The sequence below is a fragment of the Psittacula echo genome (assembly GCF_963264785.1).
Source record: "Psittacula echo genome assembly, chromosome: 3".
NCBI lineage: Eukaryota > Metazoa > Chordata > Aves > Psittaciformes > Psittacidae > Psittacula > Psittacula echo.
Window position 1 is genome coordinate 94,675,413 of NC_137736.1, and position 144,179 is coordinate 94,819,591.

Below are 144,179 nucleotides of genomic sequence, written 5' to 3' on the forward strand. Positions count from 1 at the left end.
ATAAATATTCCCAGCTGAAATAATGTGTTGCTCCTGGAAAAATGAGAAGTGGAGATCACTGTTTTAACACAGCTATTTATATTTAGAATAACTGCCAGAATTCCTGAAATAATTATAATTGATAGACCATTCCTGTTATCTAGTTGAGTCAGAAAGCTGATGTGTGTAAGGGCACGCTTGGTTGCAGACAGCCATGGGCTCCTGATACAACAAATGTGCCACTTACTGACCACAGTGCAGCAAAAACCTCCAGCAGCTCTGATTTTCTTCCAGGATAGCTTCTTAACAGATGGCACCTTGTCATTGTCAATGGCTTGCCATTCCAGGGAGCCATAAGGATCCATGCAGAGACTGACGCTTTTCTTTTTCTTCCTGAGACATCTAACAAAACTAGCCAATAATGACCTCTTTCCTCTCACAGACAATTCCACCTTATGTCAGCTGATTTCTTCCAAGTCACATTGCTTCAATTCTGCTGCAAGTATACCAAAAGGACTTATGATGTTTGACAGCTAAGCCATACACCAGCAAACTGACATTGGTGAAAGTGAAATACAGAAAAGCAAACTAGTTTCTAGTGCTGCTGCTGGTCATTCTGCTCAGCAGCATGAACTGGCTTTTATCATTGCATCAGCCCTGTGAACATCAGAGTAGGCACAGATAGCAAATAGCTTTGAATCACTTTGAGTACAATTAATCATGAAGTAGCTGAGGGCTTTATTTGATCCAGACTGGTTATTTTATTACTAATGAACTCTACAGAAAATCTCTATATCCTTGCTATGGTGCCTTTCTACAACACCGACTGCACTACTTAGGCTGCATGCTTTTTATTTAAAAATAAATGGGCACAATTAACTTTGATTTGTTTTAACAGTTGCAAACAGTGTACATTAAGGTTTACTCTCATGCAGTATTTGCATGTAACTGTATCAAAACCTCCCACTGCACACAGTGGAACTTTCTGTACTATCTCATCCCTGAAGTGGAACCAACACATTAATAACATAGTAAACAAGATAAATCACAGGTCAGTCATCTTATAAGAGTCTAGAGGATGGATCTAAAGATTCTAGAGATCTTTCTTTTGTCCAGTGAAACCAAAGCAGCCATGCACAAGAACTTCCTCAAGGCAGTGATAAAATATGATTTCTCTCTTAAACTCCTGGATCTTGTCCAACCTATTCATAGAGATGTACCTATGAGTTCAACATCTGATGGATCACATGCTCATTGGTATATACTATATTGCCAAATAATTTTATTCTTTTTGTTCAAGAAATGATAATTTTTACTTAAGTTCATCATCCCATTTCTTCTTTCTACAATACGATTTATCCTGATTTGAAATTTAGTGCATAGATATTTACAGAAAACCCTTTATCTACTCAGGTAAAGTTCAGAAGTTTTATGCTGTAAGTCACCTTTGTAGTTGCATCAAGGAATTCATACCATGTAAGAGTTTAAATAAGAGTCAGAGAATATTTTTTTATAATTATTTCTAATGCACCAAACCTAAGATCATGATATAATGTTATTACCTTGTCTCACCTTATAAAAATGTTTTTTCGGTTAAATAAGTAATGTAATTTTTGGTATACTGTTTCTGCTTACTTAAGTTCAGTCAAAAATAACACTATGCAGGTCATTGTATGAAAACCAGTGCAAACATTGTGTAATAAAGCAAGTCATCTTGAAAACTTGACAGATGGCACTAATGCTTACTCATGAATTGCTATAGCAATTTGGTCCCTTAAAACAAAAGTCCTTCACACATTAGAAAAAAAGAAAGTTTCACTATCTAAGGGAGAGATTTAGGTCACCTAAGCTTTCCCATCTCAGGATGAGTTAGCTGTCTATGTTCCTCATACATCCAGAGAAAGATACAGACGTTTCCGAAGGGTGATAAATCCCACTGTAAAATGGGAGGGATTTTGTATTATTTTCAATTTATTAATTACTTTAATTAAGTAATTTTAATTTCTGTAAAATAGTTTCTGTAAAATAGTTACCTTTTCTGTAAAGTTACTATAGTAACTATAAAAAATAGTTACTATTTTCTGTAAAATAGTTACCTTTTGCAGATTTCTCCTTTCAACTGATTGTTTATTCTTTTGCCTGCAAGTAGGTAGCTACTGCTATTTGAAATACCCACATATAGCTGAGACATCCATAAATTACCTGCTCATGAGACACAGAATATATAGAAGACTACTAACCTTCCCAAGAGGCAGTTGATAGCCCAGCAAAGTAGTTTAGGAAAACTCAACTGTCTTTAGATGCTAATTTTTAGCTAATTAAAGCAAGTTTTAGACTGTTCTTGAGTGTAAGGAGACACATATTTTTGTGTAGATGTGGTGCGTAGAAACATATCTTAGTGGTAGACTCGGCTGTGTTAGGTTAACAGTTGGACTCAATGATCTTAAAGGTCTCTCTCTCAACCTAAATAATGCTATGATTCTATAAAAGGTGTTTAGAACCAAACTATGTGTATTATATAACCCTGTACACCATGAATACACATGTTCAAATGTTGCATCTGTAGCCAGTTAGATGGGATTAAGCTGATCTAAAATTCCTAAATTGAGCAACTAACTGAATCAAATGTAAAAAATTATTAAAGAGATTATGCATTCTCCTAGATCAAGGCCCAAATAGCTTTAGAAGGAAGCAAGAACAAGCGCTGTGTGCCATGTCCAAAGCAAACTATACAAGTTTGATTGAGTTTTGGGGTAAATTTGCAAATCTGAGGGGTTTTCTGTGTTCCTGAAAAAGCAGAAATATAGCAGAAATATTATATTTTTCTTCCATGTTTTGATCCATGCAGTCATTTGCCAGATTTATATCTAGATTATTCATTACAAAGTGAGATTAAAAATTTGCCAGTACTCCCAAATGGTTGTTTTTGTTTGTAGTAAGATAACTGTCGTGGTTTAAGCCCAGGCCGTAAATTAGAACCACGCTGTCTACTTCTCCCACCACCTTTCTTCCCCCCACTCCTGGAGGGATGGGGAGGAGAATCAAAAGAATGCAACTCCCACAGGTTGAGATAAGAACAGTTTAATAACTAAGGTATAACACAAATCACTACTGCTACCACCAATAATAATAATGATAAAGGAAAGAACAAGGAAGAGAATACAACCACTCACCGACCACCCCACAGTGATCTAGCCCTTCCCGGGAACTCTCAGTTCTACATCCTGGGCATGACGTGCTGTGGTATGGAATACCTCTTTGGCTAGTTTGGGTCAGGTGTCCTGTCCCTGCTTCCTCCCGGCTTCTCCTCCTCCCTGGCAGAGCATGAAACTCACAAAATCCTTGGTCAGTCTAAACATCGGTGTTATCAGCTCTGTTCCCAGGCCGAAAGTCAAAAACACAGTGCTGCAACAGCTACTAAGAAGGAGAAAAACTGACTGCTGCTGCTGAAACAGGACAGTATCCACCCCTTATTCCATACCATTCACGTCATGCTCAGATCCCACATTTTCCATATACCCTCACTCTCATCTCAGTGCACTCTTATCTTAGTGCACGGACCAATTCCTGTAAAGCTGCTGAGTCCGTTCGGTCCATGATGGTGGGCTCCATCTCTTGTAACAGCCTTTCAGAGCAGGAGAGGGCCATTGCAAAGTCCACCCCTCGATCATGAGTCCATCTCTATGTTGCATCTCTGCCCTGATGGACTGAAGTGTCACGGGCCCATCAGGCTTACAATAATTCACCCTCCCCTTCAGCAGTTTCTGCAACTTGTCGTCGGGGACTCCACACAGCTGCCTTCCATCTCCGACGCTTCCAAAGCACTGGAGGGGCCAGTGGATTAGATACTCGCCCATACTGTCCCACACACCGTGACACTCATGACTGTCCAGCCTTGGGGAAAACCTCTCGGTCCCCCTGTATTGTCTAACCCCAGGCAAGACCCAAACCTGACTCTGCTTAACTTTCGAGATCAGACAAAATGGTCGTGGGTAGAACTCACTCTATGTGTGTGCCAACATGGTGATCCCCATCACAATCAGCAGGCAGGTCCCAAGGGTACCCAGAGGCCATTCAAAACCTTCAAAACTCTCAAATGATGCTGCTGTACTTGTCACTGGGGCTGTAGCTGCTATGTTTGCCGGCTCTCTCACCACCAGCTTCTCTTTTTCCAAGTCCGGATCTTCCTCTTCTGCCTTGCTGGGAAATGCTGCGTGGCCTCCTGTGTCCTCCTGGGGCTCAGGCTGGCAGGGCTTGGCGGGCTGCTGTTGGGGAATGCTTTCGGCCGCCGCGGGGCTGGGCTTGGCCACGGGGCTCAGCTTCTCCGCCACCTCCTCCCGCTGCTTGGCAGTTGCCTCCTTCCCGGCCTCCGGCCCCGCTCCCGCCGCCACTTGGTCCCCGGGGCCCCTCTCCCGGGCCGCTTCGGCCACCGCCGGCTCCTGGGGCCACTCCCCCTCAGCTCCCCGCAGCCTCACAAAGACGGAGGCGAGGACGAGGGCCGGGACGGTGATGAGCAGCGGGACGGCCAGGTACAAGTCCACGGCCATGTCCATCCCGCCCTGCTGCTGGAGCCTGCCCATATTACAAGTCATTACCATAAAATACAATGAAACAAGAACCTTATCTCAAGGCCCACACTTGATAAACACTAACACAGCAAATACCAGCTCTAAGTAAGCTACAGCATACTGAAACTGTGAGATCAAGAGAAATAACTTTGAGAGCCAATAAATCAGCATTGTGCCTCGGTCAGTTCTGTTGTTATCTCAATCCTTTGTGCCCCACGTTGGGCGCCAAAAAAGAACTGTCGTGTTTTAAGCCCAGGCCGTAAATTAGAACCACGCAGTCTACTTCCCCACACACACCTTTCTTCCCTCTGCTTCTGGAGGGACGGGGAGGAGAATCAAAAGAATGCAACTCCCACAGGTTGAGATAAGAACAGTTTAATAACTAAGGTATAACACAAATCACTACTGCTACCACCAATAATAATAATGATAAAGGAAATAACAAGGAAGAGAATACAACACCTCACTGACCGGTACCTCGCCCCCACCCCGCAGTGATCCAGCCCTTCCGGGAACTCTCAGTTCTACATCCTGGGCATGACGTGCTGTGGTATGGAATACCTCTTTGGCTAGTTTGGGTCAGGTGTCCTGTCCCTGCTTCCTCCCGGCTTCTCCTCCTCCCTGGCAGAGCATGAGACTCACAAAGTCCTTGGTCAGTCTAAACATCGGTGTTATCAGCTCTGTTCCCAGGCCGAAAGTCAAAAACACAGTGCTGCAACAGCTACTAAGAAGGAGAAAAAATGACTGCTATTGCTGAACCCAGGGCAATAACCTATACTACCTCAATGCCACAGTTCCTGCTGGGGAGTTAAGGCAGTATATTTCATTCATCAGTCAGCCTCACATCTCTTTGCAATAACCTTTACAAGGATACTCTGTACTGTACATATGTACCGTATAGGGGGTTAGTACCTAATTCAGACATCCAGGCACATTTTATGTACCCTCTTGTGGTCTGTGTATAAACATAAACATAAACAATAGAGACCTATGACTTGAGTCATCTCTTGAAACACAGGCATCTTGACCTACCTGAGATATCCTAAGATATTCAAGAGATGCACAGAACTGGTGATTAAGACACACGTGCAGAATACCTGTTTATACCTGTATGAGACACCTGTACATGGCTGACATTGATATTCCTGGAGCAGCAGCTGGAGACCAGGAGGGATAGCTCAGGGACTTTCAAAGGGCAGTAGGTATCTTTGTATTTGGACAACCAAATAAATCTCTGGAGTGTCTTGTGCCATTTTGGCTCATGCAATTCAGTCTCTGAGCCATTCTGGCTCATGGGCATCAGTGAGTAAAAAGCACCTGATTCACAAAGTCCAGTTCGGCACACAAAAATTTATAAACAAGTATCAAACAAGTCTATATCTGAAAAAGACCAAATTCCAAACAACTATATATGTCTTTGGTTTTAATGACATTAACTTTAGATCCAAGCATTGTTCAATGTAATGAGAGGTTTTGTGAAGATAAATTAAATGACACAACTTTACATAAAATTGCACGCAACACAGGTCCACCTACCTTCTTCTAAGATAGCTGTAATAATTTTATTTATTTTAATATTTACTTGTGATGACTTGAGAATGAAGAAAAAAATAAATTATGCTTCTATTAGCTTTGGCAACTGTTGTTTTATGGTTTTGTTGTGGGTTTGTTTTTTTTTTTTGAAGAGCCAAATGGTAACCATGGATGGTACAAGGCTGAATCCCACTGCAGTAAAATCCATACGATTAGTTGGTAGAATAAGCAGCTCTGATTCTGGCCACTTACTAATGTGCTTAAATGCATTTCCTGTAGGGAATGAGATTTTAAAGGGAGAAATAAATATGCATTGTAGGAGCTAGCGTTAAGTATTTCAGTAAGTTACCTGAACCTCTGAAGAAATTGTTGGCAATTCACATGTATTCTCTGAATTCTTTTACCAATGTGACAAGGATGTAACTGTTCTCCACATGGATTTACTGTAAGCTAGAGGCACACATCGCCTATTAATGAAAGTGAGACTTACAGAAGCATCCACGACTAAGCAGCCAGTAATTTCTTATCCTTATTCTAGTACTAAGCATCTTTATAATATAAGAAAAAAACATAGCACAGTTGTTGGAAACTCAAGGTCTTGATTTTGTTCTCTAATTTATTTTTGTAGTTCAGTTTTGTATTGTGCAGAAATTGCTTCCTATTTCAATAAACAAAAAATTGCACCTTTCATCTTGTGTTTCTTAAGCAAGATGAATCCATGATATGTTTAGATGTCTTAGGTTGCATTTTGCCATCTGGTGTAGCTGAGCAAACTGAAATCCACAGCAATGTGAAGCCTGTAACAAAACCAGAACAAATGGCTTGTGTCCCTGCTCTTCCCCATCACCTCAGAAAGCAAAGATACAGATAATTATCTTAGAACAGTGAGTGGAAGCAGTTTATGGGCACTTTTTTGCTGCTGGCATTTCTCAGACAAAAAATAGTGTCAAGCAAAGCCTGCCATGTAGAGATCATTATTTACTCAGATGCGACTGCATACAGATTGGCAGGTATCATTCAGTTGCTGACTTGTAATGTAAATCAGACAAAAAGGTCGTCAAAGCAAGGTTAATTCTTGTTCTGTGATCATTACCAAATCACTGTCAACATAAAATGAATGTTCTCTGTGCAACTGTGGTTATTGGAAAGACATTCTTATCAGTTTCGCATGGTGCATTTGTGGTTTATTCCACATGATGGAGTGGTGTTTTATTTCCCTTTCTTGAAGAGGATCCTTAGGGAATAAGCTGAAGAGTTAGGCAATGAGAGTGACTTCCTGACTCCTGTTTTGTGAAGGAAAAACACAAAAGGAAACAACTTTCTTTTCATTTCTATGAGAATAATAAGTGTGGATAAACATAAATATTAATCTAATAGACCACACTTTGGAAGCTATTTGTCCATGACAGATGACAGCTATGATGTTCATAAGCAGTCCTATTTTCCAAGCATTATGACATAGAAGTGAAAAACAGTTTAATCTGAATATATAAACAACATCACAGCATAACATATCCAAGTGACATATTGATTACAGCTTAAATGAATAGCTTGAATTAAACCTGGGTTATGTGGTGAGTGGCTTTTTAGACATGGCTAGAAGCATGAAAAGCCTCTGAATGAAATGAAAAAGAAACCCCTTTTGAAAAAAATTAAATTCTACTTTTGCCTTCTCTCTCCTCTTCCCTCCCCTGCGACCTTCTGTATCAGTACATCTCGAAAGGTTTAAAGAAAACACAGGTGGTACCTTCAGAAAAAGTATAGAGTAATTTTACATTAGTGTGCTGTAATAACACTGTAGTGTTATTGTACTTGATATGGAGATGAAGAATATGCTAGCTTGAGATTGTGCATCATTTTCTTTGATCTCAGCTGGAGGTAGGATTTTTCAGAACTGGCACAGCTTGAATATTGATGCAAATACAATTATAACATACAGCTAGCAGAGCTGAAAAATTAGTAATCAGTTTTATTAATAATTATGTGTGTAATCCTAAGATCCCTGACCCCTACTGAGCCATTTAGGAAACTTTTCGAAACAAAATGTGCTATAAGCATGAACAGCTGAATGAAGAGCAGATTTGTCAAGTTGTATCAAAGAGTGGATGTTTTCTAGAAGAATGTTGAAATAATCTAAGTTGTTATTTCTATTCATAACACAGACAGTACTCGAAGATGGAAACTCCCACTAGATACTGCAAGAGTAGAATAATGTTCATCACCACCACTGCCATGCTAAATGGAGGAGAAGAAGAAGAAAGAGGGGAGGAAGGAGGGAGCCAACTGAAATTTTAAGCTCTTTAGAGGATAAGTAGTGTATGAAATTGATCCCAGTTTGAGGGGAATTTAAGGTGCTCTTTATCCAGAAATATTCCAAGCAATCTCAACTGACAGTTCCTTTAAATGTTTGCTTGGGTACTCAAATGCTGAAGCACTCAAAATTGCTAGCCCCTTTTAAGTCTTCTTCATGACTATAAAGATATACTTCAATACTGATATCCTTATAAATTACCGTAGCCCACTAAAAATCAAACTGGCATTATATATACAAAAAATGCAATTTTGACACAATCACTGAAAAGAAAAAAAAAGTTAAAGTCTCCTACTGGCTTTTAAAAGGGTGGATCTGGTATTCTACAAAGAAAGAATTACCTTCCAATTGAGTGACAGGATCTCCAAAGCTCTTCTGTTTAAAATGTAAGACATATGGAAGAGGTGTCTTGTCTGAGAAGACTATACAGCTCAAACACATACTGAGTGCACATTGCAATATCTACAAATTAGCATGGCTATTCACTATCATTCCATGATCACTTTCAGTACAGTCATTTAAAATATTCCTTATATCTTCTATAGATACATTAAAGATGAATTTCTCTTTAGCCTGGACTTTCTGAAATCCTGTTTAGATTTTGTCCAACAATTAAATTTGTCTTTTTCTTATCTAACTTCTGTGATGTTTATGACCCTTAGAATCGTAACTCTGGAGATGACGACTACCACTTCCCTGGGCAGCCTGTTCCAGTGCTTGACAACCCTTTCAGTGAAGAAATTTTTCCTCATATCCAGTCTAAACCTCCTCTGGCACAACTTGAGGCTGTTTCCTCTTGTCCTATCAATTGTTTCTTGGGAGAAGAGACCAACACCCAGCTCACTACAACCTCCTTTCAGATAGTTGTAGAGAGTGGTAAGATCACTTCTGAGCCTTCTCTTCTCCAGACTGAACAATCCCAGTTCCCTCAAGCTGCTCTTAATAACACTTGTGCTCTAGACCCTTCATCAACTTCATTGCCCTTCTATAGACACACTCCATCACCACAATGTAGCCGTTGTAGTGAGAGGCCAAGAACTGAACACAGTATTCAAGCTTTGGCCTCACCAGTGCTGAGTACAGAGGGATGATCCTGGCCCACTGTGTTCCCAAGGAGCCATATTTTACATTTGAGGTCAAGAAAATGTTATCATAATACTTTGAGCTCCTAAAAAACATAATCTAGCCATGTTGCTACATCACTAGTTTTTCATAGACTCCAATTTGTGATGTTCTGATATCTATAACCTGATCTTAAACTGCCGGTATATAGGGCTATAACTTCTATGTATGACAGGTAGGAATGTATTATGGAATATAGGTAGTCCTGGTGTATTATCGTCATGGTTTTACTCTAACTTACATTTTAGCCCAAATACAAACACTCAAAGACTCAAGAACTCAGCTTCGACACCTTTCTTTGTTATGTAAGAAAGCCATACAGCAGGGAGGAAAAAAAACTTGTGCATTTTATTAATTTTAATTTTTTTATTTCTTCTCAGGTATATTTATGCATCCTGCCACTAAGACAGACTTACAAATTCATCTAAATTAGATATAGATATACACATTTACAATTCTATAACACACTGTACAGAAGATCTAGGGAAATAATGAATTTTTAAGTTTTACAGGCCAAAAAAAGCAAGAAAACTTAATTTATGTAGCAGAAAATTTTTCATATATATGCTTTTTATACTATTACATACAGAAAGTAAGACTGAAAGCAATACACGTAGTCTGGTCTGTTTGAAATGAAATGTTGGGTGTTTTTCTCTTTTTGTTTTTTTTTTTTTTTTTTCATTTTCAGTATTTTTTTCTTTTTCTATACATTGCTAAATTATAAAGAATAAAAATTGCACATTCTTATTTTAAACAGTAAGCAGAAATATTTTAACATTTCTAGAAGTCTAAATATTAAATCCATATTGGATATTTGACATTTTTGATGAGGCTTATCCAGAAGCTTGTGGACAAAGACAAGCAACTGAATTCAGTCTCATTTTATGAATACTACTGATCCCTTTCAGTCTATATATTTTGGTGAACTCACTACTCATCAGCAGAATATGTCAACTTATTTTCTATGTCAGTTTTCTGCTAAAAATAAGCAGCTAAACCATAAATAAGTTACATATTTCTGTGGAAATGTTTAATACATTATAAGATTTTAACAACTTATTATCCAAAGAAATCAGACCTAAATGAAACACTGTACAACTACAATTCTTGTTCACTATAATGGATTTACTATTCAGGGATATTTTAATCATAGAAAGAGAATTTATCTCTGAAGAACATTTTCATTTTCAGAAATTACATTTGAGTAACAGAGTCAAAAATATGCTTGCCAAACGCATAGCAGTTTTCAGTCTCAAGGACTATATCTTTTCTCACTTGATAAAATATAAGCAACATTCTTATTTATATAAGATTACCTGAAAGGGCAGCCTGTTGCATTTTGCATGATTCAGCTTTGATTTCATGGGCGTCTCTTTTCCTTCCAGCATTATTTATGCAATCTGTTTAGTTTGCTTTACAGGCATGGCGGCATTCATAGGGTAGACCTATTGAACCAAACCGTAATAGATGTAATACATCAATACATTTGAGCTGAACAGCTTTAATTAGGCCTTCCTGGTCATTTCATCAATTCAGTGGAATACCACTGGGATCTGGATAACACTATGGCTTCTGTAGTGCATGAGAATTACAGCAGTCCTGCCCTGCTCTGCCAGTCACATTACAAGGTTAGACAATCAACGTTAATTCATACAGTAAAGTGTCTGCATTCCAGAACATAAATCTACCCCAAAGGAATATCTTTGAGTCCCTAAAGTCTTTCCAACCTTAATATGATTTTTAAATTCAATCTATAATGAAATTTCCTGACGCAGTGTTCTGTTGTTGCTTAGCAGCAAATTAAAGGTGTGCTTTACTTGAAGATTTATGTTTGTCAGATATAACAAATGCATTTGTTGCATTTTTCTGGCAGATAGGATCTGCTAAAACTTGCAGACAATCTCCAAAGAATGCTGTTCTGTTACTGCAGGAGCCCTCTTGGTTTGTACTCAGTTTGAGATCTCTTTGACAAACGCATTATGTAGGATTTAAATAATCCTAAAGCAGATAATCTATTCACATGCATTAACTACTATGAGGACAAATTATTCATGTTTAAAAACTATTTGACTATCTGCAGTAGGCATTGTTGCTTAAATTTTGTTACTTTTCCTGTTTGTTTACTAAATGGCAATGTAAAAAATATCAAAATCCTTCATCAAAATAAAGGTAATTTACTTACAATAATAAATATTTATATAAAATAGGCAGATGGCCATGTTATGGCAACTTTTAGACTTCTGACTTTTTATTTCTACTAAACAACACAATAGCCATATATTTTTCATGTAATTTCCATGGAATTGAACTCTCAAATTCTGAGATGGATTTTCAGCACATCAAGGGATAGAAATACAGAGACTACAAGCAGAAAAGAACAAAGGTTTGTAAGTACAGAAGAAAGTAATTTGTTTAGCTATGTTTGGAAATTATTGTAGATGGTAAGGATGATAGAGTAGGTCCGTAATTCCCTGTGGGCACATCTGCATACTACTTGAATATGAAACAGGGCCAAACATGCCTCAGTTATCTTTCCTTTAACTAGTTCAGGGACCCACATAGATGAAACTGCCTTGCAACTGGTTTAAGCCCAGGCTTTGAAATACACTGTACATTGAAGTCTATCCTGCAGCGGCTGTGTGCTACTTGTCTCAAAAGCAAAGATAACTCCATTATCCCTACAGAGTCTGAAATTTCTCCATCAATCGCAATGGCAATTTAAGAATGTCATAGTCTATTTATTCTGATGTGTAAAACCTGAACTATTGGGCAGACAACAAATTAATAACAGATAATAAATTCAGTTATATTATTGTATTTCCTTCTCTCACATAGAAAGTGTGTAAGCTGTGCAAGTGTTCTTAATTAAAATAAACAAAACCAAAAAGATGGAGAATGTCAGCAAATTATTTCAATAGTACTTATATTAAGCAATTATAACGGGTATCATTTCATTTGACCATAAAGGTTACAAAATTGACTAATTAGAAAGTGAGGCATATTAGATGAAGCAGACTGTATATCTTGGTCACACAGCCTCCCAGCGTATTCAGGATACTTAGGCTTGTTTATTTAAGCAGAAAGGATAAATCAGAAAATCATAGAATAAAAGGCTATTTGAGGTTGGAAGGGACCTCTGGAGGAATGTTTTTTAATATTCAGGGGGAACTTCCTTTGTTCCAGTTTGTACCCATTGCCTCCGGTCCTGTCACTGGGCACCGGTGAGAAGAGCCTGGCTCCATCTTCTTTCAACCCCCTCTTCAGGTATTTATACACAATGATAAAATTCCCTAAGCCTCCTGTGCTCTAGGATGAATCTCTGATTTAGATTAGCAATAAATTAAATTAATTTTCTCAAGTTGAATCTTTTACCTATGACAGTAATTGCTGAGGAACCACCTGAACCAATGGAGGACAATCCTTAGAAGAAACAGAAGAATGATCAAGTGCCGTACCTGAGTTGGCACTGGTGCCCAGTAACCCCACATAACACACTACCTCTCCTGTCCTGAGTGATCACCATAACAGATGGAGCCCAAAGTCATGGACTAAATGATCTCAGTAGATATTTTGTGGAAATTTGTGGACATTTATAGAAATTTTACAGATATTTTGTGGGGATGGTCCACAGACTGAGGGAATGATATCTGTGAACTATATCAAAGGATGGGAAGGGTGGTGATGGATAATGAGGTAATGTGTTGGATAGCGTGGGATCTGCACATGACATTAATAGTATGGAAAAAGGGGTAGAGAATGTGTTGGTTTTGGCTGGGATAATTTTCTTTATAATAGCTAACATGCGGCTATGTTTTGGATTTGTGCTGAAAACAGTGTTGGGGGCCTGCCCATGGTAGGTGGGTTGAAACTAGATGATCTTTAAAGTCCCTTTCAACCCAAACCATTCTATGTTTCTACTATTCTTATCCCTGTCCTTATTCTTATTCCCTATCCTTATTCCTTGTCCTTATCTCAGCTCATGAGCTTTTTGTCATATTTTCTCTCTCCCCGTCCTGCTGAGAAGGGGGAATGATAAAGTAGCTTAGAGGGCACCTGACAGCTAGCTGAGGTCAACTCACTACGAAGGTAAAGACACAGATGCTTTTCAGTCTGCTAAAATTATCCTATACTGCAACTTTTACATTGACTCCAGACATTGTAATGCATAATCTGTTGCGTGGTTGTGAACTCAGTCTGGAACATATAGCAAGGTAATGCTGCCTTCAGTTCATATAGCTTCTGGAAGAATCAGTTTCTTGAGCTTCTTGGAGAGTTCATAAAGGAAGATAGTCTGAAGTTTCAGGCAGGTGATATTTTTAAAATATTCTTTTGTGCACAGTACAGATATAACCTATTCAAATTGACGTGGAGATCATATTCTTGCTTAGCTTCTTTACATATGAAATGTTCTAATCTGATATTTCTTTTCTCTACAGAAGAAGAAAGGATTAAGCTGTAATTGCCTTGATGGAGACACTCAAATCTTAATAACTACAAGCTTAACAGGATTTGAACAATCTGCTGTCTTTCAACTATGATATTGACATCCATACATAAGTACTCCTAGTCTTTGCTTGCAATTATTTAGAATTTACAGATATATTATTTTACTTTTAGTATAGGTCTCCTATATTTTTCCAGTTAATGAAACAGAAAGATACTAATATTTCGTTATTGCAGTTCTTGATAGTCAGTAATTTAATGTAAAGGTCAAAAATATAAAACTGTATATGTTATAGTAGTTCCTGTCAGGGAACTCTAGTTAAAATCACAGCTAATTTATTACACTGCACATAATTCTTCCTTCAATTAAAACAGCAAAGAAGAATTCAGCAGAATTTACTAGTATCTTTACTTTTCACTAGGTGATATTTAAAATTATTTTATTATGCATTAAGACTCTTGGTAACTTGCATTGCAAAGTAATAAAAAACCCTAAAATATAACTCCAAACCAATAACTTCAAACATACAGAACTTCTTTTTTTTTTTTGCAATTAATTGGGATAAATGAATATCAAATGTCACCAAAAATACACATGCAAAATTAACATCACAATATCTGAGTAGTTATTGTTCTTTAGTCTCAATCCATATTTTTATGTTTTTCACGGAATAGCTGTTTAGACTTTGAATACCTCAGAACTGCAATTCTCCATATCCTTAATAATGAAAGTACACTTGCTCTGATGTCCCTCATGTCCAAAATATATCCACCTATGACTTAATCAATTTTGCACTGCTGAAATTGTAATTTTAGAAGCTTTTGACCACTCTGTGGGTTGATATGGAAGGGCAGAAGAGCATGTTGAGGACTGTGAAGTGAGGTCTTTCATTGGCTGATAAATCCCCTGACAAGAGACAGTCCCAGGCTCAAAGTGATTGGCAGCTCCTGCAGCTTTTGGACCTGAACAGCTGCTCATTGCAGCTGAGCTAAAAGGGATTCTCTAATTATTGCCACATTAACAATCAACCATTTCTGACCAGAAGGGACCACAGCTGAGAAGTCTCTTTGTAAGCTACTTAAAATTTTTCATAGACCACACACAGTCTGCAGTCTGCCCTTTCTGACATTAGACAGTTTAGTAGCAATAAAATAGGGCTATGACTACTAGGTAATTAAATTATGCTAGAGAAATACAGTAAAAAGATTATTAAGGCTGCTCGTTGTGAAGCAAAGGGCAATTTTATATAAGAAAACATGGAAATATTTGGGACAGTTTAGTTTTATTCTTGAAGTTGGATGTTGTCTTAAGTTCTATTCTGAACCAGGATGGCAATGATTATTTAGAGGTGTTTAATACGTTGCAGTCTTCGCAGAAAGAAGAGGAAGAAAAGCAAAACCTGACACACACCCCTATACAATCTGGAATAGTGGCATGATAAGGATGAAGAAGGTAAGATAAAAATATGTAGAGCTTTACAAGGTAACATGGAATATATGTCTAACAACTTGAATATTTGCCCTTCTGATCGTTCCAAACAGATTTTTTTCCCTGAAAAAAATCTTCACATATATTATTTATGGTGAGGTAAATGTAGACCTAACATAATCACAAAACCTTAAAAAATAGCAATTTATAAATTTGTAGTAAATAGAATAAGAAACCATATTAATTTAAATATTGTTATTTAAATCCCTGATAGTTACAATAATATTTAATATCATGAATCAAGGTCAAAACATGTCCATTGAGTTTATACAATGTTTAACTGAAAAAATAAACAGAGTTTACAAATTCTGACTTTTTCCTATCTCTAATTATGAAGCACTGCAATATTCTTTATTGGAGACAGTCCTTTCAAAATAAATAAACTTCACATAAAAGTAATTCATTAGGTAATAAGAATATCTCTTTGTGTACATCAACTTGACATATCATGCCTGTTTGGTTTGTGGGTTTTTTTCATTTGGTTGGTTTTGGTTTTGGTTTTGATTTTTTTCAGATTGTCTCTATCATTTTAGGAAAACCACTGAATATCCATACATATCAGTTTTCACTTTTACAAAAGAAGTACAGTAATATTTTTTTTCACTTGAGCCGCTGTCAGGATAATTAGTGTAGCTACCAGGTCTAAAAAGTCTTTGTTATTTCAAGCATTGAGTCAAATAGTCTAGATGTCCTATTATCTTCAGTTGGATTTTTGCTTGAATACATAATACAATATTAGATTATTATCATCAAACAAGATGTTCTACTATATTTTGATTCTCCTACTAATGAGAGGCTAGATTTTCTTTTTGGTGTGATATGATGTTTTTATGTAGCTTTATAAAAGCCAAAACAATATGAATAAATGAAAACTAGGAAGCTGTCAAAGTCTCTTTACACAATGTTAATGGCATCTAGAAGTGGGTATTGTGGAATAATCAGAAGTATGGTAAATGTAACATTCTTTATGCATATGCTGCAGAAAATGCAATTTTTCAAGACCTTGTTCCAGTTTAAATGAATGGCATACATTTGGCTTGATATCAGCTAAACTTAAGGTTAATCACACTTTCAGCTATCATAGAGTGATGGCATGCAGAAGCTGAAGTGAGACTTTGCATTTAATGGTTGAAATTCTATTTGCTACAAACTGATAGCAGGATTGGCAGCTGAATGATGTATTTCCGGAAATGGGAAGATGTCCTAGAAGTAACTTATGGCTGTTTCCAGTGATTTATTAAAACTAAGTTGACACTTGCATCACTGATAGCGGTAATTTTGAAGCTCTTGAAATTCTATTGACCCTAAGATAATGAAACTACCACCTTGTACGCATTTGTATTCTGTGGCATGTAGCATGGACTCATGGCTCAGAATGGTTATCGTTATGTGCTGAAGGAATTCACAATAGTAGCTGAGGGCAAATGCATAGACTTGAAGATATTTTAAGAAAAGGTAGGTATGATAGTCAGAACCAAATGACGGCTCTGTGCATAGACAATGATAACAGGTTATTTGGACAGTTAATAAAACTTAGGGTTCTGTAGGATGAGAGCAGCCTTGTAACTAAGCCAGTTTCCTCACAGGATTTTTTTATTTTATCCTGTATCACAGCAAGAATTTATATTATGCCCTAAACCAAATCAAATCCAGTGCACATAAAAAGTACTATGAAATGTGCTTAGAAAAGTCTTGCTGAGGCAGAAATATGTGCATATTTATGACACAGACAGCCATGGGCTGTACAAATGCAAGCTTTGCTTATAATCCAAATAATGTTTTTAACAATATTTTCAGATAAGAGGGATGTGTGGTAAACTGATCAAAACTATCAAGTCTTTAGGCTTATTCAAAATGTGGATTGCCCATATGAAATGGGATGATTACTTTATACCAAAATGCAACAGAATTATTAACGGATATCAAGTGAAATCACTGGAACATTTTGCTGCTTTCATCCATTTGTCAAAAAAGAAGAAAAACAACCAAACACAAATAAAAACCAAAGAACTCTACCTTCTTCCCATGATTTAATAATCACATGCACTTGTAAGGTGTTTGAAACTTCACAGAGATTAGAAGAACAAAGCTAATCCAGTAAATGGTCCTGAGGAGACTGATCACCACTGGATAAAGAGGAAACTGGTAACCAGAAAAAAAAAAATAAAAATTAAAACTCATTGCTGTGAATTTGGAGTTATTACAGAGGGCTGGAACCTTTCATTTACAAACTGTGTCTTTCATTAAGCTGTGAATTGTGTCGGAAAGGAGATAAGCAATTCTTCCTCAAAGATGTTGAGTAGGGGTAAAGGTAGGGCAAGGAAGGGGCAAATAGGGGCAAGCAGAGGGGGAGTAATATTTTGAGGAAATTAGTCTTGAGGCTGTACTTATCATACAAGATTTCAAGTCTGGGAAGGTTAGTGTCTTTCTTGGACAGTGTTTCAACTGATTATTCTTTTTGCAATTAGTCACATAAGCTTTGGTTTGTCCACAACCTTATTAGATGCCTTTGGTGGTGAAATTTTTACTGAAACAAACTTCTTTCCAGTAAAGTTTAGTTGCTAAGCTTCTTCCAAAGTGCCGCTTGGCTGACAAATTTCTACTAATTCCATTGAGGACTAATATAACGAGGACCTTGTGTTTAAAACATCCAAGGAGCCTATATGAGGCTCTGTGCTACACCTGTAAGCTGCAGTCAGCTTTCATTTAGAAGAGCAGAGGAAGGACAAAATGTTGAACTCCAGTGATAGCTTCATGGCTGCAGCTCTTGCATGGGATGGACTTGGGTTTATGTTCTTCAACCTGCAGACTGCCTCAGCATCTCGCAGTCTCCCAGAACAATATTCAGTTTACTAAGTGAATGAGGAAAAGGATGGGGTACCCATTCTTCTAGGACTCTGTAGTCATTACTTTTCTGTTTGAAGACATGCCATTAATCTGAATTATCTGAAACTAATAAATCATTTCTGAAATTACAGAAGACCACATGTGTATAGCATTCACAATTCTCAGTTGAATGTGGTGTCATATGATTATTTTAATATTTTGTTCAGAACACTGAACAAGTATACTAAAGTATAGTTGCCTTTCTCTATTTTGTATTTTTTTAGCATAGGCTTTGCACAGACCTGCTTCTATTAGAAGTAATCACCAAAATATTTTTCATTCCTTTTCTACACCTTTATGGTCTATAAAAATACATCACAATGTTTTCACTTTTTTTCTTTTTTTTTTTTTTAATTTAATGAATAATAGGAAAATAGACAATTTTCACTGAAATCAGTCTAAGCTGATTACATATCAGTTTAACATATTCTCAAAAATGTCTGTTAGAATGTCTACAATGGGAAATACCCTAGTTTAATTTAAAAAATTCATGTCAGTTAAATCACACAGCTTGAAGTGGTTTAGAGACAGATTCAGCTAAATAGATGTAACCCCTTTTAGGGCACTTTCCTGTCAGACCCATCAATTAATTCACACCAATTAGAAAATATGCTAATCTTCCACAGTCTGCAAGAGATCTACCTGCAAATATGAGTCGGGAACACATATGACTTACCTCAGTTGAGTGAAAGCTAGAACAATAGGTACATCCAATGTTCAAAATATATTGCTTTTTTCCTACAGGATTTCACACAGTGGTAAGTACTTTTGTGGAAAAGCACACTTGTCACTAGTGAAAACAGAACTCAGTTTAAAGGTGATTTGTCTTCTTAAGTAGATATAGCATTGAAGGAATCTAATGTGCCTCCTACTGAAGGTACATCGTCTTAAAACTTTCCAGGCTTCATCTAGGTACCATAGCTAAATTACAATTAGCGGCACAGAAAACAATAACAAAAAAAAAAAAAAAAAATCATCTTTCAAGGTGATATACTTTAAGGTTCTGGGTTGTTAGCAGAATAATTCAGATTGTATGGGAGCTCAAAGTCAAATTGTCCAAATATCAGCTCAAAACAGGGCCAATCTTCAATTTAGATCTAATTTAGACTTAGATGGTAATACATTATTACACTACTTAATGTTTTGGAGCTGCCTGACTTCATTTGACCATTTAATGAGCTGAATTTATGCTGATTTTCACTGGCATTTACTCTGAGAAAATTATAAATTTGCCAATGGCAATTTTTTAAGAGGAGAACCACTGAGATATTTGGATGCAATTTCTCCAGTTTTGTTTTTTGTTCTCCTCTATATGAGTGAACAAGTATAATCCAGCCTACTCACAACATCCTCTGCCATCTTCTTTCAGATTACATTATTATAATTTTTTTACAATATGTTGTATGCAAGAAAAACAAGGAGGGAAGTGCAAAAGCAATATCTTTTTCACTGTCCAACAAGTGATCTGTTCAGGAAGGCAGAATTACCTGCTAAAAGATGCATTAATTTTCAAATAAAAATTCATGTTAAAAATATATTAAAACTATGAATGCTTTAAGTTGGTTTAAAAGTTTTTAAACAAATTATCCACAAGCATATTCCAAATAGCTTTCTTCTGCATGTACTCTCAAGAAAGCTTAACTAGAGAAAAATTCACAGCTTAATACAAATAAGTTTCACCTTATAGCATCCTTTAGATGATTTGTAAGTATGGATCTATATGAGGCACAACAGTATTATGATAAACATCAACTGATAATGTCAGTCACATTTTCTAACAGTCTATAAAACCTGTCAAATAATTGGTTTAATGTGTATTTTTAAATGCAGTTGCTGTAATCAAAATATTAACATTGAAGGGAATAATTTAGCTCTGAACTTCCTGGAAAGCTGCAAGCTCTTTGGGTCTCCACACTAAAATGCCATACTTAAATAGAGTTTGCATGTCTGTTTGGGGCTTTTTTTCTAGGCATAGATATTATCTTCATGAAAGAACCTGGAAAACAGAAGCTGTACTTACATAATATACCACTAATAGTGTATTTTATCAATGGATGAGTGTACAGCTACTTCTTTACTGGGAAAGCGTTTATTTCTTTTAATAGAGAACCTGAGTTCTTTTCTACTAACAAATGAGCAAAGCACTACTGGAATGTCATTGAGGGAAATCCTCCCATTTTGTCAGTTAAACATCAGATCAAATCTTCTTTATTAAAAATATAAACCAGCAAAGGTAAGAATTTTAAATTGAAAAAAACCTATTTTTTAATGGACTTGTTCCAGAATTTCTGATTCCTTACCATGTCTATGAAAGTATACGAAAAAGGATTTTTTACACTCACTTTGCACTTGTTTATGGGGTTATCAAAGGAGCAATACTCCTCCTGTAAATTAATCATGAACCATTATTCCCAAAACAAACGTTTTGATATAAACAGATATACAATTCTTTCTCAAAGTTCAGATTAGTACGGAAATATTTCTAAAATCATCAGTATGAAATCCAGTATTTCATATGTTATTATACCTCCTGAAAAGTCTGAAATATACTGGCAAAGACCTAATTTTGTCAACTTTTGAATAGCCAGAAGATATTGCTGAGAGGAAAAAAAAAAAAAAAGAGCATAACTTATTTGTGAGGAATTAAAGGAGAAAAAAACCTTGGTCATACCCTTGCTAAAAAAAAAAAAAAAAGAAGTCCTTTCTGTCATAAAATAACTTTCCTCCTCCTAATGTATTTCATTGTTACAAAGGTCATTGTGTGAATGAGGAGAAATAAGTTGTAAGAAAAAGTTTATATAATGCAAATGTGAGTTTGGCAGAGGCATGCATGTTAATAAGTAAAGTACAAGCCTGACTACATAGCTGCTTGTTGAAAAGTTTTCTAAACCTGTGGGCATTGTGGAGACTGGTATACTAGGAAATGGCCAAAACATATGTACTTGATAATGACTAGTTTTTACAGATAATTTTTTTTTTTTTTTTTTGCAGTTCACTAAAAATTGCTTTGTACAGCAACATAGGAGACATTTCCTTGTTTTGCAGTGGGAAAAGCTGCTCAAGGGCAGCCAAAAGCCCTACCTGAGGACAGAATCAAGTTCTAATGTGACATCAGTACAGTTTGCAAACTTATTTATTACTATTTTTCTCTTTGATTATCTTTTCCCTCACCTTAGACATACAGTTTAAAAAGCAAACTGAAACCAATGAAATGCTTAACTTCACACTAAAGTTACATATACAGGTAAGACTTTCAAAGGTCAAGATCAAAGTCTTTGCCTTTGCCTAGTGACAAGCTATACTAGTGGAGAAACAAAGGTATTCTGTGGTGAATGACCTTTTTAAGTTCTAAAGTAAATATTCAATAAGAAATGGTGGCATTAAAAAAACCAAACCAACCAAACAAAAAAAAACACTCAGGAAACAACACTAAGCAATCCAAAGATTTTTGGTTTGTTTGTTGTTTTTTTTTTTTCTCCAGATACTGAATGATATTTTCATTTCATCTGCTATTCTGCCTGTGTAATTCAGTGTCTCAAAAGTGCTGTAATATCATTGCCCTATGGAACTAAATGCCTGAAGACACAGTGAGTCTGTGAAGAGCAAAAACTCTCAGGTAGTGTAAACCTTGTGCATTAAGTGAGCACTAGCATATGTTTGGCTTTTAATTCCTAATACACTTCTCTGCAAGGGTACTAGCATACTATTTCTTCAAAAGTAGGAAACTTACATGAAAGAAAAGCTACAATATGAATATTTGTTTTGCTTTTCTGTAGTAGTGGGCTCCCAATACTCAGTAAATCAAGATACTGATAGGAAATAGAAGGCTACAGAAATTACCTCTAGCAAAGAAAATATGCAATTGATGAGCAAAAATTGCACTTTAAGCCTTAATTATGGTAACAGAAGCAATTTTTGTTAAGAAAATTATAAGAAAGGGTCTTTGTTCAAGGTTTCCTTACACTGAAAACTGCATATATTTTTTGCAGTCTTTGTTGCTGCAGTAGAAATGCATGAGTTGATTGGTGGTTGAAGGAATAACAAGAAGCAGTAGCAGAAATATGCATTATTGCTTTAATCTATCTGTCAACACAATGCAATAAACCGAGGAGGAAGAATGCATAATTAAATCATTGCAGATGACTAAAAGCGAAATAAAGGAGGGAAAGAAAATACAGAGACCTGAACAATTAATACCTGATTCTGTTCATCTTAAACTTTCTCACAGAAAAAGAAGCATCTATTACCACTTTAGATTTCCTAGTTACCTTTACAGCCTCTAGTTGCTCCTCCAGAAAGGAGCAGACATTCTTGATGGTCTTCTGTCATGACTGCCATCCCTATGACAACATTTTAAGAAGTTTTATGGTCTCAAAGGGCATTCAATGCTGTGGTGGGGCACTGTCCACATTCATCTGCAGATTTTAGACATTTCACATGTTCCAATATAGATGTCTACTTGTCAGCTATAACATTTAAAATTCTGCTATAGACAATGGAGATCTAACAACTACTGTTAATACGGACTGCTGAGCTACTCAGCCCATCCAACACAGTCACTTAGACTTGGTCAGATCTTCAGCTTTCCAGAGATCACTAGTTATTGAATGAGATGCAGTTCATCTGTTCAGATAAAAGTTTCTGGTAATACTGCACCCTCAAACATCTACTACAGGAAAGCATGGGCCTCCAGTGGATCGTGATAGTTGTTTAGGTGCATATGTTAAGTGTACTGCATCCCTCCTGATATGGATAAAGAAGTGTGAATGGTTACACAGCAGGGGAAAGACAGTGATTGTCATTAAACTGATTTCTTTAAGAAATGTTTGTTTAAGTCCCTTCAAAATTCCAAGTATCTACTCAAGTCTCAAAAGGCAGCACTTAAGAGCTAAGCTCCTTAAAAATCACTTCATCCTGACTGCAAAGGTACATGTCATTATGCAGTGGGAAAAATGCTTTAATGCTTGGTGCAAGAATAACATACACAAAAGCTCAGTCTCACTGAGTACAATAAATCATACTGGTACTTTCATGCCCTCAGTCCAGCTAATTTTGGATGTATTCCAAGTTACAATGTTCATACGTAAGAACATTTTTCCCTAGTGCTCATGGGAGATATAAATAATGCATTCTGGCTCATAAATTAAAACCATAGAATGATAGAGTGGTTTGGGTTGGAAGGGACCTTAAAGATCATCTAGTTCCAACCCCTCTGCTACAGGCAGGGACACCTTTCACTAGACTAGGTTCCTCATAGCCTCTATCCCTAACCCTATCCCTACATGCCCTTGTAAAAAGTCCCTCTCCAGATTTCCTTTAGGTCCCCTTTAGATACTGGAAGACTGCTTTAAAGTGTCCCCAGAGCTTTCTTTTATCCAGGCTGATCAATCCCAACTCTCTCAGCCTGTCTTCATAGAAGTGCTCCAGCCCTCTGAGCATCTTCATGGCACTTGCTCCAACAGGTCCATGCCCTTCTTGTGTTGGGGGCCCCAGAGCTGAGCAAATGGGTGTCTCAGAAGAGAGTCACCTACTACTATCACCAGTCATCTTTTCTTGTTTGTGCTGGTTGTTAAACACAGAGCAGATTGGGCTGCCATACTCAGCTCCAGCAGATTTCCTGTGTGACAGGTCTTTCACCTTCAGTCTTCAGTGTTGAAGCAGTTCTGCAAGAGCACCTCAGACTTTGGAGGAAGCCTCTTCCCCCTGCTGGTCCTTGTATTTGCAAGCTTCCATTCTTCTGTATTATTGCACCTCCACCTCCCTTCTGTGTGTGCCAGAGGGTGAGTTTTGGCCATTTGGCTGTGGGTTCACTGCACATTGTGCTCAGAACCAGGTGTCTAACTTCTTCTCAGCCTCCTTGATGCTTCACAACCTCCTCAGTGCCTTCTGCAGCTCAGCCACCTGCTGGAGGAGGTTCTCCACCTGGGCACACCTTTTGCAGGTAGGTCTGCTGCCTGCCCCTGCCCCAAGAGAAAGGTCTGAGAGCTTCCTGTAGTTTGAGGTCTGCACTGCAGCTTCTCCTTTTGGCAGCTCCATCTCATTGGAGGCATCAGCCACTGCTGAGGTATGTGCTGCAGGCCTCCCCTGGATCTGCAGCATTTGCTTTCAGGCAAGTGCCTGCTATTCTGTTGTAAAGGGTCAGGTCAGATGGGTGCCCTTGGCCTATGCAGATGATCACATAATGGACCCAGTTGCTGAGTTATGTGAACTTCAAGCCTCTCCACTTAGCCAGTAGAATGTCTCTCCTTTGAAGAGGTGCCCTCCCTGTGCACCCTTCCATGAAAACTGCCACACAAACTGCCAACACACTTGGCTGATGAGCTATGTCCATCACTGTTTGCAGTGCTCCTGGTCACAGTGCTCCACAGGTCTGCCCTTTTTGTGGGAGTGGGGGCTGGCTGCTGTTATTCCTGCCACCCCGCGACCTTGTCAGTTGCTCCTGTATGAGCTGCCAGCTTGCGGCAGGTCTTTGCACTTCTCTGGATTCCCCCATTTCAGGAAACCTCCCCAAATGCCATGATTCCCTGGTCCACTGTCGAATGTGCATTCTCCAGAGCTGTTTGCCTTGGTGAACTTTAATAACACATAGATGACTTCAGAAAGTTAGTCTTTGAGTAGTAAAGGGTTACTTTTTTATGGAGAATAGATATCGGATAAAAGAGCTGAGGAAACTTAAAAGCATTTGAGACATGTTTTCTTGAAATCACGCTACTGGCATTTTGCAATTTCTGCAGTAGATTCTAGAACAGATTGGTGATGTGTCCTGGTTTAGCAGTAGCAGTCATTTTTTTCTACTGGTGTAGTGCTGTGTTTTGACTTTTGGCCTGGGAATAATACTGATGAAGCCGATGTTTTCAGTTGCTGGTCAGAATGTTTATCCTGACCAAGGACTTTGTGAGTCTCATGCTCTGCCAGGGAGGAGGGGAAGCCGGGAGGAAGCAGGGACAGGACACCTGACCCAAACTAGCCAAAGAGGTATTCCATACCACAGCACGTCATGCCCAGGATGTAGAACTGAGAGTTTCTGGAAGGCCTGGAGCACTGCAGGGTGGGGGTGAGGTACCAGTTGGTGAGTGGTTGTATTCTCTTCCTTGTTATTTCGTTTATCATTATTATTATTGGTGGTAGCAGTAATGGTTTGTGTTATACCTTAGTTACTAAACTGTTCTTATCTCAACCTGTGGGAGTTGCATTCTTTCGCTTCTCCTCCCCGTTCCTCCAGGAACGGACGGAAGAAAGGTGGGGGGGAAGTAGATGGCGTGGTTCTAATTTATGGCCTGGGCTTAAACCACGACATGATGGTATATGGAGTGTGTCACTGTGAGGTTTCCTATTTTTTTTCCTTTTACAATTATGCCTATATCCTGAGGATTTCCTCACTTCTCTAGGCTGGCATGCCTTTTTTATCCTAACTGTTTAAGAGTCTGTATCTTGCAGCTTCTTTACCTGGTGTTTCTTTTTATTTTTGGGCTATCCAACTATTTTGTCGTGTAGCAACAGGTAATGAAATTGGAGTGTTATTTAGCTTTTCAGGTTTTCCCCTAGCTTTCGTTTCTTTTTCTGGCTTCTGGTTTTCAGGTCTTTCCTTTCCTGTTTGAGAGATTTTAAGTCTTTTGTCATTGTTTCACTTGTTACTTCTGACCAGACTTTGTACCCTTCTTCCTACACAATTAAATTTTCCTTTGTTAAGAGTTATAGTCCCATTTTGCTCTACATCAAACTACTTCTTAGCTAGCTACTTTAAAATGACAAACTTTCTTATTCTGCTCTAATCTCCATACCTTACTGTAGGCTTCATATCCTTCTAATCAGGTACATCTATCCATGTCTTTTTGTCCTTTCAAACCCATACCTGTTCCTTCAGGCATGAAGTCTTGCTCATTGACATAATGGATGTGTCTTTCTCTGCCAGGCCATTCTCAGATGACAGGCTCAGTTTCCTTTTCTCTTATCTGCCAAGAGCTAATCTGTTTTCTTTCCTCTTTGCCAGCCTTAGCTTCAGAGTTCTACTTATTGTTGCCAATATTTTTGTTGATTGCCAAACATTTGAATTCCTCAGAAACCTGACAACTTTTGTTTTAGTTCAAATCACTTTCAGTAGGAGTAAAGAAAATTGCTTCTTTTTTCTAATCTATTTTCTTTAGTTCCTTATAAGACTTCATATATGACATATTCTATTATATGTCTCTCCCATGCTAGCCACTTACTTATCTATTGTGTTTTGTATAGGAAATGCATATCTTAAGAATCAAATTATTGAAAAGCTGCCAATCTTAGTTTAAGTAACTTAATAGTAATGACATCAATTACAGTAGTTTACTTATCTCTTTTCATCTGAAGAAGATCCAAAGTGTGTTGAAACTGTGTCATATCACATCTAGCTGCACAAGAAATTATCTTTATTTTTTAGTAAACTGAGCATATAAGTTGTTTCCTTAGCTCTGTGTCACAAGAAAACCACTAAGCAGCTTCAGTGGGCTTTGGATCTTATCCCTAACAGAAAACGTTTTCCTAGGTACTTATTTGAATTTTGATATGGACTATGCTACAGACTCCTGTTGCCAGTATTTTTGTTAGCTGCCAAACACATGGATGTTGTTTCATAAACTCACCTATATGCCAAATTCTGTTCTTTTCTGTCTTCACAATCAATACCTCACAACCTGGAAAAGGTTATATCAACTGTTGAACTCACTTTTTAGGAGCAGTATAGTACTTTCAAATAAGCATTCTCAAAAGTGAGATTTTCCTGTCCAACTATAACAGAGCAAATTCTACATTAACCAAACCCACACCAAAAGTATTACTTCATTCAGTTAGGAAAGACAGAGTCATCTAATCAATAGCTTCCAAGAAATGGAATTTTGAATATCATGGAAATAAGTGAACAGAAAGCTAAAGTAATCTGTGAACAAAGTAGCATCCAATTTTAACAGGAGAAAAAAGGATTGTATTCATCTAATGAAAAATAGATGTCTGTGATACTGATACTTTTCAGTCCTTCTCCTAGCCCAATCATGTTTTCCTGCATTTTCCCCTCATCTCAATTTAAATATACTGAAAAATTTAGCTATTATATTTTTTTTCTACTGCAGTTTCTTCTTCTTTCTGTATCTCTCTAAAGTTCTCTGGATCATTTGTTATCATAACTTCACAATTCAGAGTGCCATATTGTTATTCTAGTGATACAATACAATAATACTATTTTGAGCATGCCCCTGGCATGCTCTCATTGATGCCTGTTGATTTTGGGTTTTTTTTTTCATATGATTATGAACAGTCATCTCAAAACTAAATGTACATCAACAAAAGTATTAATAAGGTTCAGGAATCTTCTTTCATCCTGACCCTGTTTTCAGTTTTACATCTTCTGCCAACAGTTCTCAACTTACAGGTTCCTCTTGTCTTCTGTTGTCTGCTTGTATAAGCGCTTCCAGTAGGGAGCTAGAAAAGTGTTCTTTTCCAGCTAGACCTGGCTGGAATATATTGAAAGCAACTTATTTCAGACCAGTCTCGATGTTTGCCAACATGTGTAAGTTTTTATAGTGTCGTGGTTTAAGCCTTGGCTGTAAATTAGAACCATGAAGTCCACTTCCCCCCCCACCTTTCTTCCCTCAGCTTCTGGAGGGACGGGGAGGAGAATCAAAAGAATGCAACTCCCACGGGTTGAGATAAGAACAGTTTAATAACTAACCCACACACCGTGACACTCATGACTGTCCAGCCTTGGGGAAAACCTCTTGGTCCCCCTATATCGTCGTCTAAACCCAGACAAGACCCAAACCTGACTCTGCTTAACTCTCGGGATCAGACAAAATGGCTGTGGGTAAAACACACTCTGTGTGTGTGCCAACATGGTGGTCCCCATCACAATCAGCAGGCAGGTTCCAAGGGTACCCAAAGGCCATTCAAAACCTTCAGAACTCTCAAATGATGCTGCTGTGCTTGCCGGCTCTCTCACCACCAGCTTCTCTTTTTCTGAGTCCTGATCTTCCTCCTCTGCCTTGCTGGAAAGTGCTGCGTGGTCTCCTGCATCCTCCTGTGGCTCAGGCTCACGGGGCTCGGCGGGCAGCTGCCGGGGGATGCTCTCGGCCTCTGCGGAGCTGGGCTTGGCCACGGGGCTCGGCTTCTCCGCCGCCTCCTCCCGCTGCTCGGCAGCCGCCTCCTTCCTGGCCTCCGGCCCCTCTCCCGCCGCCACTTGGTCCCCGGGGCCCCTCTCCCGGGACGCTTCGGCCTCTGCCGGCTCCTGGGGCTGCTCCCCCTCAGCTCCTCGCAGCCTCACGAAGACGGGGGTGAGGATGAGGGCCGGGACGGTGAAGAGCAGCGGGACGGCCAGGTACAAGTCCACGGCCACGTTCATCCCGCCCTGCTGCCAGAGCCCCCCCATATTACAAGCCATTACCATAAAGTACAATGAGACAAGAACCTTAGCCCCAGGCCCACGCTTGATAAACACTAACACAGCAAATACCGGCTCTAAGTAAGCTACGACTTACAGAAACTTTGATATCAAAAAGAACAACTTTGAGAGCCAATAAATCAGCATTGTGCCTTGGTCAGATCTGTCGTTATCTCAACCCTTTGTGCCCCACGTTAGGCGCCAAAAAGAACTGTCATGGTTTAAGCGAAGGCCATAAATCAGAACCACGCAGTCTACTTCCCCCCCCGCCCCCCTTTCTTCCCTTCACAATCAGCAGGCAAATGAGTGTCACGGTGTGTGGGACAGTATGGGCGAGTATCTAGTCCACTGGGCCCCTCCAGTGCTTTGGAAGCATCGGAGATGGAAGGCAGCTGTGTGGAGTCCCCGACGACAAGTTGCAGAAACTGCTGAAGGGGAGGGTGAATTAATTTAAGCCTGATGGGCCCGTGACACTTCAGGCCATCAGGGCAGAGATGCATCACAGAGATGGACTCATGATTGAGGGGTGGACTTTGCAATGGCCCTCTCCTGCTCTGAAAGGCTGTTACAAGAGATGGAGCGCACCATCATGGACCGAACGGACTCAGCAGCTTTACAGGAATTGGTCCGTGCACTAAGATAACAGTGCACTGAGATGAGAGTGAGGGTATATGGAAAATGTGGGATCTGAGCATGACGTGAATGGTATGGAATAAGGGGTGGATACTGTCCTGTTTCAGCAGCAGCAGTCAGTTTTTCTCCTTCTTAGTAGCTGTTGCAGCACTGTGTTTTTGACTTTCGGCCTGGGAACAGAGCTGATATCACTGATGTTTAGACTGACCAAGGACTTTGTGAGTCTCATGCTCTGCCAGGGAGGAGGAGAAGCCGGCAGGAAGCAGGGACAGGACACCTGACCCAAACTAGCCAAAGAGGTATTACATACCATAGCACGTCATGCCCAGGATGTAGAACTGAGAGTGCCCGGAAGGCCTGGAGCACTGCAGGGTGGGGGCGAGGTGCCGGTTGGTGAGCAGTTGTATTCTCTTCCTTGTTATTTCCTTTATCATTATTACTATTAGTGGTAGCAGTTGTGATTTGTGTTATACCTTAGTTATTAAACTGTTCTTATCTCAACCCGTGGGAGTTGCATTCTTTTGATTCTCCTCCCTATCCCTCCAGAAGCGGAGGGAAGAAAGGTGGCGGGGGGAAGTAGACTGCGTGGTTCTGATTTACGGCCTTGGCTTAAACCACTACAATAGTATATACAAAATTATCTATTTTAAATATATACACCCCCCCCCCAATTTATATAAATTAGCAACCTCGGAGAAGTTTAAATTTGTAGAAGGAGCTAAACAATTGTTCCACAGAAAATAGAATAGAAGATTGTATGCATCCTACTCCTAAAGGTTTTTAGCCTTCCAAAAAATTACACTAAATCATTTTGGGAAATAATGCAAATATATAGCTTCGTACCACTATCTTTTGGAAAGCTGATCACCTGAGCATTTTTATCTCCTACATATGACAGCACTTTCCCTACACTTTTTTTTTTTTAAACTGGCCTTTAAAATTTTTCAATATTTCTTCTTTTTAGTGATTTTTTTCTTACCCTTTATCTGTTCCTTTGTTTCCATCTTACCATTTCAAGACAAAGGATACACAGCATAAAGGATAATATTTTGGAAATAAATGACTTGGGAAATGTGTAACTGGGAAACTAAACAGCTCATGGTGATGAGCTCTTACTTTAATATGACATCTGGATAAGCACCTGTGATCCTTGGATGAATAAACAAAGGAATACTGAATAGAAGTAGAACACTGTTTTACAGCACCAGAAAAGCTATCAATAGAATATTATATGCTATTCTAGTGTCCACATTAAAAATAATAATAAAAAAAAAAAGAGTAGAAAGTGAAAATTAAGACTTACTTAGAAAAAAATATTTGAGATGAGGAGAACATGGTTTTAATCAGTTATTAAGGGAGTTCAATTCAGTTAAATTACCTGAGAAAGGCAGATTTGCCAGCAGAATTTTAATATGACTCTAGTATGTGCTGACAACCTATTGGGACACAAATAGGATCTGAGGGGCATGAGGCAAATGTTGATGCTGCGATTCTCTACATATTAGGATATTTTACAGTATAAACATCTCAAAAGAAAGCATGCAGCACACTATTTTACAGCACTGGTAACAGTAATGTTTAGGGCATGATGGCACAGATATTAGCACGTGTTAGCAAGAAGAGAAAAGCCCTTCAGGGATTTTGATTGCTATAAGTAGCCATCAAAGAAGATTTCTTATAGCAAAGGCATCATATAGAAGTCAAAAGTGTAATCAGAGCCCATAAAAATGCAAATAGCCTCTGAAATATTTTTCCTTGGGATTTGGTGTACTACTGTTTTTCTAGGTGACTTGATGCCTTGGATTAAATGTTGTTTCAAAGGGTGTTCTGTACATCAGCCATGACATTTTGACTTAATATACCTATCATCAATGAAATTCTATGGCCAGGATATATGTTAGTTACACATAGATGAGCATAAGGGCTTCTTTGGTTATCTGAGTCTATGAAAAGGGAAAAGAAAACACATCTGTCGTGGTTTAAGCCCAGGCCGTAAATTAGAACCACACAGTCTACTTCCACCCCCCACCTTTCTTCCCCCTCCTGGAGGGATAGGGAGGAGAATCAAAAGAATGCAACTCCCACAGGTTGAGATAAGAACAGTTTAGTAACTAAGGTATAACACAAACCACTACTGCTACCACCAATAATAATAATAATAATGATAAACGAAATAACAAGGAAGAGAATACAACCGCTCACCAACCGGTACCTCACCCCCACCCTGCAGTGCTCCAGGCCTTCCGGAAACTCTCAGTTCTACATCCTGGGCATGACATGCTGTGGTATGGAATACCTCTTTGGCTAGTTTGGGTCAGGTGTCCTGTCCCTGCTTCCTGCCGGCTTCTCCTCCTCCCTAGCAGAGCATGAGACTCACAAAGTCCTTGGTCAGGATAAACATTCTGACCAGCAACTGAAAACATTGGCTTTATCAGTATTATTCCCAGGACGAAAGTCAAAACCACAGAGCTGCACCAGCTACTAAGAAGGAGAAAAAATGACTGCTGCTGCTGAAACAGGACAACATCAGAAACTCAGAGAAAATATTTTTCATAGAAAGCATGTGTTTAAAATTTCCCCAAAATTCACTGACACTTTACTACTAGTAGTAAGGCATCCTCAGAGAGTGATCTATTTTACCTTTCATCCAACCTTGAGAACCAATGCACTGAGTAATAGGATAACAGAAGTTCCCCTGGCCATGCTGAAGGCAGAATTTACAGAGTCACTGGAAACCTTTCCATTCCTGCAGCCTGCTAATATTTCTGCCAGCTTCAAGAGGTCTCTCATTGTCTGAAGGTTCTGCAGCTTCAAGGCACTGTTGAAATGATTTGCTCAGATTCCCTCCTGGCCAGTTCTTCAGCAGTAGTGATCAATCACAATTGAGTTCCTGGTACCATGTCACAACAAACTGATTAAACTCTCCCTGAAGAAATCACATCTGTTATTTGGCCTAATGATATCATAGAGGACTTTAAATTAAAACAGAGATTATATTTGTCTTTCAGAAAAAGCATTTTAATTTGAAATCTCAGGATAAAAAATGTTCAAATCATGTCTAGTGATCATTGTATATAGTCAAGAATAGTAGTACTACATTGTGTTTCAGAACAGTAGTATAAGAAAAAAAAAACCTATCCTTGTAAGATGTTCCTGTGCCTTTTAATGTTATAACCATTTCAGAAAAAATAATCCCTGTTTTGCAAGTAGCAAGCACAAGATAGTATCAGCTTCATTAGATAGTCCAGAGCTACTCACTGAACGGCTGCAATGACCCACTGTTGTGATGATTCAGTTTGATAAGAGACATCCTAGCCTGGAGAAATCCCACTGATTGCTAAGAGAGAGAATCTTAAGTCATTACCATTGTATAACCTATGTTCTAAAAATTCAGACTTTAGTTCATTAGTAAATTCAAAGTACTTTATTATGGGAAGTAATGACTAAATTTGAGCCCAGAAATGTTTTACACAGAAGCACCGAAAATCACAGCTGACACATATGCATAGAGATTACATGCAATTAACTACTTCCTTTAAGTGTCTCATAAAATTAACTACATTGATTTATACTGAGTTCAGCTTTCACAGTACTGCTCTGTTGCTTAGAATAAAATTGAATGAATCAAGCAAGGAAATTTCCCATCATCTGCAAAAACCCCTAAATGTTACTAGCTATCTTTATTTATAAATAAATTAGAAAAAAAAAAACCACAAAACCAAAATAAGCCCAAGCAACCAAACCTCAAAACAAAACCAGAAGAGCATTGACATTTTAAAGAAAACAACTATTTAGCTGACTCAGTACACACGGGATTGTATTAAAATGAGCTCAGTTTATAGGAAGACTTGAGGTCTGCCTGACCTGTGCTCAGATCATATCTCAGAAGAAGAGGCAGAACATGCCTCCAGCAACATCTAATAAATGTGTGCAATTTAGAGCATAATTTAACAGGTAATTTGAAGCAGCTTTTCCCTGAGTTTACAAGATGCTCTCATTTTGCTCAGGGCAAAGGAGCAATGTCAGGAAGTCTGCTGGTGCCGTCTTTACATAGTACATCATTTTTTTTGTCCAGGAATGGGTACCTTGGCTCTGTTTTCCAGAGAGATTGCCTTAACATTTTTATTTTCCAAACAAAGTAACAAGCACAGAGACAAGTGGGCAAGAGCTAAGCAAAACTCTGAGGCATGTTGGAAAAATTCTGACAGAGATCTGCCAGCAAGCTCAGCAAACCTGCAATTTCCCAAAACATCCACCTATCACACCACCAATTACATAGAACCAGGTCAGACAGAAAGATTTGACGGATCAGGCTTGTAAATCTAATATTCAGACTCATTGAAAGTATTTTAAAAAATTAATTCAACAGGCCATGTAGCTACCCACAGGAGAAGAACTTATTCCCTTGAATTTTGTGGAGCTGTTGAAATGTGAGTATATTTTAAGCAGATGCAGAATGGTTTGACCTCAGTCTGATTTCTTCAGAGACCATGATTTTGGTTTCTTGGCAGTTCAGGTCAATGAATGCCTTAAGATTCCAAGCTCTCATCTCACATCCCTTTTTCTCCCAGCATGAGTGTCACACTGCCCCTATCCACAGTGTTCAGGGTGCAGGCCAGTGGCTAGTTATTCAGGCTAACTCTAAGCCAGACTTTCAAATGTGAATGCAACACAAAATACAGAAACCGTGTGTTTTCTCTGCACATGCTGAGATCCAAACCAATTATATTTCTGTTGTTTACTTTGAACCAGACTGTTATTCCTTCTTCTGTAAGTCCACATCTTCAGCTTTGGCTATATTTGCTGATGCCTGCTGTGACCCATCTTGGGTTCACTGACCATCCAGAACAGCCAAAAGGGTACACCTGCATTGTTAAACAAAAACAGGCCGGGGGGGGATCTGAGCAATAGATCGTTACTCATCCCTGCCGCTGAATTGTCAGATTGCTCGCTGTTTTGAACATTTCTCCAAAGCACATCTGCTAACAGAAGGGGTTAGGTTTAAGTAGCATGGATATCAAACAATCCTCAGTTACATGGTGTGGTTTCTAATACTGTTTTAATAAGTAATAGAGACATGGCCACCTGTACCTCATAGTTCCAGGTTAATCCCTGTACACACTTTTTCTTTGTGTTGAAACCATGGTACAGAGGACTGATTAATATGCATGCACCACCCTAGCGTGGATTCAGGACATTCCCAGCCCAGGCAGAGAGACCAGCGAACTAGAATGTGCTCTTACATTCTGATGAATAGACATCACTTTGCTGAAGTAAGTTCTTTTAAAATAAAAGTGAGTACGGATTTGTTTATCCAGCATGAAAAAGGGAAATATTTTATACTCTAAGCATCCTGAAGATTAGGGTGATCTTTATAAAATTTTTCTTTTAAATTAGACCCATCTAGTGTTTTCTAGATGGATAAGAAAAGATACAAAATTATATTGTTCTTCATGTTCATTCCAAGTGTTATTCAGTTCCTCTCTTCCTGTATGGGAAAGTGATTTGTTTTATGTTAGTGTTTTGTGTTGCAATAATGTATTAATATTAATATATGAAAAGACTTAAAAATGATGTAAGACATCAAACCTACTTTTTGGTCAGAAGCAGATTTTCTTTCTCATTCTTTATTTTAAGGATAAGGATATAAGAAAAATGCAATCCTCAAGTTCCCTTAAGGCTTTAAGGTTCTATAGTGTAATGTTTTGCAGGGTGCAGCAGAGGAACCCAGAAAAACAAGGTGAAACTCTGTGACTGGCGCTAACAGCAATCAGAATATGCTATGATGAAACTTTAGCTTTTTTCACAGGTTTTTTAAGGAATGGTGTTGGAGCACGTGGGTGTATAATTTGGGGGTTTTTTTGCCTATAACCTCAGCTCCTGGAATCAAGTGATTATAGCAGATGCTAAATTTTAATTTCTTGTAAAAAAAAAAAAAAAAGTCATCCTAAAAGCTGTGGTTTCTTCACATTTGGGTAAAAATTTCTGAATGTTCTGTTGGAATACAGTGCAATAAAATTACACTAACATGGCCAAGCTGCCATATGAGTCTACAGATTGAGTCCCAGATCCTGTGCACTATAGAAATAATCAGAGAAAGTGAGCATATATGCTCACTATACCATATATGCACATATTCCCAACTCAAACGCAACATATTTTTCACAGTGATTTAGAACTCAGAACTCCATAAGCAGAAGGGAAGAACAGCAAAATATCAGCAAGATGCATTTGCAGTCTGAAAATAACTGAAATATTTATTACATAGAACACTTTATCTCTGAAAGTTTTTCTCCTAAGGCATACTGAAGATACGCTCTTTTCACTTTTTGTGCTATTAACATATCTAGGAGAAACACAAGGTTCTATGTAACAAAAAAGACCAGAAACAGTTTCAATTTTCAGATGAGCACCTGGGCTGGTTGATCTCTTCATCTTCACTATCAGTGAGCTATACATCAGTGTTCTACCTAAAAATCATCTTCACCCCCCCTTCCTGCACTTTTCATACCATGCACTCCTGACTTTCCTCAGTTTTGAAATATGTTTTCCTTTTTAAGAACAAACAAAATTCCCTAGGAACTGCAATAAACCCTCACCAGTTTTCACTACCCCACACAGACAGACACACAAGTGCACAAACTGAAATGACTACATTTATTATACGTTTTATGCATATATGTTAAAAGCAATAATAGCTTTTAAACTATCTGGAAAAGTGTCATCAGTTCTTCAGAGAATAAAAAGTTTAGGAGATATTATTTTCAGACATGATTTAGAATAATTTGTTTCAGCCAAAAGATTTATTTTTCTACTCTGAAACACCCAATTAATTGTGCATAAAATTTATTATTTAACCTTTTCTTTCAATGCTTTTTCTTCTAGCTTTCTCATCCAAAGTTTGACCAATCCAGATGGATTGTATGGACATTGTAAAGAACTTATTTTCAACAAAGATTAAATTTGTTGGATGGTTATTTTCTATAATCATTTCCCTTTTTGCAAGAATTCATGCTGGAATCCTTTTTATTGGGATAACACTCAGGAAGAATGCAACCTGAAATCTGTAATTTTAAAAAGAAGAAAAGAAGGAAAAAAATAATCACCTTAATGATGCTTAATTGCCTCAATGAAAATATACCTGGTATATTTTCTAGATATATATAATATATCTACTTTTATTTCCATTTGCACCTGGAGATCCTGTAGAGAAGGAGCACAATTTAACATATAAAACCATTCTCATAAGTAAAGATAGTAAGCAAAATGACATTCACACATGCAACCTACTTTATGATGAACCACAATTAGGATGTACAGTAAGTATTATTTCATTCTTTCCCCATTTTTTTTGTAATGTAATTGGTCAAAATGACCTTTAGTGAGAAGCTGAATGATCTTATACTGCTTGTTTCAGGCAAAGTATCTTTCTTTTTAAATATCAACAGAAAAATTATTGATACTACTCAATCTGAACATTTAAAGTAAAAGTATGTCAAGGGACTGTCTGCCAGTAGTTAATTATTGTTAGTAGGTGCACTGCCAAGGACCATGAAAGCCAAACCACGCAACTGTTAATGGAGTACTCAGGAACTTCAATCTTGGTACAAGGCAAATCATGGGGCTGGTGACCTTCATCAATGGATTATGACAGTGACACACTTGAGTTGTTCCATGGTTACAACATATCTCTGTTAGATGAATGGTGTTTTGACAGCCCTATCTTTCAAGGGAAATGAGTGACCTATCATGACCTCAAGAAAAGAACATGGAGGAAAGGGCTCATGGTGTGCTAATAAGAGAAGGTTATGACATTTTCAGAATGAAGGAAAAGCAAATTAAGCTGAATATAAGTCAGATAATTTTGTATTCGCATGAGCACAGCTACATGTATTCTAAGTTGATGTATTTACACAGGGACACAAAGGAAATATTCTATTTTTTTTTTAGTTGTTATAAAGTTGAAATTTTAGTAAAGGTGAATGAAATGTCCAAATCCAGTTCTAAACTTTAAACAATTAAAATTGATTACAGATTTAATTCTTGGATGTGACAATTTAAATTGGTGTTTTCAAAATAATATTTAACTAGCAGGCATAAGACCCCTGTAAAAAATGTGCAGGTATGACTGCTTTCTTCAAGAAAATTATTATTCAAGAAATAATCTTCAGTTTTATAATCTGAACAGATCGCAGAGGCTTTGTTACTGTTCATGTACTTTGCGCAAGCACAAACATAAGAAGGTCAACAACCTATTACTTTTTTTGAAGAACACTTGCAGCAAAGATACCAGAACAGAAGTGAACACTTGAAATCGTAACTAGCATAGATTCATTTCCTAGCTCTGTTACAGAGACAGAAGGACACAACATAGGGAAAATCAACAAAATGGTTAAGACAGTGGCCTCAAACAGAAGATTTAAATTTAGTTATTGCTAAATAGTTAGTCCTTGTTAACACACTTTCCCTCTACTTGCTAAAAAAAACAGGTGTCATAACATTCAACTTTCAGGTACCAAATTTGGAATCTGAATATGAAACTTGTGAAAGCTTTTATGATTAACAGGCAGTCATCAAGTCATGTACTCCAGAAGGCTCAGTGTCCAGGTCTTAAATACTGTTGTTTAAAGATACACAGTCTCTTATCTTGAGGCTGGAGAGAACTGCTTATCTCCGCTCATCCTTCTCTGATGTAAACCTACACTTAAACTAGGCAGCTAAGACACAAAACTACTTTCTTCTGAAAGACAAGACAGATACTGATGCCTTTTCCTCCTCTAATATATCCCACTTTATTCAAATGATCTAAAAATTCCAATCTAGAAGACTTAAGAAACATTTGTGTTGTGGTTAAAGCCAGCCGGCAAGTCAACCACAGTTTCTACTCTCCCCTCACCACACCCCCCCCCCCAGGAGGGATGGGGAGGAGAATCGAAAGAACGTAACTCCCACAGGTTGAGATAAAAACAGCCCAGTAACTAAGGTATAACACAAATCACTAGTGCTGCCATCAATAATAATAATGATAAGGGAAATAACAAGGGAAGAGAACACAATACTACCTGCCAAAAAAACAAGCCCGACAGAGCAGAGAGCATGCCCTCCCGGGAAACTCCCAGTTACATCTCCCAGAATGACGTGCTGTGGTATGGAATACCTCTTTGGCTAGTTTGGGTCAGGTGTCCTGTCCCTGCTTCCTCCCAGCTTCCCCTCCTCCCTGGCAGAGCATGAGACTCACAAAGTCCTTGGTCAGGGTAAACATTCTGACCAGCAACTGAAAACAACAGCTTTACCAATATTACTCCCAGGCCGAAAGTCAAAACCACAGCACTGCACCAGCTACTAAGAAGAAGAAAAAAGTGACTGCTGCTGCTGAACCCAGGACAATTTATAATATACCTTTTGTGGAATAAAGACTAAAATATTAGTCTCATCAGATCCCAGTTTGTTGGGTACTCTGAGGTAAGTGGCTCTCAATCTGGTTTATGCTAAACTTCCTCTGATTTGCTTAAATAATTGCCTATCAAATGGAATTGAGGTTTGACTTGGGTTCTCTAACTGCCAAAGGTATTCCATGTCTGCTACCTAGCTTGGAAATTAATACAAGTACTTTGTTATACTCCAGCTGTCTTTTATGTAAAGCCTTTTCTAGTGGACCTGCAGTAGATGTTTTGTCACTCCAAAGAAAGTAGCCAGATACATGCAACCTAAACACACTCATATCTTAAGTTATTTAGATACCAAATAATACATAAATGTTGGAATTGGGGTTGCTGAAGTGCTCAAAGGTACAAGTTCACTGACAAGTATACAGTCTCACTTTTTTATCCAGAGTCCTAGTCCCTTTATCCTCCACATGGGATATTATTTTCTGGATTTACAAGTACAAATGAATCAGTTAGTTACCTTGGAGAGTAAAACTGCAAGATCTCTAAAAGCCTGTAGACACCAAAATGTTGAGATATCATTCAGTCAATACCTCTCAGCACAGAGATAAAGTTAGGTGTCTGGCATGCATTAGAAAGACATTATGGATGCAGTCAAAGTGAATCAACCTCTGTTCATTATTGCCACACCTAGGGGAAAAAATAAAAAAAAATAAGAAGATATTTCTATTTCACATGGCAATAGAGAGATTACTGAGGGTAATTATATTCTATCAAAATACACATAATTACATGTATGTAATTTCCTCAAGGAAAAAGGGGGTTGCTATTGGAGTGACTGAAAGAAATTTGACCTTCAAATGAAGCCTGAGGAAAGCAGAAATAACTGAGTTACGTTTATGGACCAATGCACACACACCCTTAAACTGTATTGGAAGTATATATGAAGTTGAAAGAAGTAAATTCACAGTATTAGAAAGAACAAAAAGAAAATGCTCATACCTTTAGCAAATCATAGACATTGAACTCAAAACACTCATCATATTTTACAGGAATTTTTGTGAGCAATTACTTTCATCCAAATGAGTGGTATTGGCTTCCACACAAGTATTAAATGTGCTAGAAATCCTAGATAAATTTGGCTTCTAGCACTGGGACATCCCATGGCTATAAGGGTTTATTTCCTCATTTTGGCTGCAACAGAGTTAATTTTCTTCATAGTAGCTAGCATGTGGCTATATTCTGGATTTTTGCTGGAAACAGTGTTGGTAATTCAGCAGTGTTATTGCTGAGCAGTGCTTACACAGTCAAGGGCCTTTTCTGCTCCTCACACCAGACCACTGGCTAGTAGGCTGGGGGTACACAAGGAGTTGGGAGGGGACACAGTCAGGACAGTTGACTCCAACTGACCAAAGGGATATTCCATAACATATGGCATCATGCTGAGCATATAAAGATGGGGAAGAAGAAGGAAATGGGGGAACTTTTGAGTGATGGATTTTGACTTCCCACATCACTGTTACACAAGATGGAGCCCTGCTTTCCTGGAGATGGCTGAACACTTGCCTGACCATGGGAACTGATGAATGAATTCCTTGTTTTGCTTTGTTTGCATGCCTGGCTTTTGCTTTATCCTATTAAATTGTCTTTATCTCCACCCACGATTTTTTTTTCACTTTTACTCTTCCAATTCTCTCCGCTGTGCCACCATGGGGGGAATGTGTGAGCTGCTGTGTGGTGCTCAGTTGCCAGCTGGAGTTAAACCACGGCAGCTTATAACAACAGGTCCTTCAGAAAGATTGAGGTTGTGATGTTACAGTCCACTCGTTTGAAATCTGCAGCCTGACAATAATCCTCTAACTTTATTAAGGCCTCCAGGGGAGCATACATGGCAGATGGGAATTTCAGTTTTGAATTCATTACTGAAATTCAACAAAATGCTTAAAGAAGATGCAAAACTGTGTTTAAATGCTTAGCTAAATTGGTACACGTGGGTTCCTCATCAGAGCAATACAGCTGGTGTGCCTGTTATGCTGCAAAGAGTATAAGTATCTGAGTATTTATCAACATATGGTTCACTTCAAATCTTTAAATGTTGTGATTGTGGTGAACAGGTTCACACTTAAACAACTATAAACTTATTCAAGTCATTTATTTGAACAGCATTTACTGCTGGGCTGTATCACTAGAGCAACCAATGTGAATTGGTTTATCCAGTCTTGCATTCTTCTACTCCTTCACAAAGAGCTTTTGAAACTATAATTTTTAGACCTGTTTGTGCATTTGTGCCAGACACATAGTTCAAGCAAAATGCTGACAAGCTGGGTAGTTTTGCCAAGATGGTAATGGCATCCTGTGACATGGAAAACACACTACATCGGGTATTACTAATACAGGATCATTAGAACCCTTTCTCACCTTAAATATTTTCTTGTACAAAGAGTAAAAGCACAACTCAACTGTTATTGAAAGATTAGAGGAATTGGCAGCTAGCGTTTGTCAACATAATAATATATTAACTTAAACATCTGAAGATTTGCTCTACCAAGAAATTATTTTACATTATGAAAAAACTTGTAAACAAGAAAATTAAAAATGTTTTCTGAAAGTTCTTTTACTTTTAATCTTTTGAGTTACTGGAATAGATTAAATGCAATCCTCTTAGCTTGATGAAGAGACAATATTCTACAACACACCTGGTAACAGATGTTTACTAATCACTGATAAATTTTGCATATTTAAAAGGGGAAGTGGCTTTTAGAAGCACTACTGATGTAATTATAAGAGCACATACAAACTATGTGAAGATTTGCTGAAACAAAATCTAACCTGGGGATAAAAATAAAGCTGCTGCACCTTTGAGTCTGGGACTCGTGCACACTACAGATAACTTCTTTAAAAGTGAAATTACATATAAATGAACAAAACTGTAAAATTAGAAAAATACTTTCTTTGAACTCATTACACAAACTTGCAAACCTCTTTTGCATTTCTATTCTAGTAAACAACTTCTTTGGTGATGACACGGACAGTAAGATTGAGTGCACCCTCAGCAAGTTTGATGACAACACCAAGCCGTGTAGTGCAGTTAACATGCTGGAAGGAAGGGATGCCATCCAGCCATCCAGGGACCTTGACAGGCTCAAGGGGTGGGCCAGTGCAAACCTCATGAAACCCAACAAGGCCACGTGCAAGGTCCTGCACGTGGGCCAGGGCAATCCCAATCACAGCTACAGGCAGAGTGGAGAATGAGTTGACAGCAGCCCTGAGGAGAAAGACTTTGGGGTACTTGTTGTTGAAAAGCTCAGCATGAGTTGGCAGTGTCTGCTTGCAGCCCAGAAAGTCAACCATATTCTGGGCTGCATGTAAAGGAGCGTGACCAGCAGGAAAAGGAAAGTGATTATGCCCTTCTACTCTGCTCTTGTGAGACCTCACCCCACCTCTGAGATCAAAGGTCCTGAGCACCTCTGCTATGAAGACAGGCTGAGAGAGTTGGGGTTGGATCATCCTATCTGGTCAGATGGTTATCAGCTTGGATAAGAGGATGCTTCAGGGAGACCTTATAGTAGCCTTCCAATACCTAAAGGAGGCTTACAAGAAAGCTGCTGAGGGACCTTTTACGAAGGGCTGTAGTGATAGGAGAAGGAGGAATGGCTTTAAACTAAAAGAAGGTTGATGTAGATTAGATATTAGGAAGAAGCTTTTCACTAGGAAAGTGGTGAGGCACTGGCACAGGTTGCCCAGAGAAGTTGTGGATGTGCCATCCTCGGAAGTGTTCAAGGTCAGATTGGACGGGGCTTTGAGCAGCCTGGTTTAGTGGGAGGTGTCCCTGACCATGGATGGAGGTGGATGGAACTAGGCTATCATTAAGGTTCCAACCCAAACTCATCTATGATTCTCTGATTTTATGGCTATGAATTCTATTTAAGAATTTCAATTAATTTTTTTTAAATTTACTCAAAGCAGAAGTTTCAAACTATACTTCCTTAAAATAAATTCTGAACTATGCCCTCATTATTTATTTTGGAGACAAAGACATTCTGACAGAGAACAGCTCCGTACCACAAGGCTACCATGTTCACCTAAAACAGAACTGGCAAATACTCATGAAGAACCCTGTTAGGCTATCTGTATAACATTTAGGGACTTTCATTATTACATATGAGCTAAAGAAATCTGATGGGGTTTTAGATCTGCTGCACTTACTTCAAAGAAGAAAATTATGTCTAGTGTTTTCATCTGAAAAAATACTAACTTGTAATTCATTGCTATGGGAAATTTACTGATTAAAGATCTTTCTTTTTTTTTTTTTCTGGAAACGAGCAACACTAAACTAGCCATACATGCATGTACATAGAACACTGAAGTCATAATTCTGTTAACCATCTGTTCCTAGAAAGAGCATTTTTAAATGGCCAGAACTTATAACAGCTTTTTATCTGTCAGACATTCTTTCATGGATAAGATTATTGAAAATAAAATAATAAAATAAAATAAAATAAAATAAAATAAAATAAATAAATAAAAGGCAGAAATACAATTCCAGACAACCTAACTTGGGAAGTAATTGATGAAAACTGTTGGAATGGTCCTTTTAAAGTACTTTGTGCCTCTCAGATAACAGAAAAACTGGCAGATAAACAAAATATGGTACCCTGATTGATAGGTGATGTTCTATCTTTTAAATAAAAAAATGCCAACCTTTCTCCAAGTACCAGACTGTCTTAACAGAATAGTCTTTGGCGTGTCCTAACATTAATGCACCTATACAGAAAATATGCTTTGTAGTGAATAACATCTGGAATGAGAACAAATAACATCAGTAGGAGATACAGCAAAGACTGAAGTAATGTTTACAGCAGTCTGTACAAAAACAGCTGAATCCTGAAGCTAGCTGGGAGCTGAGCTGCATCATGCACATATTAAAATATTCATAATGCCTATAAAAGGATTCATTTTTTTCTTAAGATATAGCAAAGTCTTGGACATTTATGAAGGTAGAAACTGCTGCTAGCTTGAGTGCAAAGTTCTACAGTCTATGGTTTGTATAAAGAGAAAAATGTCATATGTATTTCATGCCATATCCGTAGATGCAATACTGATTTATATCTCAATAGGATTCATATTTCTCTTTTTCAGACATTATTCATGCTACTGGTGTTACTAAACAAATCTTTCAAACTCACTCATGCACTGGAGAAATAATATTGTAAAGTAAAGAAGGAAAATGCTTCATGGTTTTCATGAATGTGCATAAGCAGCTTGTGTCCCACCATTATTCATATGGCCTAATTATTTAAAATTTCAATGACTGGAGATATCACCCATGGCCATTTTGGAATACTTCAGTATTTTACGAAAATTTGAATAAATGTTTATAAAATGGAAATTTAAACAAGGAATTCTTTCCTGAGTGTGATCACCTTGCTGTAACTTGTCCTAAGCCAGGCAGGCATCAGTCCTATTTGGACTTCCTACCAATGGTCTCACATGATCATGAGAAGGATGCAGCAGTGACCTTTGCCTCCAACTTCCTGGCACACTTCCTTATCACAGGTAATTTATTATATGAGGACTGTCTGTGACCTTATAGCTCACATGAATTACATACCCTCAAATTGATGCTAGAACCAAACCAGATTTTGCTGTAGTTAATTCATAGCCTAACTCAAAATACAGTTTTAATATTTCTGGAGACCCAATGCTCAAAGAAAGAGATATCCATACTTTTGTAATGGTTCAAAATACAAGCTAGCAGCTCACGGCTTGGACAGGAGCACTCTTTGCTGGATCAGTAACTGGCTGGATGGCTGGGCCCAGAGGGTGATGGTGAACAGCGGTGCATCCAGCTGGCAACCAGTCACCAGTGGTGTCCCTCAGGGGTCTGTTCTGGCACCGGTGGTGTTCAATATTTTTATTGATGACATGGATGAGGGTATTGAGTCTTTCTTCAGTAAGTTTGCAGACGACACTAAGCTGGGAGCTTGTGTCGATCTTCTGGAAGGAAGGAGGGCTCTGCAGAGAGACCTGGATAGGTTGGATAGATGGGCAGAATCCAATAAGATGAAATTTAATAAGTCTAAGTGCTGAGTCCTACATTTTGGCCGTAAAAACCCCTTGCAATGTTACAAGCTGGGGACAGTGTGGCTGGATAGTGTCCAGGTAGAAAGGGATCTGGGGGTATTGGTGGAATATGAGCTGAATATGAGCCGGCAGTGTGCCCTGGTGGCCAAGAAGGCCAATGGCATCCTAGCCTGCATTAGGAATGGTGTGGCCAGCAGAAACAGGGAGGTTATTCTTCCCCTGTACTCAGCACTGGTGAGGCCGCACCTTGAGTACTGTGTCCAGTTCTGGGCTCCTCAGTTTAAGAAGGATGTGGAAATGATTGAGCGTGTCCAAAGGAGGGCAATGAGGCTGGTGAGGGGCTTGGACCACAAGCCCTACGAGGAGCGATTGAGAGAGTTGGAGTTGTTTAGCCTGGAGGAAAGGAGACTCAGAGGTGACCTTATCACTCTCTACAACCTCCTGAAAGGAGGCTGTAGACAGGTGGGGGTTGGTCTCTTTCACCAGGCTGCAACTGACAGAACGAGTGGACACAGTCTCAAACTGCGCCAAGGAAGGTACAGGTTGGATATTAGGAAGAAATTTTTCACAGAAAGAATAATAAAATATTGGAACGGTCTGCCCAGGGTGGTGGTGGAGTCACCATCCCTGGATGTGTTTAAAAAGAGATTGGATGTGGCACTTGGTGACATGGTTTAGTCGAGGTGTAGGGCATGGGTTGGACTCAATGATCTTGAAGGTCCCTTCCAACCTGGTAATTCTGATTCTGATTCTGATTCTGATTCTAATTTTACCAAACTAAATACACAGAACTAGACTCAGAGTGGAAAAGCAGGGGGCTGTATCTACACTGGTGAGGTTTAGAATTATCTACATGTAATCACTTATAAAAAATGTGTTGGTTGGTACAATGCATAAGCTGGTCTTATGAAGAATTTATGGTGAATATGATGGAACAGCATCTTATACAACAAAACTTCATCCCTAATTTTCTGTAACTTGTGAACTGTAACTAGACTTAGTGAGTTGTCTCACTTGACTTGGGATGTGCTGATGAATTACTTCTATCAGCTTCTATGCTGGTAGAAGTCATATTTAAAATTAATTGACAGTAGCATCCTGTTCCAGTGCTGTTGAGTGTTGCATTTCGGCTACAGCTGACACAAGCACGACACAGAGGCCATAGGTATGTCTAAAGTCCTACAGGTAGGTAATTTTTGATCTTGTTCTGAGAAATGGACTTCTGTTCTTAGTGGTATCATCTGAAGAAGCAGGATTCGCCTCAACCAGCATTTGAAAGAAAGGGGAAAGGTCAGAAACTCTGGAGTGCTTGGCTCTGAACTTATTCATTTCCTCAAGAAGTTGATACTGCTGTTTCTAGCGTTTTCCTCTTAGTTAATGAACTTGTGATGGAAAGGTGTGCGTAATTAGAGCTGTCAATACTGAATTCTAAATGTGCACTGCACTATGAATTTAATCTAAGTTTCCTATCCCCAGTCCTCCCTTCCCACTGCCACTGGGAGAGGCTGAAGCACTTGACTGCCGCAGTGGCAAATTGGGTCCTAATAAGTATGATGCTTTACTGCTTCTTGTTTTTTCTGAGATACAACTGCAGTATTTCAGAAGAACTCATCTGGGCATTTATTCAACAAGAAATGTTGGTAGGAGTATTATTTTTTCCACGTTTTGATATCTCACTGAATGATTTGCATATAAAGAGGCCTGGCAGCTGGTTTATGTCAGTGACTGATGTACTTGTCATTTCAGCCTCTGATTTGGTTGATTCACCTCTGCCAGGCTTAAGAATAATACTCTTCTTACTGTTTCCTCCGTTTTTTGCAACTTTAGCTAACATGAAAATAAAATAATAAAAAACCCACAGAATGAAACTGTGAAAAAGCATTTAAATATTAAATAGCAGGTTTCATTTAATCTTAAGAGGTAATCTCAATGCATGTCACCTCTAAAAGTGGTGAAAAATAATAGGTTTGTTCAGGGATGGAGATGGGTGTATAAGTAAGGAATATTCATTTTTAGTGCATTAAATTAGTTCAAGTTCTACGTTTACATCCTTAGGGAGCTCAGTCATAACTGATAAAACCTAACAACTACTAGATAGCAGATGCAAAGTGTTTTCATAAAAAACTTATTTAAGATGGATGTTTTTATGCTATGTAGAATCTCATCAAGGATCAAGATGAATTCATATGTTAAGCAGAAATAAGAAACACACAAATTTTTCATTAGGAACCATGGATGCAGAGGGTCATCTTCCAATCCACAAGTTATTTTATTATATATTATATCAGCTGCTGCAGTCAGGAAAGAAAAAGATAATGACAGAAAGACAGACAAAAAGAGAAAGAAGAAAGACAGAAAGAGCCCACATAATTTTCATAATTATTGGGAAAAAAAAAAAAAGACATATTGTTCTATTTTGCACAAGACAGTTCCTCCATAGTTGAAATGCCACCAGAAGGTCCCTGTTTCTCTAACATAACGATATCACTATGCTATATAAGATGACCAGAACTGAAGCTTCTTCAATCAGATCACAGGCCTCGTACAATGTACCAGATTTTGAAGCATTGCTTTTCATTCAAAGCAGAAATAAAAATATTTTAGAACCATTTAAATCAATGTTTCAGAGTTTGTTTCACAAAAGATTTCATTACAATTTCATAGGACGATTTTAAGCACATGCAAAATTGTAAAGGAATTACACTTGGAATTTTGATCTTTGCACTAACCGGAATCAGCGGCAAATTCCCCATCAGACTCCTCAGCAACATCACCTTGTGGAGACTGAAACAGATGAAGGATTAACCCTGTTTCATGTTGCTGCACACCCAAGTTTATCTGCCTGAAACAATGCCTGACTTCCTCTTGCTATTCCGTGATACATGTCACATGTAACATGCATGCCCTGCAATATGATAATATCTTTCCTAGCAACAGGCTGTACGTTTTGCACTGAGTTCACATGGTTTGTAGGAATGAGGCTTGCCAGAGCTGCTTTGCTTGAGTTTTTCTTGATCTGCTTTGACCTTGTTTCTCCTGGTTAACTGTGAACACACTTTCTGTAACTGGCCAGGTGTCTATGGCTAATTTGTTTTACTTTTCTTTATCTTTGTGATGTAAATCATTAGGTGTATATAGATAGCTGCAATGAGCAGTTGTTCTATGTTGAAGAAGAGATTTTTGACCTTAAGATAATGATGTAGAGAAATATGGTCCTGATATAATGGCAAAAGCCTTGGAGGTCAGTTGCAGAGGTGCATTGGTGCTGGATAAGGGATGGGGAAAAAGGCTGGCACTGCCACAGGAATAACATCTCATGGCTATTAACAACTCATCAGCAGTGCAGATCTGGCTCTGGGCAAAGACGGTTAAGGAGTAACAGAGGAAAATAAATAGTATCTAATACATAAAATCTACCATGTACAGTAAATTAGAATCATAGAATCATAGAATAGTTAGGGTTGGAAAGGACCTTAAGATCATCTAGTTCCAACCCCTCTGCCATGGGCAGGGACACCCCACACTAAACCATGCCACACAAGGCCTCATCCAACCTGGCCTTGAACACCGCCAAGGATGGAGCATTCACAGCCTCCCTGGGCAATCCATTCCAGTGCCTCACCACCCTCTCAGTAAAGAATTTCTTCCTTAGATCCAATCTAAACTTCCCCTGTTTAAGTTTGAAACCATTACCCCTTGTCCTGTCACTGCAGCCCCTGATGACTACATCCCCAGCATCCTTGTAGGCCCCCTTCAGATACTGGAATTCTGCTATGAGGTCTCCACACAGCCTTCTCTTCTCCAGGCTGAACAGCCCCAACTTTCTCAGCCTGTCTTTGTACGGGAGGTGCTCCAGTCCCCTGATCATCCTCGTGGCCCTCCTCTGGACTTGTTCCAACAGTTCCATGTCCTCTGTATGTTTAAGACACCAGAACTGCCCACAATACTCCAAGTGAGGTCTCACGAGAGCAGAGTAGAGGGGCAGGATCACCTCCTTTGACCTGCTGGTCACGTTCCTTTGGATGCAGCCCAGGATACGGTTGGCTTTCTGGGCTGCGAGCGCACACTGAAACCAGCTCATGTTCATTTTCTCATTGACCAACACCCCCAAGTCCTTCTCTGCAGGGCTGCTCTGAATCTCTTCTCTGCCCAACCTGTAGCTGTGCCTGGGATTGCTCTGACCCAGGTGTAGGACCTTGCACTTGGCATGGTTAAACTTCATCAGGTTGGCATCAGCCTACCTCACAAGTGTGTCGAGGTCCCTCTGGATGGCATCCCTTCCCTCCGGCGTATCAACCAAACCACACAGCTTGGTGTCATCGGCAAACTTGCTGAGGGCGCACTCAATCCCACTGTCCATGTCACCGACAAAGATGTTGAACAAGATCGGTCCCAACACCGATCCCTGAGGGACGCCACTCGTTACCGGTCTCCAGGCGGACATCGAGCCATTGACCACAACTCTTTGCGTGTGCCCATCCAGCCAGTTCTTTATCCACCGAGTGGTCCACCCATCAAATTGATGTCTCTCCAATTTAGAGACAAGGATGTCATGTGGGACAGTGTCGAACGCTTTGCACAAGTCCAGGTAGATGACGTCAACTGCTCTGCCCCAGTCCATCAGTTTCGTAGCCCCATCATAGAAGGCCACCAAATTGGTCAGGCAGGATTTCCCCTTAGTGAAGCCATGCTGGCTGTCACCAAACACCTCCTTGTTTTTCATGTGCCTTAGCATGCCTTCCAGGAGAATCTGCTCCAAGATTTTGCCAGTCACAGAGGTGAGACTGACTGGTCTGTAATTCCCTGGGTCATCCATTTTCCCCTTCTTGAAAATGGGGGTTATATTTCCCTTTTTCCAGTCGTCAGGAACTTCACCTGACTGACATGATTTTTCAAATATGATGGCCAGTGGCTTAGCAATTTCGATATAACATGAAGCTGCTGACCAACGAAGACAGAGTAAAGTTGTTAAAGCATGATAATAAACATACAAAAATGACCCCAAGTTGATCCTACAAAGACGAATAAGCCACCAACATCAACAACATATTCCTGCCAGAGCAAGGAAGACAAGCTAACAAGTTGTGGTGTTACCCTTTCTAGCAGCTCAGGGCTATTTAGGGAGCTACTTTGAGCAGTCAGTAGTTTAAGATCCCAAAAAGCAGAATGGTAGCCATAACACCAGAAAAAGGGTCTGAAATTAAGAAGTATGTGTAATTTTAATTGTATTGTTAAATATTATTGAGTCTTTTTAGTCCATACAAGTATACTAGTTGTATTATTATTTCTTCTTTCTTTTTTCTGAAAAATTAGACCTCGACTAAAAATGATTCTTGAATTTCAGTGCTAAAATATCAGTTATATTAACAATAAATTCTTGACTTGATATATATATATACTCGTAAAGTATGCTTCATCTTTGATCAAAACCAAGAGTTTGAGCATAACATATAATATAAAGAGCTAGTGCGTACAATCTGTTGCATTTGCAAATCAATTTAAACCAGCTTGAAGACTTTCTGGACAGCGGGAAACAATAATTGGAAAAAAAGGGATGCAAGAGTGGCATTTTATAACAGTGGAAAGGGTGCTGAGGAAAATAATGATATTCCTTTTGAAAAAGTCACAATTTTCTCAAAACTTAGAGGTGCATTAATGGGAAACTGCTGATAAGCCCTTTTCCCACATGGTTTTGAAAATGAATATTTAATGCATATATTTAGATTTCTGAACGTATTTTATTTCTCTGTAATGTTTTAGGAAACAAGAAACCCTCATACAATAGAAAAACATGACCTGAAAATGAAAAATTGTCCCTTTAAACAGTCATAAGTAATTATGCTAGTCCCACAATCTTTAGAAACGCTTTCGCTTTTTATGCTCTCATCTTGCCTTTCCTCAAGTTCTCTGTCACTTGACAGGTAGATGCTGACTGGTGACAGCAAAGGAGCCACAGAAACGGAAAACATTTCTGTTTAATGTGGCTGGAACAATGACATAGTCTTTCTAACACTTTGACATCCCTCACTGGCTGACATTCTGCTTTAGAAAAAAAATCCCTGTCAACTGGAGTAACTGACACATGGACTGTAAATCATGAGATTCAGATCATCATATAATCCACTGAATGCTTAAGTGCATTGTAAATGACAAGAGGCACATGAGTGTCAACACAATGGAGCACTGAAAGTGTGACCAAGTGTGATGCTTTGAACGTTATTTACTCTTGTATATTTCTATTTTGCTTAAGTCATTCTCAAGAAGAAATGAAAAACTGAAATCAGAAAATGAGAGGTGAGGGGGAAGAGAGAGGAAAGAAGAAAGAAACGCAGAAAGAGAAAGAAAATAAAGAAAAAAGAAAGAGAAAAAGGGAGAAAGAAGGAAGAAAGAAATAAATTGAGGGAGGGGGGAAGAGAAGGAGAGAAGGAAACAGAGAGGGAGAAAGGAACAAAATATGTGGTTTGTCATGTATTCCAAGAGGGTCATTTAGCAGTTGTACAATGTCCAGCACTTATAAATCTCTCAAGTACTGTAGCTGGGTAAAATAAATCTCCCATCTCTTTGGGGAAATTACAATAGCTGGAAATGCTGGTAGTAGGGGAGAATTTTATGTGATGCCACAAATGGATTCAGAGACATTGATGATCAGGCAGCACTTGGTGAATACAATCAAATACCTACTTAACATAGGCATAGCTCTGCAGTCTATAGATGGAATAAACCTATCAGTGCTGCCTGTCTGGACAGTGAGAATGCACAGTGGTTTTGCTTTTAACTATACTTGTACCCATAGGGTACAAGAATGTTCAAGTCTTCTGAGTCAGGGAACAGCTCTTGAAGAGGTCATTTCCCTTTAATTTAGTAGTAAAAACAGAGTCTTTGGGACTGTCTAGAAATTATGAAATGACAGAAAGGGCTGAAATGGAGAATAGACAGTATATCACCAGTAAGAGCAGAAAGAAAATGTGACATTCAAAAGCTACCAGAGTCAAAGCCAAATGCTTCTTTGCTTTTCTTTATAGTGACAGAAAGCATCCTAGTATCATATCCACAAAAATAACGTGCTAAACTGAAAGCCACTGCACTATAGCACACACTGAGGTGCTACCTAAGCTAACTAACAGGGGGAAATAAAAGAAAACCAAAGAAACTGCTTTCTTTTTAAACATTCGGTTTGTGGCTGAAGACCTTCTCCCCTTGTGACTTGAATCATCATCTTCCTCTGCTACCTACAGAAGTGCACAACAGTTAAGCTTCTAGTTTGGATAGCAGAATCAAGATGGAATGAACCTCAGTCTTTGATGTTTATTGAAATCTCTGTTTATTCAAGACACATTAATGATTCCTAGTGTCAATTATGGATAGTACATTTCTTCATCCGTCCTAAAACACAGAAAGGAGACCATATCTTCCAGATAAATGTAGTAGATTAATTAATCTCCTAGATGAATGGGAATATAAATAATTTTCATGTGAATTCTGAGGCAATGAATAAATAATTACTGAAATGCACAATGGGAGTTGAACAGGGAAGGAGGAGAACTGCAAGACCTAAGCCACTTTCACTGTGTGACTCAGTTTATCCATTTGCAAAAGGAGAGCAATTATATGTTCCACATAATGGTTGAGAACTTAAATTCACAAATGTTTGCAAAGCCTCTCAGGATCTTTAGTTGAAATGAGGAGCAGAAGTGAAAAGATTTTTTTTTTTTTTTTTTAATGCAGATTTTTATCCAAAAAGAGTTTGAAACTAATGGATTTTACTAAAAATCTCATAGAGGGATTTTTCTCCTTCCCTGTGCTACAGCTTTGTCATTTGGCTACCTCTAAACTATTTTAAAGTTTGAATTCTGAAAATAAAACATTTTGAATGGCTTAAAAAAAAGTTAATATTCTAACAGCTCCCTAGCAATGCAGGTAAGAGCCTATAAGGCTTTCTGTTATAAACCTGGATTTTCAGGCTTAATTTATCAGCTTTTTAAAATCCTATTCGGTTAAAACTTGTCATACAAGCTGTCAACCCATAGTTCATATTTTTTTTCTGCAAGAAAATGGTTTAAATACTTGAGAAAATTTTTAGATACAAACCAATCCCCATAATAGAACTTTTTGTTGGTTTATTTGTTTTTCTGATCAGATGAAGATAGAAATGCTGTCAGAGATGCATGCCACAATGCACATCAAGTTATTACTATGATGCGTTCTAGAAATTTAAGGGGTAAAATCTGTGTAAAACGGCACACAGATGTCTAGTACCCCTCTTGTCTGATGGGTGAATGGTAGATTAATGAAAAGATTAATGAAGTAGGCTTGCAGCCTCTTAATGTGGATTTTACAGGATGGTAGTTAAAAAGATTGTGTTTAGTTACTGGAAAGACTGATTGCAACCTGCAGTACTGAAGCCACATGAATCATTGCATTAGCATACAGAATTGAGACAACAAGCGATTTTAAAGGTACTTAAAATCATTTCTTGATTGATTAAGTTCTTCTCTGGAGCAAGAACATTTTGCTTAATGTCAATGAATATGAAAAGCACAGTCTCATTCCTCAACAGCTACTTAGTCCTCTCTTTTCCTTACTCCACCATGCAGCTATACAGCAACTGTTAATGCTGTGTTTTCTGAGTGCCAGAAACCACTTGAGGACCACCAGCTTTTGCTGTGCCATTACTAAGACAGAAGATCTCCTAAACAGTACTTTGCTATTCAGAGTAAATGGAATACTGCTCTATTAACAAGACTGTAGAAACACTGCAGTACATGTTGGCATCTTGGCAATAGATCTAGGTCAAATCTTTCACAATAGTCAGTGTAGGAAATCAAGCTACAGTCAGCTGCCCTCTTCTGAAAAGATCCAACAAAGAGTGGTGACATTATCCTTTCTGCACTCCCAGTAGAATCACAGCTATGTTCTGACCTTGTTTGCTTCAGCTGAACAGAGCCTGTGGACCCTTTCACTGATGATGCTTGTCCCATGATCAGTCTAATCCGCAGGTTGGAATGAAGATTTCCAAAACACAGAGGGGAGAGAAGCTTTGACGCTACTACATACACAGCTATTTACAAATGAATGTTTGTGTGCACGTGCGTACGTATGTTGATCCAGTCAAAGGCAGTGAACACTCAACCTTCCTTCCTTTCTGTTAGACTGCTCAACTGCAAAGAGCTCCTCTCTTGCCCTTCCATGTAGGTTATGCTTTTATTTCCTTGGTTTTGTTTTTGTCAGTGAACACGCACAGACTGCAAGGTTCAGAAGGCAGGTAGGGAGGTGGAGGGTGGGGAGTAAGCAGCACATGAATGTTGATTTCACAAGGGTAGTTGGGTATTCATTAGAAACATATTTATAGCCACTCCCAATGAACACGCTGATTAAATTGGTCACACATTTGTTGCTGCTGTATGCTAAACACGCTGTAGAGTTTTACTGAATACCTATCAGTTAAATCCCAAACAGCGTTCTGCTTGAATTGAACCTAAGTTCTTAACCATATGCTTCATGCTAAAATGTTAATTGGAAATATTTATGGTACTGAATCGTGGATAACTATTTGTTTTCCATGCATAACAATTAGTTCACTTATTTCTTATTTAAATTATATTTTGTAACATAAGAAATTAGGGAGAATGCCTTTTTAATCACTTTTCCAATGCTAAGGTTTTTATTACACATTTCTTCTCAGATTTGCAGAACCAATGGAGATTAGGGACAGGGTTGACTCAGTGAGACCTGAATAGGAAGGATGATTTTCTCCTTCCATCCAAGGGTGGAGTGCCTGTACATCTATCCAACATAGCCTCTCATGGCCTATGGCCTTGGGCAATGATGTTGGTTGCTTTCCTCTCATCCCCTATTCTCCCTAATGCAGCTGTGTTTGAAGTTTTGTAAAACCCCTATAACTCTTTGAAACAGCATGAAACAAAAATATTTCAGAACTTCACTGAAATTGGGATGGCAATTACACTGTAAATAGCTGGTAAGAGGCAGTTTGGTGCTGAAATAGCAATATCAGATTTGTTCTGATATTTACTTAAAAGAAATTGTTTTCTAACAGATAGAGCTGTCTCATCTCATGCATTTATTTAAATAATTTCCCTGTAACTCATTATGGAAACACCATTTTGTTAGTTTGCTGTCTAGAATTCATGCAGTTTTAAATGGATTTTAATGATGCACTCCAGATTTTTCCATTCTAGTTTACCACACAAATTAAATGTATTTCAAACAAGAAAAGACAGATATTGCCTTACGCCTTCCCTCTCCCCCAGTTATAGTTAAAATGCCTGTAACATCTTTTGTACTAGCAAGGCTTTGCAAAGAAATTGTAGTGGGAGAAAAATCCAGCCTGGATCTGTGAGTAGTGATTCACATTCAGCTTGTGAATATGACAGTTTTTGTCTGTCTAATATTTGGTATAATTGTTTGGAACTGTGCAACACAGATGCTATGAAAGCAGAGTTCTTGCAGTTACACAAAGTTGCACTAAAGGTACAAAACAGTGAAGGATTAGTCCCTCTGTCTAAAGCATAGAAGATTTGTTAGATTAATCTATGTTTTCAGTGTACTTCTTACTCTGTGAAAACGTTGCCAAAATCTCTCATTGCATAATTTAAACTCTCTAAGCCAAATTAAAATATCATCCATTACAAACTCTGAAAACTTTTTAGCTTTCTTAGATCTACCCAATTAATCTCAGAAATATCTTGGGAGTATAACTTCCACTGAAATGTATTCGCTGAAATGAATAACATCCAAATAGTAACTTTTAACCTGGAATTACAAAGAACTCCTTTCCAAACTATATTTTTCTTCACTATATTCAGCTGAGACTTCATAAGCTTCAGTCAGACAACATGCATATTTTCTGGCTTTGCTTTAATATTATTCTATGTCCTTGTGCTTTCAGAGCATGGCATTAATGCATTCTTTTTACTTTTTCAGACATCCCTGTTTTCCACAATGTCACAATTATTACCATTAATTATTATTTCATTTATTATTTTATCTAAATCAATAAGTGTAATTTTGTTGGTGGATGAATCACTAGCATGTACTGATTTATTTGTCCTGAATTGCTATTTTTTGTCCGTACTCTCTCAGCCTTGAACTATAGTTAAGAATTGATTGCCTTTGCCTATTGCTGATGAAAGTAATTGTTCAACTGTCTATTCTCAGCATTTGCTGGTGTATATTAATTCCACCTGTATGCTGACAACCTCTGAGCTTTGTAGTTTCACTCTCCTTACCTTTTTCTGTTCTCCCATTGTCCCCTTGTGCAGGAATGAAAGCAGTAGTTCCATGCAGCCTGCTTTCCTCACATACATTATTCCACTATACATTATTCCACTGAGAGAGACAACCTGCTTACGTGATTATCCCTGAGAATCTGGGTAAATTCTTAGCTCACAAAACAGTCATGTCATTTGCACATATGCATAGACATATGAACATAATAGAAGAAAAACAAAAGAAGGCTTTTTTATTAGCAAGAGTATTTGTTGAATTACAAGGTTTGTGTATTCACGTATTTTCTGTGCTGCTATGCGTAATCATACTACATGATTGCAGGACAAACGATACCACTGAAAAATCATATCCTTTTCCTTTCACCACAGTCTGATGTTTTTGTTTGTACTAGGTTTGCATGGCAAGGTTTTGGTAGCTGTGGGGCTACGAGGTGGTTTCTGTGAGAAGCTGCTAGAAGCTTCCCTCTTGTCTGATAGTGCCAATGCCAGATGGCTCCAAGACGGACCCACTGCTGGCCAAGGCTAAGCCCGTCAGTGAGAGTGGTAGCAGCCCTGGGATAATATAGTAAAAAGCTGGGGAAAAAACCTGCACAATTCCAGCTGGAGAGAGCAGTTAGAATATGTGAGAGAAAAAGCTCCACAGACACCAAGATCAGCGCAGAAGGAGGGGAGGAGGTACTTCAGGCACAGGAGCAGAGATTCCCACGCAGCCTGTGGTGCAGACCATGGTGAAGCAGCTGTCCCCCTGCAGCCTATGGAGGTCCATGGGGGAGCAGATCTCCACCTGCAGGCACTAGAGGACCCCATTCAGAGCAGGGATGTACCTGAAAGAGGCTGTGGCCCCGTGGGAATCCTGTACTGGAGCAGGCTTCTGGCAGGACCAGTGGCCCTGTGCAGACAGGAGCCCACACTGGAGCAGGTTTGCTGCAGGACTTGTGACCCTATGGAAGGGACCCATGCTGGAGCAGCCTGTTCCTGAAGGACTGCACCCCATGGAAGGGATCCACGCTGGAGCAGCCTGTTCCTGAAGGGCTGCACTCATGGAAAGGACTCATGTTGGAGCAGTCTGTTCCCAAAGGACTGCACCCCATGTAAAGGGCCTATGTTGGAGCAGTTCATGGAAGGCTGTCTCCTGTGGAAGGAACCACATGCTGGAGCAGGGGAAGAGTGTGAGGAGTCACTGAGGAAGGAGCAGCAGAAACATCATGTGGTGAACTGACCACAACCCCCATTCCATGTTCCCCTGCGCTGCTGGAGGGAGGAGGTTGAGAAAATCAGGAGTCAAGTTAAGCCCAGGAAGAAGGGAGGGGTGGAGGGAAGATGTTTTAAGATTTAGTTTCTGTTTCTTCTTATTGTATTCTGTTTTATTGGTAATAAATCAAATTAATTTTTCATAAGTCAACTCTGTTTTGCCCATGACAGTACTTGGTGAGTGATCTCTCCCTGTCCTTATCATAACCCACAAGCCTTCCATTATATTTTCTCTCCCCTGTCCAGCTGAGGAGGTGGAGTGATAGAGAGGCTTTGGTGGGCTCCTGGAATCCAGCCAGGGTTAACACAGCACATTGCTATCATTAAGAAGCTTAGAGTCATGTAGTTATGAATAAATCTTTTTTCTCCCTCCCTTCTTTCCTCTGCCCATCCATCCCTCCCTCTCTCATTTCCAGAAGTTTCTCTCCCTTCTGCACAGAAGAAAAAAAATAAATACACAGACCATAAAATCTGTGTTATCTACACTAAAGACACAACTCCTGCACATTTACTTATTTATCATTGTCCTGGGTTCAGCAGCAGCAGTCATTTTTTCTCCTTCTTAGTAGCTTTGCAGCGCTGTGATTTTGATTTTCGGCATGGGAACAGCACTGATAACACTGATGTTTTTAGTTACTGCTCAAATGTTTACTCTGACCAAGGACTCTCTGAGTCTCATGCTCTGCCAGGGAGGAGGGGAAGCCGGGAGGAAGCAGGGACAGGACACCTGACCCAAACTAGCCAAAGAGGTATTCCATACCACAGCATGTCATGCCGGGGGATGTAACTGGGAGTTACCCGAAAAGGCTAGTTCACTGCTGGGTGGGGGCAAGGTATTGGTCAATGGGTCGTGAGATGTTGTATTCTCTTCCATTGTTATTTTATTTATCATTATTATTATTGGTGGTAGCAGTAGTGATTTGTGTTATACTTTAGTTACTAAACTGTTCTTATCTCAACCTGTGGGAGTTACATTCTTTCAATTCTGCTTCTCATCTCTCCAGGAGTGGGGGGAGGAAGGGGGGGAGTGAGTGAACGAGCTGCCTGGTTGGGTTTAAACCACGACAATCATTAAATGTCATTAGGTTAAAGCTTATGACCTCATGGCGAATCTGTAATTTGTGAGATCAGATTGGATCTCTTCCATGTTCGGAGTAGCCATCCAGATAAGTACACAAATCTAATTCTCTTCAACTTCCAAAAACATCCAGGTGCATATACCACATACTTAGAGACTGAGCATAAATATTATCCTTAGTGTAAAAATATATTTGTTTCAGAACAGCAATTTTGTTCCCTCACTAAAGAAACACAAAATTTACTACTTTTTTTAACCAACATTGTATAATATTTTTTTAAATTTTTGAAGTATGTTTCAAATTTTTAAAATCAACTGTTTCAACTGAACATGAAAAAATCCATGTTAAGGGATGTACCACAGTTAATAATGGGCTGTGAGATGTTTTGTTTTGTGTTGTCAATATTGCAAGCCAGAGGCTAAAAATTGATTGTTTTTCAAGGTACGAGAGAACAGAGAAACTATCCCAAATACATATGATTTTTATTTGAACAACCACAAAAATGTTTTAAAAATTTCAGTTATATTTTGCCTTATTGCAAAATAATTGCTTTTTAAGTGCAACACATTCCGTATCTACAATCATGCTATGTAATTAAGGGCCAAATCCCACAGTCTTTACAGAAGGCATATAGTGCTCATAAACAACAGATAGACTTCATTATTGTTAGCTTTGAACCAATGCTCAGAGAGCCACTGCACTGCTAATCCTGCGCCATTGAGATCAGAGGATAAACTTCCTTCTGTAAAGATTTCCCAAGCAATGATTAACATGCACTGTGATGACCAGGCTCCGTTCAGTTTGACTTACCAAAAACAAAGGAAACCACCCCAAAAAGCAAAACCAAATCAAATCAAACCAAAAACCAACCTCCCCCCCACAAAAAAACTCCAACCCCCTCAAAACCCCTCCCCTACAAAAAAAAAAAAAACAAAACCTCAAAATGAAGTAAAACCAAAAGCCAAACAAAATCCAAATATCTAAAGCCCAGTTCATCTGATAAAAAGAGTAAGGACTGTATAACAAAAAGTAGAAAAAATTAAGTATATCTAAACTAAATAACCTTGAGTACATCCTTATCCAAAATGTCCTTATCCAGGGCATTTCTGGAGACAGAAATGGAATTTCAGGATATGGTGGTAAAGGAAGTACTTTATTCAGTGAGAGTTATTAAGGAAGGAGGAAAAGAATATAGAAAAAGGAAAATAAACTAAAAAGAAAACAAGGAAGGAGAAAAAATATATAAAAAGGAAAATAAAGAAAATAGAGAAGGACAAAGGCATTCCCAATTCTTTTGACCTTATAACAGAATATCAACGCACATTTATTCACAGCTGAGACTTGAAAGTAAACCATGCCATGCATGGCAGAAAGACGGAAACAGCAATCCCTGTGAGTCTAATCTGGGAAAAATATTCTCTTGACACCATATCTGCCAGCTGGTTTATCCATGCTCGTGTGTGTGTGGAAGCACTGCCACCAGAGATACCAGTCCCAGATGTGGTCAATCTATAGGGCTTCAGCAAAATTGCTAAAAGGAAAACCAAACAAACAAAATAACCTTTCAGATGCATACATAAACCCCCAAATTATTAAAAAGTGAGAACCCTTTTTTTCCACAAAAGTTCTAAATCTCAATTTAAGTACAATACAAAGAGTGCAAAGAGTGATCCAATCCCCCTTCAAACCTTCTTTGATACACTGAACAATTCTGTGGCAGGGGAAGAGATAGATTTGACATATAAAGGGAGATCTGTTAAGCAAAGCCTGTCCTCATTATCAGCCCAGAAAAAGTATCCTTCAGAATAATACATTTAGTGAAGGTAAAGTTCTTGTGGACTTGACACCAGTGAAGCTGAGAAACCTTAGACAGAAGCATAAAAAAATGTGGTTTTCCAATGATAAAAAGAAATTCTGGGAAATGGAGAAGTGAGATATCTCTAGGAAGAAACAGAGCAAGGGAGATACAGAGGCACATGCTGATCGAAAGGAGCAGTGTTGGGCTTTTCTTTACAGAAGATGTGGTTCAGGCAGGTAGCCAGGCCGCTGGGAAGGAAAAGGGCATAAAGTGCACAAGCTACATTTCCCATGAGGCTCCAAAGGAGCTCAGCCAGCACAAATGGACATCAAGCTGGCACAGAACATTGAATTTCTATTTTCCCAATGGAAAAAAACAAGTAATTTTACCAAAATCAGTATTTTCAGGTGAATAAATGGAGTAGAGTAGAAAAGAAGAGGATGCAGAAGCCAGTGGGAAAGGGTTATTTGTTTCCCTGGACTTTGCTTATTTACCTTGGCAGGTAAATAAGGCTGTAGAGATCAATGAGGTCACCCTTAGCCTCCTTTTTCTCTAAACTAGACAAATATGATGTCCTCAGCTGTTCCTCGCTAGACATTCCTTCCAGTCCTGTCACCAGCTCTGTTGTCCTCATTTGCATGCATTCAAGGATCTTCATATCCTTCTGAAATCATGGGGCCCAAACCTGCACATAGGACTTTGGAAGACGCCACACAAACACTGAATACAGCAGGATAATTATGTCTTTTGACCAGTTGCTTACGCTGTTTGGTGCACCCCAGAATTCAGTTTGCTCTTCTGGGGGCCAGGGCACGCTGCTGACTAATATTGAGCCTGTTATCGACCAGCACCCTGAGATCCTTTTCTGTTAGACTGCTCTCCAGCCACTCCTCTCCCAGATAGTACAGTGTTAAGCTTGAGGAAGAGGAAGTACATCTGGGTTTGCAATCCAAATTCAGAGCAGGCTTCATCTTTATTTAGAAATTATTAATAATCTGAAAAAATACCTCGGGTATACCATGGAGAGAGATTTCTCTTGATTGCAAGCTACAGTACTAGCTGCAGGACAAAAAAAAAAATTGATTTAGATCTGGTCATATCCTTCCCTGAGACTTTTCCATTAATCCTGCTTCATTCCATAGTGGAAAGACTGATCAATAGCAACCTTATATAAGCTGTTATTCAGCACAGCTGTTGAAGTCCCAATGTGCTTCATATTCTGCATGCTTCAAAATGGGACAGTAGAGTTTTATGAGAAAGATTTGGTCATGGAGTTTTCAAGACTGGTTGTCAGCTGAGTTGTGGTAACTATCTTTGTGTATCCTCAAAGTCTGTTGCAGGTACGAAGCAAAACACACAAAGATTCTTTAAGTTAATGTTTTTACCTCTCCTGACAGGGTGAGATGAGTTCTATAGCAAAGGAAGTCTTTGATCTGGCTTCAGAGAACCAGGATTATTCTAAGGCAACATTTCCCTTTAAAAGATAACATATGCTACTACTTTTTGTGTGCATTTCCGAAACTCTTAAAGTGGTTTTGAGCTGCATAAGCATCAGTACATAGGTGCATTTGCAATGACCTAAGCTGTCATGCCTGTCCTTCAGATGCCCTTCCAGTAAGGAACAGTTTTCTATTTTATCTTACAGCTCTGTGTGTTCTTACATATTCTTACAGATACCATGTGTGGTATCTCATATATTCCATGGCATTTCAAACATTAATAGATTCCTGTCTTTAAGTAACCGTGTTGAGCTTTTAAAGGCTGAAATTCATAAAAATGTGAAAAAAGGCTATGATCAAAGTGTTGTTTTCTTCCTTCCTTTGGGATTATTCCCTCTCATGATGCACTGATGAAGTGGAGGAATGCCTAACACCTAAGAAGAAAGGTGCTACAGAGGGATATGAAAAGATATTTAGTGTGATGTCTGCAAACTTTGTCTGCAAGAATTTAAAAGACAGCAAACAGCAACTCAATGCACTTCGGGCTTCTGTAGCTGGGTATCTTAGGGGCTTGGGATTTTTTTTCACAGAGTGAAAAAAGCCATGTTACCTCTTTTTTTAGAAAAGTGCCATGTATTTATCATTATGAAAACACAGGGAAAAATAAATTTAGTGTTCCTCGAACAATATCTGTAAAACTGCTGGTCTAATACTGCAGTGCTTTGCTCTACGTCTAGTGATGTGTATATGTGCAAAGCAGGACAAATATCAACCAGCTCAGAATGGCTGTATTTTACACCCATGTAGCAATGACTCTGCATCAGTGTGAATGACAATCAAGGCAAAAACCAGAATCTATTCCCATAAATAATCATAGAGGCTTAAAATTCAGTCTGTCCTTGGAAGAAAACAACTGCACTGCAGAGAAGTCTGTTCAATAATACAGAACAATTTTAAATGAGCATTTATCCCTTCCTCAGAAGCAGGTGATTTAAAGACTCCACTATTGTAAAATAAATGTTGGGCTTAATAGACTGTGAGTTTTCTTTAATTAAGTGCTTTAAAAAATTATATATGAGATAAATAAACAAAATAAGAAATAGATTTAAGGCTTGTGTTTGTGCAGTAATTATTTTTTCCTGGTTTATAAAAATATCTGAGATATTAAATTTTGAATTAAAAGGTTAAATTTTATTTCTACTTATTTTTGTAAATGTACTTCTAATACATACACATGTACATTATAAGTACATATGTGCACATTTCTTTCTATTTCTAAATATTTCATTTTTATTTTTGACTATTATCAACATTTTATTCTATGTAACTTCAGCAAAAATGATCAAAACTATATACAGTTTTGCTCACTTTAAAATCTGTGGGCTGGAATATCTTGACCATTTCTAAAGTATTTTCCCAAAGTGGATTTGAAAGGAGATGTGTGAATCAAGCAGCCCATTTCACTTCAGTAAAGAAACATTTTTTAAATGAGAACAGTTAACTGAAAAATTCCTAGCCAGTTTTATTTAATTAGATTTTCCTCTTGTGCCCAGAATCCACTTGCTACTGTTATCCAGTTTAAAAAAGAAAATGTAACATTTAAAACAGAGAGAAGAGAAAGTCTCTCTCCTTTGCCTGAAGATACCGTTCAGACTCTTGTTTACCCTTGGCTGTCTGCAGGAAAATGGAAAAGATTTCCAGAGGTGGAATGATTAAGGACATATTGAGAGGAAATAGACAAATATACTAGGCTCATCAAATGACAATTTCCATCCTCTGGATCTATCTCCACTAGGATGCTTTCACTACTGAGGATGAAAACTTCTAAAGTTGCTCCAACTGGGACACTTGCCTAAGCCAAGAGGAACATGGCATAACATGAAACATAAGGAAAACATAAACATCAACACCACCCCAAACTCATTTGAGTGTTAAGTCTAGCAGACAGAACACTGAAGATCACAAGATAAGTACGAAAACCTCATCTCCAAGCACCAAGATGCCAGAAGGAGGAGTACACAGCTGAAAGAAGCTGTTGAATGTGTGATGGAAAACTGGTAAATTGACAAATTGTGTTCATCTTACATATGCTTGATTCTAGTATTTATTTGGTTAATATAGTTGATTTAAAGTTTGGATTTGCTTGAAAAAAGATTATCTATGTCACAAAACCTTTTTGTGTTTTCAATATTTGTTGTCATTCTGTGTTAGAATAAAATCAAAACCTCCTTCCCTTTCTATGATAGATCAAAGGTATAAGGCCATGACCTCCTAAGTAACTATTTTAATTCACTGACTGGAGACTGCAAAATAGCTGAAATATACATTATATTCACCCAACGTTAGGTGAGATGCATATGACATTATCTGACTTCCCTTTGGGAGCTAATTGATTTTTTGTAATTAAATAATTATTAGACAAGAAGAGTCATAGGTAGGTGAGAAACTTGGGATAGAATAATTCATGTTCATATTACTTCTCTGATATTCAGTCTGAAAATGAGTTATTAACTGTTCAAAAAAAGGGAATCTCTCACACCTAAGATATTATAACACAGACTAAGAAAATTTTGCTGAACCACGTAAATATTTTATATTTTTCTTATCCTGAGGATGTTTTCCAATCTACTGGTTCCAACAAAGTACTTACAATTCTTGAAACTATTTCATGTTACACAAATTACAAATATTTCTTCTCAAATATCAATTCTGAAATTTCTTTTATATTCTGTGATTATTTTTTTTTTGAAATATCAAATACTTCTTTGAAGATTTTTAGCACAACAAAAATCAATATTTATGTACAACACTAAAAATGAGTAAAATAATAATGACAAAATCTGTAGACTAAAGGATGTTGTCTATTTTAAGTAGACTTTTTTTTTCAGGAATAGATGAAGATATTTCTCAATGATCATATCTTGAATTACAACAAGGATTTAGAAATTATGACAGAGTAATTTAATGCAGAAGGAAACAAGCAAGGGTTTACTTGTACTTGTAAATGCATGCTGAATTAACAAATAACTTATATTTCTTTGAAAATTTTCAAATTTACAGATGTAGTATCAATCATCCACAGAAGAAGAGGAATATAGTGTTTTTTAAAGTGGCATAGATTTGAATAGGTAGAACACACACATGCTCATAAACTGTAGCTTGACATCAGTGCCAATGGAAGTTAAAGAGCAAGAAAGCGGTAGTCATACTTTTTATACTGAGTTTGCAGGAAGCTTTTATTCTACCGCACTTGCCTTCAGAGTTTAACCCTCAAAAAGCCAAGTGGTATCAGACTATTCAGTACTGAGTAGAAAGAACAGATATTGTCCATTTTCCTTTAGTTCAGTTTTCTGAAGCAATAAGGCAGTAATTTAAATATCTGCCTTTCTATCTACCAGTTTAGACCCAAATAGTTTGAAATAATTTACAAAAAACATATAGTTTTACGCAGCTAAATATATTTCCATATTTGAAAAATCATGGCAGCTAGGTGAAGTTCCAAATGACTGGAAAAAGGGTAATATAACCCCCATTTTCAAAAAGGGGAAAATGGATGACTCATGGAATTACAGACCAGTCAGTCCCACCTCTGTGACTGGCAAAATCTTGGAGCAGATTCTCCTGGAAGGCATGCTAAGGCACATGAAAAACAAGGAGGTGCTTGGTGACAGCCAGCATGGCTTCACTAAGGGGAAATCCTGCCTGACCAATTTGGTGGCCTTCTATGGTTGGGCTACAAAATTGATGGACAGGGGCAGAGCAGTTGACGTTATCTACCTGGACTTGTGCAAAGCGTTCGACACTGTCCCACATGACATCCTTGTCTCTAAATTGGAGAGACATCAATTTGATGGGTGGACCACTTGGTGGATAAAGAACTGGCTGGATGGCCGCATGCAAAGAGTTGTGGTCAATGGCTCGATGTATGGCTGGAGACCAGTAATGAGTGGTGTCCCTCAGGGATCGGTGTTGGGACCAGTTTTGCTCAACATCTTTGTCAGTGACATGGACAGTGGGATTGAGTGTGCCCTCAGCAAGTTTGCCGATGACACCAAGCTGTGTGGTTTGGTGGATGCACTGGAGGGAAGGAGTGCCATCCAGAGGGACCTCGACACACTTGTGAGGTAGGCTGATACCAACCTGATGAAGTTTAACCATGCCAAGTGCAAGGTCCTACACCTGGGTCAGAGCAATCCCAGGCACAGCTACAGGTTGGGCAGAGAAGAGATTCAGAGCAGCCCTGCAGAGAAGGACTTGGGGGTGTTGGTCGATGAGAAAATGAACATGAGCTGGTTTCAGTGTGCGCTCACAGCCTAGAAAGCCAACTGTAGCCTGGGATGCATCCAAAGGAACGTGACCAGCAGATCAAAGAAGGTGATCCTGCCCCTCTACTCTGCTCTCGTGAGACCTCACTTGGAGTATTGTGTGCAGTTCTGGTGTCCTCAACAGAAAAAGGACATGGAACTGTTGGAACAAGTCCAGAGGAGGGCCACGAGGATGATCAGGGGACTGGAGCACCTCCCGTACAAAGACAGGCTGAGAAAGTTGGGGCTGTTCAGCCTGGAGAAGAGAAGGCTGTGTGGAGACCTCTTAGCAGCCTTCCAGTATCTGAAGGGGGCTATAGGGATGCTGCGAATGGACTATGCATTAGAGACTGTAGTGATAGGACAAGAGGTAAAGGGTTCAAACTTACACAGGGGAAGTTTAGATTGGATCTAAGGAAGAAATTCTTTACTGAGAGGGTGGTGAGGCACTGGAATGGGTTGCCCAGGGAAGTTGTGAATGCTCCATCCTTGGCGGTGTTCAAGGCGAGGTTGGATGAGGCCTTGTGTGACATGGTTTAGTGTGGGGTGTCCCTGCCCATGGCAGGGGGGTTGGAACTAGATGATCTTAAGGTCCTTTCCAACCCTAACTATTCTATGATTCTATGATTTACTTAAAATATGGTTTATTTGCTTTTTAGCACATATCCTTTTCATACTGTTTTGTATTCTTTTCTACATCCTGACTAGACCAGATTCCTGCACTGTGCACTAAGGCTTACTTCTCTCTTCTACCTATTCCTCATCTACAGTCACTCCCCAGCAATGCTGACAGGGAATATTTTCCTTTCCTAGCCTAGCAGGAGATGTGCTGCACCTCCCATTCCTCCCTTCCTTCTGCTAATGACCAGGAAGTGAGACAAGCAAGATTGACAGTCTCTGAAGCACGGAAAGTGCCATCTGTGCTTTGTAGATTGAAAATCTTATTAGTTTTGCTTCCAGCCAAGTTGTGCATATGGAGCAGAGCAACCAGGGTAAAGAAAAGTGCAGCTGGGGGTGTGGGGGTAGGACCAGGAAGGAACAACTTGGTAAAAATACAGATAAAGAAGAAATACTAGGAGGTAAAAGTAGGTCGTAGAGAGGGAGATTACAGTATCCCAATTCACCCTTCCACCCATATCCCAAGGTAATGTTTAATCTAGATATACAGAAAGAATTAGGCCTTGAAGTCTCACCACTGACTGATAATACCCAGCTGACCATACCATCCACAAAATATACTGATGAGTTGTTTGGGTGGTTTAGCTGCAAGAGGCACGTCAAGGTTTGCTCTTGTTTTCTACCATGGAAGAAAGTATCATCTTGCTACCTACCTGCTCCCCAGGGCTGTAAGCTGGCACTGTATTCTGCCTTTCTGGGGTATGTCCGATATGATGTCCAAGCAGGAAAAGGCTCCTGTTGTAGGTATATTTTGCACAGGAGCCTAGTACAGCTTGGGTAGCAAACTAAACCACATTCTTCAGCTTCTTCGGGCTAAGCTTCAGTACCTCAGGAGATCATAGTGAGTACCAACCCTTTTTTTCTGCACCTTTGCCTTTCTTCTTCATCAGCATGTCTTGTCTTGAGCTTCCTGTTTGATTCACTCAAGTCCCTGCCAATCTGCATGAAATGTATTCACATTTGTCCTCAGGTTTTGCAATGCTGGTGACCAAATCCCTTCAGCACTCCAGTCATACTGCCTTTAACAGGTGTAATCAAGAATGTACAGCTTCCTGCTCTGGTAATCTCCTTCTGCATGAGGTGCAGAGGCAGGGGCTCATCACATTGCTTTCCCAGCAACACTTTTCCTTGCCTGCTTGCCTTAAAGACATCTCAAAAGTATGTCAGAGACAGGGCAGAAGCAGTCAGGACACAATGTGCCCTTGCTGTGCTTAACTCTGACAGATTCTTCAGCAACCCATTGCCAGCTGGTGTAAACTAAATCAGCCCCACAGCCATCACAATTTTGCAGAGACTGGAAGCAGGCTGAAGAATCAGGAAAGCCGCAATCCAAATGCACTAGCTAAAAAAAAAACAAAACCAAGTCGGTATTAGAGATGGAACCAGGCTGTTCTGTGCTAAAATTGAATTTCTCCCCAAAGCTCTATCTTTCTCTGTATATTTCTTATGGGCTCATAACTGTCATCACAATTACGCTTCCACTGCTTTGCAATGCATATGCTAATACTTCCTTTGCAAGCATACCTGATAATCCTGGTAGAGCCTCGCAGCCTCAAAGCTGGCTTTATATGTTCATTCTCATTTATATTTTTCCCTTAATCCTTAAATTTCCTTTCTCTATTCTTCTTAGAAGTCAAATAAAACTGCAAAATTTTAAAGCTTATATCCCTCTTTCTCCTTCCTTGTGTTTTAAACTGAACAGATGAAACAAATATTCTCACATACACATAAATGCTTATCTCCTATCTTGGGAGCATCAATTATGACTTCATAGCTCTTTATCCAGCTCTTACACATCTTTCCCTCCGTCACCAAACCTAATATGCAACCACTAGACAATGTCACCACAGGTTAACAGTGAAAAATGGCGATTGTTGTTGAATATTGTATAGATAAGCTCAAAGTTTCTAACATCCACTGCCTCAATAATTTTGTTAAATTCACAGATTGAGTACAAAACCATCAACATGAGGTAACCTATGGAGCATGAAAATAGTATGCTCTGCTTCATGGCAGACTGAAGAGGCTTATAATGCAAATATTGTAAATGTTCTCAGTGTCATTAAGATGAAGGAGGCTGCTGAGGCAGGAAGCAGTCTTTTCTCAGATCCAAGGATGTTGCGTTCAATTTTGTTGAATGGAGTGTGGCACATTTGATTAGTTCTTCAAGGTTGATCTCATGATTACAGTAATATCTGCATTAACAACAACAAAAGAAAATGAAATCAGACAGCCTGTCTAGTCTTTAATTTCTGCCTACCAGTTCAACTCACATTCCTGGTTGTCTATGAACTCAGTTTAAATAGGATAGGTGGAGCACAAGCTCATTCATGCCAATCTTGACTGTAACCTCATTAGCAGAACAGCTGCAAGGCCCAACAGATAGACAGAAGCACCAATCAGTGTATTGCTGGAATGCCCTCCGGCCAGCAGGAAAACCATTTGAATCAGGAGGGACTGATTAAGAAACTCAGTAGTACCACAGACTCTGAAAAGTTTCTAGAGAGGCAGGTGAAAGATCCCACTTCCCACATTTGGGAAGCTCAGCAGGCTCCTGAGTATGCTTTGTGCTTTCTCAGGGATGCGACTTATGTAATAAGGAGCTTCTTGGAGAGTTTAGTATTTCCTGAGGGATATAAGCATTGTGTGGGAGCATCCTGTTAATGGAGACCTCTGGGCAGAGGTTACATGCCCTGAAATTCAAGAAATTTGAAGGATAAGGTAGGTAGTTGTGATTCATTGCCAACAGTATAAGAGTTTTAGGTGAATCCATGGACTAGGAAATGTTTGTAACTGGGTTGCTCATAACTTTGTCTGAAATACTTGAGGGAAAATGCAAATAGATGCTTTTTAATCTGTTTTTACTTTATGTTGACCTGCACAAAGGAGCTGTGGTTCAGAACCTATACTGTAGGTTTGCGCAACCTGATTACAAAGTAGAGTAAAATGCTGCCCAAACATGATACAGGACACAGTATGCATCTGGACGTTTCCAGTCAATTCAGCTGGACAGAATATCTGTATTTGACTGCACTTATCCGCACAGACACACCTTTTACTGCCTAGATCTGACCAAATTACAATTTAGAAATGATTTAAGGGAGCCTGAATCAAGCCTAAAGTAATAATTATCTCTGCTGTGATTAATGAGAACCCAGTATTTTAGGACCTGGCAGTATTCAATCACCAATCAAAACTGCATCAGACATTTATTCCTATGAATACAAATACAGGGAGGCCTGGCTTCCCAGCTGGTGCAAATTGGCTTGGCCCCATTGACTTAATGTAAATGGACTTTAACTAAGCCAGCTGAGGAACTGGCTCAGAAATCTTCAGCACACCCAAAACATAGAACTTGTTTTACCAGCAGAGGAAGAAAAAGATGTCCAGGTTAAAGATAAGTATATATTAAAAAATGGGTATACTGCCCACTTGGGCTGTGTTCTGTGAAGCCCACTGCAGGAACACATACTCCAGCACACAAATCACCAAAGGATATTCATATTCTCTGTGTGTTTCTTTGTGTAAGCACCAGCTGCAAAAACACATAATGTAGAAAGATGGTTTTGCACACGTGTTGTTCAAAGCTGCAGTCTTACGTGATTATTGTGGTTTTAGTGGTAAATCTCTGAAACAGTCTGCCTCACCACCAACTCTGCTCGCTTACAAAGGGAAAATGTATGCGTAAGGCAGAGGCCCCAGACAGATGTAAAGCTGATCATCCTTCCTCCCAGTGAGCTCTAGGGGGTTGGTGCCTTTTCTCCCTAAGAGGCAATGCTTTCTTTTACCACTCCACTCACCAAGACAATACAGTCATTATACCAAGATGCAGCAGGTGCTATATGGAAAGGAGACAAATTAGACTCTTTCTAGGGGCATAAGAAAGAGTGCTCTCTGGGATAAAACTCTTCCTTTATGTAGGGCAGGGAGACTGCAGCTGTGCTGAAACAGGGACTGTAAGTTGAGCAGGTGGTAGAAGACATTTTCTTGTACCCTTTTCACCAAGATCCACAAACAGCTCAGAGAACATCATCCTTGGTAAATAGTTAAGATAAAAACATCAGCATCCATTTCTTTTGCTTTATTTTTTTAAATTGTAAATACTGCTAAGTGTGACCATTAAGCAGCAAAAGCCTGTAGCTCTTTTTCCCACCTATCATCTGTCTTTCTTCCTGTCAATCCTCTCCCCTTCCCCTCACCGCGCTGCTACAGGCAGAGCTATTTTGCAGGTAGATTGGAAGCTTTGAAGTTTTGACTCAGAAAGCTGATTATATAAATGTTAGTATATCTTCGGCTTTAAAGCAGGTGGATCATCTTGGAGCATTTTACTAATTTTTCAGAAGGGTTTATACTGTTCTTTTTTCAGAGGGGATTTTTCTGAGATTATAAAGAGAAAAGATGAGTCCAGAAAGCAAATGAAACTATCAATAAAAGCACTTTTGATGCAGGTGGTATACTGTGGCAGGATGTCATATTCAGATCTAGATTGCACCCATGCATTTGCTATAAATATAAATTTTGGTAATGTTGTGAATAGTAAGTAATTGAAGTTTTTTCCCCCTATTGTGCATGGAAGAATAGCAATATGAATAAAATTTCTTAAGAGATTTTATCCATATTCCTAAAAGGAAATGATAATAAATGTGAATATCTTCCCTTGATAAATGTGTGGAAAGCAAAGGAGGATATTTTTCTTTTTTTAATCACTGTGTTGGAGTGCATTATTTGTTTGGCTTGATTTTTATGGAAATATCCATTTTGTTGTACTCTCCAGTGGCATGATGATGCCTGTTTTTTGAGGTGAGGAATTTGGTTCTGAATGTAATATTCTCCACAAACTGTACAGAAGTTTTTAATGAAAAAATGTGTTTTGAAAGAACTGTCATTACTTAGATCTTTTCTAGTGTGTTTGAAAGCTTCTGCTAGCTCTCATGTTTGCTGTCTCCTGGAAGGATTATAATGTATTGGAAAGATGCAATCTATATGGAAATACCTTTTAAATACTTTTAATAACCCGGATGCTTTTGATAAAACAGCGTTGAGGGAGGAAATCATACCACGCAGTCAATGGCAACACCATCTAAACAGACATTCCAAAATATCCAAAACAATAAGGAAAAATAAAGTTGTGATTGTTCTCACACTTTATCACTTCCTAAAACCTAATGGAATGTGGGATCACTTGTCTTAAAGAAGAAAGTAGTCCCCTAAAATCCCAAAGCCAGGTCCTCAAAGGTATTCAGGTACCTTTATCCCACTGGTGCCAAGAGGGGCCAAACTGCCCAATTTCAACTTGAATTAGTGGGTCTGTCAGATTCAAGCTTCAGATCTGTATTATCTTTTATGTTAACTGCCAGTTTGCTTCTCTAGTTAATTCAAAGTGCATCTCAAGATGCAGTAAGGGTCATGTGCTGTTCACAGCACCAAACAGTGAGTTCTAGGACAGTGAAAAGAAGAATGGTTGCCAGGTGTCTTCCAAATAGAAAAACGTTGTAAAATCAATTTGTACAGCTGCCACAAAGCAATAACAAACCAACTAACAAAATCTGGAACCTCCAATTTTGTTCCAAGTTTGTAATAATTTTTCTAAAGACATTTTTCTACTTTTTATATTTTGTTTTCTTTCAGATAAGTAACAATCATTGTAGTGACTATCATCAGTCTTTCATATACTGTAGTAAGCATACCTTTCTACATTTGTTAAGTCGTCTAGTGATGACATCAAACAATATACTGTAGGTGATTATAAAGTAGGGGTTTTTTTCTGTTCAGTGGGAAGATAAAAATAATGTAGATAAAAGGTACATAGATTTTATATGACAGAACTCAAGTAATTTTTGAGGTAGAGATCCATAAAGACATCGCAAGTGTTGTTGAAATGATGAGTCACTTCAGCAGCATAAAAATATTCTATTTATCTACATTTTTACCAAAGCCTTTGAAGTTCCATATCTTGGAAAATAATATAGATATTAAAGTGCTTTGAAAAAAGTTCAGTCTTATTTTGAGGCATGAGCTTTCTCTTGCATGTATTTTCCCTCCTTCCCCATACTTCTATTTAGTGTTATCTCTCATAGTTAATTTTTGCTCCCCCCTACCATGTACATATTTCTAAATGTATTTGTATTTTTATGTTAAAGAAATACTACAATCAACAGTTTAGATCACGTAGCTGTCAATTAACATTTTTTGAGGTAAATGTTCTGGTCTTGCAGATGTTAAATCAGAAAGGACAGTGACTAACCAGAATTTCATCCAAGTCTTTTAGTGATTTGTTTTGATAATATAATTCCAAAAATTTTTTTCTTCTTTCCCATTTCTAGTAGTCTTTGTCACTGAAAGTGCATGTTCTAACCAGGCTTCCAGTTGTGCTTTTCAGTAAAATATCTTCATGAGAACAGCTATCCTCATTTTAGACATGTGGACACTGAGGCACTTGAAAAAAAATTGCAGTTCACTACACTAATTACCAGGAAAGTCATGAACAGGATGCAAGTCAGTTTCATCCAGGTCAGTACTTTCAGTCATCAGCAACACATACTCATACACTTTGTAAAAATTTGATTTAGATAGGATGGTAACTTTATACCCCAAGTCCACTTTACAGTAAACTAGAAAATAAATTAAATCTCATTAATAAACAGGATTTAAAAATATTATTATATGTGTGCATACTTCTTTGATTTCTTTGCTATACACTGCTATCTAAAATGTTATTTCTGAAAGCAAAGAAGAAATACTTTTACAATGCTTGGCCTATATCATGCATTCATAGCACTATCAGTACAGTACCTTGATTACTGGATAAATGCTGGCTGCTGTCTCCTCTGAGCTCTTTTCACTTTCAGCAGCATAATTTTATGTTAAGGTTTAGTGACATCACAAATGAATTGCATACATCTGTTCATTATGCCATTTAAACTTTGAATTTCTGTTGTAGGCTGTAGGTGCTGCAACGCACACACCAAAAAAGAACTCCAGGAAAACAGACACGCCCACCCCCACCCACGACCAGATGTTTCCATTAAGCATTGGATGTGTAAATATACACATTCATCACTTCTTTTTCCTTTGTGTATAATTTGCCCTGCAATTTTTGATTTAATTAGATATAGATTTTCTTTTCCATTTATGTCTTTCTCTAGATAGGTGCACTAACTAAATTCATAACCTTTTGATTTTATCCTTCAGTTTATGCCTTAAAAAGAAGATGCCTCGTTCTGAAGCCTAGTTTAGACAATGGACACATTTTATTCTACAACTCCACACACGAACAGAAATTGCAAGTTATTGAGATACACTATTCTGCTAAATATTTAAGGTTTCTAAGAAAATAGAAATATTAGACAGTAAGCTGCATGAAGCAAATTACAATGGAAAGATGGTATTATATCTGTGAATGGAGAAGAGGATTTGTGTAAGAATGAACCTTAATAAGGCAGAACAGACTTTGTACAACCCGCTAAAGAAACATTTATGTCTGTCTATGAGGCTAAAGTATAAGATCTATCTCTGAGCCAGTGCTCTGCCCCCCAAAATTTCAAGCAATTTTGTCACAGCGGAAATAAGAGGTTAATGTTGCAGTTTCCTATCAGCTTGTCTGTGCCATGTCTGCTCATCAGAGTTCTTAGCTCATTTGCATGCATCTGCCATTTATCCTGGAATGTATTGTGATAGGACTGCATCTCAGACCTGGCTAGCAGCCAGAGCCTAATTCTTCATTCCCTCTTTATAGCTAATACAATATGAAAGTCACTAATAAAAAGACTTTCATGTCAAATTATGGGAAAAAAAAAAATCTCAGTTGCCTAGTAGGTTTTTTTAATTCTTATCATACTGGTGACTTTCTGTAAGTAGTAACATTTCAAAAGAAAGACTTAGCTGATGTTTTCTTCAAATACTCTCTGTACATTGTAATTTTTTTTTTTTTACAAGCTGTTATACACTTATTCTGTTGCTAGAGAGATGACACAGGGCCATGGATCCCAGGTATATAGCCTTTCTCTTGTGTTCTCATCCAGTTGGACTTAACATCTTATGAAAAGTACAGCTAAAGTTGCGCATATTGAGAAATACTACTGTTGAAGATGTCAGGCCTATTATCTGCACTTAAAGGAATATGGGGTTTTATGAGTATATATTTGATGAGTATATTTACACGTATTCAGCCATAACCATGAAGATGTGTGTGTGTGTGTGTGTGTATATATATAGAGAGAGAGCTATATGTATACATACATATATGCTTTTACGTTTGGTAATATACTTCTAACTGTATTCAGGGCTAAATAATGTCAATGCTATCAAGCTTACTATTATGTCAGTAACATTGAACTTCAGTTCCCCCTGAACAAGGTTTATGCACAGCAGTAGTAGCCAGCTCTGTACAGCTCTATAATGACCTTTTCCTCCCCTCAACCTCCATATTTCCCTTTCATATTTCTGAGACCTCTCTAGGCAGATATTTGACTAAGGGGAAAATGAAGCCAGGCTTTGAGGCTTCTCCTTGTCCCCACACACTCTTCTCTTGCTACACCAAAGGTTAAGACACCTGCAGGTGCTTGCAGGGAGCAGGCTTTGGGAGGAGAAAATATTGCAATGGTGATCCAAACTCTCAAATGATGACTTTCTCTGGATTATCATTAAAAAATCACAGTTTAATTATGTATCTCAATAATTTCTGATAGCATAGTTCTTTCCCTGGTAATCACAACAGACAGACTTCAGATAGCATTAGCTATCACTAGTATACAATAAGGTACACGTCAGTACAATAAATAGAAACTAAATTAATGTCCAGTTCTATCTTTCTCATCTAATTCAGAATCCTAATAAAATTTTGCATCCTCTTCTGAGATGGACAAAATAGAACATTTACAAGAATAAGACATCACTATGAACTTTTCAGATGAAATTTTTTTGTTGAAAGTACTAGGTACTATAAACAGTGATTGAAACTATTTTATGCAATCCAAACTGTTGTTCTAAAATTTCATTTTGTACTAGTACAAGTAGTGGATTTCCCATGCTTTTCTCAGAGAACCTAGATGTACTACCATTGAAATTATCCATTTATTAAAGAGCTTTCTTCAAGTACTAGAAGAAAGTCAAAGTCCTTGGGTTACAACGTATTGACAAGTAAACAGAGGCCCTAGCTTTTTTACAGGTAGATGCAGTTTACTCCAGTCACCTTCACATTATTTATCAGTGATTACAAAATAAACAGGGTGCCATGTGCACCTTCTGGACCTCTCTAACATGGTATTCAACTAAATGAAATTAAGATCTATTAGCACTGTATTACAGACGAATTTCAGATTAGCCCTTTGCTTCTGGATTAGCAGGGCCAACTGACATGCATATTGTGACAGAAATTTTGTAGAATATAGAAATTTATGAGAAGAAAAAATTCAAAATCTGATCTTGCCTAATTTTATCTATGCATATCTACTGCATCCTTTAGGACAGGAAAAGTGATTCTACTTTTCTTTCATGGTAAACATTCTTAATGAAGCATTGAGAGGCTAAAACAACTCAGACGAAAATGATATCCTATGAGACCTAAAGAAATACAAAGGCTTTTGCTAGCAAAGTCCTTCTTGACATATTTGAAATAGACATATATGTGTGTACATATGGAAGAAGGGTTATAACTTCTGTTCTGAGCTCATATTTCTGAGCATCTCAGTGCTCTACTCCACAATCTGCTAAACTTAGGTTTTAGCTTACAGTTGTTTAATGTCTTTGTCAGTGACATGGGCAGTGGGATTGAATGTGCCCTCAGCAAGTTTGCCAATGACACTAAGCTGTGTGGTGCAGTCAACACACTGGAGGGAAGTATGACATCCAGAGGCACCTTGACAAGCTCGTGAGGTGGGCCAATGCAAACCTCATGAAGTTCAACAAGACCAAATGCATGGTGCTACACCTGGGCCAGGGCAAGCCCAAACACATTTACAGGCTAGGTGAAGCATGGACTGAAAGCAGCCTTGAGGAGAAGGATTTGGGAGTGTTGATTGTCAAGAAGCTCAGCATGAGCCGGCAGGGTGAACTCGCAACCCAGAAAGCCAACCATATGCTGGGCTGCATCAAAAGGAGTGTGGCCAGCAGGTCAAAGGAGGTGATTCTCCCCTCTACTCTGCTCTTGTGAGACCCAACCTGAAGTACTGCTGGGCTCCCAGCACAAGAGGTATATGGACCTGTTCAAACAAGGAGGGCCACAAGGATGATCAGGGACGGCAGCACCACCCGTATGAAGACAGGCTGAGAAAGTTGGGGCTGTTCAGCCTGGAGAAGAGAAGGCTGTGTGGAGACTTCATAGCAGTCTTCCAGTGTCTGGAGGAGGCCTACAAGAAAGCTGGAGAAGGACCTTTTACAAGGGCGTGTAGTGGTGGGTAGGAGGGTTGGAACTGGATGATCTTTAATGTCTTCTATGGTTCTATGATATATGTATGATGTCTTTTATTTTTCCTTTTTTTTTCTTTATTTTTAAAGGACATATCAAGGCTCTAACTATTTTAAAGTCCTACAGAGACCCATGTCTAGTTGTTAGTTGAATACGTATTCAGAGTGGTGGATGAATTACTTGACGAAAAAAAGCTTCTATTTTATGTAAACAATTCTTGGCATTTCTTCCCCAAAAATAAGCAGCAGTCAAAAAAACAGGATGGCTTTCACTCCATCAAGGCATCTGCTGATTCCAAGGAAAATGATAATCTTAAACATTATTCCTTCTGTGTAATCCAGACCTTTTTTCTAATATTGCATGCAAAGTTTAAGAAATTTCTTTCTGCCACCTGAAATGAAGGAATTGCTTGAGTTTTAGTGATGACACATTTTTTAGGTAGCAAGTATCCCCGCAATTCATGAAAGCTCAATGACAACTTTTCCCCAGCATCCCATCAGTATACGGACATTTGCAAATAATTGATCTAAACAACAATTAATTTCAACAAAATTAAAACTACAGAAAAGCAGGCAAGCAAAATAAATACCACAGTATAGGAAAGGCTGAATGCATTTAAAAGCCCTGGAGAACCTCAAGCTAAAATGACACACACACAAAGTAAATCCTAGCTGTTATTGTGAACTAGTAATGAAAACCAAGTCTAACAATAAAACCCCTAAAACAGAAGCCACAGTAGACATAATTGGACACTATGCTTCTCACTCAATTTTCCCCTTTAAATTTAACGTGTTTTGCTAGAAAACTGTTACAGCACCATGATGGGCTCAAAATGAAAGCACTATGTTACAGTGATATGTACTTATAATAATACACAATATAAAATGTTGAAGTTATACTGCAGTATGATTAGCTTGGGTAACAGTGAGCATTCTCCTACTGGCAATAAAAGATAAGGCTGTCATGAACAGTTCTGCTTATTTGTCTTCTAATTTTGCCATAGAATAATGGAAGCCAAGGATAGAAAACCCCTGTTGGGCTGCCTACTTTATGTCATTGCCAATGAAGAATTGATCACTATAGTCTGTTTTTTAGCACTGATGGTTCTTTTATAACTTCCCTTTGGAGTCCCTTCTATATTATCAGACATATTAGTGTAAGGACGTTTTTGATGCTTTTCAGTCTACATCTGTCTGTTCTTAGTTTCATTCCATTAAATGTAGTCATAACCCCTTACACCTATGTAATTTTTTTTTTTCTTGATGTAAACATCCAACTCTTGCTTTTTGTCTGTAATGGTAAACCTCTTTCTGAGGAATTTAAACTTCTGATAAAATAATAAAAGTAAGAGTTTCCTATATATGAATGGAAATATACTTTTGCTTAAGAAGTTTTGAACTGTTTCATCTATCCTGCTGCATTATGAAACTCCTGTCTTTTGAGGGTGGCTTTTTGAGTTCCAGAATCTGTCATGCCAGCACTGAGAGTCATCACTCTTTCTGAGCTGATTATGTACTTCACCTACTGACTTACCAAAAACTCCTGAAGAAGTACTTTTCTCTAGCTGAAAACAGAAAATGTGACAGATAGAAGAAAGGAGGAAGGTTAGGACAATATAAAAAAGAAAAAAGGAAGTAAAGACTTCCAGAAAGGTAATAGACAGGGGGTTTAGTGCTGAGATTTTTATCTGTACATGAAATCTTTTGAGGCAGTTATGGGGAAAAGACAAAGGTGCCATTCTTCAATGTTACTTTGCTTACAGAGAGAAAAGTGTAACTGTTCAGTCATTTATATGTGCTTCCTACCTGAGACAGTACCAGATGGTGCCACGTAGTCTCAGGTTAATTATTGTGTGAGAGACCTGGGCTGGGAGCCAGACCCACCTCACAGTCAACTGTGAGAACAAGCTATGCGGAACCTTACATAAGATTCACAAGCAGAGCCCTTGGATTTTAAGCAGACATCTGGTATGACATTTCGTATTTACCTGCTGTAAGGGTTCAAACTGAGCCAGAATGTGGCATTACACCATGCCGGTCTTCTCTGGTGCATTTATCAATTTCTGCAGAATACAAACTTTCGTGAGGAAAGAATCTTGTGTTCTTACTGTTTGGATAGAGTGTTCCAGGCAGGTAGCAATGCAGCGCTGTCTCCAAATAAACAGATTGAAAAGGTGCTTTTGGGAAGAAACTGTCCCTTCACCATGCCACACAAATAAAACCTATGAAACACATTCCTGCAATTCTATTTTTCAAGAGCTTGAACACATGAAGGAACTCCCAACAAATTCATTTTGTAATGCAGAGAAAATTGGTTTTGGATCTAACACTGTGACTGTGGAGTCCTACTGCCCCCATGAAACAGGACTTTGATTTACAATCTGCTGCTAGAGTGCATAGTCAGGTTAGAGTTTATACCTATGTACTGTGAAGGTTTTTGGGCAACGGTGAGATGGTTGAGCATTTAATTCTAAAGGGGTAATATTTTCCTTTCACATCAATAGGATGCTAACTATGAAGAACGGTAATTTGGCCAGCAGTATTTGCTGTATCACTGTCCTGGGTTCAGCAGCAGCAGTCAGTTTTTCTCCTTCTTAGTAGCTGGTGCAGTGCTGTGGTTTTGACTTTCGATCTGGGAATAGTACTGATAAAACCAATGTTTTCAGTTGCCGGTCAGAATGTTTACTCTGACCAAAGACTTTGTGAGTTTCATGCTCTGCCAGGGAGGGGGGGAAGCCGGGAGGAAGCAGGGACAGGACACCTGACCCAAACTAGCCAAAAAGGTATTCCATACCACAGCACGTCATGCCCGGGTATTTAACTGGGAGTTACCCGGAAGGGCACAGGCTGCTGAGTCGGACTCATTTTCAGTGGGTGGTATCGTATTCTCTTCCCTTGTTATTTCCCTTATCATTATTATTATTGATGGCAGCAGCAGTGATTTGTGTTATACCTTAGTTACTGGACTGTTTTTTATCTCAACCTGTGGGAGTTACATTCTTTCGATCATCCTCGCCATCCCTCCGGGAGGTGAGGGGGGAGTCGAAACTGCATTGCTGACTTGCCAACTGGCTTAAACCATAACAGTTCTTTTTGGAGCCCAACGTGGGGCACGAAGGGTTAAGTTAATGACAGATCTGACCGGAGTTTGTCTAATCATATTTGTGGTAAGCATTCAGTGTTTCGGATTAAGAGCCACTCGTCACAATGCTGATTTATTGGCTCTTAAACTTGTTGTTTTTGTTCTCACACTAGCTTACTTAGAGCCGATATTTGCTGTGTTAGTGTTTTTCAAGTGTGGGGCTTGGGTTAAGGTTATTGTCTCATTGTACTTTATGGTAATGACTTGTAACACAATAGAATGATTGATCATGAAACTCATCTGGCTTGTGTTCCCAGTGTGGTCACCACCTGTATACTTTGGGAAGTATATAATAGAAGTGCTTAGCAATTACACATCTTTTTTCTCCTTCCTGGGTGGTCAACCTGTGAAGGAGACATTCTCTTACCCTCCCAGCGTGCCTCCCAGACCGTTTACAGCGTCATTTGAGAGTTTCAAAGTTTTTGAACGGCCTTTTAATACTGTTGAGACCTGTTTGCTGATTGTGATGGGGATCACCATGTTGGCACACATACAGAGTGTGTTTTGTCCACAACCATTACGTCTGATCTCAAGAGTTAATCAGAGTCAGGTTTGGGTCTTGCCTGGGATTAGACGATGATATAGGGGGACCGAGAGATTTTCCCCGAGGTTGGACAGCCATGAGTGGCAGGGTGTGTGGGATAGTATGGGCAAGTATCTAGGTCAGTGGGCCCCTCCAGTGCTTTGGAATTTCACCACCGAACAAGTGCAAATTCCAGAAGAATTAGTAAAACACTTAAATGAGGTGTGTTGTCATCCTGGCCATACCAGAGAGGGACAAATCATGTCAACGTGCTGGGGCTTGGCCTATGCTTACCGGGCCTTGTTCAACACTATCCAGCACCTTCAAAAGGAAAAAAAATGTCCCTGGATCTGAGGGCAAAGCAACAGACAGCGCATCTACTCAAGCTCCAAGCACAGCAGCTACACCAGTCTCAGCAACAAGTACAGCCACTACTCAAACTTCGGCTGCAACAGACAGCGCAGCTACCCCAGCTCCAAGCACAGTAGCTACAGCACCCCCAGCGACAAGTACAGTTGCTATTCAAACCACAGTGATAATGACTGCAGCTAAACCAGAGGATCAATTTGTACCAATATCGGTTGCCCCTGTACACAAGAGAAAAAGCAAAAAAGAGGCAAGAAGGGTGAGGCAAGATGAAGAAACAATGTATTCACCACCCGGGGCACCATCTGATCAGGAGTCATCATCACATGACGAAGAAGAAGAAGAGGTGACTTCTCAAACTCAGCCCTCAACCAAGCTACGGAATACGCGAAAAGATTTTGCCTGTCAACCTGAGAAGCATATCATCACCTGGTTGCTCCAATGCTGGCACAATGGGGCCGATGATCACGAACTAGAAGGTACGGAAGCCAAGCAGCTGGGATCACTTGCTAGAGAAGGGGGAATTGACAAAGCAATTGCAAGAGAGAAAAAGTCCCTCAGTCTTTGGAGGCGGCTCTTGGCAGCTGTGAAAGAAAGGTTTCCATACAAAGGGCGATGTTATGAGTCGTTCAGCCAAGTGGACTACATTAGACAAAGGCATCCAGTCTCTGAAAGACTCAGCCATCGTACAGATGATCTGTCACATCAAGCCAAATAACGGGGATATATAGACCCAGATGAAGTCGAATGTACACGACCCATGTGGCGAAAACTTACACGGAATGCACCGTCATCATATGCCCATTCATTGGCAACAGTAACTTGGAATGACATAGTAACACCAACAGTGGATGAAATGATTCATAAACTCCGAGAGTTCGAAGACAATCTCACCCCTTCCACCATCTCAGCTGTGGAAAAACTGTCCCAGGATCTCAAACAATTGAGGGACGATCTATCTGATTTATCCAGCTCCTCACGTGTACCAACACACATCTCAGCTATTAACAAAAGGTGTCCTATTGTTTGAGAGAGAAGACATAGAAGGTATATGCCACAGGCCACCCTGTGGTCTTACCTGCAAGATCATGGAGAAGACATGATAAAGTGAGATGGAAAACCTACTTCAGCTTTGGAGGAATGGGTGCGTGAATTGAAAATAGGAACAAGGGTAAAGGCTGATCATCCCATGAGAGCTGCGGCTTCAGTCTCTGGTGAGCAGGTTCCCAGACAGAGAGGAAGAGCTGATTTTACTCCAGCTCCTGTGATAATGAATAATCCCTTTCAACACGACTTAGGTGTCCAGCGTTGCGATGATTATTAGAGGGGCCTTGCCTCCAGCCAGGTGGAGGTAGGGGACAATCGGATTTATTGGACTGTGTGGGTCAGATGGCCTGGCACATCAGTCCCATAGAAGTATAAAGCTCTAGTAGATACCGGTGCACAGTGTACCCTGATGCTGTCAAGCTGTCAAGGGGTGGAACCCATCTATATCTCTGGAGTGACAGGAGGATCCCAAGAGTTGACTGTACTGGAGGCTGAGATCAGCCTGACTGGAAGGAAATGGCAAAAGCACCCCATTGTGACCGGTCCAGAGGCTCCATGCATCCTCAGCATAGATTACCTCAGGAGAGGGTACTTCAAAGACCCAAAAGGGTACCGATGGGCTTTTGGTATCGCTGCTTTGGAGACTGAGGAAAATGAGCAGCTGTCCACCTTGCCTGGTCTCTCAGAGGATAATTCTGTTGTGGGGTTGCTAAAGGTCAAAGAACAACAAGTGCCAATCGCGACCACAACAGTGCACCGGCGGCAGTATCGCACCAACCGAGACTCCCTGATTCCCATCCATAAGCTGATCCATAGACTGGAGAGTCAGGGGGTGATCAGCAGGACCCGTTCACCCTTTAATAGCCCCATGTGGCCAGTGCGAAAATCTAATGGAGAGTGGAGACTAACAGTAGACTATCATGGCCTGAATGAAGTCACACCATCATTGAGTGCTGCCATACCAGACATGCTAGAACTTCAGTATGAACTGGAGTCAAAGGCAGCCAAGTGGTATGCCACGATTGATATTGCCAATGCATTCTTCTCAATTCCTTTGGCAGCAGAGTGCAGGCCACAGTTTGCTTTTACTTGGAGGGGCATCCAGTACACTTGGAACCGACTGCCCCAGGGGTGGAAACACAGCCCTACCATCTGCCATGGACTGATCCAGAATGCACTGGAACGGGGGCAAGCTCCAGGACACCTGCAATACATTGATGACATTATTGTGTGGGGCAGTACAGCAGAAGAAGTCTTTGAGAAAGGGAGGGAAATAATCCAAATCCTGCTGAAAGCTGATTTTGTATAAAATGGAGTAAGGTCAAGGGACCTGCACAGGAGATTCAATTTTTTGGGAATAAAATGGCAAGATGGACGTCGCCAGATCCCCACAGATGTGATCAACAAGATAACAGCAGTGTCTCCACCAACTAATAAGAAAGAAACACAAGCTTTCTTGAGTGTTTTGGGGTTCTGGAGAATGCACATCCCAAATTACAGTTCGATTGTAAGCCCTCTCTATCATGTGACCCAGAAGAAGAACGATTTTAAATGGGGCCCTGAGCAACAGAAAGCCTTTGAGCAAATTAAACGAGAGATAGTTCATGCAGTGGCCCTTGGACCACTTTGGACCAGGCCAGATGTAAAAAATGGACTGTACACCGCAGCTGGGGAGAATGATCCTACCTGGAGCCTCTGGCAGAAAGCTCCAGGGGAGACTCGAGGTCGATCCCTTGGCTTTTGGAGTCGGGGATACAAAGGATCTGAGGTCAGCTATACCTCAACTGAGAAAGAGATACTGGCAGCCTATGAAGGGGTTCGAGCTGCTTCGGAGGTGATTGGCACTGAAGCACAGCTCCTCCTGGCACCCCGGTTGCCCGTGCTGGGCTGGATGTTCAAAGGCAGGGTCTCCTCTACACATCATGCAACCGATGCTGCATGGAGTAAATGGGCTGCACTAATTACACAATGAGCTCGAATAGGAAATCCCAGTCGTCCAGGCATTCTAGAAGTCATCATGGACTGTCCAGAGGGCAAAGATTTTCGAATGTCACCAGAGGAGGAGGTGATGCGTGCTGAAGAGGCCCCACCATATAATAAACTATCAGAAAGCGAAAAGCAGTATGCCTTGTTTACTGATGGGTCCTGCCGTATTGTGGGAAAGCATCGGAGATGGAAGGCAGCCGTATGGAGTCCTCAAAAAGAAGTTGCAGAAGCTGCTGAAGGAGAGGGTGAATCGAGTCAGTTTGCCGAGGTGAAAGCCATCCAGCTGGCCCTGGACATTGCTGAATGAGAAAAGTGGCCAGTATTTTATACTGACTCATGGATGGTGGCAAATGCCCTGTGGGGGTGGTTGCAGCAATGGAAGCAGAGCAATTGGCAACACAGAGGTAAACTCATCTGGGCTGCTGCACTGTGGCAAGATATTGCTGCCCGGGTGCAGAACCTGGTGGTGAAGGTACGCCATGTAGACGCCCATGTACCCAAGAGTCGGGCCACTGAGGAACACCAGAACAACCAACAAGTGGATAAAGCTGCTAAGATTGAAGTGGCTCAGATGGACTTAGATTGGCAACATAAAGGTGAATTATTTTTGGCCCGGTGGGCCCATGACACTTCAGGTCATCAGGGCAGAGATGCAAAATATAGATGGGCTTGTGATGGAGGGGTGGACTTAACAATGGACACTATTGCCCAGGTTATTCATGAGTGTGAAACATGTGCTGCAATTAAACAAGCCAAACAGTTAAAGCCTCTTTGGTATGGAAGACGATGGCTGAAGTACAAATATGGGGAGGCCTGGCAGATTGATTATATCACATTCCCACCAACTCGCCACGGCAAGCGCCATGATCTTACCATGGTGGAAGCAACCACCGGATGGTTGGAAACATACACTGTGCCCCACGCCACTGCCCGGAACACTATCCTGGGCCTTGAGAAACAGATTTTGTGGCAACACAGCACCCCAGAGAGAATTGAATCAGACAATGGGACTCATTTCCGGAATAACCTTATAGACACTTGGGCCAAGGAGCATGGCATTGAGTGGGTATATCACATCTCTTACCATGCACCAGCCTCTAGGAAAATCGAACGGTACAATGGGCTGTTAAAAACTACACTGAGAACAATGGGTGGGGAACTTTCAAGCATTGGGATACACGCTTACCAAAGGCCACCTGGTTGGCCAACAGCAGAGGATCTGCCAACAGGGCTGGCCCAGCCCAGTCAGAACTTTTGCATATTGTAGAGGGGGACAAAGTTCCTCTGGTGCACATGAAGAATTTGCTGGGGAAGACAGTCTGGGTTATTCCTGCTTCAGGTAAAGGCAAACCCACTCATGGGATTGCTTTTGCTCAGAGACCTGGATATATGTGGTAAGTAACGTAGGAAGATGGGGAAGTCCGATGTATACCTCAAGGGGATTTGATTTTAGGGGAAAACAGCCAATGAACTCAATTGTATGCTGTTGCCTGCTATGTAATACTTTTATAGCCCATCAACTAGAAGTCTGCAGGGCACCAGCGACTGGCCCTGACTTCCCTTCGACCATCATCCCAACAGAGAATGAACTTTGATGGAACCAGGCGAGTTTTGCGGTAAAGGAATGATCAGCATCAGCAGGCAACAATCCAACACTGCACACAGCCTCTCCTGCTCTGAAAGACTGTTACAAGAGATGGAGCCCATCATCATGGACCGGATGGACTCAGCAGCTTTATAGGGGTTGGTCCGTGCACTAAGGTGAGCACTGAGATGAGAGTGAGGGTATATGGAAAATGTGGGATCTGAGCATGACGTGAATGGTATGGAATAATGGGTGGATACTGTCCTGGGTTCAGCAGCAGCAGTCAGTTTTTCTCCTTCTTAGTAGCTGGTGCAGTGCTGTGGTTTTGACTTTTGATCTGGGAATAGTACTGATAAAACCAATGTTTTCAGTTGCCGGTCAGAATGTTTACTCTGACCAAAGACTTTGTGAGTTTCATGCTCTGCCAGGGAGGGGGGAAAGCCGGGAGGAAGCAGGGACAGGACACCTGACCCAAACTAGCCAAAGAGATATTCCAAACCACAGCATGTCATGCCCGGGGATGTAACTGGGAGATATCTGGAAGGGCATGGGCTGCTGAGTCAGACTCATTTCCAGTGGGTGGTATCGTATTCTCTTCCCTTGTTATTTCTCTTATCATTATTATTATTGGTGGTAGCAGTAGTGATTTGTGTTATACCTTAGTTACTGGATAGTTTTTTATCTCAACCCTTGGGAGTTACCTTCTTTCAATCCTCCTCCCCATCCCTCCAGGAGCAGGGGGGGGAATCGAAACTGCATGGCTGACTTGCCGACTGGCTTAAACCACGACAATCACTATAACAAAAAAGTTCAAAACAATAACTAAGCTTTTCTGAGACTTTGACACTAGGATTACTGAAGAACTGAGAAAAGTATCAGCAGCTTCTCTCATAAACACACATGCATTGCATTGACAGGGATTTATCCAACCGAATAAAATAGCCACTATAATTTAGTTGAACTGCCCTTTCCCCAGGACTCATACTCAGTGCATGATTATCCAGTGGAATTCCAAAACTGAATAAATTCAGCAGAAGAGTACTGTACATCACTGAGATGAATAAAGTCTGATTTTGCCTTCTTGCAGATCAAATTCAAATACTGTTTTCTCTCTATCTTATATGAGAACGGCATAGAAACTACAGGGTTTGCAGTACTAAGCATTCTGCAGGAATGGTTAGAGCTGAGCTTTACTATTTCTGCCTTATGCAATAAAATTCTTCTACTGTTTCCACCCAGTATGATCATTGGGCAGAACTCCATGTTGACGATAGTAGAACTACACTGCCTTAAAGAAAAGCTGTCATAGGATTTATTTTTTTTTAGTTAGTATCAGATGTTCATTGCAGCTCTTTCAGCCATGCAATATTTTCCCATCTTTTTTTACTTGCTCCTTTTGAGGTATTTGCTGCATCATTTTCATGCAAAATAACTCTTCCTCACGGAGCTTACAGCCAGGTGGTGATCTGTTGAAGCTGCAGATAACAATTGGGACCAATTTTTTTTCTGTAAGTACGCATAAACAGAAATACATACCTATATATTTATATATTTATGTATGTATACATTAAGCAGATATATTAAATTCCCTCTCAAACATTATACTTTTTTTGTTCTCACCATTTGACTATTATTAAAAATGCTTTTGAAATATTACCATAATTCCTGATAACAGCTACTTGACAGAATTATAGTGCAAATTTTATTTATCCAGTCTTGCACAGATCAGAAATTCTGAAAAACAGGTAATTAATAAAAAAAGACCCTGAGCATATGGCAAAGATTTTAAACACTGCATTCACAAGAGAACTATTCTATTAATGGAAATATTAGCATGAGAATGGAGGCCCCATTGTGTTAAGTGCTGTATTATCACAGAGTCAAAACCAGGCCCTGCTCTGTAGTGCTTCCAGGCTAATTAGACATAACAATAGAATAAGACTTACTTTCATTGATACTGGAACACTCAGTGCCCACTCAGACTCCCACCAAACTTAGTTGTAAGACTTCGACTAGCATTAGTAGGTATTGAAGCAGGTCTCCAATGTGAATCAACCAATTCTGTGAACTATCAAGCACACAAGCAAGCACAATGTGAAGAAGGCAATGAAAAAGAAAAAAAGAAAAAAAAGAAAAAGAAAAAGTGAGAGAGTGTCACAGAACATACTTTTTTCATTTATTTTGACAAGGCTAGTTTAAATAATTTATGAAACTTCATAGTAACACTAATGAATTTAGCATTCATGTAATGAAGATTTGGTACTGTGGGTCTTCATTATAGCATTGTGCCACTAAGCCTTTGATTAAAAGATTAAAAGAGTTGAAGCCTCCATTTTATTTTTTTATTTCAATAAGTTCGTTTTGTTTGCAGATTAGTACATTGAGATTTTCCTATTGTAACTTTTTGCCCCTGGCTCTGTAACATGAAACATCACAGTGCTACATGCAATATATCATTTTACATACCTACAATAAACACTCTTGCTATAACTGGATTCTGGAAGATAGAATTAGATGTCTAAATTTATTTAAAAAGTCATAGTTTTAACTGTGTTTCCAAGTGAATAAGCTGTGCCTTCTCTATCTCTCCTGTTGGTCCCCATACCATCCCCATCTGCACAAAGACATAGAAATGGGTAGATAGGGCAACACTGTTGGCTAAATCAGTAATGCGGTGTTTGCAATGTTTACCTGAACTACAAGTTTAGATACCTTCAGTCTGCTATGGCTAAATAGATGGAAACAATTTCCTTAATAAATGCAAAGCAACTTAGGAGTTTCTGCATGAAAGACAAAATGTATTGCCTAATTCTGTCTATCAGAATAAGTAATGATCTTCTCTCTTTATAATATGCCTTTGAATGAAGTTTAAAAAGCTCATGTTCCAAACTGTTAAAAAATAGGTTTCTAAAACTTATTACTTTTCAAAGTAATTAATTGTTTCTGTAAACAGTCTTCTTGGAGATTTGCTCTCAATAAAAACAGATTAAAAGGCTAGCACACGTTTGATCTTACTTGGATGAGTGGGACTTTTGGGTTTGGATGACAAGTCAAATGCATTTGTGTTATACAGTCAGTAGTACTTCCATGGGAGACAATGTGTTAACTGGGAAAGCACCTGCTCACAAACATATCTGTAATGATGACTGTAACCTTCCAATAAGTAAAAGACCAGTAAAAGTAAATGATCCATACATGTTCTTGAAAGAACCCCGCTGTCATTAAGATCAGCCTCTGCATGGATACACCGATAGTATAGTTACAAATTCTGTTGCAGATCACTTCATCTTCTAGGTTACGTGATAAAGAAAGATAGAACTTATCCCGGAGTGCAGGATAAAATTATTTCACAGAGGAAGTCAAGATTCATCGAGATTTATAAGGTAAGGGTGGGAGCAAGGGGAGGGGGTGGAAAACCCCTCAACCTCCCTCAAGTTCTGTAATACACTCTTTTAATAGCTCTGATTATGTACATACATAATGTTATTAACAAGCTATTTCTGTACATAAAGATTCTAGCTTAGCTTTGCTAAACAGTAATCACAGTACATGACTGGTATATTTTGGCCATATGATTTATTAACTTTCAATGACAGAAGTATTTTGAAAACTCTAGCTTTTCATTACTGAATGGGAGTCAAAATTTCTATAGGAAAAATAAGACTTGGGTAATTTTTTATTGTTCATGTAAACCTTTTATCTTAGGATGTCACAAATTTTGTAATTTTACAATTTGTGGATTTTTTTTATTTCACTTGAGATTTTTTTTCTTACATGGACTTTTCTTATTTAGCTATTATATTTGCAGTATATTGCTATATACTACAATATACTACTGGCCCTGCCAGCTACAATACAATGGTTAAAACACTGGTTTTATTTTTTAAAACATTAGGAATCTGCCTCTCACCAAATTTTTATACCTTTCATTTCTGTTTTTGTTTTAATGGAATGGTTAACATTCATGGTATTTCTGAAATTTTAAACAGCTGCTGTTAAATGCCTCAATATCTTATTGTGACCATAAAATGCTATAGGCAGGCAAAATTATAACAAACTGCCATAAAATATAGATAGAGACATATTGTCAAAGCAAAGGCTTTGTTGGCTTCACATGGGGCATTATAAGTACTCTCAAACATGCTACAGTATGCTATATCATAAAGCTAGGTCTGATTTGCATCTGGAAGAATTAGCAGGCAAATGCTGATGTAAACGTTCTCCTTGAATTCAAAAGGTCTACAATATTTGCTTTGGATGAGTTTCAAGTCAGTTAAGTGCAACCATTGAAAAGTTAAAATTCTAGTCTAAGTTATCTAAGCTACCACAAATGGCAGGAAGAGCTGAGCACAGATGCGTGGGGATTCATCACACCCTGAAATTGTTTCATACAATAGGTCAGCTGAATACTCTATTGAGATGGTTTTAGTCTCCTTTGACTGTTGAGGCAGCCTTCACAAAACCATTTGCCTGCACTGTGTGCATTCAAAACTGGTAGTCATTAGCTCTCAGGACTTCTGCCTGCTGTTAATAATACTACAGAAACAGACATATAATTATGAGAGGGCTTGAGGTGTCAGCTTTGCTATATATCCTGGATCTCCTGAGAGAGACAAGAAACATCAGGCACAGTCCCTTTTGACATCTACTAATATCTTCATTGATCTGACTAATTTTACATCTTCAATAATTACATCAATAAAACTAACCAGTGAAATAGACTAGAGTTACAAACTTGGTTCTGAAATACCAAGTATCTTTCTCTAGTTTTGTGAGTGAGAGGAGATGTATATAGCTGCACCTTCAGGAAGGAGCATTCCCTGTGAATGTAAGATCTCGAGGACACAATCATGATTTGTGTCATATATAGATTTACATTTGGGAACCAACAGCCTGTCAGAAAAACTGATGCAAAGGGAAAATATCTCAAAAAATATAATAACAAATGTGCATGTTGCATCTTATGACATGACACCCTACACAGAACTGGAGTAGGAACTGTTCTGCTTTGATAATTACTGAGATTTCAAAAATTTCTGTGTGATTTTGAAGAAAAGAGAGAGGTTGTCCTCTGAAAGCAAATTACAAACCCACAGATTGCTATAATCACTGCAGAACACTTGGTCTAAACATGCATCTTGAAGATTTGTTTCACCTTTGGTGAATTAATGCCTTAGCCATCCCAATGTCTTCCACTTTCATTTTCTACATTTACCCAGACTCTTGTCTAAAGCTTCAAACTGATTGCTGGTGACAAGGAATGCAGGTAGCATCCTCTCAGCTTTCTGTTTCCAGTGGCTCATATCCTGTAACAGACTTGCTGTCAGGCAGATAGGGACACTGGAAAAGGCCTCAGCCTCCTGTCTGCCATTGCTGGTTATCATAGCAAACACTTGTGTGAATGAGAGATTTTTATTTATGGAGATTTTAGATAATTTTCAAACATGATGTTTAACACTGACAAGTTCTATGAAGTGTAGTATTGCATGCAGGTAGGCTTGCCTACTTATTTATTAATATACCTATTCTCCTCTGTCACACACAAATAGGAAGAGACAAGCTGGCAAAACTGGCCTTACAGATTTAAGTCACCAGTGACCAAGTGGTTGTTGCTTGTTTATTCAAAGCTGAAAGGAAGCATGCCTTCTGAGAGGAAAACCCAGTCTCAATTCCAGCCCTTTTATTCAGCTTGAAAATAGGCCCATTTACTACCCTCCAAGGTCCATAAGAAAAGCTTTGACCCAAGAGCATATTATTTTCAGAGGGCACTGTAAATGTTTAGAGTTGGTCAAATGTGCAATATCTGAGTACAGTCAATGTCTTATGCTACTAACCTTTCTTACAGTACCGGAAAACTACTTGTGTCAAACTAATAATTTTTTGAGAGAATTTTTTGCTTTTGATTCCACCAGTATGTAAATATAACTGATAATTACAAAAAAGCTATGAGCCTGTATATTCCAGAGTTTGAGGATTCCAGGTGAGAGAAAATGAGAGACAAATAGAGGACTCACAACTAGTTTATTAATATACGAAAATATAGAGAAATTAACAGATACAGTAAAGGATACTGCTGATGTTTGGTTACCTTACCAACTCCAAGGACCATGTGAAGATGATCAGGAAACAAGCTCCTAGAATCATCATCACAGTGTGAGGTGGCAGGCTCAACCTTAGCGGGCGTCCCCGTGGAACCAGCATTGACCTGGGTGCTATGAGGTTCTGCCTCCCCTGCATCGCATGAGGCTTGGGCTTTTATGCCAACAAAAAAGCACACTCATTCTAATGCAGGAGGCCAGTCTGCATTGGAAGAAGTGGCCAGCAATATCTACAAAGGTCTCCAAGGGTCGGGACTTTTCTGGGGAGTTCTAAAGCGGAACTTTCTGGGGAGGAACCAAAGCTGGACTTTTAGGAAAGCAGCCAAAGCAGGACTCTCTGGGGAGGAGCCAAAGCAGACAAACAATACTTTTCTATCCTTGTGTGTTTCACCATGGACCATTATCTATTCTCCCTGATGCAGCCTGTACAATAGAAAATAATATATAATTTTATTTGATAACTTAAACACCACTAACTTTTAAAATATGATCAACTCCCTTCTTCTATCTTGACATTTAAAAACATATATTTTTTTTCTTTCTAGAAAGAACTTTATTTGAGGTCACTTCATTTAAGGGACTGTTGCTTTTTTTCAGCTTTTAAAAAACATCTTTTCCTAAAGGCTGACATTTAAATCTCTAAAACCTAAATTACAGTAGTTTTTTCTCATATTCACGTAACATGTTATCTCAAAAGAGGTTCTGCCGTAACACAATGCAAAATGCATTTATTAAGAGGCTATTATGATCATTTATTTTGTGAAGTGATGATGAACCTTCTGCTACAATCCCATTTTTATACATTACTAAAAGGAATAGCCAAAAAAATATTTTTTTTTAGAACTCAAAACAATTACATGAAGTTTACTACAGAGATACTTTAAAATTTATTTTAAGGTAATATTTGTGTCCTTTCCTTATCACCAGACAACAGCAGCAAGAATTTCAAATATCGGGAAGAAGTGTGAGGCACATGTGCATAAGGGAATATCAAGGCTTTTCATATGACCAGACAAAAACCCTCCCAAAACTGATCAAGAGGAAGGTAATGGCAAAGGGGCTGCTGCAGCCAGTGTCATTAGTCCCTAAGAAAACCTGTACAAAATTCAGTATGAGTGAGCACCAAGGTGAGCTCATCTCATTTTCCTCTCCTGACTAGAAGGAACAACACCTCTGCAAGAAGGATTATGCAGTAGTAAATTTCTCTCCATGTATCCCAGGAAAGATGCAGGAGATGTGTGGGAAAGAAAGGGATAGGACAGAGAAAGAGCGTAATAGAGCAGCAGTACCAGAGTAATGACAAAAAAGCATTTATCTTGCTACACTTTTTTTTCAGACTTCAACAGCCTACTGAAAAATGTTTTTGTTTGCTTATTTTTTTTATTCTCCTTCTCCAGAAGTCTCCTTTAACCAGATGGCTCCTGAAGCAAGGCAGGACTCTGCAGAGTCACTTCGCATGTGGAGGGAGAGTTACAACTGTGAACATTTGAAACATGAATGTTTTGAGTTAGTCATGTAGGCTTCTTTCATACATACCTCCTATGGCAGTTCATACTTTCTGAGGTAACTAATAAATCAAATTAATTACTCTGTACTGGTACCTGTTAGTAAGAGTCTGACTAAATAGGACAACTCATCTGTGAGATGGAAAAGGAAAAGGAGAATGATCTCATTCATACTGCCCAGAAAGAGGTTGGTGGGCCATCAGGGCAGAGGAAGGCACAAAGATCCCTGAATGTCTCTGTGATCTCAGACCAAGGTATGTCCAGCTGAATGTGACAAATTCCAGACAAATGAAGGAATTTTACAGATATTTCACCTACATCCACTTGTTGGGAGCGGCACAGAGGACAGAACAATGCTGTCTCTATTTACCACATCACATAAGTTCATGAGCTATGCAGGCAGCCTACTCAGGACTGAGTTTCAGGTTTTCTGATGGGTAATTTCAGAGGCGGGTCCTCATGCTGTGCATTAAGGGGAAGAAAGCAGTGTAGAAATATCTCTGTCAGTTGGAACAGCCTTGTTTTCCTGAGGGTCTGAGGTATATAAACTGATAATGGGAGATATGGTAGGGAGACATAATGCCTTTCTATTTCACTTGAAAAAAATCAGCAAAATTTCTCTGGCATAGATATGCATATGCTGAAAACTCACCATGGACCTTACTGCTGAAAAAATGTATTTTGCTTTAGAGGCTGCCCTCATTTCTGGTGATACCCCTTCATTTGCCTTGCAGGCTACAGTAGAAAGTAATTTTGATGTAATAATACAGAGTTAAACACGGAAAAATGCAAATAAATTCATTTTTGGATTAATATATTTACAAGGCAAGTACGGGATGTTTAGCATCTTCGCCTTTGGCTTTATTTATAAGGCATTCATTCTCTCTCCACAGGTGAATGAAACCCAAGAAGCTCATACAACCTGTTTACAAATATGTCCTGGTTTTATCTGTGATTTTTTCACAGCGCTGCTGTGCTTCTCTGATGTGCTGGGCTTCAGTCACAGCCCTGATATAAGCAGCACATTACTTTCCCAACCAAAGAAAATGTAATTTAAGCAGCTTGTCAACAGTAGGGCCCAGCAGGCAGGCAAAGCAAGGAATCCAAAAAAGGGTCAGATTTCTTGGCATTTCTCTGCTAGCAGAGAAGATTAGAAGATAACACCTCTCATTTGGAAGAAATGAATTAAATCTGATAAGTGCAATGCATCTTCAAAAGTTTAAGGTGAGAGAGAGGTATTTGCTCAACATAAAACTAGTACCAGTAATAAAAGCTGCGTGCTTCATAACACAGAACACATGGTGCTTCTTCACGACCTGAAAGCCAGTCTTAGGCTTTTTGTAAAAAAAGAAATGTTTTAAATTCTTACCGCTGTAACCCTACAAAGCTGGTTTTTGGTTCCTCTCTCACCTGCCTCTTCTCCCTTGTTTCATTCACTGGATGGGATGAAGTTCCTTGTTTTTCTGCTTCTTGGTGGGACTAAATTACCAATCTACCTGCCACCCACTCGATTAAAAAAAAGACCATGAACACCAGACAGAAGCCATCACATATGAATTCATTATTGCCTCCAGAAATAGCCATAATATGGAATTTTTTTTCTCTCAGAAATAATTTGCCTTGTCAACATAACATGCAGTAATTAGAGCTCCCTAAACTTTAGCAGAAGCATTAATTTCATGTTCTGGAAATCTCCAGTTAAAAGTTTCATAGAAAAACCTTCATGAGATAGTTCAGTTACTTCTAAGTACTGGGAATTACTTATTGAAGGCAAAGTCATTTGATGTTTGTTTTTACTGTGACCTTGTGTGAGTGTCTGAAATTTTCAGATCATCATTAACTTTGTGTCTTAATGCTCTGTTACCATAACAGGAGTAACAGAGTGTACTTAGTTTCTGTTGAATCTGAAGGAAAATTAATACATTTTGCATTCTGAGACAATGAGTAAGTGGGGAAAGACAGGCTTTCTCATACTTTCTTATTTTCACTGTGTATATCTTTGTTAAATTTTAACTGTTTAACTCGAATTAAGTCATTCTGAGGTTTTATCAAAGACTTAATATTGTTAGAGATATTTTTTTTCTTTCCTACTATGAAGAAATAATTGTCATATAGATGGGATGGGGGTTTTTGGAAAATCTTTTGTTAAAGATGATGCTGGACTAGCCAGATGCAACAGACTTCTTGATTCCTCTCTCCTTGGTGCATTCTTGGATACTGGGGGTCTCTCCATCACACTCTGAGGCAGGCTGCTGCTGCTATTACTGTTTCCAGGTTCAGCCACCACCACAGCCGAGCCCTTTTCCTGTTGCTGGCATAGAATCATAGAATAGTTAGGGTTGGAAAGGACCTTAAGATCAGTGAGTTCCTACCCCCCCTGCCATAAACAGGGATGCCTCACACTAGACCATGGGTGACAAGGATTTGCCCAACCTGGTCTTGAACACCACCAGGGATGGAGCATTCACAGCTTCCCTGGGCAACCCATTCCAGTGCCTCACCACTCTCACAGTAAAGAACTTCCTCCTTATATCCAATCTAAACTTCCTCTGTTTAAGTTTGAACCCATTACCCCTTGTCCTATCACTACAGTCCCTAACGAAGAGTCCATCCCCAGCATCCTTGTAGGCCCCCTTCAGATACTGGAAGGCTGCTATGAGGTCTCCGCACAGCCTTCTCTTCTCCAGGCTGAACAGCCCCAACTTTCTCAGCCTGTATTCATACGGGAGGTGCTCCAGTTCCCTGATCATCCTCGTGGCCCTCCTCTGGGCTTGTTCCAACAGTTCCATGTCCTTTTTTTGTTGAGGACACCAGAACTGCACACAGTACTTCAAGTGAGGTCTCACAAGAGCAGAGTAGAGAGGCAGGATCACCTCCTTTGACCTGCATGTAGACCTTGCAGCATTCACACAAAAGCGATAGCGAGTTATATTCTGTTTTTTACACAGAAAAAATGGTTAGTAAAAGGATCTAATAAGGTGGGCATCTGGTCCCTTTAACTCCCTTCTCTCTATTTTCCTGTGCTTCTTTCCAATCCACCATGATCCTTCCATTTACCCGCTGTTTGCCTTTCCCCTGAACAACCTATAAGAAGTTTTACAAAATACAACAAGTCCATAATAATAATAATAATAATAATAAAAGTATTAATAATGATCATCTTATTTTCCCCTTCTTATCAGTTACAAGTTCAGGATGGCCCTCTTCAATGCTATCTCTGAGTAGTGCATTTAATGAACTGGTAGTTGAAGTGTTCTGGTCTTTGTTGTTGTCTTCATTGTCACTTTCTTAGATATTATGTTAGTTCTTTTATACCAAAGAGCCCTTAAACTGGTAATTCAGTGAGATGCTCTCTCACTTCACATTCTTTTACAACTTTATTTACCTCTAGGTTCTAGAGGAAGCTTTGACCACCAAGAACAGGCAAGACAATGGTAGTGGTTTGAGGAACATGCTGGTAACTGTGGGCACAGAAATATTACCTCAATATGGCCAAGCTGTAAATTTTGGATGCTTATGCAGTTTGAGTATGCACAGCAGAGGTCAGGTTGGCAGCCTTCTCCACATTCCATGAGGGCTGTGCTCTCTGTCAGCTGCTGCACTGCGTTGAGCTGCAGATGTTGCATTCGCTCAGCACAAGAACACGATTCCTCTGCACATGGAGTTGGTCTCCCGCTGCAACGTCACGGCCCATGCAGCAGCTATGAGTAAGGAAACTGTCTCTGTGGTTTCACTACTCCCTCTTTTGGAGTCTAGCAGAAAAAATATTGCAGCAGGGGAGAAGAAATGAAGTGGAGGCAGAGGAAGGGGAGAAGGTGAGAGGAAATAGTTTGAGGTTAGAGGTTCAGTTTATGAGGAAATAGTTTGGAAGTTAATTTGCTGATGACACCAAGCTGTGTGGTTCAGTTGATACGCTGGAGGGAAGGAATGTCATCCAGAGGGACCTTGACACGCTTGTGAGGTGGGCTGATGCCAACCTCATGAAGTTTAACCATGACAAGTACAAGGTCCTACACATGGGTCGGAGCAATCCCAGGCACAGCTACAGGTTGGGCAGAGAAGAGATTCAGAGCAGCCCTGTGGAGAAGGACTTGGGGGTGTTGGTCGATGAAAAAATGAACATGAGGAGGCTTCAGTGTGCACTCGCAGCCCAGAAATCCAACCGTATCCTGGGCTGCATCAAGAGGAGCGTGACCAGCAGGTTGAAGGAGCTGATCCTGCCCGTCTACTCCGCTCTCAGACCTCACTTGGAGTATTGTGTACAGTTCTGGTGTCCTCAACATGAAAAGGACATGGAACTGTTGGAACAAGTCCCCACCTCAGTCTGGAGTTATATCCCTTATTTTTCGGTCTCAACAGTACTATTTAAGAAACAGCTGTATAATTCAGTTCACTGGTAAAATCCGTATCTAATTCTATTCTCATGGTCAATCCACATGCAGTGTGACAACCTTGCACAGTTACTCGTCAACACTAGTCATGTACAAAATTTTCTTACTAATCTTTCAATTTAATAAAAGAAACACATCAAAAGTCCCACATCCCCTGTCAGTAATGCATGCAGTATGCGCTGAAGTCCTAGTGTTCACCAGCCAAGAATTTTTCTCTCTTTTCCCTATCCAGAAATACTTATCTTGGACATACTTCCTTTTTCTTGTTTTTAAGTAAATGTCTGACAGTCCTGAGCTCACTTGCACTAGCTATTTTTTTCTTTGTTTTGTTTTTTCCCTCTTAGAAATACTTCCTCTGATGCCTTGCTGACCTTTTGAATTCTTTCTATCTCAGAAGCTTCATTTTACGAAGACAATCCTCCCAGGCACCACCCTCCCTCCCCCTTTCTCCTTCTAGCCAAGAACTGGGTAAATAAATCCATATTATCAACAGCAATGCACTGCAATTTAGTCACTTTTACCATGAGCTACCTGTTAAGTATAATTTTTCCTTAAGACCTTCCAAGGTGCCACAAGTAAATACTTGAAGTAAATGTCAAGCTGCCTTCCAACTTTCCAAAAAAGGACCAGAGAAGATTTCAAGGACAGTACAAGGACTGTTACTTAATTATATTTCGTATGGCATACTACATAATGGCTGTGTTCTGCAAGTGTATTAGTATTTATCAAGAAGAAGATATAATTTTAGGTATAACAATTCTTATATATTTCCCCTCACATTTTTTTTCCTTCCTTTTAGCTTAAGCCTGGTCTACATAGGGATTATTTTGCAATATATCTGTAACTGACATGAATGTTGTTATTTTTAAACAACATAATCAATGCAGAATGAAAAGTCCTGAAAACTAATGTAAAAGCATGTGTGTGCATCGAGGCAACAGGGTCCTCTACCTCTTTAGGATTTTAGCTGTAAGTTGCTGATTTACAGGTATGGGCAGAAATATTTTATTGTTTCATTATAGGTGAGATGATAATTTCTTTAGGATAAATATGGCCTTTGTGGTATCTCTGAAAGGTACAATACTGAATACACATCTTAAAGTTTCATTTCATTAATAAAGGGAGTGGGGAGAAGGCAAAAGCTGTTAAAAGAAAAACCTATACAAAAATCAAATTCATAGGCTTTATTACAAATTCATATTCAAACTTTGACTTTTCCTGTATTGCTGAAGATGGATACTTGTTTTGTAAAGTGAGAATGGCTCATTCTAATTCTTAAAATATATTCTCCCTCTGCAAAAGCTAAAATTTAGTCCACTGTACTGTCTCAAATAGAGTATAGAAATTCACTAGTCAATTGAAAGAGATAAGCAACTGTAACAAAGTTAGATTAATCCTGCTTATTTTAAGAAGGAGGAAAGATGGTTCTCTCTTTCCATTAATGACAGAGATCACCTAAATAATTCACTCTAATTATAAACAGACTTCTAGATGGCTAAAGTTAGATGAGATGAATCCTAACTTTAAAACTCTTGAACCTCTTCCAGGTTGCAAACTAAGGAATAAACTATATTAGAATACTCTTTAAAAAGAAAAAGCTACCATTACATTACATTGTACAAGTTGACTTTTCAGCCGTATCCTTTAACACGAAAACTCATTTTTCATTAAATTCTCATCTGTCATTATCTTTATTGTATAATGAGCAGAGGGATACAGAGACAACCTGACCTGAAATCCTATTACATTTCCCTTTCTGTTGCATTTCCCCTGAAGAACGTTACAAAAACCAAAACAGAATTATTTTTTTTTCTAGATTTTTATACAATTATACAGATTTAGACATTAAGATTTTGTAGCAGCAAATGCTGGAGGTTTTTTACTAAAAGATTGCAATATATTAAGAAAACCCAGTTCTATCATTTCATTTAAATCTAGTATCTCAAATGTACAGACAATACATATACTTATATTTGAATGTGAGGCTTTGGCTTAGTTTTTGTTGTTCCACATTAATGCATTCTTACAAACACATTCCCCTAATATACGTAAAACTATTGAAAACAACAGGCCTCTTTTAGTTATCAGTGGTTCCTTGTCAAAATGGAAGGAGGCTGATATTTCATCCTGTTCCCAGTTCCATTCAAATATTTAACCAAAGACTTAATTAATGGATGACAGCCCAGAGCTGGGAGGATCTGGAATGATGTTGAAGGGCAGGATTCAAACATTCAAAATTATCATCATGGGAGAAACAGTGGGACAAAATGAATAGGGGCGTATACAAATTCAAGGCTAATACAGGCTGGACAGCATAACATTTTTCTGGAATAAAGATTTGGGAAATACATGTAATCTTAAATGGAACCCCCCCTCCCTATGGCAGGGGGATTGGAACTAGACGATCTTAAGGTCCTTTCCAATCCTAAATATTCTATGACTCTATGATTCTATAAGGTCTGTGCCCTGATAGCAGGTGAAGGGCCCAGAGTTTTGTCAATAAAGTAAAAGTAGTAGGACAGCTCCACAGATGAACAACTAAATCCAAACAAAAGTAAAAAAAATAGAAAGCAAGTGCACTAGAAATGGAAGCAGAAAGAACTGACCAAGAAGGAATACAGATACTCTGGCTGAGACTGCACAAATATGATTAGGAAAGCCAAAGCCCATATGATTAGGAAAGCCAAAGCCCACCTGGTGCTGAATCTGGTGAGTGATTTGAACGGCCACAAGAAAGGCTTCTACAGATGCATTAGCAGCAAAAGAAAGACCGGGGAATATGTAGGCTGCTAAAGTGGACAGAGGACCTGTCAATATGGAAAACCCCCATGTACTCAGTGCCTTCTTCACCCTTCTCTTTACTAGTAAGTTTTTCCATCAGCAATTCCAGGTCCCAGTGACCAGTGGGAAAGTCTGGAGCAGGGATTTTATTACGGAACTTGTAAGCAAACTGGCCATAGACAGTTCCATAGGCCTCGATGGAAGATACCCACAAGTGCTGAGGGAGCTGGCTGTTAACATTGTGGGCCCACCCTCAATCATGTTTGAAAGGCAGTGGTGACTGAGAAGGGTTTCTTGAATGTTAAGGGAAAAAAGTGTCACTACGATCTTCAGAAGGACAAGAAGGAGAACTCGAGAAACTACTAGCTGGTTAGCCTCACGTCAATGCCTGGGAACATGGTGAAGCAAATCCTCCTGGAAAGCATTTCAAAACATATTCAGGACAAGAAGGTACTCAGGTGTGGTGAACATAGGTTTATTAAAGGGAAATAATTCCTTGTCAACCTGACAGCCTTCTACGACAAAATTACAAGCTCAGTGGATAATGTGAAAACAGCTGATGCTGTTTATCTTGTCGTTAGTAAAGGTTTTGATACAGTCTTCTATATAATTCTTACTGTCAAACTGATGGCTGGTCTAGATGAGTAGATAATGAGGTGGATTGAAAACAGGCTGAACTTCCAGGATTGAAAGAATATGATCAGCAGCACAAAATCCAACACAGTTATACGATTACAACACAATTAACAGTTTTGTAATTCAGCGGTCAATACCTGGGTCCAGAAGAGGTCAACACCTCTCAATTAATGAAATGGATGATGAGACCAAGTATATCCCCAACAAATCTGCAGAAGATGAAGATATAAAGCCAGGAGGATAGGTTGATATACCACGTAGTTGTGACACTATTCAGAGGAACCTAGATGAACTGGAGAAACGGGCATAAAAGAGTCTTATTAAATTCAACATTGTGCATTTCAATTAAATTCAATTGTGCATTAAATTCAATTGTGCATTGCTGACATATCACGAAGGGTGCTCTTGCCCTCTGCTCAGCCCTTGTGAGACACATCTTAAGTGCTGGGTTCAGTTCTGGGCTCCTCAGTACAAGAAAGTCATGAATGTATTGAAACAGGCGCAGCAAACAGCAGCAGAGATGCTTAAGGGAATGGAGCATCTAGCCTACAAAGAAGGGCTGAGAGAGTTGGAATTGTTTATCCTGAGGAAAGGAAGGCTCAGATGGGATCTTATCCATGTGCATAAATATCTAATTGGTGGGAGTAAAGAAGTCAGAACCAGACTCTTCTCAGTGGTGTTCACTGACAGGACAAGAAGGAACAAGCTAAAGTATGGGATATTCGACTTCAACTTAAATATTTTTTTTACTGAGTGGCCAAGGACTTAAACAAGTTGGCCAGAGAGGTTGTGGAGTCTCCACCTTCAAAGATACTCAAAACCAAACTGGACATGACCCTAAGCCATCTGCTGTAGCTCACTGTGCCAACCTCAACCATACTGTAATTCTGTGACTGAACAAATTCAAATGCTGCAATACAAGGTGGGTTATGTTACTTTTCACCTCACACTATGCACTGTTCTACTTCCTCTGAAGTAATAAATTCTATATCTTTTCACAGGCATGCCAGGTTTTTTATTATTAATATTCATGTTGTATTATTTAGGTAACTGCTTAATTTTATTATTGTTATGTAATTTGCACAAAAATTATATGCTGATTTATTCTGTTACTTTGGTTCCAGCCTTGGAACTTTTTTACATTTTTTGATTTCTAGTTGTTTGCAGAAAACATAGCAAGTCAGTTGCAAAATTATAGCATGGTCTTTTTCTTATAAATGTAATATTTTCTTGTTTCACAATTTTTTTATTTTAATTTGATGTGTTGTCCTTAATTGTCTATGTCAAAGGTATGTTACACTGCCTGTGTACAAGTATTGAAGTGGTGTAATTGCAAAAGCAGGTTGAGTTGTGATATTGTAAAGGTCAAAAATGTGGAACTAGGCACATTTGACTAAAGAAAATGCAGGCTAAATATTGCAGAAAAGTTATCAAATGTTTTATTTTTCAGATTGTGTTGACCCAAAGAGTTAAGTGATAGTTCATTCACTTGAGAGGTTTCAAACTATGCTGGGTATTACACCATGCAAAAACATAAGGTTTTGGGAAGTGTCAAGACAAGGTCAAGAAAATTTTGTCAGTCTATTAAATGACCACTACCAGGAATGTTTATCACTGAAAAAATATGCCTATAATGCCACAGTGCTAAAATATACTTGAGTTTGTCAAACTTTGTTTATCAAAAGATAGAGGTGGTGTTGGGAAATAATTTCCAACTCAACACTTTATAACCTATTCAGTCTATAGAAATATAAATAACTGGTTCACATGATAGTTCTGTTATTTCAGAGGGCATTATACTATGTCAGGATCAAAAACATCTGCAACTTTAAAGGGGTTTATTTAATCTGTGAATTATTGCTTTCCTTCTTATACATTAGAATGAGCTATTTGTCTCTGTTCAACAAGAGAGCTATAAATACCAGTTCAATTGTTAAGTGGCTGCAAAGATTTATAGATCACAGTAAGATAAATAATATCTGAAGGTTTCCTTCTAAATGGTACTGCAGGTTAATGGTAGTGATAGTGTAGAGATTATAAAACCTTTTAAATTTTTTTTTGTATCAGTGTTATTAAAAAAAAATCTTAACTTCTAGAGTACTCTGGTGGTTACAGGAAAAAAAAAAGGCAAAACAACCAACTTTAACTATTCAGAGGAAAATAAGTTCTTAAATTCATGCTGGTTTACATCCTCCAGATTCAGCTGCCTATGCTAAAATGGCTCTGTGACTCCCCATGCACAGGCATTTTCTAGATGCGCTCATTTGGTTCAGATGTCAGCTGCATTGTAATATTTCATTTGACTTGCCAGAACTTCGACACACAACTAGGAAACAGTATTGTTTGCAGATCTTGTTCAAAGTATATGTTGTCATTTTCTTAAGGGTCTCATCTTTCTATTTATGAGTGGGCATCCCATACATAAAGACCTGTAATTAAAATCTGAAGTGTGCTTTGGGAAACTATAGCCTCATTGGTCCTCTTTTTCTTTGTTTAGAATCACAGATTGCTGTGGAAACACTGCTATTGTTACCTCCTTTAGCTTTTACAAGACAAAATGCTTTTCTTTAAAATGGAGAGAACAAAACTCCAAACGGATACTTTATACCAGATTCTCACTTACACAGGACAAGCTGATCTCTAGCACTGCTAATGTTACAGAAGATTATTCCAAAACTATAGCATACTGATCCTCCTATAATAGATTTTAAAAGAGTACCAAGGGAGCCTCCTCAATACTCACCCAATCCTTTTGGTGATTTCTCTTTAACTCTAAAATATTGAAGCAGTGACTAACAGGATGTACATCAGGACAAAGGCTTCTCTAACAAGAAAGAGAACATCACAGTATGGCTCATACAGCACAAGACATTTTGGCAGTATGTACCTCCACCTTCTCTCTTGCGTAGAGCATTTCTACATGCTAACACAAACCCCATGTTTTGTTTCCATATGGCACACCTATTGACTGTGGTTGATTAAAAGAAGTCCCACAACAGTGTTGTTTGTTTGTTTGTTTGTTTGGCTTTACCAGGGCATTGTTGATCTCAATCAGGTCAGACACCCTGTCAGAGCCCATTCTTGACACCTCAATGACAACACACATAAGAACAGTCAAAAGTTTACAACATGTAATTAAAACTGAAGTCACACATGCTATCCTCTTGTGGTCTGAGTAGGATTGTAGGCAACCAGTGATTTGTAGGCTCCATTAGTTCCCAAATGTTCAGTGTATCTAGCCCTTGGCAGAGTGTCAAGGACAAAGAATAATCAGTCTGTAGATATCACTTCTGAAATTCTATGACTTACGCTTCCTTCAGGTGACTCATTCTTTCCGTGTTGTCAAGATCCATTGATGAAAGCTGACTACTTCAAAGGCCTCTGTCAAGTGAAGTACTCTTAATACATAGAGAAAATTATATTGTGCAATCAGTACTCGCAGAACATAACATGAGTGATGGATGATTTACTGCTTAGAAACACCATGGTGAACTTCTCTTCCAGATTCAAGACAGAGCCCTCGAACAGTTAAAGAGATCTTGGACCAAGGAAGATTATTATCGCACTGGGAAGAGACTTGAGGAATTTTTAAACTGATTTCAGAGTTCCCATAAATCTAGCTTCTGTCTTATTGCATGGCAACAAGATCCAATCATTAAAGCAAATCTGTGCATTCAAAATAAGGTATACATACAGCAGCAGCAAGAAAATGATGTGCAAATCTATTGTACTAATGCAGGACAGCACTTTCAAAGCAATAGCTATTAAGAAGGCATTTCTGGTTTAATACGTTTTAAAATCCTTTATATAAATGTCATATGCAGTGTAATAAAACATTGCTAAGAAACAGGGATTTAAGATGCTTCTTTTTTTTTTTTTTTTTCCTTTTTGTTAGTTGATTGGTTGGTTGGTTGGTTGGTTGGGGTTTTTTTACTAATTGAAATGGCTACCTTACTTTTTGCAGGCAATTTGAGTAAAAAATATAATTATATTGGTCATAAACTTAAATACAAATTGAAAGGCAGTTACCCCTTCTCGAGTAGGCTTAAGTCTCATACTTCATGTTTTGTTTGGTTTTAGAATGTGTATTTGTTCTTGAACATTTCCAAGCTGAGAATAGCCTTCTGGTATTTTATAGAGAGTATGTTTTTGCTATTCAGTGTGACATTATTCTGATTTATATTTTTTTCAGCAACAACAAAAAAAAGAAACCTAGCTGGTGAGACTCTCTCCTGATAATTCTGTGTTATGTTCAACATGGTGTTCAGAACTAAAACATAAATGGAAATAAGTATGATCAGATATGAACAAGGACATAGGTTCTTAAGGTGGGGTTTAGGGATCCTAAATCTCTGCATATAAGCCCTCTATTTTCAAATGAATATTCTTTTGGAATGTAAGAATACTCTTTAACATGTCCAGCAGCACTTCAATTTTGACCAGGTTTAGGAGTGGGCTCCCTAATTTTGAGCAGCCAATCTTACAAAGTGTCCTCAAGGCTTTAACACACATCAGGACCACTGAATTTATTAAAAAACATGGGCAGAGAAAAATATAGTGCTGCTTGTATTAGCTTAGTAGGAAAAGAATTCAGCCAAGAAATGTAGGCTTTAAAATATCCTTATTCTCACAGGGTTTGAACCACATCTCATCAGAATCACTGGGCTGCGAGCCTTTCTTTTTGAAAATAGGATGACATTTTGGGAGGAATTCACATCATGAGGCCAAGGGAAAAAGTATACAAGAGGTAGCACTCCTCTGCTGCCCAAAGGTGAAAGCATTCACCTCGAACAGGATAGAAAAGAACTGTGTATGTTTTCCTGCTCAATATGTCCGTTTTTAAATTAGTATAAATCCTATTACAGATATACAGTGTGGGATGTTCAGGACAGAACATATAAGACGCAATGCAAGTAAACTCATACACAGCACTTGAAAATCCAATTGGAGAGAGGATCTCAGGTCAAACCTCATTTGCATACATGCCCTCCGACAGCTCGGACTGCTCTGCTGGCAATCCAATGACTGCTATTAGGCGTGACTGTGCCAAAATGACTGCCAAAATATACAGTTCTGAAGAACTGTTTTTCTTTGCTCTCTGTCTGTAAAATGTAACTCTTCTTTCAACCTTTGCCTATGCAGTCTAAGTTAAAGCTCAACCACATAATTCATATGCATCTCTTAGCACTGCAGAGCACAGTTACATGGGGAGGGAATAGGGTTTGATACTTCTATCATGCGAATAAGAGAAGATTCCCCTTAACCTCCCTACTCGCTCTTTCTCTACTCGCATATAATTTATACATAATAGCTCTTTCTTTCAAAAAATCACAGGTTTTCCATGTGCAGGGAGCACAAGAAGCCATGGGAAGCCCCAGAGAAAGCAAAGGTATCCATGCGTATATCTGAGCATTCTTTAAAATAGGTGAAGTAACATCCAAGAAACAAACTGTTTTCTCCCAAGCACCTCATCAGTAAATAAACATATGTGAGCTGTTGTTGTTGTTTTAATGTGGTTGTGCAGTATATGTTTGCAAATGGAGGACTAAACCGTATGTCAACATTTGCCTTAATGTACTCCTGGAGGCTACCTGTGTAGGAATCAGTCAAATAACTTCAAACCAGCTATAAATACACATACCCCCCATTACGTTGCACACAGTAAAACACAGTGGTTGCTTGGTGCATTGGGTTTAGTTTACATATCTTCCCTCTTGCAAGCTGAACATAATTTGGTACACTGTTAAAAGTTTATTATTCCAGTATCATTTGATGTTCTTATTTACTTTGTGTGCCAGAATTTAATTTACTACTAATCTTTTAAAGAGTTGAGTAAGGATCATGGTAGCCTTATTTAGTGAAGACTTGTGTAACAAACATGGGTGCTAGCTTAGTTTAACAGGAAGTTAGAACTGCAGTTCATTACAGAACAGTGAGCTTCAGCTATATTGAATTACTGCCAGGAAATATTTACAAGCTACAGTCATAGACTTTACCCTTCAATCAATGAAGGTCTAAAGAAACATTTCCTGAAGTTCGTTAATGCATTCTGCTAGCCTGACAAGTGGGTGTAAGCTAATCCTGCCAACTTCAGTACCTTTCGGAGTGCTGCTTTGAGGACAGCAAAACATCCAAGCATTTTTTGTGAATAAACAACTCATCAAAACATATGAGAACAGAAGGTTTCAAACATAGCAAAGCAATTGGCATAGTCATTTTAGAGTTAATTAGAAGCACAATGGTACTTTATTCAAGCCTCTTAGACCAAGGACCATCTGCATAATAGTATAACATTTCTTATACCCTCCTTATAATTCTATAGAGATATGTGTTAATAACTCTCCCTTTACTGTGTATGTGAAACAAAGGGGAAACATTTCAATAAATATGAATAACACATGCAGGAAAACTTTGCAGTCAATAAACTGTGCTTTTACATTCTGTTCTTACATTCTGTTTTATATATCTGTTGTTGTCTTCCACTTTTTTTGTCCCAACCTCCTTTTATCATTTTGGATGTCACAATTATTTGTTCTGTTGAAGAATTATACTTAAAAATAAGAGACCAGAACTCCAATGAGGTAACAGTATTGTAAGCAAGAACAAAAGTGCCAGTTTTTCTTTCTTATTTTGTTATGTGTCATGGCTTTTTCTTAGGCATCTCTTGGACTTCAGGGAGTAAGTGTATCCTATATTTTTCTCTGTATCTTGAAAGTAAATAAGAAAAACATGCAGTATAGCTGTTTATTTCTTTACTGGTGCTGACTAGTGGGTGGAGCTCCTGCTCTCAGGGTGGCAGGGGAGGAGGTATAAGTGGTGGAAAGCTGCTGTGTATGTCTGCCAGCAGTAAATTACCATCCCCTTGCTCCCCAGTCACTACAGTAATGAGGCAAAAGAAAAATAATGAGCAGTAGCTCTTTCCTTTAGCTGCCCATGAAGTTCTGTAGCTGTGGTGTAACTTTATTATGGGTTGTCTGCATGAGACAAACTCCAGCTCACACTGCCAAGGAAAGTTTTAGGCAGAAGTGGACCATGGTGAAGGTATAGCATGCACCATTACAAAGAATTCAGTCGTTCCACATATTTTTAAAGACATTTGAGAGCAAGAGTGCTGGGAAAGTTGGGTGAGGTTTAATATAAATGTCATAGTGGTACTTGCTCAAAGCCATCCAGTAGATTGAATATGTCATTGTTTGTACAGTTATTGCAGCAAACAATTTGCTAGAGTTGCAAATGTAGCAATTTCCACTTGAGAAGTTTCTTGCTGTCTGGAGTAAGGCACCCTGAAATTATAGGATAAGCCCTTGGATTACTTGCCCCGATTTTATTTTTATTTAGCTTCAAAACCAATTACTGCTATAACTTCAGAAGACAAATCCAATAATCAAGTCATAAATCACATAGAAGAATTTTAGATTTTAAAAATCATACAACCTTAACTAGATAAAAAAAAATAAATCACAGGTGGTTAAGTAAAAAAAAAAAAAAGACATATTTAGGCAAGTATTTATTTAACTAGAGTAGTTTGGCATTGAAAAACCCCCAAACATTTAAAGCTGTAATAGCAAAGATCTAAGACATCAGAAGAAATCATAGAATCATAGAATAGTTAGGGTTAGAAAGAATCTTAAGATCATCTAGTTCCAACCCCCCTGCCATGGGCAAGGACACCTCACACTAAACCATGCCACACAAGGCCTCATCCAACCTGGCCTTGAACACTGCCAAGGATGGAGCATTCACAAACTCCCTGGGCAACCCATTCCAGTGCCTCACCACCCTCTCAGTAAAGCATTTCCTCCTTATATCCAATCATAACTTCCCCTGTTTAAGTTTGAACCCGTTACCCCTTGTCCTGTCACTACAGTCCCTGATGAATAGTCCATGCCCAGCATCCTTGTAGGCCCCCTTCAGATACTGGAAGGCTGCTATGAGGTCTCCATGCAGCCTTTTCTTCTCCAGGCTGAACAGCCCCAACTTTCTCAGCCTGTCTTCATACGGGAGGTGCTCCAGTCCCCTGATCATCCTCGTGGCCCTCCTCTGGACTTGTTCCAACACTTCCATGTCCTTTTACTGTTGAGGACACCAGAACTGCACACAATACTCCAAGTGAGGTCTCACGAGAGCAGAGTAGAGGGGCAGGATCACCTCCTTTGACCTGCTGGTCACGCTCCTTTTGATGCAGCCCAGGATATGGCATCTGCCCACCTCACAAGCGTGTCGAGGTCCCTCTGGATGGCATCCTTTCCCTCCAGCAAATCAACCGAACCACACAGCTTGGTGTCATCGGCAAACTTGCTGAGGCCGCACTCAATCCCACTGTCCATGTCACCGACAAAGACGTAGAACAAGATCGGTCCCAACACCGATCCCTGAGGGACACCACTCGTTACCGATCTCCAGCCAGACATCAAGCCATTGACCACAATTCTCTGCATGCGCCCATCCAGCCAGTTCTTTATCCACCGAGTGGTCCACCCATCAAATTGATGTCTCTCCAATTTAGAGACAAGGATGTCGTGTGGGACAGTGTCGGACGCTTTGCACAAGTCCAGGTAGATGACATCAGCTGCTCTGCCCCTGTCCATCAATTTCGTAGCCCCATCATAGAAGGCCACCAAATTGGTCAGGCAGGATTTCTCCTTAGTGAAGCCATGCTGGCTGTCACCAGCCACCTCCTTGTTTTTCATGTGCCTTAACATGCCTTCCAGGAGAATCTGCTCCAAGAGTTTGCCAGGCACAGAGGTGAGACTGACTGGTCTGTAATTCCCCGGGTCATTCATTTTTCCCTTCTTAAAAATGGGGGTTATATTTCCCTTCTTCCAGTCATCGGGAACTTCATCTGACTGCCATGATTTTTCAAATATGATGGACAGTGGCTTACCGACTTCATTCGCCAGCTCCTTCAGGACCCGCGGATGGATTTTGTCAGGTCCCATGGACTTGTGTACATTTAGGTTTTTCAGATGGTCTCGAACCTGATCTCCTACAGTGGGCCTAAGGTCTTCATTCCCACAGTCCCTGCGTCAGCCTTCCAAGACTTGGTGGTGCAGTCACAGCCTTTGCCAGTGAAGATCGAGGCAAAGAAGTCATTAAGAACCTCAGCCTTCTCCAAATCCTGGCTAGCCAGTTCTCCCGATATCTTCCAGAGGGGGCTTATGTTATCCCTAGTCTGTCTTTTATTCGCTACATAACTATAGAATCCCTTCCTGCTATCCTTAACATCCCTTGCCAAGTTCAATTCTAACTGGGCCTTAGCTTTCCTAACCTGGTCCCTAGCTTTCTGGACAACATCCCTGTATTCTTCCCAGGCTGCCTGTCCCTGCTTCCACCTTCTATAAGACTCTTTTTTCCTTCTAATTCTCCTGAGCAGCTCCTTATCCACCCAAGGAGGTCTCCTGGCCCTCCTGCTGCACTTCCTTCTAGTTGGGATGCAACACTCCTGAGCTTGCAGTAGGTGATCCTTGAATAGCAACCAATAGTCTTGGGCCCCCCTGCCCTCTAGGGCTGTATCCCATGGAACCTTATTAAGCAGGTTCCTGAAGAGGCCAAAGTCTGCTCTCTTGAAGTCCAGGACAGTGAGCTTGCTGCACGCCCTTCTCACTGTCCCAAGGATCTCAAATTCGACCATCTCGTGGTTGCTGCAACCAAGGCTGTTTTGAAGCGTCACATTTCCAATGAGCCCTTCCCTGTTGGTAAGCACGAGGTCAAGTATGGCACCTCTCCTTGTCGGCTTCTCTATTACTTGCAGAAGGAAGTTGTCCTCCACACAATTGAGGAACCTCCTGGATTGCTTGTGCCGGGCCGTACCTTCACTCCAACAGATGTCAGGGTGGTTGAAGTCCCCCATGAGAACAAGGGCCTGTGAACGTGAGGTTGTTCCTATCTGCCTATAGAGCACTTCATCCACAGATTCCTCTTGATCAGGCGGTCTGTAACAGATCCCCACAATAATGTCCCCCATCGCTGCTCTCCCTTTAACCTTGACCCACAAACTCTCTGTTGACTGCTCACTTGTCCCCAGACAGAGTTCCATACTCTCCAGCCTATCCCTAACATAAATAGCAACTCCCCCTCCCCGCCTGCCAGGCCTGTCTTTTCTAAAGAACCTGTAACCTTCCATTCCAACACTCCAATTGTAGGAGCCATCCCACCATGTTTCTGTGATGCCTCCTATATCGTACTCCCGCAGTCGTGCACACATTGCTAATTCTCTTGTTTGTTTCCCATGCTACGGGCATTTGTATAGAGGCATCTGAGCCCAGCTCCAAATGAAGCTGGCTCATTGGCTGAAGCAGCTGGAATATCTCTGCATCGCTCAGAGCATTTATTGTAGGTGCTGGCAACTGAGTGGGTCTGATGGGATGAAACAGTGTCCCCCTCCCCCAACACACCTAGTTTAAAGAAATCTTGACCATTACCAAAATGCCCTTGCGCGTTTTAGGTAAAATAAAAAAAAAAAAAAAAGAGCTTTTGTAGAATTTTTTGTGTGAATTTGAAATTTATTCTGAATATGAAAGAGAGAAAATGTCCTTGGAAATCCTAGTAAAACATTAAAAGTAATGCATACTTTCAACAGTAAGACTAATACATGCCATTTCCATTTCAGTCTTATTTTGGCAACAATATTAATTTGCCATTCAAGTGGCAAAACAGTAAGAAATAGCTATGAGAAAAATCACTGTAAGAGACACTGGAACAATAATAATAATTTCTGTATAAGACAAATGTTCCTTTGCATTGGATTTCATGGCAGGAAATTCTCAATCTCTATAGTCATGTTTCAAAATTGGTCAGGAGAAGGAACAAAATTATTTCATTCACTCTGGAAGCTATAAAAATAAACTCATGCATACATAGATCAATGGCAGAAGAATCTTTGTTTTCTTGGACTCTTGTGGACCTTGAAGATAGTGATCCCTTGTTGCTTTGTTGAGATGGTCCTGAGTGAATGGAGTTCCTGCTCCTCCCGAAGGCCTTCTGTGTATTAGGAGGTTTGAGACTCATGAAATCAGTCCTTAGTTATTTCAGTGAATTATGGCCATCGGGAAAGCACATTTTTTCCCCACCTTTTCTTTTAAGGGTTTCATGGTGTTAGATTCTTAGTATCCAACAGGAATAACAGCCAGCCATTTCTGAGCACTACTGGGGATTTCATATTGTACAAGTCTCTCAGACAAAATGTATTCAGTTTAAAAAAAAAAAAAAAAAAGTTTAGCCTTTGTTGCTATTTCAATTTTTATATTTCTTCTCAACTATATTTGCCTCTATTGTCCTGTTCTCTATTGAGATTCAGCCAGGATGAATATCAATCACAACCTTCATTTGTTTCTTATTATTTTACTGCAGTATGTATGTCCTACTTCACTGCTATCCTAAAGTAAACCTCATGCCTGCATATTTTATTTGTTCATGTCAATGGACTGAAGGAAGAAAATATCACAATAGAATATAAAGTAACAAATTCATTCCCATGTTTGAGGATTTCCAAAAACACCTACTTATCTAAGTCACAGGTAATTCAAAGTCCAAATCCCTGTGCCTTTCACTGTGATTCTAAGTATTTCTAAGTATAAAAGGGTCAGATTTACAAAGGTATTCAGGGGCTTTAAGTTTCATGTAGATGCTTGGTAGGATTTTCTGAATTTGTATTGCTAGCCGACTCTCATTGAAATTAATGTCACTGAAATCGAGAAGTTCACTGACATTTCTGAGGGGGGGAATATAACCAGGTATCTGCATGTTTAAACACCTCACTTCTCAGACACATTTGAAAACCTTGTTAAGAAGCCAGGTCATTTACATGCTTTTGAAAATGTTCACTTAGTTCAGTAATTCATACTCATTCTTGGCTATCAGTGAGTAGCTGGAGTTTTGACTGTAGTGACCTTAAGTGAAGTGTTATCATAGGGTTTCAGAGCATATTAGCAAAAACATTATTTCATATTTTAAATGTGAAGTTCATGATCGGAGATGCCAGAACACTTTATGAGTTAGGGGTCTCCCGTGGTGTGTTAAAATTATTTTTGCCTCAGAGAAAGACCTCTTACTGAAAATTGCTGAGGCTTAAATTAAGGTCTCCATATCATCTCTACCTTTCCTGTCTTCTGCTCCTTGCCCAGTATAATTTACTTTCTACATATTGGTGTTTCCTCAAGACTGCTTTCTTTTTGCATGCTGCAGTAACAATAATAAGATATTCTGCCATTGCTTTTCAGTCCAGGTATAAACATTAAGCCAAGGAGGTGGGGCTGCACCATGCAACATGCATTCTCAGAAATATAAAGTTTAATTTCTTAATTAATAGTGAAATAAAATCACAAAGATACTGCAGTGTGAAAGAATAACCAAAGCTATGTGAAAAAATTAGTTGCAATAGAAACCTTAAAGGCATTTCGAATCCAAATATTTCTTCTAAACTGTTCATCCATTCATCAGACCTTGTCTGGATATTCACCGACAGCTATACAGATGAACAGAGGAAACAAGAATTGCTGGCCAATTCTCAGTACCGAACTTTTTCATCACCGACAGAGCTTTTCACTCACTGATTTCTCTCGGTCAGCAGTCTTGTTTTTGTTCCCAAGAATACAGTGCACTTAGAAAATCATATGATAGAATCATAAACCTCCAGGATGAAAAGGCAGTTCATTTTGTGCAATGAACAATTATTCTCTCTCCACACTAGGGAACAATCCCTCATTTCACAAGTGTGTAGGAGACTTCTATGATTCAAATATACTTCCTTTTGTTTAGGGCTTGAACCGAAAGAAGATGAGGAGAGTAACTTAGTATTTTACTTTTGTTCTTCATGTTTAATAGGAGAAACTTTCTTTTTAAGAGTCAGTGATGTATGATTCTATGATTTTATGTACCCCAAGGCAAGAGACTTCCATATATACTGGCTATCATATAGTGAACCACAGTGATCTCTAATATTGCACACACACACACACATCCTTTTTTTTTTTTTTTTAGAATTTGATAGTTATTTTGGATTTTGACTTCTGCAATAACCAGCAAAAGTGAGACTTTAAATTTACCAGATTCAAGTTTGTTTGCATTTTTTAAATTTCCCAATGTATACTAATGCCATCCACCAAGACCTTCGGTCTTTTTAGCTGTAATTGTTGGTAATTGTTTCCTGTTAAAGACAAATTTTAAAGAGTAATGGATCAATGTTCCTTGTATCTTAGGTTGACTCAAAAATGTAAAATATAGGCCTTCATGTGCTGACAGAGAGAATAAGTTCAGAAATATTATTTTTTCCTTACTGCTTTCATGTCTAAGTAATGTCATATACTTAATGAACTGCATTATGTTTATGACCCCCTGGGTAGCTGTATCAGCAGTGGACATGAGCAGTCTCTGTTCTCCTAGAAGGATTAAGTGACAAAGCTAGTAAAATTTATCACCTGTATAGAGGCTGATACTATGTTCCACCTGTCTGGGGCAGCAAATAATTTCTGAAATTTACATGTAACATATAATTAGCAAACTAAAAAAAAAAAAAGTTCTTAAAGAGAAACACTCTACAAAGCAAAAGGTTTTGGAGTGAATAAAGATTTATCAGTGTGGAAAACAATGCAGAATCTTTACCTGAGAAAAGAATTGCAAATTCTAGGCAGGAAAATATTCTTCTTATCATTGAAAACTGAGACATAATCTCTAAATCATCTCTACTCTTTTGATCACAGTAATTAAAATTTTGACCCAAAATTCTCATCTTATATTCATCAAAGTATGTGTTGGGTTTTTTTTACTTATGTCAGCTGACTTCTTGATATGCACCAGAGTAACTGAAATCAAAATTTCCACACCTTGATCCAATGTGCTTTCCTCATATGTTAATCTAGTTTTATTGCTGAATCTGCTATTTAGTTGCTGTTATTTTTACTGAGGTTGCAGGTCCTGTTTACTGCTCATGAAATCAAATGGCTCTGTCACTTCTGACTAAAAAGGAATATCACCTACTATCACTGCTTACGAAAACATAATTTTAAAATGGCAGAGTCATGCAGGTGTTAATTATTTTTTTTTCCTCTGGCATATTCCTTGCTCAGATTTTTCTAACATGATTTTCTTAGCAACAAGAAATAACAAGTATATTGTGCTTATTGTGTCTTCTACAAGCCTGTTTTTCTTAGTTGCTACTCTTTATTGACCAGACCAAATGTTCACTAATCAGAATTTGAGCTCCTTTATATATCATTATTATTGATTTGTCGGAATATATGATCATGCTTAAAGTATACATTGGGTGGGAATTAATTTTCTGAGAATGATTGGATAGAGTCGCACCAAACATTTGATTATTAATATTCACCACCAGAACTCCTGGAAGATACACAGCAAAGAAAACAAAACCATGAAGACTGTAGAAGAAGCGGGGGGGGAAAGATTGTTTAATTTCTTTAGTTATCATATATCATATGTCAGATAACCAGCTATAATTACATTCGAAAAGGTTTGGTCATTTTTCAGCAAGATGCAGTAATGACCTTTCACACCTGTACTGAGGACCAGGATGAAAAAGGGAAAAATTCTAAACAAAACCAACAGTACCAGCAACTGAGACTAGCTCTTAGCTCATTTAAGATAGCATTACTCTGTTGTCTGCTGCTCTGTACCCATTGAGAGGAGGAATTGTAAATATGAATGAGGGATTAGCTGTAGTACCAAGGTAGCTTGAAAGATAGGATAAAGAAAAACAAAATCAGAAAAGGAAGATTTATTTGGGGAAAAGGCCAGAAATCTAGAGTAAGATAAACTCATGTTGTTTCTTGATTTTTAATAGCTTTTCTACAGCAGGGAATAATGTAGCTACACACTGTTAGAGAATAATAAAGAAATATAATATTAAAATAGCTAGCATTTTATGTGTATAAAAGGAAAACACATCCTACAGTGAAGTATCCAACTTGATCAGCCACAAAGCCATCTGTTCAATATTTAAAAAATAGTAATGTGTCCTGCTCAGAGCTGTCACATTGGCTGTGGAGAACTGAACACCCAGTTTGGGGGAGAGCACTATCCATTGGAGCTAGAGGTTTCAGCAGACCTTTTCAGCCAGGCTAAATGCAAAGTTCTTGTACAGTTAATCAAAATAGTTGGCCTTCTCCCTCCAGTTAGCTTCAGACCTGTCCTCATTTAACAGTAGCAGTCAATTTTTTATTTTTTTTTTTTCTAGTTCTTAGTAGCTGGTGCAGTGCTGTGTTTTGACTTTTGGTCTGGGAATAATACTGAGAAAACCAATGTTTTCAGTTGCTGGTCAGAATATTTACCCTGACCAAGGACTTTGTGAGTCTCATGCTCTGCCAGGGAGGAGGAGAAGCCGGGAGGAAGCAGGGACAGGACACCTGACCCAAACAAGCCAAAGAGGTATTCCATACCATTGCACGTCATGCCCAGGATGTAGAATTGAGAGTGCCTGGAAGGGCTTGATCACTGCAGGGTGGGGGTGAGGTACCTGCTGGTGAACGGTTGTATTCTCTTCCTTGTTATTTCCTCTATCATCATTATTATTGGTGGTAGCAGTAGTGATTTGTGTTATACCTTAGTTATTAAACTGTTCTTATCTCAACCCGTAGGAGTTGCATTCTTTTGATTCTCCTCCCCATCCCTCCAGGAGCGGAGGGAAGAAAGGTGGGGGGGGAAGTAGAAACTGCGTGGTTCTGATTTACGGCCTGGGCTTAAACCACGACAAGACCTTAGCTTTCAGAGAGCTGCAAGTGTCAGTTGATCCTCCAGGAAAGGGAGCTGGGATAGATGGGGATAACAATGCAGTCAAGAACAGCAACCTGCCTGTAAGAAGTGACAATTCCAGGTCAAGATCAGGGCCACAGATAGTAACCAGAGTGAGAAACAGTCCAGTGATCACTCAGCACTGGGTCCAGATTGAGGAAGCACAAGCCCAAGTGCAGATATAGGTGTAACACAGCTGTGATGCTGCCGGGGGGGCGGCTGGTGGTACTACCACAGCTTAAAAGTAGCTCCCATGGGAAAGGTGGTGCAGGACCCCACTTCTAGCTCCTTTGCAACAGCTCTTAGCATTAATGAAACTGATCTTGGACTCAACCAGCTGAACTCCTTGACTCAGCCAGCTAATCTCCTAGAAGGGAGATGAGCTCCAGGCCCTGACCAATAAGGCAGTGCTCATAAGCGTCCACTGCTACACTGTGCAGTTCTTTAGGAGACTATTTATCCTTTCACATTGGTTCTGAATCACAGATCTCAGTGTCACAGTGCTTGTGTATCTTACTCTATCCACACTGGTCCACAAACCAGCTATGAGAGAAGACAAGAATAACTAGAAACAAAGCTGAGAGTACAATGGAACAATCATAACTACTGCTTGGCCATAGGATGTGTAGCAACACCTTAACTGCTCTACATAGAAGTTTATTTGAAAGTGGAAAATTGCAGTTATGTATGTTCAATTTTAAAGCTGTAGAGGATAGGGTCGTCGTACATGGTCATCTAGCCCATGTGCACCATTCATCTAAAGTTCAATCGCATGTTGTGTTGAGACCTAGGCACACCTCAGAGTGCCACGTTCCGTACTAAACATGAGCACTCCTACATGAGAAATATACACTAATATGTAAGCCCTGGGAATGCAGTTTTCCAGCTTAAACTAGAATATACACAGTTCACCAGAGCTATAATATGACTCCAGAAGAAATTGCTCCCATCCTCAGCTTCAGTCATTGTTTGTCCTACCTCTACTACATTCCACTTAATATTAATATTACAATTAATAAAATAATAAATTCTTTTTTTAAGATTAGTGTAGCTTGTGTTGAATTAAAAATTAGAGACTTTATTTGGATTCACAAGAGTTAGTCTTAGTCATGACCACTACTGGCGTGAGATACTGTGGTTCCCTCAACTTGAATCTTCAACTTCTGCCAACTGCAAGTCTATCTTTGGAGAATTTATCAAATTTCTAAGCCTCTGCTACTCTAAAATATGAAGAATAAAACCCTTTAGTCCCAATACACAGAAATAACCTTACTAGCTGGCATCAGCATAGTTTTTCATGGTGGCTAGTAGATGGCAAAGTTTCATATACTTAAAAACCTTTCCAAACTAGTAAATTTGTGCCTTGTCACATTTTCACAAGTAAAAGCAAAAAATAAAATGAAAACAATAAAATCAAGCCAACAACAACAACAAAAAAAACCCAAACCAACAAACCAATCAAAAAAACCCCAATCCTAAACGCAAAATCAAACAAACAAACAAAAAAACCTAACAGAAACAACAGCCAAACTTTAGGAAATTAAATGAGTTATTACTTTTCATAGATATTTTACAGATTTTCATAGATGTTGGAATGGCTGTGAAAAAAAAAACACAGGAAAGATCAACTATCAACGTTTCTTCTGCCCATGAGACGAGAATGGGTCTTAATAATGAGATTCATATGTTTGGCCATTTGGTCAAATGTCCAGGAGAAAAGTGAAAGGGAAGAACACTGCCAAGATAAAAGACTATACCTGAGGTCAGAAAACACTGTGAGTTATAGTTGGGTTATTTTTTCTTTGCTTCTCTTTCTCTGCTTGAGCCACATTACAAAAACAGCAATACTCCAGAGACAGATCTATGTGAGTGGGTTGAGGTATCCATTCTTTTTGTTTGTTTGCTTGTTTCTTGCCTCCGAGCAGAGACTTGCTGTGGCAGCTACAATGTGTATGTGTGCATTTTGAACCAGTACTTGCCTGTAAAAAATAGGTTCAACAAGGTGAAACCTGCTGAGTAAGGCAAAGATACAGAACGAGACAATCACGAAATCTAAGGTTATTCACTCATTAAGGAACATCCCAAGATAATTTCAGTATTTTTCTTTTCTTGCTTACATCAAAATTCTGTGTTCAAACACTTTGAACCTCTGACTGAGACTGACAATCAGAATCTCTTAAACGTAGTCCTGATTGAATTTAGAGAAGGAGGGAGAAGGGGAAAAAAGATATTGTAGTTCAAATTGGATTGAGAAAAGTGAAATTAAGAACTGTTTTTCAAAGCTTTTAAAGAAAATATATTGCATAAACCACACAATAATATAATCTGAAAAAAGACAGAAAAGATTAGCTGGCTAAACTTCCTTTTGCGTGCTATTTGCTTTTGTCTTTTTCGTTACATAATAAAGAAGCAAGATTTGCTTTCTCTTATTTGTGGGTGGGGTTTGTGTCTGTCTGTCCACTTTTTAATTTATCAGCTAACATTCAGCCAAATTCAACAGAGGTATTTAAGTCTCAGTGGTGGTTGTCAAGTTCCTCCAATTCAGATGAAAACAGAAGGCGGGAAAGAGGAGTCTAAGGTAAAGGTCTTGAGATAAGTGTAGTACTTACCAGACGTGAAAGACTTCAGATACGAGAAATTCAGTGACAAGGCCTCAGTTGTTGGTAAAGCTTCAGGTAGAGATCATGCTTTAGTAGGTGCCAGTAACCCAGGAGAAGGGAACTGTTCCCCTCCTTACAGGGCTTACTGCCTCATGTACTACGATTTGGTCATTGTTTCAGCCTCCTGGGACCCTTGTCATATCTCTGGACACAACAGTATTGCAAAAATATCAGCACTAATGAAGGCAGAAAACAGGAAATGAAAACATTTGGCAGCATGAACAAAGTTCAAATTCAATGCCCTGTTGGCCATCTCCATCATAAATGGAATCTTGTTGCACAATACCTGGGCATCCCAGCTAAGGGCATAACAGAAAGAGCTTAAAACTACTTTATGGCAACTTATGACACTCCTTCTTCTAAGAAAACCTCTATTTTGAAGGATAACATTTCCATAACCATTAGCAGTTCTTTTTTTTTGTGTAGATTTTCATAATTGAATTACCGCCACATTGTCAGCTTTTCCAATTTTAATGCAGCTCTTATAATTTTTGTTGCAACAGTTATTAAACACAAGCAATGACACAACAATATTAACTCAGTTGCAACCTAAAATAACAAAGTAAGTGTTTAACTCTTGCACCTTGGAGAAATGATTGAAAATGGTACCTGAAGTATATGCAGATACACAGACAGAAACTAGAATAATTAAAATTGCATTACACTATTATATAGATACACGGTTCTACCAATTATAATGTACATATATCCATTAAAATCACATTATGCCAACACAGTAGCATTATATTCTGGAGGCTGCCTGATGATTTAGTATTGACAATATTTTTATCAATACAAACATTTCCTTTGCTAAAATGCTGTTCCAAAACTGCAGCTGGTTTAAATTGACCTCCCTTTATTGATTTACATCTAACAAGGATCCAGCCCAGTATTTTGAAATATTTGCTTCTAACTTAAGGCACTTTTAGTAATATAAATTGATTACTCATAACTATACAACCAATTGACTCATTCTGTACTTTATATTAATCCACTGTTTGTAGCCTGCCAATGAAGTTCATAAAGATCCTTCTCATAGTCCGTTAATATTGACTCTCAGATTTAATGAGTTCATTACAATAACCATTACTGTATTATTAAAATGCAGAAAGAAATGTAAACCTGTTTCATGCAAATAAAGAATGATATAATTAATCAAATGATACTTTTATTATTAGTATTATTGCCATCATCCAACATTTAATAGCATTATTTTATGTTTCAGGATAATTTTGTTCTAGGCACTGTAGAAACCCAAGCAATATATAAGCAAGCAACAGGACATGAGTTAGACAGAAGAATTTAAGAATACACTGAGACATTACAAATTAGTGAGGAAGACATTTGTGTCAGTCCAATAAAACATAATCAATAAATTTTCTTTTTTTTTCTTTTCCTCTTTCCTTTTAAGACTTATTTAGTAAGTAAGACCACTTTAACCTTATTGCAAAAATGGTAGCTGAAGCTCTAAGTCATACTTCTAGGATCAGTTTTGCATTTATCATTTATTCACACACCATTTTGTAATCTTTCTTTTTGATTATGCATGCTTAGTTCTTCAGCGTTGTGAAGCAGTCCCTTCTTCTACCATAACCCAGTGTAGATAGTGTCCTGAAACAGGTAAGGCAAATTTTTTGTTGAGTATGCTGAAAATAGATTTCCTTCCAGCATACTCTTGTTAGTTCTTCTGTGGTGGTTGCTTTGAGAGAAAAGTGTATACCTTTCTTAGTTCCTTGAAAATAAAAATGGAAATGTTCAAGCAGAAATTTTGGTTCTGTATGTTCAGATATTCAGTCAGCTCTTTGAGGTTCTGGCCTCAAAACACACACTGACACTTAAGAATCATACAACATCAAAACCATGGAAAGGAGGGATTTTGGACTTCTGCCTTCTCAGCTTTCCACCTTGGCCAGCTCAGGATGGCTGGCTTGGGTGCTGTTCTTTCCCAGCACTTGGGCATCATATCCAGGATTCTGGAGTCTGGTTTCTGCAGCTATGTCTATACTCCAGCATTAAACATGTCTGAGAGATTCTTTCTCACTCTGATCTGGAAAGGGACAGCCTGCAGCCATACTCCAGGTCATAGTGACTGGGCTGCAAAAAGGGAATGGTCCCACCTCCACATTAAGTCATCAGCTATTCCTAGAAATAATCTGGGAGGATCATATTTGGCACAGAAAATGATTGTGTCAGGGAAAGTTGTAATGATTTAGCAATCTACATGCTGAGCTTCCAATGCCTGGGAAAAATCCCAGGCAGTGTTAATTTCACCACTGCATATGCATTCTTTAAGGATCATCTACCTAAGCCACAGTTGTCAAGTCCCTTACCTTTAAATACTTACATTTATTGCTGGATCACACCCTCAGGTTTCTGTAATTACTAAGTGTTCCTTATCCTTCTGCTGCATTTCATCTAGGGCAGTCAAACCATTCTTAATTAATAACCTAATATATAAGCCATTTACATGGCTTATCAAGGAAGGGCCTGATCTTCCAGATACAATTGTAATGTGGTATCCTGCAGAAAACTACCTTTGCTGCCAGCTAAATTGAGTATCACTTGATGGAATTCCATCTCCCTATGCCAAGAATGGATTTAGCTAATAGTCTGTGAAGAAAAACTCTGTCCTCTGAGCCAAAGGAAGACATTTCACAGGTTCACCAGAAGCTGTGCTAAGCCCTTCTTACCTGGAAATCATTAATTGCTTACCTCCAGGAACAGTACTCTAGAGAGACACTTGTCAATGCACAAGAATTTTTTCTTTAATTTAACCCAAAACATGAAGTCTGTGCTGTCGCTTAGTTTTTCTTCCTGTATAGGTAAAACTGAGCAGCAAAGATCACTTTGATGCTGGAAGCCGATAAACTCTGTGACTTGGAAAATTCTTCAAAGGCACACAAACACAGCAACAGTAATATGTGTTTGAACTTTAATTACGCCAGTGGATATATTCCCAGCTGTGCTGGGTAGTCTAAAACTCTGGAAAAGGAATCAGCAGTAAAGATATTTGCAATCTCCTTTCTTTTCTCTACTTCAGGTGAAACCCACTGAAGTAAGATCTGTGCAGTTTCACACTGATAACTACATAGGTGAACTTCAGTACCTCTGCATGGAGCATGAACTGTAGCCACTGTCAGCTCACTGTCACTGTCAAGTTGTTCTCTTCCACGTGTTTCTTGCATATTAGGCAGATTATTGTAGAAGAAATATCCATACTGTGAAAATTGGAACTGCTTTCTGGTTTCTGAACTTGAGCATAACCTGCAGCCACTCCCCAAAATCATACATGGGAAGCAAGATCCAAATACAGAACATCTTTTCTCCCCAGTCTGTGATTTCTTTATAAAGTGACCTTAGTTTGCAGGTCCTTTGGGAGGCCCAGATTTATTTTTACCACACACTGGTATAGATTGCCCTTTTGTGCACTTAGCATGCTTAAATGCAATCCCAAGGAAGTCATAGACACTTGTCCAAACAGCTCCTGAATTTACCAGTGCTGCATCAGGCAGAAAGTAGGGCTTCGTGAAACAATAATATGCATGGTTGGTAAAAAGGCCAACAATAACTCAATGTGTTTTACTTTGTTTGACATGGAACTGGATTGATGGGCCGAGGCCTATTGTATGGAATTTAACAAGGCTAAGTGTTGGATCCTGCACTTGGGCCACAACAACCCCATGCAACGCTACAGGCTTGGGGAAGAATGGCTAGAAATTTGTCCCATGGAAAAGGACTTAGAGGTGTTGGTCACCAGCTGACAATGCGTCCAGGTGGCCAAGAAGGCCAACAGCATCCTGGCTTATATTAGAAATAGTGTGGCCAGAAGGACTAGTGAAGTAATTGTCCCCCTTTACTTGGCACTGGTGAGGCCACATGTTGAATGTGTGTTCAGTTTTGAGCCCCTCACTACAAGAAAGACATTGAGGTGCTGGAGTGTGTCCAAAGAAGAGCAAAAAAGTTGGTGAAGGGTCTAGAGCAGAAGTCTTATGAGGAGCAGCTGAGGGAACTGGAGTGGTTTAGCCTGGAGAAAAAGAACCTCAGAGGAGACCTCATCATTCTCTACAACTACCTGAAATGAAGTTGTAGTGAGCTGGATGTTGGTCTCCTCTCCCAAGTAATAAGTATTAAGACAAGAGGAAACATCCCCAAGTTGTGCCAGAGGATGTTTAGATTGGACACTAGAAAAAATGTCTTCACCAAAACAGTTGTGAAGCATTGGAACAGGCTGTCTAGGGAAGTGGTAGAATCCCCATTCCTGAAGGTATTTGATGAATAGATGTGACACTTCAAGACATGGTTTAGTGGTGGACTTGACAGTGGTAGGTTAATGGCTAGATTCTTAAAAGTCTTTTCCAACCTAAAAGATTCTGTGATGCCCAGTTACCATAACCAAAACTAGTAAACCAATTTGAAATGTGTCACCTGATCTAACTGTGAATTTTGTGAAGTCTTCACACAACTGTTGTCAAACGTGAGTGTTGTGGTTTAAGCCCAGGCTGTAAATTAGAACCACACAGTTTACTTCCCTCCCCCCCACCTTTCTTCCCTCTGCTCCTGGAGGGATGGGGAGGAGAATCAAAAGAATGCAGCTCCATGGGTTGAGATAAGAACAGTTTAGCAACTAAGGTATAACACAAATCACTACTGCTACCACCAATAAGAATAATGATAAAGGAAATAACAAGGAAGAGAATACAACCGCTCACCAACCGGTACCTCACCCCCACCCTGCAGTGACCCAGCCCTTCCGGGAACTCCCAGTTACATCCCCCCAGCATGACGTGCTGTGGTATGGAATACCTCTTTGGCTAGTTTGGGTCAGTTGTCCTGTCCCTGCTTCCTCCCAGCTTCTCCTCCTCCCTGGCAGAGCATGAGACTCACAAAGTCCTTGGTCAGGGTAAATATTCTGACCAGCAACTGAAAACATTGGTTTTATCAGTATTATTCCCAGGCCGAAAGTCAAAACACAGCACTGGACTAGCTACTAAGAAGGAGAAAAAATGACTGCTGCTGCTGAACCCAGGACAGTATCCACCCCTTATTCCATACCATTCACGTCATGCTCAGATCCCACATTTTCAATATACCATCACTCTCATCTCAGTGCATTCTTATCCTAGTGCAAGGACCAATCCCTATAAAGCTGCTGAGTCCATTCTGTCCATGATGTTGGGCTTCATCTCTTGTAACAGTCTTTCAGAGCAGGAGAGGCTGTGTGCAGTGTTCACACTCGTGAATAACCTGGGTGACAGTGTTTATTGCTAAGTCCACCCCTCGATCATGAGTCCATCTCTGTGTTGCATCTCTGCCCTGATGGCCTGAAGTGTCATGGGCCCACCAGGCTCAAAATAATTCACCCTCCCCTGCAGCAGTCTCTGCAACTTGTCGCTGGGGACTCCATACAGCTGCCTTCCATCTCCAACGCTTCCAAAGCACTGGAGGGGCCCAGTGGATTAGATACTCGCCCATACTGTCCCACACACCGTGACACTCATGACTGTCCAGCCCTGGGAAAAACCTCTTGGTCCCCCTATATCGTCGTCTAAACCCAGACAAGACCCAAACCTGACTCTGCTTAACTCTCGGGATCAGACAAAATGGCTGTGGGTAAAGCATACTCTGTGTGTGTGCCAACATGGTGATCCCCATCACAATCAGCAGGCAAGTCCCAAGGGTACCCAAAGGCCATTCAAAACCTTCAGAACTCTCAAATTATGCTGCTGTGCTTGCCGGCTCTCTCACCACCAGCTTCCCTTTTTCTGAGTCCAGATCTTCCTCCTCTGCCTTGCTGGAAAGTGCTGCGGGGTCTCCTGCATCCTCCTGGGGCTCAGGCTCGCCGGGCTTGGTGGGCTGCTGCTAGGGAATGCTCTCGGCCGCTGCGGGGCTGGGCTTGGCCGTGGCGCTCGGCTCCTCCGCCGCCTCCTCCCTCTGCTCAGCAGCCGCCTCCTTTCCCTTCTCGACCGCCCTGACCTCCTCCACCGGCAGCCACTCCCTGCCGGTCTCCGGCCCCGCTCCCGTCGCCGCTTGGTCCCCGGGGCCCCTCTCCCGGGCCGCTTCGGCCTCCGCCGGCTCCCGGGGCCGCTCCCCCTCAGTTCCCCGCAGCCTCACAAAGACGGGGGTGAGGACGAGGGCCAGGACGGTGAAGAGCAGCGGGACGGCCAGGTACAAGTCCACGGCCACGTTCATCCCGCCCTGCTGCCGGAGCCCGCCCATATTACAAGCTGTTACCATAAAGTACAGTGAAACAAGAACATTAGCCTACGACCCACACTTGATAAACACTAACACAGCAAATACCGGCTCTAAGTAAGCTACAGCATACTGAAACTGTGACATCAAGAGAAACAACTTTGAGAGCCCATAAATCAGCATTGTGCCTTGGTCAGATCTGTTGTTATCTCAACCCTTTGTGCCCCACGCTGGGAGCCAAAAAGAACTGTCATGGTTTAAGCCCAGGCTGTAAATTAGAACCACACAGTTTACTTCCCCCCCCCCCACCTTTCTTCCCTCTGCTCCTGGAGGGACGGGGAGGAGAATCAAAAGAATGCAACTCCCATGGGTTGAGATAAGAACAGTTTAATAACTAAGGTATAACACAAATCACTACTGCTACCACTAATAGTAATTATGATAAAGGAAATAACAAGGAGGAGAATACAACTGCTCACCAACCGGTACCTCACCGCCACCCTGCAGTGATCCAGCCCTTCCAGGAACTCCCAGTTACATCCCCCCAGCATGACGTGCTGTGGTATGGAATACCTCTTTGGCTAGTTTGGGTCAGGTGTCCTGTCCCTGCTTCCTCCCGGCTTCTCCTCCTCCCTGGCAGAGCATGAAACTCACAGAGTCTTTGGTCAGAGTAAACATTCTGACCGGCAACTGAAAACATTGGTTTTCTCAATATTATTCCCAGGCCGAAAGTCAAAACCACAGCACTGCACCAGCTACTAAGAAGGAGAAAAACTGACTGCTGCTGCTGAACCCAGGACAGTGAGCAATAGAATTTAACACTGGATATCGCTAAAAGTTATTTAGCAATACGTGATGGATCTAACACAAGACCAGTGAAATTTTTCACAGAACATACATAGTTCTCTGGCCCATATCATCATTTTCCCAGGGGTAAATACAAGTTCTTCAAAGGGAAAATGAAATAGCATGGGGATAGAAATATTGGAATTGAGTAGCAAAAGTAAAATATATTGGTCATCTTGGCATTATTTACTATCCAGTATTTCTGTAAAGGTAAGAGCTTTAACTCAGACTCAATGTGTTCTAAACTGCTATTTAGAATTTTCTGCCTCTAAATTAGTGTCAGGCACCATATTACTGGTATTCAATAAAACAAAAAAAAAAAAAAAAAAAAAACAAAAAAAAAAAAAAAAAAAAAAGCACTTTTAAACATTGCTGCTGTCAATCCCCATATTGTACCAAAGGCACAAATGCTGACAATTTCAATTAGTTTTTATACTTCTTTTTCCCTTTTAGATATTTTTGTTGATCCATATCTGAAAATAGGTAGCAATGATGCTTACACAGTATAATACTTCTATAGTAAGGTGGGAGGAAAAAAGCAAGAATAAATCTATATTATACTAAATGATTACAGGTTGTAATTAGATGGCTCCTTTCATCCAGGAAGCTCAAAATATACAGCAAACATACATTGATCTGGAACTGATGCATAACCTGTTAATGTCTGTAAGAATAGTTCAAATAATTCTGTGAGCTTTGAATCAGGATCTTAATCTGAATTAGGATAGTTTATTTGATATAAGAGTCAAAACAATTTTAAACCAAATTATTTTGGTTTAATGCACTTAGATAGGTATACATAAGCATGTCTATTGCTTGCCTAGTTTGGCGTGTTTCTGTAAGTGCCAAAATTGTGTTAAATGATCGTAATAAAATGTTAGACTCCTACACAAATTTATGGATTGACCAGAAGTGATTAGGCTAGCTTTTTTAATATTGTTGCCCAAAGGATCTATTTCCAGGTTTGATACTTCTAGTTTTGAAAAAACTCGAAGTCTCTTTATTTTCCTCCTAAAAATAAACTGTTGAAGTGACATCTGCTATCCTTTTGTGCTTTTCCACATGTTCACCAATTTGAAAGTCCTGAAAAAATAGATGGAATTCTTTATTTACAGATAAGAATGTACTCACTGCATGTGATCAATAGTGTTATATCTAAAGATTCAAGCAGATCAGTTAGAACCATAACAGGCAGAGTTTATTACCAGTAAATCAATATGATGTCTCTTAGCTATGCATCTCTTTCAAGAATCTGTATAGTATAATGATCATCATTATAAAATAAAGTCCAGTCTCTTTTTTGCTATCTTCTGGTTTTGATCTTGTAAAACTGGGAATTGATTTTCCTAAAAATCAATATTATGTTTCCACCATGTGGCAGATACACCACTTAGCAACAGCTCCAGGTGCCAGCCCTTGAGTGGGATTGGGAATGAATGCATGCTGAGGGAGAAATTGCTCAAAAATTTCAAGATCAACATCTCCAGGCTAAAGAGCTATTTATTTTCTGTGCCATGGGTGCAACACAGCAGCCTTCCCTGAGCAAACCTGATGTGCATTTCCCATTGATTTTTCTGTTTTCCCCAGTAGATTTAACCATCAACAAGAAATATCTCTCATTTATATGCTAGATTTCAGCAGATTTGAATAAATCCTGCTCATCTCACATGAAAGAAAGTCAAGGAAAGCAGAAAGCCAGCTGCTGCCCTAAAGAAAAGTTGAAGGTTCATCTACTTTGATAATGACAGTCGCACGAAATATCAGACGTTTATGCTTTCAGCAATCCTTGTCACAACTTTATTCATTTAGAAGACTTGATACAATAAGAGATGTAAAGAATCACGTACTTTTGTACAGGTATTAAAGGGCTATAAGCTTTCATTAGAAAGATGAAGACTGATAAAAAAACTTACTGTCTTTAGGCTATGCTGTGCCTCAGAGATCCCATCAGTTATCTAAATCTGTCATAAAGCATGTTTAACAAAAAGGACAAAGTATTGTCTGTTTGGACAACTTGCTTGCTCCATTAATGTACTGCTAGTGACTTCTAATAGTGATAGGAGATTTTGTCTTTGTTATCTTATTTTTTCTTCTTATAAGCCAAGATATCAGTTCTTTCATGACACCACCCTTATGAATATAATTTTAAACAAACCACGTACCAAGTGTTTATGTCTCCTAGAGAGAGCCCTTCCAACTGTTCATGTCTTTAGGCAAGTCCCAACAGGGAAGCATAATTGTATTCCCAGTACTTATTTTCTCAGCTTGATTGGTGAAGTTTATTCATAGAGGCTAAAGTAAGGATAAACTGTATTCCTATATCTGAATTAAACATGGATTATTTATTTATTTATTTTCCACTTTTTTTTTCTTTTTTTTTTCAAGAAAAGCTTTACATTTCTGATGAAATGACAGCAACTATAAAATAATAAAGTAATCTGTATAGGATTTGAGTATCAAGGCATTTCTGTTGTATAGAGAATGAAATCAAAACAGTAGTGTCTTCCCAGCTTTGCCGCTAACAGTTTTCCTGTAGTATCAGATTCTCCTGTGGTACCCAGGTGACTTCCAAATACCCAACAAGTATTGCTTCTGCTGCATAATTATTTAGCAGATATGAAAGCCTGTCTTGTCACATTGAAATATTTGAATTATTTTGACATCAGTTTTCAAGCAGCATTACCTTGTATATCGCTTTATGATTCTACATGTTCGGGTTGCTATGGAAAGAACGAGCTATCCCAATAAATCTCTTTTTATGGGCAGTAAATTCAAACATGATCAAGTTTCTCAGAATGCAGAAGTTTCATTGGCAAAGATCTCATTCTCCATGCTTTTGGCCATTATGTCATGCCCCATTGCCATCTTCACTGCACAGCTTTATAGTTAACAGTAAGCTTAATTTGGGATTGGAGTAGTTTGCTAAGATTCCATCAGGACACAGTTGTTTAGATGTAGGCTTGTAGTTACAGTATTCCATGTTTTAAAATTTCTGTCTTCTGGTAGGTTACTTTCTCCTTCTAGTGTCCAATGATTTGAAGATTTTTGAAACAGTATTACAATGCACATTTTTCAATATCTTCTTTTACAGAAGTTATTATTTCAAATGTTCTTTGATAATGTAATAAATCATGCATTAAGGTAAATTGTCATGTATTCATGTATTTATTGTACCCATTTCTCAATAAGAGTGTTTTCTCCCGTTTTCTGAAGTGTCTATTTTAAAATAATGCTCCCAATGTAACAAATCACAAAATAAATTTGTGCCTCACAACTTCATCATTGTCATAAACAGCACACAAATGCTTCTAGGTACATGCACACTACTTGTTTCCCACAGGAAAAAAAGAAAAATTTTCTAATACCTGGCATCATCTTTATTTATAGGAAACCAGCATGTGGCAATCATAACACAAGAGACTAACTGTTCTTCAAGACCTGAACATTTTTCATCAGAATTTTAAACCAGAGTCCCTCAGTATGGGGCTAGCTGTATTCTCACTTTAGAGGATCAATTCATAAGGTTGTTGGGAAAACTATGGAGATGTGTGTTTTATTAATTACAGATGAGTATCATAATTCCTTGCACATAAAATTACCTCATTCTTAGTCATTATGAAATGTTTATACTTCACAGACCTGCCTGTATTTGCAAAAGTTAAGGCTGATTTTCTATTCCTATTATTTTGTCCTTGGCAGATCATGCATCCCAAGTCTCGAGTAAATGCATTTTGATTGTTACTGAATTCAAACACTAGACAGATACAGGTAAATTTCCTAAAGAAGATAGATAGAATATGATTTGCATTTACTATTTGCTAAATGGAAATTGCTCATATGGTTAGTTTCAATCAGTTTTGAGCTCTGATTTTCTCTCAATTAAAAATGAAATTGCATCTGCATCTTTTCTTGTGATTTCTTAGTCATCTCAGCAATCTAATGACTGAATAAGTTAAATGTGAATTTCAAATGCAGATAATTCTTTTGTATGCTTCTAATAGCCTGGCAGCTATGACAAAAACCTTTCTAACTTATAAAATACTCATATATATTTTCTTCTCACTATAAAGTGATCATAAGCATAACAAGTTTTGTTGTGGTTATTTTTTTTAATTCCAAAGGGTCTGAACCAGTATAGCTAGATGTTGATACCTTCCTATCATGATGATCTGACAAATTTTGCATGCAGTCTAAAGCTTCACATAACACTTCAATTTTGGCATCTTCACAAGCATATGAAAATCACCAAATCTCAATGGAAAATTACTCAGGACATTATAGTAGACATGATATAAGTATAGAAGCACACACAGACATAATTTTTTTTTTTCAGAAGGTTAAGAAATTATTTTTTGAACAGACATCTACAGGTGATATTATAGAGGTCTACTATAAATGTAAGTATACCATGTCTACAGTGAAAATACGTGAAATCTGTGGGTGAGAGGTGACTTTAAAGTCATCAAGTGAAAAACATTTGACCAAAGTTTTAAAAAATCCCTTAAAGAGGAATAAAACCCATTCTTTTTCTTTTATTCTATATTTTTGTTAGATACAGTGAAAAATCACTGTTGTGATATACAGTGAAACATAATCAGAGCTTTTTCTTTCCCTTTCCGTTCCACTTACTAAATCATATTATCTCTCCATCAAATAAAACGTGTGCAGAACTCAATATGATTCAACACAGAATATTTTCTCTGTGGAATATTACAAGAAGGCTCTAATAACCTATGAAAACGAGTCATTATGGATTCAATTTGATAGTTCTTTATAAGTCATTTCTATCAAGACATCTCAAATCCATTTAGAATTCTATAATGACTTTACTCTTATCATTTCCTATTTTGGTCTTCTGATAACAGAAGAGAAAATTTTATAAAAATTTTCTTAATATAAATCACAGTCCAGGTTCATTGCGAAATAGAAAAGATTAAGCAGTAGTGGTGACTGTTCAACAAATAGAATAGCACAAATACCTGCAAGATCCTTTTACTGACATGAGCACTTGCCTGGAAAGATTAAACAAAGATGTGCAAGAACAGGTGTACAGAAGAGACTTTGGCCTCTTACTATAGACTGCAGCAATATCTGTGTGCATTTTAGATAAGTACCTACCCAATAGGATTCATAAGTGCCTGGCAGGATACCAGCAAATACAACAGGCAGAGAAGTAAGACGTAGGAATGTGATTCAGTACAGCTAACATACTGCCAGGGAAACCTAAGTTAATTAATAGCAACACGGAGGACAAAAGCATAGATATGATTACAATGTCTTCCACACTATAAATATTTTGGTCTGATACTATAGAAAAATGCATCTTTTCTTGTGCGATTGACATTTCCAAGAACTTTCTCCTTCTAAGAAGGGAGGAAAACAACAAACTGTTCTGGTGTCAACTTTAGCTATTAATGTCCTTCAATTTTTTTTGCCCATTCACAAGTAAGAAAGTTCATAGAACATACTTTGAGAAATAAATTTCAGACCAAGGCTTCACCTCATATCTTTTGAATCACTACAGCTCAGTTTTCATATTCCTTTTGAAAAGAACCATAGAATGCCCAATGTATGGATAGATGACAATATTGTAATGACACTGCTTGAAAGAAGACGTGAGATGTAAGGGAGTCTCAAGGCTAACAGATGTAAATTATTCAAGAATAAGGTGAAACAAGAAAAGATTTGAGGAATACACTTTCTTTAAAATTCCGACTATTTCAGTACACTGGCCCTGGGCAATTTTTTCAAAGCTAGAGAGAGGAGATTGGTTTTGCAAAAGAAGACACAAGGACAAACTGTAAATGTTATTCTGTTAGAGAGGCTAGAAGGGGCTCTTCAAGGTCACTGACTGAAGAGTTCTGACACTGTAAACTTCCAAATTACATCATTAAATGCATTAGTGGACCAAAGTCTATCTTAAACTAGAATCCCTTCCCATGCAATACCTGTCAGAAAGGCAGGAGTGATAATTTCCAGGTTAAATGCAAGATCTGGATATGTCTGTTGGCCACTGTGCCATTGAAGTACCTGAGCTGCAATAGTTCTTATTACCCCTGTATGTTTATCTCTCTCCTAGATGTATTTACAAACATTTCCATTTTGCTAGATGGCTTTTCCAGCTCTTTTTTAAAAAATTGAAGAGCTTTCCTTTTCCACAATTATCACGGCAGACTTTTCTAAGTTCGTTGCCTTAAAATTTTACTATGGTATGTCATATTATTGCTGCTGGAGCCTCAGAGTTGCTTAATTCTCCCTATAACACATCTGCATTGACACAATCTTCCAGCTGTGTGGTTTTAACCTGTATTAATACTATACTTTGCTTACAGCCAGGATTATTCAAAAAAGTTAAATAATATTGGTTATGAGACACATGATAAGGAATTAACTAGCACACTCCATCTTAGTAGATAATTTTTCACCTTAAGTTCCTTATCATTTCCAGCTAAAGTTACCAATCCACTTTAAAATTCTTCTCTAGATCCTTATAAATTCCAGATTAAGTAGGTTCATCCCATGTTACCATATCAAATATTTCACTAATTTAAGGGAGCTGCTGGTCCAGAAACAATTTACCTTTTAAAAAAATCACTTCAGTCCTGTGCAATCTGAAATAGAATCATAGAATAGTTTGGGTTGGAAAAGACCTCAAGATCATCTAGTTCCAACCCCCCTGCCATGGGCAGAGACACCTCACACTAAACCATGTCACCCAACTCCATCCAACCTGGCCTTGAACACCTCCAGGGATGGAACATTCACAACTTCCTTGGGCAACCCATTCCAGTGCCTCACCACCCTTACAGTAAAGAACTTCTTCGTTATATCTAACCTGAACTTCCCCTGTTTAAGTTTGAGCCCATTAGCCCTTGTCCTATCACTACAGTCTTTAATGAAGAGTTCCTTCCCAGCATCCTTGTAGGCCCCCTTCAGATACTGGAAGGCTGTTATGAGGTCTCCACGCAGCCTTTTCTTCTCCAGGCTGAACAGCCCCAACTTTCTCAGCCTGTCTTCATACGGAGGTGCATAACACATTCTGTCTTATCCTAATTTCTGTCTACCTTTGCATGTTTGTTTACACTTTTTCTCAAGATTCTGCCCAAACCAATTTCAGTCTAACAGTCATTAGCTATCCAGATAACTTTTTACATATAGCATTTTAAAACAAACATAATGTGTTTCTCTTTTCCTGTCATACGCTGCCCCCTCTATTTTGAGATGTTTATTGCTAAATTTATAATTTTGTGTATTGCGTCAGGACATTGGGATGACTTCTAGTTTGAACACAAAGGTTTTCAAGTTTGGCTTCCACTTTCAGCGTTACAGTTCTCTCTTTCATATCCTCCAGCCCATTAGATAGGTTGTCTTTGCTCCATTCTCAACTTTCAGCTTTACTGAAAATCAAGATGAAGCATTTATTAAGGTTTTGAGTCATTAAATTTAATCCTGATCACATTCTTGTTCCACAGCAGCTCCACCACTTATTTCTCTGATTTTTGATAATTTGTATGCCGAAAGGGATTTTACAAGATTTGCCAGCTTATATTTTCAAAATCTTTGAAAAACCTTTGGCAACTACTTTTCATTTGTTTTAAAGAATATATACAATGATCCATTTGAATATTTTTAAATCATCATTACTGTCTTTGCTGAGTTTGTCTACCAGCTGTTAAGTCTTTACTTGGGGATGCCAAAGTGCTTTTAAATAGAAGATTTTGAGTAATAGACTACATTCTCTTTCTTTCTTTTTGTGTGTGTGTGTGTTTGTTTGTTGTTTTTAGTTTGGTTTGGTTTGTTTTTTTCATTGTTAATTTATTTTCTTTATTAAAGAGTCTTTGCAAATTTACAGGATTCAAATATTTTTATCTCAGTCTTTCTTCCAATTTGATTCTGTGTTTTAAATTTCTTTTTATTTCTTCCTATTATAGTCTTTCTATCTTTCATCTCATGCTTGTTTCCTCCCTGATTTTACCTGCTAGATGTAAAATATATTAACATTGAGAAATGAAAAAGACAAGTTCCTGAGTTCAACACCTGACATCCAAATTTATTATTCAATTTGTTATTTATTATTAAAAATGTATTATAGAATTGAATGAGCAGAACTCATAAGCAGGAGTTACCTAGGGGAAGGTATAAGTCATTGTGTGACAGGTTACATGTACTTAATGTAGCTATTCATTTTTTTATTCATGAAAAACTGAGTAGATTCTACATTAACTGTAAAATACCTTGATGGCTTTGACTATTTTTGCAGTTTAAGGCATCTTCAAACATATTTATTCATATGTCATGTGGACCTGTACCCATTTTAGAAAGGATTAAAATGAATCACCCTCATTCATGAATGTCAACCCTCATTACAAAACTGTGTCATATTTCACTTTAAAAAGCAGCTTGAGAGGTGCTTGCTAATTTTATTTATTAATTATGAAACAAAGTCTGAGAAAATGGATGTTTAGAGAGGTTAGTCATGCCCTCTATAACAAGAATGTTACATAAAATAACAGCCAGTACATAGAATATTATTTTCAATTACCCTTTACGACATTCTGTCCCTTCAGTAAAGCTGTAGTAAATTTATCAATATTATTAACTTTCCTCTAGAAATGTAGTTTCCTGCTGCCTGAAACTGTGTTAGCCAGAAAGTCCAACACTGAGGTTAAGACTTGAAGACATTTCTATGTGGAAATCTGGAATTAAGTTTTTATTCTTCTCAAAAAAACCAGAAAACACAAATGCATCCTGCCTAATTTTTCCTCTAGAAGGAATCTGCAACTGAAAGAATCTCTTTGGAGGTGGTTATTTCAATCCACTGATTGTAGAGTGTCCTGAAGTCAAGTCTGCTCCATAGTCCAGCACTTCAGTTAACTACCTTGATAGGATGAATTCATTTAAGACATCTCAGACTGTTTTTGGTTTAGCTTTTTTGGTTCAGTTTGGATTTTTTTAACACATGCATGTATTTTTTTATTTTTTTTTTTTTATTAGCCTTGGATGTACCTCTATGCGAAGAGTCAATAATTCTACTGATCAATATTCAATTTCCAAAAGTAAAAAGGATCCTGAAATTCTCTTTTACTGAGTCTGCCCAGTATTACAGTGGACAAGTTTCTCAAAGTACGAAACTACACATTCGTTTAAAGGATCATCAAGTCTGATTTCTGCACACTGTGGCTCTCAAACATTCCAGCAACTTCATTGCATTTTACCAAATGTCTTTTTTTTTACTTAAATTTTTTCCTAATAAAACTGTCATTTATGTTGTTGAGGCTATTTGGTTGTACGCAATAAATTCTGAACATTACATGTTGCAACAGCACACTAGCTGATGGTAATGATCATGTCCTTAACTTTAGTTATCTTCCATTATTACTAGAGCTGAAAATCGGAAATTTCAGGCTGTGCAGCAGAATTGTGCTTCTCAGCTGTTTTTTGTTTGGTTGGTTTTTTGGGGGTGTTTTTTTGTTGTGGGTTTTTGGTTTTGTTTTTGTTTTTTAATGAGAGAAAACATCTTTCAGAATTCAATTTCTGTCCTTCAAGAACTTCACTATTGGAGAAGATACGGCATAATAAATATATGGTATAATTCCATTTTATAGTGTTTCATAAGGAGTACAGAAATGTGACTCTCAAAATTGCTTATACCTTACCTTGTCTTACCTTAATCTTAGACTGCAAGCAACACATTAATGAAGGATACTTATATATTTTCCAAGTAAGTCTTTAATGAATGATGGTAAATGTGTTGTGTGCCTTGCTGACAATTGTGAGGGAACTCAGAACATTTTCATGTGCATGTTACTGGGATTATTGGTCTTGTGAAGTATTTAATCATCACTATTAAAGCATCATTAAAGGTTCCTATCTTCTTCCAAAGTATCTGAGAAACAAATAAATGCATGACTCCTCAGGCTGTCCATATTAAAACAATCTGTCTACATTTCTCCTGCTCATATTGTGCTTGAATAGGCCAATAGTCTACTTCGATCAAATTCACCTTTAATGAAAACCCCTAAACCCCTGGAAGTCCAACTTTACCAGCCTTTTGATGGGTTTATCACCTTCCTATAATTTATCAAGAGTAATCTTTGCATCACATATAGGTTCCATGGTGTAACTCATTACAGCATTTTAGAAATAATATGTGCTTTATCCATTTTAATAGCTGTATCATATGTAATGGTAAATATGTTTGTTTTCATTATTATATACTGATACAATTCTTATCTAATACTGTCAGCACTTTGGGTTTGGAAACATGGGCTTTTAAAAGGATGAAGTTGGAAAGCAGAAAGAATGAGGAGAAGAGGGTGGTAGCAACTAAGTGTTATGCCAAAGAATCCCACTCACTGTTCAATGCTCCTAAATTTAAAATTAGAAGTGTTTCACTGCACCTGAATTACTTTGGCTCAGATAAGTAATTCCAATAGATCGGCTTTAGTGATAATCTTCTAACTTTAAATTTTTACTTACTGAAATGTCTAGTTCCTTCAGAACATAATTTTCCAGGCTGAAGAAGTTGTCCTGTGGAGCTGCATTAAGCTAGCATTAAGGCGAGAGACAGATTAGTGATATTATACAATATATTCAATAACTCAAACCTTGAGTAATTTTTCAATATTTTGAAACATTTATATACAAAGTTTCATTTTAAGAATATGTCATATCACCATTATTAATAAAAGTGACTGAAAGTTCAAAACCTTTACACAAGCAAAGAGAAAATGGAAGCAGGCAAAAATAAAATTGCAAGTGAACAGAGGTTGGCAAACAAACTCACAATTGAGGCTAAGGAAGAGCCACAAAGCAGAAAATCTCATATAATTTTATAAATTTAAGGAGATATTTAAACATCCACCTACCTGAGATGAAAATTAGGAATGTAATATGATACGCTAGAAATGTATCACATTTATGTTTTGCAGGGACATCATTAACTTCAGGGTTATAGATAAAAGATGCTGAGATCTGCCAAAATCCAAGTTCCTTTTAACTTTTTGAAAGGAATCTGATTAATTCTATGATCTTCAAAAGCAACTGAGTGACTTGAAAGCCTAGGAGTGGATTTGCTTCACCTAACTTTGGCTTAAATATCATTCTAGGTAGACTTTAGAATTGGTAATCTTCATAACTATGTTAGCTATCTGAAAGCTGCAGCCTAGTCTAAATGAGTCATTTAACTTCCTTCCATAGCCAATGCAGTCAAACACAATCCTCAAGAGCCGTTAGGTTCGATACTCCTTTTTTGTGATAATGTGAGTTATACTTTTCCTCTGTGAATAATCTGTGCCTTTCTTAGTAGTAACATTTTATACCCTTTCTTCAAAAGTACAAATATTTACGTAAGCTACAATGCAGAAGAGAAGAAACCCAAGGATCTTTAAGTCCATACCCAACTAAATGAATCTCCTTGTCAGTCCTGTCATCACCAGAAAAGGACTGGGTGTTTGTGTTATATAAATTTATGTCCTTGTTTGCAAAGTATTCTCTTGAATCTCAACGCTGCCTTCTATGTAGGAAAAAGCAAAATTTCATACTTCAAGGTTTCTCCTGCTGGAATCACCCTCTTCCATGGAGATGGCAAATGAAATGTCAGTTCATTAAATAAGGTGTCTAGTTATATTTGTCTTAGGTATCACTTCCACTCCATTTGTCTGTCAGTTTTGCACAAGCTGAAGTCTTAGTTAATGTAAATCCAGAATACATTTGCACATTTTTCTTCAGGGGTCATGGAATGTCAAAGAGTATTAGCACATTTGGTTGACATCTTAAGACACTCCAGGATACTACAGAACCCTTGGGTGAAAAGGAGAAGAGCACTTTATGTTAACAAATGCATTGAGATATGAAACAAAAAAAAAAAAAAAAAAACCAAACAAACCCCAAAACAATCAAATGATGGAAAGAGTCACAAGACAGAAAGACAAAGATGATTACAAATGTGCTAAGCTCTGGGGGAGGTGATGTACTTCAACCAGTACCAAGAAAACCCAAACCAACAAATAGTTTTTATCCTTTCCATACAATTAATGCAGCCCCCTTTGCTGTAATAGTTAAAAGGGGAGTGAAATGTGACATCTTTAATGATAAGTGCAGGTGCTATAATGATCTTAGCCTAAAAAAATATTCACAACCAACATGCAAGACAGCTTTAAGTGAACTAGGTTAGATTTCCCCAAGATGTTGGGTATGTGCCCATTATTGTACATAAGAGATACTCAGGGCTGGGAAGGGGTACTGAAGAGGGAATGAGAATGAGAAATTCAGCATAACTCTTCTTGCAGCAATTAAAGAAGTGGAGCATCAACAGATGTTTGGGTTGGGAGTAAAGCAAACCAACATTACTTTCAACAAGCCACACTGAAACTTAGAACCATTTAAGAAAGTTTCTAATACCTAAGCTAGAACAAACTCACTGGATACTCGTGAAATTTTTGCCTTGGCTGTCTTAGCGTTTGGATTGTTTTTATTTTTATTTGTTTTATCGACACGTGTTTTCATAAAACGAACTGAGAGAAGCACAATCTATGCTGAGCTTACGGTGAGAAAAAAAGGTGTTGAATCAACCATCACATGAGAAATGGTAGAACAGAAGTAAGGCAATTAAAAAAAAATTGAAAAGGAAAAGAAACAGGAATCACATGGAAAGATTCAGGCACCTGTATGTTAGCAACAACTTGAAAGAAAGTGCAAAATGGAAATTCACAGAACATCTGAGTGGAAGGCTGCTTAGTCCAAATTAATTCTGTTTCACAGAAGACTTCTAACTGAGGCACCTATACTAAGAGTATAAATGTCTGGGGCTCCCCTGAAGTCACTAAGGACAGAAAAAGAAACAACAACAACAACAAAACCAACAACCAAAGAGCCTACCTGTCCTCTGGAGTCTCCACACACTGGTGCTCACCCCACCCTATCCAACATCAGATCAAGAGGAAGAGTGATTTTTTTCCTATTAGGGAAGTGTCTTGTGATAAAGTGAATCACCCTCTGGGAATGCCAAAATAATGTGCTCTTCCTGCTTGATCACCTGGTCTACTAGATCAAAACCAAAATGCGTATCAGTGATAACAAGAAAGAAGTAATCAAGGGAACTTTAGTAGCTCCATTTTACGTATTACATCTAAGTTCCATTGCACCTTCCCAGATTCAACCTTGCAGATTAATATGAAATATTGTGCAATATTCCTGTACTTCTGAAATCCTTCAAAAGTCCACCTCTTGGGCCGAGACAAAATCAAGAGGTTAAAAGATTAATTTGAAAGAAAATGAATAGCCTACTTACAGGTGGATAAGGTGAAATCACAGAAATGGGACTTATCTGACATAATTTTGCTTTGACAATTTTGTCTGCTACCTATTTTACTGAAAGCTACTGCATTGTATTGAAACTACTGCATCTTTTATTGAAATAGGGAGGGACGATGAGGCTAGAAATGCTCCATAGGCGTTTTCCAGCTTCAACCATTGTATGATTTGGTGATTCTGTGATGATGATTTGACCATCATTACATAATTTATGGTTCTACTTTTGGGGGGTTATTTTGATGAGCTATTGTACTCAGCTGCAAATTACTTTTTCTATTATTCGTGTGATTTACAGAATAAGAATGACCAAACTGGGTGTTACTAAATCATGATAAGATAACATAAGAACATAAGAAAGACACAGACCTTTTGGAACAAGTCCAAAGGAGGACTATGAAGATGATCAGAGGGCTGGAGGACCTCTCCTATGAAGACAGATTGAGAGATTTGAGATTGTTCAGCCTGGAAAAGAGAAAGAACACCTTACAGCAGCTTTCCAGTACCTACAGTGGGTCTACAAGGAATTTGGAAAGGGACTTTCTACAAGGGCATGTAGGAAGAGAAAAAGGGGGAATGGCTTTAAACTGAAAGAAGGCAGTTTTAAATTAGATATTATGAAGGAATTCTTTACTGTGAGGGTAGTGAGGCACTGGAACAGGTTTCCCTGAGAAGCTGTGGCTGCCCCATCCCTGGAAGTGTTCAAGGCCAGGTTGGATGGGGCTTGGAGCAAGCTGGTCTTGTGGAAGGTGTCCCTGCCTGTGACAGGGGGGCTGGAACTAGATAAGCTTTAAGGTCCTTTCTAACCCAAGCTGTTCTATGAATTCATGATCAATCATCACCCAGAAATGAATGATAGACGACAAAATATTAAAACATTATTTTATACCTTAATTATTTTTTATAGTTGATACTAAAGTCACTGAGTGTTACAAGTATTCTGCAACTGTTTGCTGTGACTGGCTATACTACCAGAAGTCAGTGGCCTTGCTTCAAGAAGAATGCCAGAGAAACACACAGCCATTGCCAAGTAGATGACTGATTAGATTGCTGTATTCCTGTCACTGATTAATCTCCAATATGTAATTTTCTCTTTCTTCTTCCACCTGTATGCAAGTATCTATAGAACAAACATAATGGAAGATAACATAAATTGCTACAAGTAATATTAGACTTATATATAAAACTTAGACAACTGTTTCTAAACAACTCATGAGAAATGGGAGATACAAGCAATTATGTTTTAGTTTATTTCAAAAGTCTTCAGAGATACCTGAAGTTTTCATGAAACCAAGATTGCACAGACATAAACAGTGGGTTTGAGTTTCAGATACTCAGATGTAAACTTTTGGATAGGTCTGCATTCCCCAGTTCTATTGCCCATCCCATCCCTGCTGTAGTTATACTTTCATGCCAGTTTTACTTTAATTTGTGGAACAGAACATCAATTTATTGTACATTAACGTATAAAAGTACTCCTCTCTAAAGAGCTCTATAAAAGTGAATGACTCTGCTGAGCTGTGTCTGCTCCTTTGTATAACTTTTAGCTGTAAAGGGGACACAGAGTAGTTGAAAAGTGAGACGTACTTTTAAGATTTATAAGATTAACAAGCTCCTCTAGAGCAGCAGTTACAGAAGTTATGAAAATATGTCATAGAATCATTAACTGTCAATGACTTCATCCTAAAGCTATTAGCTAGTAAATTTGTAATAATAATAACAGTTTTGTCAGAACTGGTACTTAATTATATATATAAACCCCAGTTCAGTTCTCTTAAATTGAAATATATGTCACACTAATTAGAAATATATGATGTTCTCTATAAGTGTCTTTAAGCTGGATCTGTTCAGCACCAATCTTTGTGAGATTTTTTTTTTTTTTTTTTCAGCAATATGGCATGATTTTGTGGTGTTTTGGTATTCAATAAGGACTGATTTTGGTTTTCATAATTTGAACCATTCTAAGAGAGACTGACATTGCTAGTTGAAAGGAAACTGTTATTTCTTCATTAATCAAATAATGATGGATGGAAATACACTGAATGATCATTATTTCATCAACAGCAAAAGTATGTCCTAATGGGCATGAAATTGCCATCATGGTCAATGACTGATATCGGTGTCATTGCAGTCTTATAATTAAAGCTCCAAATTGAGAACTAAGACTTATCTCTAAGCTCCTAATTAACCCAGTGATGAAAGCTGTAATGATTTGAGGTTTTATCTGTGCATAACTTAGGCATCGTGAATAATAGTGGCCATTTGCTCTTTGTAACTATGTCAGGCAACATGCTTTATTTTGAAAGTATTGCTTACCTATTTTTTCTGTTGTCTTTTCTTTCACACCACATTCAGCTTCTGAGTTCAACATTGATGACCCTCCACCCTTACAGAAATTCCACTAGACAAAGGTGTAGCTTATCTTAGTGAGCAAATAGATATTAAAGGTCTTCCCTAGGGAAGGTCAGCTAGTTGAATTCTTGATCCTCTGACATAAGAGATGTGAATTCCAGGACACTGAATGAGGTCTAGAACCATGCCCACCCACGTATAGGGAAAAAAACTTTAATCATTAGGGTATACTGCAAATGACCTGAAATGCCAGCTATTTTCTTTTTGAAGAATTCACCCTGCCCCATTTGACACCATTGCAACACAAGTAGATATATACTGCTAGCATTGCTCCTTATCACGTAGGTTTAATAGACCTGTTAGTCATTTGAAAGGTTTTCAGACATACAGCAAACATATGTATTTGTTTTAGGAGGATCTCACAGAATTATATGGCTAATAAATATATAGATAGAGCATTAAATTAATGGCTCAAGCACTGTACCTCAAACAGCATCCTTTAGATGAAATCTCACAATACATGTGTAGAAAGGACACATGTTACTGAGCTTACTAGCTGGATTTTTGCAAAGCTTCCCGCATATGTAGGGCCAAAGAGCAATCCAGCTAAAATCCACGTCTTTCCACTATTGTTATTCCTGTCAATGAACTTAACAAATAAAGAAATCAAATGCTGCTATATAAAATAGATACCTTACACTTGACAAATCAATAACAGGAAAATTAAAATATAGAATTGACATTCAATTTCACTAATGTTACCCAGTGACAAGGTAAAGAACTCATTTGTTATGTTTGAAACCAGCTTATAAATGATGTTGAAAATGGAAGAGTTATCTAATTCTTCTGTGGTGAAGAAATCATCTTATAAATTACCCCTAGAAACAAAAATATATGAATAAAAGAGATAAAAGGTTGTTTTTTCTTTTTATTTGTGATGTTAGGAAAGAATAATGATCAGTTAAAGATGAGGTCAGTGACAGGAGTGGTGGGAAAGGGGAAGTAGATTTATGATGGTGGAATAAAAGTCAATTTCTATTTGAAGGTTAAAGACAAGAAGCACAAATGATGACGAGTGAAGGGGTATGATGACATGATAAAGGCTAACCTGACACTGTCTCTGATAGCCTTTTATCAAAAGATCACATATAACAAAAAATACAGACAGAGCCTTGGGTGACATGTTCTAGGGTAAAGTGTCCTTGCCCTTGGCAGGGGGGTTGGAACTAGATGATCTTAAGGTCCTTTCCAACCCAAACTTTTCTATGATTCTATACACTTTAATCTATCTTTTTAACAGTGCAACCATGAGGTGTAATTAAAAAAGGTTAAGTTAAGTGTGACAGGTCCTGGAATGTATGTAATAATAAAATCTCAGTAAGAAGATAGAAACTATAGTTTAACCACATCTAAATATGCAAGATGCATCTAAATATGCAAAATATGAAAGGTCAGGTTTTCTAAATAAACAAAAGAAATGATTAAGCAGGTTCCATAGTTAGTGGTGGACACTAATGCCAGCTTATGTGAGTTTTAAGTCTGGGAGTATCATTGCTAGACTGTAGAGCAGAGATAGCAAGCTTAGCTTAGCAATAAAGCAAAAAAGGAAGATGCACCCAATTGCGTATGTGAATTAGAATGCAACAGTGAAGAAGGATAAAACAATCACTTTCTTCTGTGATATTATAAAAAATACATTGATAAGCAAAGTAATGTATTCTTTTAGAAATGTTTTCCTTCATATTGTTTTAGTATATGCTAGAGAGCTCACTATTCACAGTATTGACTGCACCTTTTATCTTTGCTACCCCAGTGTAGTTTATAGTCACCAGTCACTGCCCATTTTACCCCAGAATAAAAGGATTGCAATTTCCTGAATGTTTGTACTGTGAATTTGTTCAGCTGTCTTCCACCTAGTCATAGGCTATAAAAAATTAGAGTTGGACTAATGACTAGGATGCAGTGAATTTGAACCAGTTTTG